This window comes from Canis aureus, chromosome 12, assembly GCF_053574225.1.
Source record: "Canis aureus isolate CA01 chromosome 12, VMU_Caureus_v.1.0, whole genome shotgun sequence".
Classification (NCBI taxonomy): Eukaryota; Metazoa; Chordata; class Mammalia; order Carnivora; family Canidae; genus Canis; species Canis aureus.
In genome coordinates, this window is record NC_135622.1 from 29,897,451 (window position 1) to 30,032,001 (window position 134,551).

At 42.9% G+C, this 134,551-nt stretch overlaps 5 protein-coding genes and 3 long non-coding RNA genes across 27 annotated transcripts; 6 read left to right on the forward strand and 2 right to left on the reverse strand.

Annotated features, from left to right (window-relative positions):
- Positions 1-12,430: 12,430 nt before the first annotated feature.
- MRPS5 (mitochondrial ribosomal protein S5) lies at positions 12,431-38,248 on the reverse strand. 2 transcript variants are annotated; one of them, XM_077843373.1, is made up of 12 exons: positions 38,097-38,248; positions 34,915-34,995; positions 33,024-33,161; positions 29,516-29,641; positions 27,878-28,111; positions 26,179-26,213; positions 23,318-23,408; positions 20,217-20,263; positions 19,482-19,539; positions 19,111-19,173; positions 15,942-16,078; positions 12,431-12,804 (listed from the first exon to the last, which is right to left on the reverse strand). In XM_077843373.1, exons 1-12 carry the CDS (start codon positions 38,152-38,154, stop codon positions 12,580-12,582), a joined length of 1,293 nt encoding a protein of 430 aa, XP_077699499.1. In that variant the 5' UTR covers positions 38,155-38,248; the 3' UTR covers positions 12,431-12,579. The 2 variants fall into 2 exon arrangements, with proteins under 2 accessions (XP_077699499.1, XP_077699500.1); XM_077843374.1 differs by lacking the exon at positions 38,097-38,248 and adding an exon at positions 37,642-37,848.
- LOC144280891 (uncharacterized) lies at positions 16,974-27,804 on the forward strand. Of its 2 annotated transcripts, none has more exons than XR_013349311.1 (3): positions 16,974-17,093; positions 18,063-18,129; positions 27,529-27,804. It is a non-coding gene; the product is annotated as an uncharacterized LOC144280891 (long non-coding RNA). The 2 variants fall into 2 exon arrangements; XR_013349312.1 differs by lacking the exon at positions 16,974-17,093 and adding an exon at positions 17,101-17,204.
- On the forward strand, positions 38,232-39,189 carry LOC144280892 (uncharacterized). The gene is made up of 2 exons (XR_013349313.1): positions 38,232-38,597; positions 38,708-39,189. It is a non-coding gene; the product is annotated as an uncharacterized LOC144280892 (long non-coding RNA).
- Positions 39,190-47,259: 8,070 nt separating this feature from the next.
- Positions 47,260-64,966, reverse strand: ZNF514 (zinc finger protein 514). Of its 6 annotated transcripts, none has more exons than XM_077843357.1 (5): positions 58,664-59,303; positions 57,130-57,185; positions 52,696-52,822; positions 52,273-52,356; positions 47,260-49,928 (listed from the first exon to the last, which is right to left on the reverse strand). In XM_077843357.1, the coding sequence occupies exons 1-5, from the start codon at positions 58,710-58,712 to the stop codon at positions 48,946-48,948; spliced, it is 1,299 nt and encodes a 432-aa protein (XP_077699483.1). In that variant the 5' UTR covers positions 58,713-59,303; the 3' UTR covers positions 47,260-48,945. The 6 variants fall into 6 exon arrangements, with proteins under 6 accessions (XP_077699483.1, XP_077699485.1, XP_077699482.1 ...); XM_077843359.1 differs by having other exon boundaries at positions 57,130-57,204; XM_077843356.1 differs by having other exon boundaries at positions 57,130-57,218; positions 58,664-59,302.
- Positions 59,359-59,718, forward strand: LOC144280890 (uncharacterized). The gene is made up of 2 exons (XR_013349310.1): positions 59,359-59,473; positions 59,571-59,718. It is a non-coding gene; the product is annotated as an uncharacterized LOC144280890 (long non-coding RNA).
- Positions 60,091-80,489, forward strand: LOC144280888 (uncharacterized). Of its 6 annotated transcripts, none has more exons than XM_077843368.1 (6): positions 60,091-60,458; positions 63,572-63,687; positions 74,816-74,887; positions 76,171-76,297; positions 78,204-78,317; positions 78,804-80,489. In XM_077843368.1, the coding sequence occupies exons 3-6, from the start codon at positions 74,855-74,857 to the stop codon at positions 79,859-79,861; spliced, it is 1,332 nt and encodes a 443-aa protein (XP_077699494.1). In that variant the 5' UTR covers positions 60,091-60,458; positions 63,572-63,687; positions 74,816-74,854; the 3' UTR covers positions 79,862-80,489. The 6 variants fall into 6 exon arrangements, with proteins under 6 accessions (XP_077699494.1, XP_077699495.1, XP_077699496.1 ...); XM_077843369.1 differs by having other exon boundaries at positions 63,580-63,687; XM_077843370.1 differs by lacking the exons at positions 60,091-60,458; positions 63,572-63,687 and adding an exon at positions 64,416-65,154.
- Positions 80,490-85,729: 5,240 nt separating this feature from the next.
- On the forward strand, positions 85,730-96,619 carry LOC144280887 (uncharacterized). 4 transcript variants are annotated; one of them, XM_077843363.1, is made up of 6 exons: positions 85,730-85,835; positions 88,329-88,687; positions 90,117-90,201; positions 91,312-91,438; positions 93,292-93,405; positions 94,821-96,619. In XM_077843363.1, the coding sequence occupies exons 3-6, from the start codon at positions 90,169-90,171 to the stop codon at positions 95,876-95,878; spliced, it is 1,332 nt and encodes a 443-aa protein (XP_077699489.1). In that variant the 5' UTR covers positions 85,730-85,835; positions 88,329-88,687; positions 90,117-90,168; the 3' UTR covers positions 95,879-96,619. The 4 variants fall into 4 exon arrangements, with proteins under 4 accessions (XP_077699489.1, XP_077699491.1, XP_077699490.1 ...); XM_077843365.1 differs by having other exon boundaries at positions 85,780-85,933; XM_077843364.1 differs by lacking the exon at positions 85,730-85,835 and adding an exon at positions 85,842-86,868.
- ZNF892 (zinc finger protein 892) lies at positions 95,941-116,996 on the forward strand. Of its 5 annotated transcripts, none has more exons than XM_077843352.1 (6): positions 95,941-96,079; positions 101,843-102,882; positions 103,593-103,764; positions 107,043-107,148; positions 107,642-107,728; positions 110,559-116,996. In XM_077843352.1, exons 3-6 carry the CDS (start codon positions 103,732-103,734, stop codon positions 111,827-111,829), a joined length of 1,497 nt encoding a protein of 498 aa, XP_077699478.1. In that variant the 5' UTR covers positions 95,941-96,079; positions 101,843-102,882; positions 103,593-103,731; the 3' UTR covers positions 111,830-116,996. The 5 variants fall into 5 exon arrangements, with proteins under 5 accessions (XP_077699478.1, XP_077699475.1, XP_077699479.1 ...); XM_077843349.1 differs by having other exon boundaries at positions 103,676-103,764; XM_077843353.1 differs by having other exon boundaries at positions 101,843-101,977; positions 103,676-103,764.
- Positions 116,997-134,551: the final 17,555 nt, after the last annotated feature.

A 134,551-nucleotide genomic window follows, 5' to 3' on the forward strand; every position in this document is an offset into this window, starting at 1 on the left:
ATCATATAGATTTTCTTCATTCTGTTAATATGGTAGATTGCATTACCTGGTTTTCAAATGTTAAATCCATTTTGCATTCCTAAGATGAACTCCACTTGGTTATAATCTATTTTTAATGTTTTTATATAACAATAATATAACAATACATGTTACTGGATTCAACTTTGTAATATTTTACCAAATATTTTTGTGTCTTTGTTCATAAGGCTTATTGGTCTTTAGTTTTCTAGCATTGTAATGTATTTGTCTGATTTTCATATTACGGCAATGCTGACCCATAGAATGAGTTGGGAAGTTGTCCCTCCTTTTCCATTTTCTGAGTTTGCGTAGGATTGTCATTGTTTTATTCTTTAAATATTTGGTTGAATTAATCTGGAGTTTTCTTTGAGATAGCACATATTAAAATGAAATCTAAAAGCTACTTGGGAGTTCTGAGTGCAAAGGTGGGCTTTCCTAGAGTGTTGCTGCAGGGTGATCTGGATGGGCTGTTTAGTAAAGGAATTTCTAATACCACTATCTAATAGTCTTTCCTCTTGCCTAGTCAGATTCCGCCAGAGCAGGCTAGTCCGCTTTCTGGCCCAAAGGGGATAGGCTGGGGGCCTGCCCTGTGGGACCCCAAAGGGGGAACATTCTTATTTTTAGACTCCTTCAGCCCAACCTCTAACAAGAGCTCTATGGCATGAACAGTTCCCAAGCCTGTTAAGGATTCAAAAGATGTTATAGATTGGATTGGTTCTAGGCTTTCCCTACTGCCTCCTCAGGATTCAGGGGTTTTTTTAGTCTGAAAAGCTAGCTACAGTCTATCTGATTTCCAGCTTCTAATTTTTTTTTCTTTCATTAGTCCTGTTGTTGTAGGCTTTGCCTTTCAAAAACCTGTACCATCATTTGAATAGTTTCAAGAAAGCATCAAAGTAGATATATATGTTTCATCTGCCATATTTACCTCCCAAAGAACTTGATTTTCTTTTCTTTATTTTTAAGATTTATTTATTCATTTGAGAGAGTATGTGTGCACGAGGGGGGGGAGGGGCAGAGGGAGAGGTGGAATAGACTCCCCACTTAGTGGGAAGCCCCACACAGGGCTTGATCTCACTATTGTTGATATAACCCTGGAGCCATTGTTCTGGCAGCCTTCTCAACACCTTAACCCCATCGGTGACGATTTCTACTTCTCAGGGGAGTGGACAGAGAGAAAAATCAGACCCCATATTCTCAGGCAACTTTCACCAGTGTCTGTTAGGGCCCTTATAGGAAGAGAGCCTCCAGTAGCAATATCATGTAGTTCTACACACTTTCCTGGTCTGAACAGTCTTTGGAGATTGGGTTTATTGTTTAGTGAAGAGTTGCACACTTGAGGTCCTGAAAGACTATGGAGCCAAGCCAGACTATGATCCAGACTTGTGATTTCTGCTTTAAGGGATATAAACAACCATTTAGAACACCCCCACACCCATCTGCTCATGCCCTCAGTGCCTGGTTATGGATGGCAGCCAAACCCCTCTGTGTCCACCTGTAAAATAAGGGAGCCACCAGCTCCAGAGTCCAAGACATTCAGGCTCAGAAGAAATTGTACCCTTGATAGAAAGATGGTTGGGGTGAGCAACACATTCATTACTCTCCATTTCTTGGTGTCTTGAAAGTTCATCTCTCTGAGATCAAAGGAATCAAAGTAAAGATTCACCCAGAAAGAGGAATAATTGCCAATTTCAGCAGGGCCCAACACAGTAATGGTGTGATGTTCTTTGTACACCATAATTTACTGGGGATTTTGTTTTGGGGATGCATATGTGGGATTTACACAGTTTTCTTTTCATGCACTGCATGGACTAGGGGAGCTTTAAAAAAAATACAGTAAAGGATCCAAGCCCTGGAGTTTCTGACCCAGTTGCCCCAGGATGGAAACAGGGATCTGATTTATTTATTTATTTATTTATTTATTTATTTATTTATTTATGAGAGAGAAAGAGTGAGAGAGAACGGGGGAAGGGGCAGAGGGAGAGGGAAAGGGAGAGAGAATCCCAAGCAGACATCATGCTGAGCATGAAGCCCCACATGTGGCTCGATTTCATAACCACAAGATCATAACCTGAGCCAAAACCGAGTCACACTTAACCAACTGTGCCACCCAGGTGCCCCAGGAATCTGTATTTTTAAGAAGTTGCTTAGAGGATTCTTAAGGATAGCCGGGTTTGGGAACCACCAACCAGGAAAAGACTGGAAGTTCCTGGCCTCAGCCTCATCACCACCAAGACCTAGGGATTCCTGTAGGGTCATGGAGATCACATGGATACCACAGACCTTATAGCCTGATCTATCCAAAGTGAAGCAGGATTGTAAGTGTATATGTGTGTGCACACTGCTGAAGCCAGCTCTCTCTGGGAGAGGGGGGAACTCTGATTTCATAAACCTGTGGTCCCTGCCCAGAAAATCCTGGCAATTGTATCTGAGTGTCCATCTGTAGTGCAAACACTTATATACTCTTTAGTGCTATTTTTCAATATATGTAGATGTGTTTGTGGTACCTTCAATATAACATTATTTAAAAACACTGCTGAAAAAAAAAAAAAAAATAAAAAAAAATAAAAAAATAAAAACACTGCTGAACTCAGAGTCTCCTTTTATAGGTTTCATTTTTCTCTATCAACAGTTACTAGAAGTGTACCTACTATTATATGTGTCTTGGGTAAGAAGCCAATCTGTGGTTTTTATTTTTTGTTTTTAAAATTTTAGTTAGGATCCTTATCCATGGAAAGACTGGGAAGTCCTAGGGAGAGGCCCCCTGGAACCAACAGTGTCCTTTGAGTTAACTGCAGCTGGGATGTTGCTGCCATGTCCACTGGGCAGGCAGTCACCACCCCCCACCCCGCCCACTCGGGTGACCAGCTGGCCCGGGTGCTCTCCCGGCCTTGAGTCATCCCAGTCTGTGACAGCGAGGGCTCCGTTAGAAAGGAGACTCGGGACCCGGGGGTAGAGTAGGTCATCTGACTATAGAATAGTAGTAGGGAGTGAGTGGGGAAGGCACTATGGCTGCCATCCAAGTGGACTTCTTCCCCCTTCCCTCCCCTGTTTCGGGCTGACTCTTAGATCCTAGGGGATTTCTCAGCCCTCCTAACTTTGAGTGCAAGAGTCTATATATTAATGGCCTCGAAAGCTTCTCTAAGGGCTACAGAGTCATCATGTATAAGCTCTCATTACCTAATCAACTTCTTGGCCCTTCCCAAGGTACAAAAAGCTTATAAATTCAGTGACCTGGTAAGTATCTGATTCACCGGCTTAAATCAGATGGTCACTGACACTCCCCCATGGCTCCCTGCCGAGAGGACATCAGACTTTGTTCCCGTGACCTCAAGGGCACAAAAACCCTGACAATGCCACCATCTTGAGAACACACAGGACATCTGAGGGGTGTGTGTGTGGTAAAAGACTGCATTATCCCGAACTATCTTGAAACGCCCTGTCCTCACAACATTTTCCCCAAACTCCATTCGGCCCAGTTGGGAAATTCTATTTAGTCCTGAGTAAATGCAATTTCTGAGAAATAAGCACTCCTACCTTCTCAAGGAAACCTGAGGGGTCCATTTATCTTGCTCTTGCCAACCAAGACAGGTATACCTGCTTTTTGAAAGTTTGCGTTAGACCACATTGCTTTTACGAAAGACCTACATCGGTACCTATTTGAGCCAACTGTGAGAAACCCGAAGATGATTTTCTCTTATAAAAAAAGGCAAAAGGCAAAAATAGCCATTCAATGTTTATTTTTCAGTGAGCCATCACAGAGGTTGCCTGTGCTCTGAGCAGGAGTGGCGCCGCCCAGCTCCTTCTCTGGGAACTACATTCAGCATCTCAGCCTCCAGCTGCTGAGCTTGGAATCTGGGCTTTATCCTGATTTATTTTGTACATACATTAGCAAGTTATGTCCTAAGGTATCAGAAAAGCCTAAGAGAGATTATTTTGGGGGTCTGGGAATGCTCAAAGTTCTTTCCATATAAATTAATGGTAATCACTTCTTCAAATTATGCCATTGTGGCTTACGAATTGTTTCATAGAAATGCTCTATTTTCCAATATCAGAGAAACCTGTCATCTTATTTTGCTAAAACTTTTGTGACAGAATGCTTAGAACTTTGCTCTTGTTCCCATTCTTAGAAGTGTTGCCATTTGTTCTTAGTGCCTCCACACCGCCCCACCCCCACCCCTGTAAAATCCTTTCCTGCTCTAGTGCTTTGAAGTAGTTTCTTTGCAAGCTGTCTTCCAACATAACAAGGAACTCCTCCAGGTTTTATTTCAACAGAGGGAAAGAAGGGACCGAATGGGCCCAGTGGTGGGAATGGTTTCTTGCTGCTGAAGGCTACCAGCTTTGGGGTAAGGGCTGCCAGTCTGAGGGCTTCCAGGATGGCTCTGGGTAGGAGAGAAGCCCTATCCAACCTGGGGAGCAGAGGGCAAGGGCCTCTAGAGGCCTGGTCACAGCCTACAGGCTGGGGGTAAACAGGAATAAAGCCACCAGGGCAGCAGGTAAGGACAGCTGGTGGTTGGAGAGAAAGCCTTGCTCCCCAGGAGAAGGCCAGAACCCAAAAGGGTATTGCCACCACAATCTGTGTGGCCTCTAGAAAGGGCAGGGCAGCATCCAGGCAGGAAGAGACTGCAGGTAGCAGGATTGCTGCTCACCAAGGTGGCATCGGGAAGGGGTACAGCTGTGGGGTCTCCTCTGAAGACTGCTATGATCCCAGCACTAGCAAAGGGCTTAAGTGAGGTCAAACTGCCCTTTTAAAAGATAGAAGCACCTGGGTGGCTCAGTTGATTAAGTGTCCGACTTGATCTTAGCTTGTTGATTTCAGGGTCCTGAGTTCAAGTCCCTCATTTGGCTCCATGCTGGGTGTGGAGCCTATATTATATTTAAAGAAAAGACAGAGGAGGCATCAAGAGGTTTCCTGAGAGCCATAAAGAACATGACTCATGGGCTTGTATTTGCCTTGGAAGAATGCCCTTAAGCCATGCTGATGGCAATCTCCCCTACTCTTGATGTGTCCTCTGGCATCTGCTCCAAGAGATTTCTCCTAGGTCCTGGCCTCAGGAGGCAGAGAAAACATATGCTGGGTCTCTGTCCTGGGCCCCAAGGATGACATTCTCTGAAGAGAGTTTAACATCAGTTTTGGTGAGTTGAATCCCTATGGAATTAGGGTTCACACTTGTGCATTTTTAAGATGAAATCTTATCCTGATTATTTAGTTATATTTGCAATGTCCTTAAAGAATCTTCTGGTCGGGGCAGCCCAGGTGGCTCAGCCGTTTAGCACTGCCTTCAGCCCAGGGCCTGGTCCTGGAGACCTGGGATCGAGTCCCACGTCAGGCTCCCTGCATGGCGCCTGCTTCTCCCTCTGCCTGTGTCTCTGCCTCTGTGTGTGTGTGTGTCTCTCATGAATAAATAAATTAAAAAAAATTTTTTAAAGAATCTTCTGGTTGATGCTTACTAGACATGAATTGAGCTGATCTCCAGGGACATGATGAGACAAAAATAATACAGCCTTGCTGTGTGGGCCCTCTATGGACACTCAGGAAGCAGGGGCAGCTTTCTTCCCAAGGAGTCACCAACTGCCAAGGAGGAACCTTTTAAGCTAAGGGCTTATACCTAGCTAGTTGCTCAGGCAGATGCCATGATTGAGTGTCCTATGGATGTGTCCATCTCCTGTGCCAGGGGACTGTGACGTCACATTGTGCCCCAGTATCAGGGTCTATCTCCAGTGACCTCACTGAGGTCGTAGTTCTCAGCCCCATCTAGTGATTACTTGGTCCATCCCCTGCTTTATAGATGCGGACACTGAGGCCTGAGGAGGCTAGAGCAGCCCCAGGCCATATGGCTGTCTTTTTGTTATTCATTCATTGAACACATGACAGGGGTTGAAGAAGCCAGTTTCCCATGACTTGAACAAGAAAAGACTTTTCTCTTCTGCTCTTTAGTCTGTAGGGTCTCTCTTTGAGACACATCAAAGAAAGACCCTTCTGAAGCTTTCCAATGCCACCCAATCCCTGTGTCCTGCTCTGCCTGAATGTGAAGCTCATGTGTTTTCTTCTGCTGAAGATGGCATAGAGGGGATCCCTGGGTGGTGCAGCGGTTTAGCACCTGCCTTTGGCCCAGGGCGCGATCCTGGAGACCCGGGATCGAATCCCACGTCGGGCTCCGGTGCGTGGAGCCTGCTTCTCCCTCTGCCTATGTCTCTGCCTCTCTCTCTCTCTCTCTCTGTGTGACTCAAATAAATAAATGAATGAATAAATAAATAAATACAAATTGAAGATGGCATAGAACAGCCACAGTCAGCAAGGTTCTGTGCCTCTCACCAACACGCCACCCCCTTGGAAGTCACTGCCTCATGCAGCTCACCCTGGCAGGGATGGGTGCCCCCTACATGTGGGTGCCCCCAGCTTCAATCTTTCTTGAAATCCTGGTATCTAACCCGGTTCAGGCATGGGGGTGGTGTTCCCAAAGGAAACTGCGAGGCTTCCTGCCTCACTCCCCCGTTCAAGGCGTGGTGCGCGGCGGGGGCGTCTAGATGGGCACAGAACAGTCCCTAAACTACCGGCGGGGGGGGGTGGGCACGGGACGGGGGCCTTCCTGGTGAAAAGAACAAAGTCTCCTTCCTGCACGTAGAGTCCAGGGGCCCAGCCCGAGGGGAAGTAGCAGGCCCGCGGCCTGCCTGCCGGAGGGGGTGGGGACACTGCCGAGGCTGGAGCTGGTGCCCGCGGTGACCCAGGGGCGGCGCGCCCCGTCCTGCGCAGCTCCCAGGCCGCGGCCAGGCTGTCCCACGGCCCGGGGAGCCCGGAGCCCACGTCCTGGGGCGCCGCCCGCCCACAGCGGCCCGCCCAGAGCCGGGACCCCCCACCCCACGGGCCACCCAACCCCGCCGGCCCCTACGGCCTCCCGCTGAGGCTTCGCACTAACCCACTCCCGGCCCCCTGCGGGTGCTCACCTGCGGTTCCTCAGTTTGGAGGCCCCCCCCTCCCGACACCGAAATATCTGAAGGTCTGGAAGCACCGATTCATGCTAAGAAAAAGGCAGGGGCGCACCTGGTCATTGCTCCCAAATATGCTCAGAGGGAGGCACTTTCTGCCCAGCGTCCAGCTCTCTCACTTGCCAGCAAGTGTTGCCTTTTTCTGGAAACAGGAGGCCTTAGAAGCAGCAGCGCTGGACTGGAGAGAGGAGCTGGTCTCACCTGGGTACCTTACCTGGGTGAGGTACCAGGAGTGTGCCAAATAGAGGGTTCCCCTCCCAGGGCTGCCACTTGTCTGTTGTAGCCCACAGGCCACCGCTCTCCTCTGTGGACCTGGCTCACCTGTTCCCTTCCCTCTGATACGGGCCCTGGGCTGCACGGGCAGGCTGTGTAGATTTTATAAGCAGCATTCATGTCACTCCTCATTTTTAGAAAGCTGAGACTGGGAGCTGCAGGTACATAAAGTGACTGAGCGACATGACTGATGTCACACAGCAGGTTGGCGGACTGAGCTATAATCCCCAGATCCCACATGCTTCCTGCAGCTGCCCACTCCCCCACCTTGACTTATGCTTTGGGTTTGTGAACCTTAGTTTGAATGCAGTGATCTGCAGCTGAAAGAAATTTGAATATCCTCATGAGAGGAAGAGGGGCAAATATGAGTCCCTCAGGATGGTATTTGTAGTACAAATCTGGAAGTTTAACCTGAATCTTGTTGCTAGTAGGTGTTTATATTCCCGCTCCCCTGGGGATCCCACCTGTATCATTGCAAATTGGAATGATTTATCTACATAGTAAACAAGCATTTCTAACTACAAAATATTTCTTCGAGAGAGCAGAGATGCATTTCTACTAGAATCATCAACTTCTACATTGTAGTAGGTGCTGCCTCACTGGGTAAAGGGAACAGGGACTATTTGGGGGAGTTCTCTCTGCCCCCTGGTGGTTGTCAGTGTAACTCCCACCCTTCCCCACCCTCTCCTATTGTTGGTTTACTTAAAAATAGAAACTACCCAATCTGAACAACAGAGAGTAAACAAACAGACTATAAACAAACAGAGTCTCAGAGACTTGTGGGAATATAACAAAGACCTAACGTTTATGTCATCAATGTCCCAGTAGTATGTGGGTGAAGTTGAAAAAATATCCAAAGAAATAAAATAATAATACAACCCACGGAACAGGAGAAAAATTTTGCAAGTCATATATCTGATAGGAGGCTTGTATCTAGACTCTGTAAAGAACTATTCCACTCAATAAAGACACAAATAACCCAATTATTTTATCTTATTTATTTTTAAACGACTTCATTTATTCATGAGAGACACAGAGAGAGAGAGGCAGAGGGACACAGGCAGAGGGACAAGCCGACTCCATGCAGGGAGCCCGATGCGGGACTCCATCCTGGTACTCCGGGATCACACCCTGAGCCAAAGGCAGACACACTCAACCGCTGAGCCACCCAGGCGTCCCTAACCCAATTTTTTTTTTTTTTAATTTATGATAGTCACAGAGAGAGAGAGAGAGAGAGAGAGGCAGAGACACAGGCAGAGGGAGAAGCAGGCTCCATGCACCGGGAGCCCGATGTGGGATTGATCCCGGGTCTCCAGGATCGCGCCCTGGGCCAAAGGCAGACGCCAAACCGCTGCGCCACCCAGGGATCCCCATAACCCAATTTTTTTAAATGCACAAAGGATCTGAATAGACATTGCTCCAAAGAATATTAACAATGGCCAAAAAGCTCATCAAAAGATGCTCAACATCCTTAACCATTAGGGAAATGCAAATCAAAACCATAATGAGGGGATGCCTGGGTGGCTCAGCAGTCGAGCGCCTGCCTTTGGCCCAGGGTGTGATCCAGAGTCTCAGAATCGAGTCCCACATCGGGCTCCCTGAATAGAGCCTGCTTCTCTCTCTGTCTCTCATGAATAAATAAAATCTTTAAAAAAAAAACCACAATGAGATACCACTTTATATCTACTAGGATAACTATCACCAAAGATAGGATGAATATTGGCAAAGATGTAGAGAAACACTTATACGTCACTGGTGGGAATGTAAAGGGTGAAGCCATAGTGGAAAACAGTTTAGCAGTTCCTCAGAGTTAGGCATAGAATCATGATATGACCAGCAATTCCACTCTTAGGTATATACCCCAAAGAAAACATTGGCCTACACAAAATTCCTCTCCATTGTACAAGAACGTTCATAGCAGGGACACCTGGCTGGCCTCAGTCAGAAAAGCATGCAACTCTTGATCTTGGGGTTGTGGGTTCAAGCCCCATGTTGGGTATAGAGTTTACTTAAAAAGAAAATCTTTTTAAAAATGTTCATAGTAGCATTCATAATAGCTAAAAATTAGAAACAACTCAAATGCCTATCAACTGCTGAATGGATAAATAAAAAAGTGGTATAGCTATACAAGGAAGAATTTTTTGGCGATAAAATGAAATGGGGTACTGGATGCATGTACATGAATGAATCTTGAAAACATTATGCAGTTCAGAAACACCAGTTACGAAAGACCATATTTTGTGTGATTGCACCTAGGTGAAATGTCCAGAATAGGCAAATCCATAGAGTAGATCAGTGGTTGCCCCAGGCTGGAGAGAGGGGGTGTGGGAAGGTGCTGCTAATGGTTATAGAGCATCTTGTGGTGATTAAAAGTTCTTAGATTGTGGCAATGATCGCACAACTGTGTGAATAAACTAGAAATTACTAAACTGTTAAGAGAAAATTTAAAAAGAAGAAATTATAGGAGAAAAATTTCCAAGTTTGGCAAAAGACAGATAAACCTATAGATTCAAGGTGAGCAATCTCCCCCCAAAAAAAATAAACTGAAAGAAATCTATACCAAGACATATCATAATCAGACTGCAGAAAACTAAAGACAAAGAAAAGTTCTTGAAAGCACGGAGAGAAAAACACCTTGTCTGTAAGGGGAAACCATTCAAAGGAAAACAGATTGTCATCAGAAACCAGAGAGGCCAGAAGTGGCACATTAGTCAAGTGCTGAGAGAAAGAACTGTCAGACTGACACTAACACCTGGCCTCAGGACCTACTTTGAAAGCACAAGCAGAACTATAGTTGTTTTAGTTGCGTTATTAACTTAGCTCCACATTATTTTGTTCCCTGCCTAATTAATTCCCTAACCTAATTAATGGTAATGTTGGTCTTGACGTATCTGATCATACCAGGTCCCAAATAGTACCTCATTGTCCAGAATGCTCACTTCCAGATTGTTTCAAACTCCCCAACCCCCACCCCAACTCAAGGTTTCTAGAAACTCCTTACCCTCCTCTCCTGCATGTAAGCTGTCCCTAGGCTCAACAGGGCAAGGTTGCTTTGGGAATGATCCCCTGCCTTTTCATCTGATAATAAAGCTTTCTTTGCTTCAAAACCAGTGTCTCAGACATTGGCTTACTGTGCATTGAGGATACAGACAAGTTTGAGTATGGCAACAAATCTGGCAAAATTATTCTTTAGGAATGAAAAATAAAGACATTCTCATTGAAGGAAAACTAAGAATTTGTTAGCTAAAGGAAATTCTTGAAGCAGGAAGGAAATGTGTGCGATAATAGATTTATTTACTTATTTATTATACAAGACATATATAGAGAGAACAGAAAATGTGTAAAAATAAATAAAATGTGTTCCTGGCACAGAGATCCTAAGACTATTGTAATTTCTGAAGTGATAAGAGCACTGGCAGCATGTTTTATACTAACAGTTGGTCTTTGACTCCAGTTCCTGACAGTTCATTAAATCCCTTGGAATTTCCTAGGTGATAGCAATGTTTTTTGTTCTAATGAGGTGACTCGTTTTTTTGTTTGCTTGTTTTGTTTTTTTAATGAGGTGACTCTTGATGGGCTCCTGGCTAGGGTCTGGTCACCAGAAAGACCAAGTCATGATTAGAAGCTTGGAATTTTCAGCCTCTCCCCTCATTTTCCAGAGAGGGGAGGGGGGCTGGAAATGGACCTAATGATCATGCCTATGTGGTAAAGCCGCCATAAAAATCCCAATAGCACAGGGTTCTAGGAGCTTTCAGGCTGGTGAACACATGGAGGTGCTGAGACTGCGCACCCTTTCCCACATACCTTGCCCTAGGCATCCCTTCCATCTGGATGTTCGTCTGGATCTTTTATCATATCCTTTTATGATAAACTGGTAAATACCAAGTAAACCGTTTTCCTGTGTTATGTGAGCTGCCCTGGCAAATTAATCAACCTGGTGGAGGTGTTGTGGGAACCTCTGATTTATAGCTGATCACTCAGAAGCCCACCTGACAACCCATCTGCAACTGGCATCTAAAGTAGGGCAAGGGCAATCTTGTAAGACTGAGCCCTTGACTGGTAGCACCTGACCCTACCGTCAGGTAAACAATGTCAGAGCTGTGTTATACTGCAGGACACCCAGACTGCCTGTGGGAGGAAAACCCGCAAAGTCTGCGTTCGGAAGCATGGTGAGTATGGCAGTGAAGGGGACAGGCTGGAGAACTAGGTGTTTCCCTACTCCAAATGGTAACAGAAAGACTCCTGGAAGGTCAGGAAAGAAGGAAAAAAAAAACTGAAAGAACAAAAATACGGGTAGGGGTGCCTGGCTGGCTCAGTTGGTGGAGCGTGTGACTCTTGACCTCGGGGTCATGAGTTAGAGCCCTATATTGGGGGTAGAGTTTATTTAAAAAATAAATAGAAGTGCCTGGGCGGCTCAGTCGGTTAAGTGTCTGACTATTAACCTCAGCTCAGGTCTCGATCTGAGGGTCATGAGTTCAGGCCCTGCTTTGGGTTCCACGTTGGGTGTAAAGCCAAGTCAAAAAAAAAAAAGAAGAAGAAGAAGAAAATAATGAAAAATAAATAAAAATTTAAAATATGGATAAACACAACTTTTTTTTTCTTCTTGAGTCTTCCATAACATGTTTGATGGTTGAAGCAAAAAGTGAAATATCTAACATGGTTCTAAATGCAGATAGAGGAAATTCTGAAACAATTACAAAAACTGGGTTTAAAGGGAGGTAAGTTTCTACACTTCAAACAGGTAAAATATCAACACTAGTAGACAAGTGATGAGTGACATACGCATAATGTAATACCTAGACCAACAACTAAAACAGCCACACAAAGAGGTTTAAAAAGAGAATTTCTAGAGTCAAAAACAGGGTTTGCCTGTTTTCCTTTACTTTCTAGCTGTGTGACTGTAGTAAAGTACTTAATTGCTCTGTCAAATGAAGTTAATAACATTCATTTTGGACAAATCAAAGTTAATATTTATTAGTTATAATTATTATAGCAATTATTATTTTGCATATTATTTTTTACTGGGTCAGGCTATAAGCTCTGTCTTCCTAATTCATGGACTTTTGCTAGTTTAAATGAATATTTAAAGTAGTCTTGAAAATATGTATGTACCGTTCCTATCACAGTTCCTGGTATATACCACATGCTCAATAAATTAAAGCTATAGTTATTTATTATTTGTAAATAAAGAAGGTTAGCCTTTCCTTTAGAAAGAGAGTGACATTCCAAAATGTGAGGGGCTGAGTCTCTCCAGGTGCTGGACAGCACCAGCTACTACTGCAGCAGTACAAGGCCAGGGGAAGCTCAGGTGGCAGCTCTCTTCAAATTTGACCACACTGAGCGCTTCATTCCCTGCGCAGCCCTCACGTCTTCCCAGTCAAGTTTGATGTCTGGAACCTCATCCTCTAGCTCTGGGTCCTTTCTCAAGGCTCCCTGGGGGGAGGCAACCACGATGGGCAGAGGGCCACATTCTTCCCGGAATTCTACGACATGTAGACTCTTCTTATCAGCCAGTTGTTGATGGGTTTCCTGGAAAGACCAAATCGGTAATGGCAGGTTAGGTCTATGAGACACAACTGTAAATTAAAGGACAGGCACTTCCATGTACCACTTGGGGGACCTAACATTTCAGTCAATTCTGGGTGATATATTTTGCAGCTAAACCATGGTGACCTCGGGATCCCTGGGTGGCGCAGCGGTTTGGCGCCTGCCTTTGGCCCAGGGCACGATCCTGAAGACCCGGGATCGAATCCCACGTCGGGCTCCCGGTGCATGGAGCCTGCTTCTCCCTCTGCCTGTGTCTCTGCCTCTCTCTCTCTCTCTCTCTATCATAAATAAATAAATTAAAAAAATAAAATAAAATAAAATAAAATATAAACCATGGTGACCTAGGGAGGCTGGTATCAGCTCCCAACTCTCGACTGGAATGGAGGAAGGGCCTTGGGCTCTGGTCTCTTGCTTTCCAAACCCCCCAACTCTGTGCCATGCTGTGCCCAAAACTGAACTTGAATCTCATCAAGCCCCTAGCTCTAGCTACTATTTTACAGTACAGTATAGGGAAAGAAGATGTTAAGGATCCATGGGTATTTAGCAGCAGACTGTGAAGCTACAGGGCAGACACCCAGTTCCTTTAAAAAAAAAAAAAAAGAAGAAGAAGAAAACAGAAAGAGGGAAACCTACAGATTAGAAGTGACCTAAAAGACATGGCTAGAATTTATAATGTATTGACCTTTTCTGCAATCTAACTCAAATGAATTATGTAAAAAAAAAAAAAAAACCTAACGAATGCATTTCTATGAACACTACCTAGGTAACTGGTGATACTGCAGTGTTATTAATTTTTAGGTATAGGGGTACCTGGGTGGCCCAGTGGTTGACCGTCTTGCCTTTGGCTCAGGTCATGATCCCAGGGTTCTGGGATCAAGTCCCACATCAGGCTCCCCAAAGGGAGCCTGCTTCTCCCTCTGCCTATGTCTCTGCTTCTCTCTGTGTATCTCTCATGAATAAATAAAATCTTTAAAAAAAATTTTTTTTAGGTATAATAATACCAGGGGGGTATTTTTTAGTCCTTATCTTTTAGAAATACATACTGAAATATTTATGAGTGATATAAAGTAATGTCTGCGACCTGGTTCAAAATGACTGGACTTCATGGGGAAGGCACTGAGAGACAAAGGCGGGCCACAAGCTCCTAACTGCTGACACTGGGTGAGAGGGCCATGGGGACTGATTACAGACAGTAGCCACAGAATTCTAGAAAAAGGCAAATAAATTTAGTAGATGGTTTATGGTACATTAAAATACTGGGTATGTCCAACCTGTTTCCAGACTTTATGGCCATCTTGTCCTAGTCTAATTCTATATAAGTTTGAAATTAGAAAAGAGATGAGTTATTTAAAAAACAAAATAAGGTAATTTAAATTGGTGAGTCTTACAATCAATAGTTTGTTGCTTAAACTGGTGACATTTCTTTTCGAGTGGCACATGAAATAATGCAACATTTTATTTATCTTATCTCTATGCTCAGTGTGGGCCAATGCAAGGCTCGACCTCATGACCCTGAGATCATGACCTGAGCTGAAACTGAGTCAGTCGCTTAACTGACTGAGCCACCCAGGTACCCCAAATAATGCAACATTTTATAGTTGATGGAAAATTTTAGAAGAGATAAAACATGGTAATCACAGAAAATTCAAAGTACTAACATAAAACAAAAATATTACAGGGGTGCCTGGGTGGCTCAGTCTATTAAGCATCGTCCTTCAGCTTAGGTTATGATCCCGAGGTCCCGGGATCTAGTGCCACACTGGGGTCACTGCTCATCAGAGAGCCTGTATCTTCCTCTGCCCCTCCCACCTGTGTGTGTGCACTTTCTCTCTTAAATAAATAAAATCTTTAAAAAACAAATGAACAAATAAAAAACATTACATAAAAGAACAAGTCTACTTGATTTAGAAGTGTTTTTGAAGCATATTTTAGATAGTACCAACACACATGCGCGTGCACGCACACACACACACACACACATACACACACACACAGTTTTCAAAAAGGATCTTTTAACCAAAGCTTTTCTTCTAAATTAATTTTCCTACTTTACACAGAGACATGTATATTCCACGAACTACTTTATTCAAAACCAGCTTTCTTGGTGACAGGAAGACTATCAAAATGGAGTCTCTTGAACCTGGCTGTCTTTTCTGCTCATCCAGCTAAGGTCTACCCATTCCTTCAAAGAACAGGCCATCCCTCGGAGCAGGTAAGAGGGCAGCCCAGGAGGAGGGGCTTCTTTGCTGTGGAATAGATCAATTGTCCACCTAGCCCAGGCTGAGGGGGGCAGGTTGGGTGACAGCCCAGGGCTCTCATCTCTGCAGAAAAATAACTTGGCATATGAATGTTCATAGTTCCTACTGGCTCAGGTGTCCATCTGAATGACCTATGCAGGTAACGTGAAAACTACCTGTGCTTCTCCCAAAGACAATGCTCTTGAGTAAAGGCTTTACTCTAGTCCCAACTAAAAGGACTAAATTAGGAAACAGCCTTTCTCTTTCTACTTTATATTTCTATACTGTTAGAGTTGTAGAACAAGCATATTAATTCTTTTCATAATAAAACACAGATTATAATTACTGGGTTTTATAAATACTTAATTTCAAAACTTTAAAACACCCATGAAGATTTTCTTAAAAAAAAGATTTTATTTATTTTTTTGAGAGTCACAGAGAGAAAGAAAGAAAGAAAAGAAAAGAAAAGAAAAGAAAAGAAAAGAAAAGAAAAGAAAAGAAAAGAAAAGAAAGAGAGAGAGAGAGAGAGAGAGAAAGAGCACGCAAGCAGGGGGAGGAGCAGAGGGAGGAGCAGAGGGAGAAGCAGACTCCCTGCTGAGTAAGAAGCCCTATAGGGGATCGTGACCTGAGTAGAAGGCAAACGCTTAACTGACTGAGCCACTCAGGTACCCCTCCATGAAGTATCTTTTAAGGGTAATTTTCATGAACTAACTCTCCAGTTGTATTAACTAAACAGATGCAGCCACAGGCAGCAAAGAATGGCCAAGTCCTCAGGCAGCATCAGGACAGCAATTCCAAGAGGCTCCCAGGACATCACAGTCTAAATGCACACAATTGAAACACAAACAAGAACTTCTGTTTCAGAGCCCAGGGAAGGATTACCTGGTGGGAGAGCCCATGGAAGAGGCCCCGTGTGAGGTTGAGCATGTTGACAGACCCAGAAACCTTGGCATACATGTCTTTGATGCCAATGAGCCGGCAGATGGTGATGATGGCCCGATGGCAGCGGAGGCCGTAGCCTAGAAAAGGAAAAACACAGTCCCCCTGCTGTCTTTCATGCAGTTTTGGGCTCTGGGTTTAGGAGGCCTTGGTTCACATTCTGGCTTCATTGCTTCCCTGGACAACTTACTTCCATAATGACACTGATTTAACTGAGAGGTTATAAAGACTGAAGAAATAATACACATAAATTTCTTAAGCATATGGGCAAAAAAAGAGATATTATAAAGATTAAAAGAAATGCTTTATAACATGCCCGAGTTGGCCAAGATTAGAGGCACACACCTGTTTTCACCCTCCTCAATTGCTCAGTTGCACTTAGAAGAGATACCTACTACCTCTTCCTCTCTTGGCTTTGGTAACACACCCTCTCTCCCATTCCCCCGAAACACAGCATCTTAATTTTCAGGAACTTAATGGAATTTGCTTCTCTGATCTTTCCCTTCAGTAGAATGTGGGCTCTGTGAGGGCTATGATATTATTTGTTTCTATTGCATCCCCAGACCCTAGATCAGTCCCAGCAAACGTAGGTAGCAATGAGAGAAAGGCACCCCAAGTTTAGACTCTTATCATTTTGATTAGCCAGACATGGAACTCCGTACACAAGTCCCTGCTTTAAGGCAGAAGAGCTACTCTAGAAATCGAATGTTACTGGCTTTCTGATTTCCAATTCTTAATGACAATTCAATACATATATATATATAAACTATATCTGGATACAAGCACCTCACACAAAACTGTCCCTTCTACTTGAAAGAGCCAATTAAATGTGGACCCCATAGCTATGCCAGATTATGTGAAAGCTAGGGACCACAGAGGATAGCTAAGACAAACAACAACAGGGTGGTTTTTCTGTGTGTGGAGGAGTTATATACACAGAACATGTATCCATGTGTGAACAAACATAGGCATGCATAAATGTGTATATATGCACACACACCTGGAAACTGGTGCCCATGCAAGGAGGTGCAAGGCAGATCCTTGGAAGGTTCTAGAAGACAGACTAACCTGCTACTGCTCAACGGATGATCCTAGGTAAGAGCCTCTCTTCCCCTCCACACCTACTTAGCAGAGCTGATGATGAGCATCCAAGCGAAGGCATACATTCCACACAGCCCCTGGACCATACTCTACACTCCCCAAATGGTATCCAGTTTTGTACGTATACAAATATCCATGTAACAGTGGTCACAGTCCTGTGGTAATTATTTGGATATACTTTGGTCGTGAAGACAACCAGGCAGGCACCATACCCAAGCTCCTTGTTTGATGAAAGCTAAATTTGTGTGTGTGTGTATGCGCGGTGTGATACGGGAAGCGCTTGGCAGTGCTGTGTGAAGCATTAAACACCATGCTGCAGCCAAGGAAGAAGCTTCCCATGGTTAAATAAGTTTGGGAATGCCGCCTTCTCTATCCCCTTTGGGAGATTCAAATTGCACAGTAGCGGATTAAAGACTTTGACAATCATGAAGAGGTATAGCCATCTTTTTTAGTTTCCATAATCGCTTTCCCACATGGTACTCTTTTTTTTGGAGTTCATACCTATTAAGATCTCCTCACAGAAATAGTGATGCACAGAAATGTAGTTTAGGAACTGCCATCTCTAATGTATCATACTGTTTTAGCTTCAAGATCAGAATATTTAACCTCAATGCACAGGGAATGGGTTCAACTATAGAGAAACTTGACAGGGAAGATTTAAAAAAGGCAACTTTGGCAATTAATTAAAATCAAAGCCATGTTTCAAAAATCTTTCAGATTTTTGTGTCTATACCAACACTGTTCAACAGAAATATGACATAAGTTATAAATGTAAGCCATATATGGAATTTTAAACTTTCTCATTGATGTTTTAAAAAAAGAGGCAAAATTAATTTTAGTAAGATCTTTTATTAACCTAATATCCCTAAAATACTATCATTCAACATGTAACAAATTTGAGATATTTTACTTTTTTTTTCATACTGAACCTTTCAAATCTGGTGTGTACTTGACATTTGGCAGATCTCAGCAGCCGCATTTCAAGGGCTCGCAGTTACCATGGGAATAGTGCAAGTCAAAACCTTGATGTGTAAGTGCCCAACTAAATACTTTTTCTAATAATAAAATAAAGGTTTTTATGAGGCATATGATGATTATTACTTTAAAGCAGAAGGCAAGTTTTCTTGGTGCACAATTAGTACTGAATTTGATGTTTTATCTTCCTGATTTATTTCCACAGACTAGAAACTCTGACGTGGAAAATTTAGATGTTTTATCGTTTTCTGATCCAAACTTTTAAAGATATACTTAGAGTATCACTGTTACTATAGAACACAGACTAAACACAAATCAAAGTACTCAAAAATTCTATATCTAGAGTCTCTGGGCATGACTGCCCTAGCTCTGTGACCTTGAACTCTGCCTGCCGGCCTGCTCTTCCACAGGACAGAAAGGTCCACCTCGGCATCCCCATAACTTAGCATAGCACCCAGCTCACAGAAGATGTTCAATTGATACTTGACAATGTAAGTAAATGACTGGAACTGAAGAGACTATAAGAGTCTACCAACTAATAGCATCAATAATTCTCGAGGACAGGCAGCCCGGGTGGCTCAATGGTTTAGCGCCACCTTAGGCCCAGAGTGAGTCTGGAGACCCAGGATCGAGTACCACGTTGGGCTCCCTGCATGGAGCCTGCTTCTTCCTCTGCCTGTGTCTCTGCCTCTCTCTGTGTCTCTCATGAATAAATAAATAAAATCTTTAAAAAAAAAAAATACTCAAGGAGGAACTAATGTTCCCACTCATCCAAACCCAATGACTCACTCAGTTGCTATTTCCTATTCTGAGTGTGCTCTTACCACCTAGAATTCACCCCGGAACATGCCTGTGTTCATGGGAGTAGGTTGACTTTTTCTCTCTCTGAGAGCATCAGCCTTCTTAAATCTAATGTAGGCCTGTCCATTTCAGTGTTTCCAAAATGCGTTCGATACATGTGATCAAAAATAGAAGACAGGATGGGATTGTGAGAATTTCTCTGCTTTAACAAATTATTAGAGTATTTTTTGTTTACCTCTGGGTTGTTTCTTCATCTTGATATGCGTCCTTTTAAATCTTAAAGAAATATCGTGGAATACTGAAGAGTAAAAACATAAACATAAGAAGGAATCAGATGTGTAGCTTTAAATATCCTTGCAAATACCACAATGCAACTAATACTACCCTAAACAGGTAGCACACATTGGCCAAGGATAAGTGACAAAACTCTGATTTCACTCATTACTAACCTTCTCAGAGGAGAAAATCTGTTTCTGTATTTTATATAATTATTTATTCCAGAACATGGTAACCAGCAGAGAAACACAAAAGTAGCCATAGAGCTATACTGCCACATTTCATGTAACAAGTGTAATCCTGCAAATTTTACAAGAGATTAGCACTCACTTGTATGGTCTTCGTATCGTTCTATATAATGCAAATAGTGAACTGCTCTGTTCTTTGCCTGAAACAAAGGAGGAAAATATTTTTCTTAAATCTATTGTTGGAATTTACATTTTCTTGGAGATTTAAAAAAAATACCTTCCATGAAATATTGTATTACCGAAAATTTCACACTTAAACAAAAATTTCATTATCTACTTCTAAAAGCTAAGGATTTGAGCAGCCTGGGTGGCTCAGCAGTTTAGCGCCACCTTCGGCTCAGGGCCTAATCCTGGAGACCTGGGATTGAGTCCCACATCAGGCTCCTGGCATGGAGCCTGCTTCTCCCTCTGCCTGTGTCTCTGCCTCTCTTTCTCTCTGTGTGTCTCATCAATAAATAAATAACATCTTTAAAAAAAATAAATAAATAAAAATAAAAGCTAAGGATTTAATTTTAAAAATTTATAAAAACATCAGTCTCACATGTAAAAAATAATAAAAATAATTCTTTAGTATCTTTGAACATCCTGCCAGGGTGTTCAACCTTTTCAGCTGTCTCATGCTTTTGGTAAACAATCACCAGTCTGCAAAGATGATGCAAAAGAAAACAGGTGCTAAGCCTACTTTTGGGGAGAGCTAAGCAACTTCTGACAGGAACCCTCAGGATAGGATTCTTATTTTTATTATTATTATTTTTTTGTAGTCCTAATGGTGCCTAGCACACTGATCTTTTACTATCAAAAAAAGAAATGTACATACTTTTCTGAAAGCATCCATCCGGTCAGTGGCTTTCCCAACGGCAAAACCTTAAAAAAAAAAAAAAGAGTAAAACTATAAAAAGGGGCATAAATTTGGCACACAATGTCTTTAACCACAATTCAACTGTCAGTTCCTATAATATTTCACAGCATTTCATTTATCTTCTGCTCACAGAAAACCTGTTATCCAAACAAATGATAAAATATGAGGCTACAGAGGGGCACCAGGCTGGCTCAGTTGGAGAAGCATGCAACTCCTAATCTCAGGGTTGTGAGTTCAAGCCCCACACTGGGTTGTAGGGATTTCTTAAATAAATAAAACTTAAAACAAAAACAAAAACATGAGGCTATACAGATTTGCTTATCTGTTTTGGGACATTTTGAAAAGATTACATTTGAAAGTATCTATGAAATCCAAGGTTAGGTTTGTAACACAACCTTTTATAAATCTCTAGATAAAACTAAATATATTCAAACAAAACTAATCATGCTCTAAATTAATAAAATAAACAGTTTTGAACATTTAAAAAATAGATTAAAATAACCAGAAAGGTTGGGAAAAAATATTCATTGCTATAGAGTAAAACCACGACTTCAATGGAACTTCCAAATGCAATTCAGATTTCAATTAACCAGGAAATAAAATCAACAATTCTTTTTTTTTTTTAAGATTTTATTTATTTGTTCATGAGAGACACACACAGAGACAGAGGCAGAGACACAGGCAGAGGGAGAAGCAGGTTCTATGCAGGGAGCCTGATGTGGGACTTGATCCTGGGACTCCAGGATCACGCCCTAGGCCGAAGGCAGGCGCCAAACCGCTGACCCAGGGATCCCCAAAATCAACAATTCTTAAATTTGTGAATGCTTAATCCTATGAAATGAGATTTATCACAATTTAACAGAAATGCTGCCATTATTTGCAATCACATTATTTACTTTGAATAATGCATTTTATTTTTAAGCTATATATAGGAAAGTAATATAAAGCAACACTGCTCCAAGAGATAGATATGCCAGACATCTGACAACCTGGGACAAAAAGGGCTGTGGATTTTAGTTCCTAGTTTAAGATTTTAAAAAATATTCATTTCATTTATTTGACAGAGAGAGTGAGAGCAAGAGCATAAGCAGAGGGAAGGGCAGGCAAAAGGAGAAGCAGGCAGCCTAATGCAGGACTCGATCCCAGGATCCTGGGATCATGACGTGAACCAAAGGCAGACCAGCAGACCCTTAATCCACTGAGCCACTCAGGCACCCCTAATTCCCTGTTTAAGGGAAACAAGTTAAGCCACATATGCCTTAGAGAAAAATACAAGTGGACTTATTTATCATCTTCAAATGAAAGCTTTCTAAATAAGACACAAAACTAGAAGTGATACAAGACTGATAAAGTTGCTACATGTGGACTCCTGGGTGGCTCAGTCAGTTAAGTATCCAACTCTTGATTTCAACTCAGGTCATGATCTCAGGGTAGTAAAATTAAGCCCTGTGTTGGACTTTACACTGGGCATGAAGCCTGCTTAAGATTCTCTCTCTCCCTTTCCCTTTGCCCCTCTCCCTCTTGTTCTCATTCTCTCTTTCTCTCTCTCACACACACACAAACAAGTTGCTATATAAAGGTTTAAAACTTCTGTGGATTTAAAACTTCTGTGTAGAAAAAAATTAAGATCTATGTCAAATATAGGTTAGACAAAGGGCTAATGTCCTTATCTTAGAAAGAGCTTATATACTATTAGTAAAGAAAAGAACTATCGCCTAATAGGAAAATGGGTAAAACATGTAAACTAACAGATCTCAAAAAGGAAATCATAATGGCCAAAAAACATGTAAAATAGTGCCCAAACTCTCATCATTAAAGAAATGCAAATCAAAACTAAGAGATATGCTTGACAATCAGTGTGGTTTGACAATACCCAGGGCTGGCAGGGATGTATTGGTAGGGAAGAACATAAACTGGCACAACCTTTATAGAAGGCAATCTGGAAATACCTAACTTAACTTAAATACATTTAAATTGCATATAACTTCGAGGTAGTAATTTCACTGCAAGAAGCTTCTCCCATTGGTATACTTGGAAAATTACCACAAATTACATACACAAGAAGCTGTTTTTATAAATGGGGAAAAAATGGGAATAACATAAACATTCACCAACAGGGGAAAGATTACAACAATCATGTTTCTCCACATAATCGAACACTGCAGTCAGTACAAAGAATGAGGGGAAATCTGTCTGTGCTACTACAGGAAGATCTCTGGGTATAATACTAAGCCAGGAAAGCCAGGTACAAAATTATGGATACACTCTGCTCCCTTTGTGTAAATATTTTTAAAAGGTAAATGGTGATATATAAATATAGAATTTCTGAAAGATACAAAAGTAACTGTTAAGAGTGGTTTCTTTGGGCAACATCCTGTCATATAGATGACTTGTTCTGAAAGTGTCAGTTTGGATTTAAATAGGCAGTTTTCCAGTTTTCTTTCCCTTACACATCCATGTATATACTTCAAAACCAGACGTTTACTGGGGAAATGTTACAGAAAAATATAAAAAGAAAATTTAAATGACTCAAAACCCTATGGATGAAACATTAATTTTTTCAGTGTATATCCTTCTAGTCTTTTCTTTGCATGGAAAAATACTTAGGTAAAAAAACAAAAATTGGGATTATATTATACAATCTTCTGTGAAGTTTTTTTGGTTATTTTTACTTAGCATTATTCTGTAATTTTCCATTATTCTTTAATGGCCATAGACTATTACAATGTGTGGCTATAACTATGTCCCTATTGTTGAACATCCAGTGGCTTTCCCCCCCTAATTTTGTACTATTATATATAATACAGCAGTGTTTTAAGCCTCTTAAAATATCCATTGTTCTCACAGGAAAAGACAGATAGAGGAAGATCGGTTTCTTTTTTTTTTGTCTAAGGGATTTTATGGATTTATCACAAGATTTGTAGACCCAAACCAACCAAAAGGCTTAATCTGTACAAAGAGTCTGGACAGCAGCAAGAAGCCACGGACTCCAGAGCCGAGCCCAGACCACACCTGCCCCTGCCTCCACCACCAGCACTATGCATATCACACCCACTCACCTGCAGCTCCTCTACCATTCCCCACAGCAACCAGGACACGGACTGATTTCTTTCTTCCCTCTTTTGCTGTCATATTGAATACATTTCTTACCTAAAAGACAAAATGTTTCATATATATTACACGTTAAGAAAATTCCGGGGGCATCTGGCTGGCTCAGTTACTAGAGCATGTGACTCTTGATCTTGGGGTTAAATTCAAGCCCCACTTTGGGTGTGGAGATTACTTTAAAAATTAAAAAAAGAAAAAAAGGAAAAGAAAATTCTGAAGTAAGGAACAGGAGTGATCTATTTTCACACATATACCTCCATGGTGAGTAGCTACATCAACCTCCAAGTTATGAGCACCAAGAACAAACTTTCTCAAGGAAATCTCTCTGAACTATTTCTCCAGTGATAAAATGAAAATAAGACTTTCCCTGCCTATTTTATAAGGTAGTTAGAAGGTTGGACTGAGATAACTTTTGAAGGGATTTGAAACTCAATATATACTATTTTAATGAATTTCACAGAGGAAGAGAGTTGCTGATTAAACTTTGAAATAGGGGGATCCCTGGGTGGCGCAGCGGTTTGGCGCCTGCCTTTGGCCCAGGGCGCGATCCTGGAGACCCGGGATCGAATCCCACATCAGGCTCCCAGTGCATGGAGCCTGCTTCTCCCTCTACCTATGTCTCTGCCTCTCTCTCTCTCTCACTGTGTGCTTATCATAAATAAAATAAAATAAAATAAATTAAAAAAAAAAATCTTAAACTTTGAAATAGGGGCACCTGGGTGGCTCTGGTTAAGTAGCTGTCTTTGGCTCAGATAATGATCTCAGGGTCCTGGGATCCAGCCCCATAGTGGGCACCCTGCTTATTAGCAGGGAGCCTGCATCTCCCTCTCCATAGGTCTGCCACTCCCTCTGTGCTCTCTGTGAAATAAAGAAATAAAATCTTTTAAAAAATAATAAAAATAAAAAAATAAACTTTGAAAGAAGTTAAAACTGTTGATAACATATCCCAATTATCAGAGATGTTAAAATATGAAAAAATGTGGATCTTAGAAATGAATAAAAACGCAGTACATAAAAAGAATTAGGATAGGACTCGATCTCTCTGCCAAGGATTAGGCTCACCTGATAATATAAAATTTGGAAATCCCTGATTATGATCTATAGGAAAATCTGTTTTATCTTGTGTCCTTTTTCTGTTTTTTTTGTTTTTTTGTTTTTTTTTTGGTGTATTTAAAAGGCCAGGAATTATGAAACTGTTACCTTTAACTGCTTACATGGCAAGTCCTTTCCCATAAAGTAAGGTTAAAGGAAAAGGGAGCTCGAGTCCACGCCCATGAATACCCTTACAGGAACTCATCCACGTACACAAGAATTCTTCAAAGGGATTAACTTCCAAAAGGTATAAACTGGGACCCAAAGACATAAAATACTCGTGAACCTTTTTTTTTTTTTTTAAGATTTCATTCATTTATTCATGAGAGATACAGAGAGAGAAGCAGAGATATAGGCAGTGGGAGAAGAAGGCTCCTCGCAGGGAGCTCGATGTGGGACTCAATCCCTGACTGGGATCACACCCTGAGCCAAAGGCAGACACTCAACCGCTGAGCTACCAGCGTCCCTCGCAAACATATTTTAAATTACTGATAATAATGAAACAATATACATACTGGATCACAAAATCAGTAAGTGGTTTTCCACATGGTATTTAACCCTGACCAAGTATGTGGTACTAGCCCAAAGGGAAGCTCTTTTAAGAAGTATCCTGGGAAGAATGATTGAAATTTATCTGATAACAACTTTCAGTTAAAGGACCTACAAACAACCTAGCAGATTATTTCCTCATCAAAAGCTAGGCATTCACAGCACCTCCAAACTTTCTTTCCCTGGCACATGGTTCCTCCCCTTTGCTCCCTGAACCAAGTGCCAGGTATAGCTTGTTTAGAATTCAAGGACAGGGGTGCCTGGGTGGCTTAGAGGTTGAGCATCTGCCTTTGGCTCAGGTCATGATCCCAGGATCCTGGGATCGAGTCCCACATCGATCTCCTCATGGGGAGCCGGCTTCTGCTTCTACCTCTGCCTATGTCTCTGTTCTATCTCTCATGAATAAATAAAATCTTAAAAAAAAAAAAAAAAGAATTCAAGGATAGATTGCTAAATCTACTTTAGCGTTAGAGGGAGGATTTTAACAGTAATCTCCAAATTCTGTTCTTTTTTTTTTTTTAAGATCTTATTTATTTATTTATTCATGAGAGACACAGACAGAGAGAGAGAGAGAGAAAGGCAGAGACACCGGCAGAGGGAGAAGCAGGCTCCATTCAGGGAGCCTGACGTGGGACTTGATCCCGGGGTCTCCATGATCAGGCCCTGGGCTGAAGGCTGCACTAAACCGCTGAGCCACCCAGGCTGTCCCAAACTCTGTTCTTTATACCACTGAGATCGCCTTGTCATGAGACTAACTGGTAGCCCCCCAAAAGGGCAGCAGTCAGGAGAGCCAATATCAAGTAACTGAAATAAAAATTTCATTATTTCCTTATCCAAGTCAGCTCTGTGTCTCAGAAAAAGTCATGCATCAAAGGCTTTTTCTTGGGGGTGCCTGGAGGGCACAGTCAGTGAAGTCAGTTGATTTCAGCTCAAGTCATGATCTCAGGGTTGTGAGATTGAGCCCTGCACTGGGCTTTATGCTGGGTGTGGAGACTGCTTGAGATTCTCTACCTCTCTTTCCCACCCCTGCCCCTGCCTGTACCCATGTACTGTCTCTCTCTCAAAAAAAAAAAAAAAAGACTTTTTCTCATGGTTCCTCTTGTGCTATTCCCACTCTCCCCACCCCAACTTCTCCAAAGGCTCAACTGAGTATTTAATTCAGCATGCCTACCTCAAGTATCCTGGTATCAAAATCATCATATGTTTCTGGAGAGAGAAAAGAAGCAGGCATACAGATAAATGTGTCTACACAGTTAATGCATGAAAGAATTTTTCAACACCAGCACCATCACTGATTTTCAAGAGAGAATCTCAGATCTTTTAGTGCCACTCCCAAGACCACGCCCTGGTCCTCCATCACCACCTGAGACTGCTCCAGCATTAAATTAATAAACTCAGCCACCATCTCGACTGCAACATCCTACCCCTCCAGGTCTCTCACTCAACCATTTGAATAGTGTTGGTTCCTGGAACTCCCCAGCACCTCCAGACTCTTGACCACTATTTTCCCTTCCCTCTAAGCTCCTCTGGTCTTCAAAGCCTCTGCCACTCAGCTAAGACATCACAAGCAATCAATCACTTCCACCTCAACTCCTTACCCTCTTCTCTCTCTACCATACTATCCAGTCCAGAATCAATGCAACTGTCTGGCCACACCTGGCCTGTTAGGAAGTGATGGAGAGAAGTCAAAGCATAGTACACATGTAGACCACTAACTATTCATGGTCTCCAACTCAATCAAGTCCTCCCTGCTGCCCATTGGCCTTTAATGTCCTTTTAGGTCTCTTTCCACTCACCACAGCAGCCATTTCAAACAATCTCTGTGTTCTTTTATTTTTATTAACTTTTTCCTATAGAAAATTTCAATCATAAAAAATGAGAAGAGCAAAATTAAATCTTACATACCCATTAGCCAGCTTCAACAATAATCAACTCATAGCCAATCTTCTTTTCTCTAAACTCTAATTCCTACTCCATTGGATGCTCATCAGTGCCCCATCCTACTTTCAGCAGATGGCCCACCTCTTCCTCATAGACTAACTGAAGCCACCAGACAGATACCACTCACATCACATCCCCAGCACACACAAAACAGCACAGGCTCCCCTGACTCCGTAGTCACAAGTTAATCCATTTATCCAAACTGGATCTGGGCCCTCCTTAGGGATTTAGTTTAGGGATCTTTTTCTCTCCATTTTTTCTCTCCAACCCATACCTTCAACCTCTCAACTGAACCATTTTGCTCCATTCTAAGCACGTTCACCTGAATCTCTCCATCTCAACTTCTCCTCTCCTCTTTAAGCCAAACCTGAGAAAGTAGCCAAACTCTTATTTCTTCATCTCCTACTCATTGACAAGAGTGAATTTTTCAGATTTTACTTCTTTACATATTAGGGGTGGGGCTCAGGTAGAGGACTTTGTTTTCTAATTTGGTCTAATAAGTACTATCAATTTTAATTTCATGTATGCTTTTATAAGGCTGAATGACAACTATCTGGTTTATCTTCTGTTATCAAAACAGCATTTCCAAGCTATGTTGCTCCATAGGTACCCAATGACACTGCGTTTGGGGAACTGCATCCTACAGGTGGCTTGCATAGATCCAAAATGCATACTAGCACATTCAAGAGGAGTAAGGATGCCAAAAACCAGTACTTTGTATCCTGTGTGTGAAATACTTCTTGGTTATGGGCCTCTAATGTTCCATAAAATACAACTGAGTAATAATGTGAAGTTACCTCAATGATGTTCAAATCCTTTTTTGGAAAAAGGCAATCTAAACAGATAAGTAAATAAAATCCTCTTAAGGAATTCTAGAACTACAAGTACTCTCTCTGTCACAAAGGGAAGCCACACCAGGACTCTGCTACCTCCACTGGGACCAGGGTCAGGGGGGCCAAGACTGACGCCTCCCCATGTGTTTCCACTCCATCCTCGCTCCCGTTTAATCTTCATCTTCCTCTTCCGGTCCCACTCTTCCCTCTGCTGGATCATATCAGCCTCCACCTTTTCCTGCTCTTCCTTGCTTCTTTGGGCAATGGTCTGCATAGCTCCCTCTTTCATAAGAGGGACATTCAGACCAGGCCATAGGAAGCCATGACGTCCTAAAGGTTTAAAAACATACATTAATAAGAATTTTTAAAAATCATCCATTTCTTAAATGTTAAAATGGCAGGCAATGGGGTACAGATAATGGCACTACTGGACGGAGCTTAAGCTAACGATCACTTGGCAGGCCAAGTGGCACTGTCTATTAAAATTTTAAGTGTATCTACTCCATAACTAGTAATTCCACTTCATGATGTTACCTAGAGACAAACTTCTATACATGTATGAGGCCTCAGTGTGCTTGGACAAGGAGGTCCACTGAACTGTTATTTGTAAAGGCAAAGAATGGAAACAATCTACATATACAGCAACATTGGACTGGTTAAATGAACTCTGGCATATTCAATCCATGAAATATTCTGCACTAAACTGAAAGAATAAGGTAACTATATAGATTCTGATGCGGAACAATTTCCAACACATTATTTAGTGCAAAAAAGCAAACTATAAAACAGTACATACCATATAATTTAATTTTTTTAAAGAAAACTATATTTAAGGTACTTATGTATATAAAAACATTAAAAAACATCAGCAGAAAACATATCAAAATGAGATCCACGCCTTCCTTGGGGGCAGCTACTAGAATGGGAGGAGATAGAAGGGGTATCAAGGGGACTTTAGATTTCTCTATAATCTTTGAATTTTTTACGAAGAAGGTACATATATATGATTGTTATAACTTTTAAAAATGTTAAAAAATAAAATAAGATACAAGGCAAGTCATTGGAGAAAAACATTTAAATAGACAAGCAAGTGCAGCGAAAGGTGTTTTCTTTATGCCGGGAAGCCTACTACTATCAGGGATAATTTGTGAGCAACCATAGCACAAAATATCAATTCAAGTACATTGCACTATTTTCACTCTTCAAAAAACACAAGTATAAACAATCATGTGTTCCAGGTATTGGCAAATTAAGGCCCAGGGACCAAACCCTGCCCCCTATTTGTTTTGTGAAGTTTTGCTGGAACACAGCTATCCTGGTTTGATCACGTATTATCCAGGACTATTTGTGTGCTCCCACAGCAGAGTTGAATAGTTGGAAGAGTCCATGTGTCTCATAAAAGCTAAAAATATTTACCATCTAACCCTTTACAGAGAAAGCTTGCCAACTCTCTCAATGAATCATAAGCTCCCCAAGGGCTATGAGACAAACACAGAAGATGTAACACGAGGACACTTAAGTCTTGTTGAATGAATAACTAAATGAATTCCTTTCTATGAGATTTCCTTCCTCCAGAATCATGACACATTAAGTGAGCCATTTGGTTGAACTCTAAAACTGCAGACCCTAATGCCCTTCATGAGAAATGTATGAGGTTTCTAGACCATAGAAACCTCTACAAAACTGGGAGGGAAACCTTAAAAAGCATATTAGCTTTTTTATAAATAAGCTTACCTTCACCAATGATCTGACCCCTATTCAAATCCTTTTTTCTCTTTTTCTTAGATCTTTTGCCTCTTCCTTTTCTTGCTCCTGCTCCAGTCTCTGCTAAAGCGCCTTTCCAAAGCTCATCTGCCGTCACTGTAATAAAACAGGTTTTTGGCTTTTTTAATTACCAAGCAATGATCTATGATCCCCTACTGAATAAAAAAGGCCAGAAGAAGCTAGCCTCACTTGTATCACTGTGGTGATGAAGGCAAAACTAAATCACTGTTTGTATATATATCACATGATTACAGGCAGACAGCCCAAGAGAGGATTCTACTATTTTCAAAGCATGTGGGCTCCCTCTACAAAAGACGGCCAATATTTAAATCTAATTTACCAGTAGTCTGTTTCCCAGACATGTTATCAACTATGTTACATGTCTATTCCCTGCTCTCTTGCCACCATTGTAACCACAAGATAATCATCAATACCTATCCTTCTTTAACACAAGTTTATTAGCCCAACCAATCAACATTTCAATCTGAACCCATAAATCTTAATATTTTGGGTTATTTGCTCTATTCTTCTATGAATCTAAATGCCTGTGTATTCTTCAAAATAAGATGCCCAAAGTCATCTTTAACCCTAAAATCTAATCAATAGGTCAGAAAGAATGAGTACGTAGGGGTCTGATAATTAATACTTGCATGGAGTGTATATATTCTTAAATCACCCTTGTCTTTTACTTTATGTATAGACCCTGACACTGCTGATTTATTTCCATTTGTGAATTTCTAGGATCCCTAAATCTTTTTCTACCATACATTTCAATCAGTATTTTCCCCTTTGTTTTTGTGGAATATTCAGATCCTTTACTTTTGACGCTACTGAATTTTACTGATCTAGTTACATCATTTATTAGATTTAGTTCTATCTTCCCAAGGACTTCCAGTCTTTCACAATCAGTCTTTCACCAACTGATTTTACAATCATAGATTCCGTCCCATTACCAACTGTAATGAAGAATGAGAGCCACACAAATGTTATAGTCATCAAAACTCTAAGATACAGTTATCTACATGCCTGAAAAACTAAATATATTCTGGAAGACATATGAGCATCTTCATTCCCTCATGCTTAGAGTTTAAAAGTTCTTGCCACCTAGGTGTCTCAGTTTGCTTTAGATAAAACTGAAATTATACTACACATAAAATTTTGCATCCTTTTGTTTTTAACATATTACACTGTGAGCCTTATCTCATATTCTTACTATTATTCATGAATGTAATTTTTTAAGTTGAATTAAGCTGTTTGACAGAGATTTTACTATTTTAACATCAGAACATACTGGTCTAAGATTCTAATTAACCTGGGATGCCTGGGTGGCTCAGCGGTTGAGCATCTGCCTTTGGCTCAGGGCATGATCCTGGAGTCCTGGGATGGAGTCCCTCCTCAAGTTTCCTGCATGGAACCTGCTTCTCCCTTTGCCTATGTCTCTGCCTCTCTTTATGTCTCTCATGAATAAATAAATAAAATTAAAAAAAAAAAGATTCTAATTAACCTAAAATGTTATTTAGAATAAATTTATTATTTCAATTCCTTCTGTTATTTCTGGAAGAACTTAGGTAGATTAATGCATATACCGGTTAACTAACATAGTTAGGTAAAATAAATTTCATGGTTTTACACACACACACACACACACACACACAAAATCCACCATCACATCCAATTTGATACACGGAACTACTTCTATCTTAATCATGCCTAATAAACTGCTTGCTAAATTGGATCAAAGGGATTTAAATGAGATCCTCCATGGCAGAAGGACAGATTTACAAGTATAATGTTAAATACTCTTAAGAAATCTTAATGAGTTTTGATAAATTATGTTTATTTTTTGGAGGAGATTTACAAAATCAAAAACTTTCCTACTGAAAAAGCATAAACTAGCTCAATGCTAATTTCAATTGAGTTCATTTTCTTAAAGTTAACCTTAGTATGACTTGGGAGCAATAAACTCATAAAGGTTCAGAGTCCTATAACTGGAGAAGAATGTAGGCTAAGAGAGTCACAGGCAGGTGTGAACAACAGTGCAGGGAGAGGGGTTTCAGAGGACAAGGGGCACTTCTATAACAAGAAGAGTTAGAGAAAAGGACTTTTAGGGCAGGGAAAAAACTACAGACAGTCCCTGACTTATGACAGTTTGGCAGGATTTTTTAACTTTACGATGGTGCAAAAGTGATATATATTCAGCAGAAACTATACTTCGAACTTTCATTTTTGATCTGTTCCTCTCTTTTCTTTTTGCACCAAAATCCACAGATACAACGGAGTCTGTGTTACTTGTAATCCCTCTACTTTCTGGTTCTCTTTTCTGCATTGCTACACAAATGATCTAGTTACTATGAGACTTCCAATTTGAAGTGATCTGTACCTACACAATGAAATACACTAGGGCATAATACTGCACTGGAGGCATCTATGTACTGACATGGGAAAATGTATAATGCACTGACAGCTACATGAAAAAAGTAGCCAACTAGTGTTTCAGGGTAGTAGAATTACAGGTGATTTTCTGTATTTATGTAATAATCTAAAGTGAATTGGCTTTGTAATCCTAATTTCTTTCTTTTTTAAAAAACAGAAACTTTTAAGTAATCTCTATACCCAGTGTGGGGCTCAAACTCACAACCCCAAGATCAAAAATTACATGCTCCACGAATGAGCTAACCAGGCACCCTAATTCTAATTTCTTTTAATTTGCTTAATGCTGAGTTGTGAAATCAATCTCCATTTATTACAAGCTTATTTCAGTTGAGACTTGACTATTTCAAGTACAAGTAGTGTTAGCAAAACAATGTCTACATAAAATTAACACTTCCTGATCTGCACTATCTCCTCAACTAAAGTGCACCTGAAAACAGACTTCGAAAATATATACATATATATATTAAAAAATATATAAGATTTATGTATATATAAAATATATACATATATATAAGATTTATGTAAGATACTACACACACACACACACACATATATATTAAGATTTTATTTACTTATTCATGAGAGACACACAGAGAGAGGCAGAGACACAGGCAGAGGGAGAAGCAGGCTCCCTGTAGGGAGCCTGATGTGGAACTCGATCCCAGGACCCTGAGATCATGCCCTGAGTCGAAGGCAGATGTTCAACCGCTGAGCGACCCAGGGATCCCAACTTTGAATATATTCTTGTTGTGAATCTCAATTTGCAGGGATTTGGGCCACAATTCAATTACTCTTTAGGTCTCAGGCGCCCCAAGTAAGGGAATTAAAATAAACCAGTGTTTCCCAAAGTACAGTACAAATATAGCTGGCAGTATATGAGATAATTCTAGGAGGTACACTAGGGTATTTTATTTTACTAGCACATCATAAACTAATTTCTAAAGTGTTAATTCATTAAAGGAAGAAGAAAAAGAAGAAAAATTAAAATAACAAAAGATTATTTTCCTGTTTCATGAAATGGCAAGTTTGTGGCCAGTCTACGTACATTTAGTGAAGAAACTATAGGATCTGTACTGTTGACCCATCAAATTATTGGAAGAAGAAATACAGCATTGTGTCTGTAGTGCACGGGTCAAGCTGATGAAATGATGGTTGTTTCTGGTTCCTGGATATGACAAAGGGCCTGTAGGTAGATGGAATAAAACTCTTTGAGTTAGATGCTCCAAGCCTGTGGAAAAAATATTGCCAGCAGCAAATAATTAACCATTACTGATGCAAATAAGTCACTAAAATCCTGAATTTTTAAAAGTTGTATTTTGAGGATAGTCTTTCTTTAGAAACTAAAGCAAAACTTCAGACTACAGACATAACTGCCTATCCTAGACAGTTCATCCACACAACAGATGTAGCTGTCTAAAGAAAGTAGTCTGTCCTGACATGGATCGCCATGATGCTATGCAGCTATGTTGCCCTTTTGACCCCAGGATCAGCACTGTCTACTCTGGGCAAATGGCGACCTCTGCTGTGTGCAACAGGCAATGTACCTGTGTGGAAAGACCTAAATGGCCTGGTTCGAAGAGCAAGGTGTTGAACAGTAGAGCACCCTACCCTTCATGTTGACAAAAACAAGGAGGGAACATGAATATACTTTATAGACTAATTTCAGAAGCATATTCAAGAAATTGGTCACAGCAGTTGCCTCTGAGGAAGAAAACTGATATATCTGTGGTTTGTAGGAAAGATTTGCTTTTTTGGTTTTTTTAGAATTTTTCTAACCATATGCATGTCAAATGTCACACAAAAAAACGTTTTTAAACAGCCATGTCTTAGAGGCTGCCATTTGACCAATCCCATGGATGGAGGTGTCTTGCAAGGGAGACGGCGGGATGACAGTAATCAGGGACTCCAGGAAATGGGATTATTGATCACAAAAACTGTACATACTCCAGCTTTGTATTTCAATGGAGGATTTAGTCACCATGGAAGTGTGGAGGAGGGTTAAAACAGCTCTCAAGAGAATAAAGTTTATTGAAGGGCCCTGGGCTTGAACAGAGAGCCAAAGTTAAAGCAGCTATTTTCACATCTCTGAGAAGTGAGGCCAGTCTCTGGCCTTCCTCATAGAAGCCTTCTGCAGGCCCTCCATCAGCTCAGATAGGGGACACTACTCACAGTAGAGGGCAGAGTCAGGAGTTTATGAATGAAAGAATGAATGAATCCAACTAGTAAGTGAACAAATAAAGGGAAGAGCTCGGGTCATCCCACTCTTCAGGACCCCCTCAAGCAAGGCATGAAGGCATCTCAACAAGTGGGGTTAACAAGACAAAAAAAGAAAGTTAAAACTAAAAGTAAAGCCTCAGCACACAGAGTTCCAGAAGGTCAAGGACACAATGAGATTTCAATTCTGCCCTAACCATAGGAAAAGGCATTTCACTGACCACAAGCACAACATTGGCTCAGCAAAGGCTGGCTTCCTTCCCTTCTGGAGAGTGACTGAACAGAGGGCCCCGCACTCTGTTGGTGTAGGAACAAAGGCCTCTGCAAAGACACGACATTACCAGAAGGCATCACAGTATCCAGACAGCTCTGGACCCAGCCCTGCCCTTTACTAGCTGTGCAGTCTTGAGGGAGTCACTTAGCCTCTCAGAGACTCACTCCATCATCTGCAAAATGGAAATGAATCTCATAAAAACTGGTGAGAATTAACCAATATAACATGTTACAAGCCTGACACACAGTAATTACTCCAAAAATCATAGTTATTATTTTTTTAAAGCCTTGTACTATAACAACTATAATCATAAATAATTTGAAAGCTATTCTAGACCTTATGCGTTTCCATTATATAGAATGTGCTTTGTACATTTACATTTACACATATATAAAGTACTCTGGCATTGGATCCTGTAAGTAAAGACAGTTGGATAAATGAATCTCACCATTGTTGAGAACAGTCTTCAATGCCAAAACGGAAGCTGTTGGATAGGTGTTTAGGTAAAGCTGCCTGGACCATATGTGACCTGTAAGTTTTAAAAAATTCTTTTAAGATAGATTTCTAAATTAAAAGGAACATTTTTAACACCCAAAGAATATTAATACCTATAGAATAAAAGAACCAAGAGAAGCAAATGAGTAACTTCCAGGTCCTACAACGACTTGTAGTAGTTAACACCACATATTCTCCTTCGTGCTCGTGTTAACATCTAACCAGTTACCAGGTCCTAGAAACTGTCCCCAAAATCTATCAGCTGCACCCTCTCCCAGGGTCTAATTATCCCTTCTTCACTGAGGCACCATCCCTCAGTCACAAGGTAACAATGGGCCCTTAGCAGGTCTTGCTACCCTGCCTCTCATTCCCCACCTGTTGTCACACAGGCCTTCCTAACAAGTCTGGTCACTTCCCAGGCCCATTTTATCATTCTTTGGCTCCCTATTATCTGCAGAACAAAGTCAAAACTCCTTAACATGGCCTACGGGACTGCAATGTGGCCTCCAACCTTCCACATCAGCCTCATCTGTCACCACTGTCCCCTCCACCCTCTCTATACCAGACTTATAGTCATTCTTGAACACTCTCTGCTCTTCAATCCCTTTGTGTCTCTGACATGTTCTCTGGAAACATCACCTCTGGGTGAAGGCTCCCTTTTTCCCACAGTGCCCTCCCACCAAGCACTCTGCTCTCCTCCCTCCGCTGAAACCCCAGCAGCGCCAGGCTGTAACCATACTGGGTGCCACTTCACATGGAACAGTGCTTCCCAACAGGATGACAACATTTACTGGTAACTGATTTTTGAAAAGGATACCAAGACAAATCAGTGAGGAAAGAATAATCTTTTCCAGAAATGGTACTGGGACAACTGAATATCCACATGCAAAAGAATGAAGTTAGAGCCCTACTTCATACCATATATAAAAATCAACTAAAAAAAAAAATCAACTCAAAAATGGATCAAAGACCTAAAGGTAAGAGGAAAAACTATAAAACTCTTAGAAAAGATCCTAAGGGGGGGATCCCTGGGTGGCGCAGCGGTTTGGCGCCTGCCTTTGGCCCAGGGCGCGATCCTGGAGACCCGGGATCGAATCCCACATCGGGCTTCCGGTGCATGGAGCCTGCTTCTCCCTCTGCCTATGTCTCTGCCTCTCTCTCTTTCTCTCTCTGTGACTATCATAAATAAATAAAAATTAAAAAAAAAAAAAAAAAAAAAGAAAAGATCCTAAGGGTAAATCATCATGACCTTGAATTTGGCTATGGTTTCTTAGATATACAAAAGCATAAGAAACAAAAATTAAATAGATAAATCAGACTTCACCAAAATTTAAAACTTCTGTGCCTCAGGGGACACTATATTCAGAGAGTGAAAAGACAACACACAGATTGAAAGAAAATTTTTGCAAATCAAATAGAATGTGATTTGTATCTAGAATATATAAATAACTCTAACAATTCACTAATAAAAAGACAATCCAATGTAGAAACAGGTAAAGATTTGAATAGACATTTCTCCAAGGAGTATTTACAAGTGGACAAACCACCACCAAAAAAGATGTTCATAAGCCATTAGGGAAATGCAAATCAAAACCACCAACTGAAATCACTTCACACCCATTAGGGTGACTATAATTAAAAAGACAGATAATAACAAAGGTTGACAAGAATGTAAATAAGAACCCTCATGCTCTGCTGGTGGGGATGTAAAATGCTGCAGCTACATCAGGAAACAGTCTAGCCATTCCTCAAAAAGTTAAACATGGAACTACCATTTGATCCAGTAATTCCACCCCCAGGTCTACACACAAGGGAAGCAAAAACATTACACACAAATATTTATAGCAACATCAGGCCTAATAGCCAAAAGGCTGTTATAATATGCCTTTGAGGCACATTATAACATGCTCAAAAATATTTGAGCCAAATATTCATCAACTGATAAATGGATAAACATGATGAATACTCATGCAACAGAATGAATGTACATGCAACAGAAATTCAGCCATAAGAAATGAAGTACTGATACATGCTCCAACATGAACGAATCTTGACAACCTTATGCTAAGTGAAAGAAGCCAATCACAAAAGACTACATAGTATATGAATTATACAGAACATGTAAACTATAGAGTTTAGAGGGTGCCCAGAGCTGGAGGCAATGGGGAACAAAGAGCATACTTTTGGGGTGATGAAAATGTCCTAACAATTGATTATATGGCTATGGTTGTATAGCTTTGCGAATATACTAAAAACTATTGAATTGTACACTTTAAAAGGATAACTGTATGGTGTTTAAATTACATCCTAATAAAGTTGCTACCAAAAAAAGTCAGTAATACACCAGAAAATGGGAGAAAAACACGCTCTGGAGCCAGGTGATATGGATACAAAAAACCTGACCCTCTCCAAGTTACAAAAAAAAAAAAAAAAAGAAAAACTTCGGTTTTTAGAGGTTTTGGGGTTTCGGAATTACGAATGCTGAGTTGTGGATTTACAATGAAATAGAGCGAAGAAAAAGGGCGAGTTGCTCATGAAGCACAGGCGGCAGAGCTTCCGCTACAGAATACAGCAGAGTGCATGCCCCTCCGCGGGCTGCAAACCAACAAAGCGGGGAGAGGACAACTGAACAGCAAAAGCACGGCCACTGAAAACATTTCTTTACAATAATGACACTGACCAGCCTGGGATCTAATTTCACTCGACTCCAGCCGGAGGGCTGCCTCCACCTGCCTCGCTTGAACCCCACATCGACATCACCAGATGAACGGCCGTCGCGCCCGCGGGACGGCGATGCTTGCTTCCCGGCTCCCCGCGCCTCTGAGCCGAAGCACGCTCCAGCCGTTTGGTGGACGGGAAAGGAGCCCTGCACGGCGTCCAGTCCACCCTCACTTTACAGACCGGGAACCCCGCGACTCCGAGAAGTCACAGGGGCGCGCAAGGTCGCACAGCGGCTCTGCGACCGACGGGAGCCGCGCCGGATGGGCCCAGGGGCCGCGCGTCCCGGCGCTTCCCTCCGCCGGCGCACCTGCGGCCCGCGGACGATGCCCGGGAACGATGCCCGGGGACGATGCCCGCGCCCGCGCCCGCGCCCGCGCCCGCTCCGAGCCCCTGTCCCGGCACCCCGGCTCTCACCCGCCGGCACGCCGCACAGCGCAGGGAGGCGGCCCGCAGCGCGCACCGCCGCCGCCATGCTGGAGCCCGGAGCTCGCCTCCGGCAGGGCCGCCTTCTCCACCGCCTGCCGCGACTGCAACTCCCGAACGGCTGGCCGCAGCCTGTGGCTGAATTCCCGGAGGGTCGCGCCGCTGCGCAGACTGCGGGGGGGGAGTCTCTCTACCGGCAACGGGATAGAACGAGTCGGGCGCAGCGGCGGACAGCCGCGCTGGGGTCCTTGCGTCAGGACCCGGGGGCGGGGCTGGCGGTTCGCGTCCTCGGCCGGGAGGCGGAGACCGGAAGCAAGAGGCGGCGGACGCGTGCGTGCGGTCGGGTCCCCGGTACCCGCGGGAGCCCGTGCGCCGCAAGCGCGAGGTACAGACCAGCCCGAGAAGGGTCTGCGGGAACCTACAAGGGGTGATGTCTCGAGGAGGTTTGGAGTGGGCAGACGTGGAGTCTAAAGCTGTTCCTACCCAACTCCGGTAAAGCTCTGAAGTCTCTTAGATTTATTAAGGACGGCAGGTACCTGGCATTTCACACGCGCGCTTACGTATTCTTGTGATTCTCACGTTTGGTCACATTCATATCCCAGACCCACGCTGTGGTGTTTGCGCCCGTCCTGCTCCTCGTGGCTTCGTAGCGTCTGCTCTGGGGCTGCCCAGATGACCGGCGTATGTGGACCGAGAAGAGATACCGACTTCGTGTAAGAAGCTGGTCTTCCTGCTCAGCCAGACCTCCGATTTTCAAATTTAGCATAAAAATATTTTAACATGCAGAAAAAAAAAAAAAAGAGTGACACGTTAGATTCCAAAAATTAAGGTTGACACGGTCGCTTCATCTACTCTTTTCTTTTTCTTTGCTGAATTAGACAACCTGTTTCACTCCTGTTTTATAATGCATCCCATTTTTAGTAGACTCTTAACATACCAAGTTGGCTACATTAAGAGAGGTTGTTCACACTCAGCACTGGCAGGTATTTGGGTAAGAGGCGCTTAAACAGTGGATTGAAGAGGGAGAATTACTGCTCATTTAAAAATTTTTAAAAATTAAAATTAAAAAATTTTTAAAAAATCATAGATGACAGGATTCCTGCAAAGATGGTCCCGACAATTCCTTCTCTGCCTCTAACTTACGTGTTATCACTCTCATCAAGAAGTGAAGTTTATGGGGAGCCTGGGTGGCACATTGGGTTAAACATCCAACTCTTTTTTTTTTTTTTTTTTTTTAACATCCAACTCTTGATTTCAGCTCAGGTCGTGGTCTCAGGGTCTTTTTGTTTGTTTGTTTTTAAGATTTTATTTTATTTTTTTTAATTCATGAGAGACACAGAGAGAGAGGCAGAGACACAGGCAGAGGGAGAAGCAGGCTCCCTGTGGCGAGCCTGATGCAGAACTGGATCCCAGGACCCCGGGATCACAACCTGAGCCAAAGGCAAACACTCAACCACTGAGCCACCCAGATGTCCCTGATCTCAGGGTCCTTAGATGGAGCCCTTTGTTGTGCTCTGCACTCAGGACGGAGTCTGCTTAAGGCTCCCTGTCCCTCTGCCCCTCTCTGCCTCTAAACATAAGTAAATTAATCTTCAAGAAAAAAAAAAGTGAAGTTTATTCCCCCTTCCTTGATTGTCCTTATTACTTGCTTTGATCAACAGAAAGTGGTGGAAGGCCTCATCAGACTTGAAGAGGCAGAAGAGAGCATCAGTGAACTAGAAGATAGAGCAATAAAAATTATACAGTCCAAAGAACAGAGAGAGAAAAAATTAGAAAAATGGAGCTTCATGAACATTCCAATACACATCTAATGGGAGTCTGAGAAGGCAGAAAAAAAATATATGAAGACTGCATTGGAAAGTTAGTAGTGTTTCTAGGACTTTCAGCAAGGCCCAAAGAGGACTGGCAGCTTCCACTTTCATCCCCTCTGTATCCAGCTACCATGTAAAGAGATGTAGTTCAGCCTAGCCAAGTTGACTTTTTTTTTTTTTTTAAGATTTTATTTATTTATTCACAAGACAGAGGCAGAGACACAGGCAGAGGGAGAAGCAGGCTCCATGCAGGGAGCCTGATGTGGGACTTGATCCCAGAACTCCAGGATCATGCCCTGGGCCGAAGGCAGACGCTAAACCGCTGAGCCACCCAGGGATCCCCCAAGTTGACGTTTTAAAGCCATCACAGTCCATCCCATGTCAACTTGACACACATTTTACAGGAACTATTATAAAAAAACTCTATATGGCATTATCCCTTACTCAAAAACTATGTTGTCCTTACCATACATAATATTCTGGAAAGGCTGTAAGAACTAATGGCATCTTTAACTTAAAATTAGCAAAACTTGGGGTGCCTGGGTGGCTCAGTCAGTTAAGCACCTGCCTTCAGCTCAAGTCATGATCTTAGGGTCCTGGGGTCAAGTCCCACATTGGGCTCCCTGCTCAGTGTGGAGCCTGCTTCTCGTCTCTCCTTCCCTCTTCCCCTCCTCCCCCACTCATACTCCCTCTCGCTCTCTCTCAAATAAATAAATAAACTCCATAAAATAAATGCCTAAATTAAAAAAATAGCAAAACTTTTAGAAACCCTTTGGCAACCCAGCCAAACGTAGTCCTTATGGCCAGAAACCCTTATTATGTGGATCACTCCCTTGGAGATAGAACAGTTATTCCCCTAAAAACTGATAACTGGAAAGTCCATTTATTTAGAGGTTCCACTTCCAACACTCTAACCCTGCTGCATGCAGACATGGCAAAATATTGCAGGAGAATCATACCCAGTCTTAGCATCAACAGGTTAAGGCCACCTTCTCATAGCATCTTCCTAAATAGCCTCTTTATGATCTTCAGCCATGAGATTTTATCTATAGGAAGAGACATCAGAGAAAACTGCTCTTGAGGGGATCCCTGGGTGGCTCAGCGGTTTAGCGCCTGCCTTTGGCCCAGGGCGCGATCCTGGAATCCTGGGATCGAGTCCACAACAGGTTCCCGGCATTGAGCCTGCATCTCCCTCCTCTTGTGTTTCTGCCTCTCTCTCTCTCTCTCTCTCTCTGTCTCTCTGTCTCTCTGTCTCTCTCTATCATAAATAAGTAAATCTTTTTTAAAAAATGCTCTTGAACCTCATTGTATGGGACTTTATCAGGTACTGTCAACAAAAATACAGCAGTGAAACTTCAGGGAGTTAATTCTTCAGTATATATTTCACAACTACAAAAGGAATTATTCAGAAAGTAGATGTAATACAACTGGAAGCCTACTCCACTAGAGGACTTCAGACAGGATTCTCCAAGACACTCTAGAAGCACCTGATCTTCAGAAGTATATCTCTAACCAAAGACTTCTGGAATAAGTAGGTGACCACAGATAATAAGTAGCTTCTGCCCAAGATGTCAGACCAAGATTTCTGTCAGTCCTTTTTTTTCTGCTTGCTCATATTTTTCTTATTCCTATAGATACGTGGTTTTCTGCTTGCTCATTTTTTTCTCATTCCTACAAATACGTGGTTGTTATCCACCCATAATGGTCCTTTCTTCTGTTTTCTGTCCTCTTTACTATAATTAGTTCAGAACATATTCATTCTGCCATTCTTAAATTATCCTAAATGGTAAGCACTACTCTGTCTTAGCTGCTGAATATGCCATCCATTGCCAGGTCACCAGTGTGTGTGTGTGTGTGTGTGTGTGTGTGTGTGTGTGCGCGCGTATGAAAGCAATTCTGGTCTCATCAAATGAGACTATAGGGAATTATAGTCAATGGTTTTTCCACTTGTACCTACAGGGACAAATGATCTTAAATCAACCTGTGACTACTAGAGTCCCTGTCTCCCATAAAATACTAGTTATTACACTCTAATGATCAGACCACAGGTAACTATAAATTTGAATTTGACAGCCTTTCTGAATATCTTGACCTCAGCCAAAGACTCCTCTTTGAGAATGAATTCAAAACAAGCAGCTTGGGTAGCCGGGGTGGCTCAGCAGTTTGATGCCACCTTCAGCCCAGGGCGTGGTCCTGGGATCGAGTCCTGCGTAGGCTCCCTGCATGGAGCCTGCTTCTCCCTCTGCCTGTGTCTCTCTTCTCTCTGTGTGTCTCTCATGAATAAATGAAGAAAATCTTTAAAAAACAAAACAAGCAGCTGACACCCCCACAGGTGTCTCTGCACTCCTGATGTGCTTTCCCAGACATACCTCGCTCCTTTCATTTAAAGAAGCCCCATTCTTCCAGTTGCTAGGGCCATCTAGATCCACCCTAGACTCCTCTAAAACCCTTCGTGTAAACAACCAAGAAATACTGTCATCTCCCAATTAAAAAAAAAAAAAATTCTAGCATCTGACAGTGTCTTACCACCTGTTTCCACCCTCTGGCCCAAACCACCAGCATCCCTTACTAGACACCACAAATGGCCTCTTAACTGGTCTTCTTGCATTTGCCCTCGTCTTTTTTGTTTGTTTGTTTGTTTGTTTGTTTGTTTGGCTACTCCGCACAGAACCCGATAAATCAGTCCATGCAGCTTTATAGTATAATGGGTCAGTTACTTATCATTTACAGGAATCCAAATAGGTAACAGAGCTAATATAAAGCTTTGGTCCCAATCTCATGTCATGAACAACATGTTTCCCCTTGACTTTTATGTGTCCCTACTAAATTCTACCTCCTTTGCAGCCAGGACAACTGCCTTGTTTTTCTCAGACTAAAACCTAATGCAGTTTAGGAATAGTATCCTGAGATCTGTCTATGTACAGAAATCCCTTGTACGGATTTCCTAACTGTAAGTCACCAATGCTGGAATTTCTAACTCAGGAGCTCCATAATGAGGAGCTTGATTATTCAGGCACTCTGGTGAATTGCTAACTCACTGTTTATGTGAACCATCAGAACAGTATTTCCAATGGAAGGAAATAAAAAAACTTTAAGAGACCTATAACTGATTCTGGCAGATGTTATTAATGTTATTAATAATATCACCTCTTTCCCCCAAAAAATAATATCACCTCTTCACTACGTAGAAGATCTGTTGTCTGCCTTATTTTTACTGGCACAAGTAGTTACAGGCAATTTTACTGCTCTAAACTTTTCATTGATTAATCATGATGGTATCTGTACCATGGCTATAATTTCTTGCTATTCTTAGATGCATGAAACAGGCATGGTAGCACAGTCTGCAGAGTGCCTTAAAACATTACTTGACTCAATGCTTTTGCACAGCTGCTCTCTTATTACATGATTGCTGTGATGATACAACAACAAAAATATCTTAAGATACAGTTTATATGAAGACAACTGAACAATCCCCAAGTTGTGAAGATCTGAATGTCTAGTGTCTCTGAATTGGCTAACCTCTCTCAAGCAAGAGAATGACCAAAGAGGAGGAGCTGAGGGACTAAATATACCAATGGACACACCGGATAAGACAACAGAACTCTGACACATACCTCTGCCAACCAGCCTGAAAGGCAAACCACAACCTCTACAGCAGTCAGCTCAGAACAGCCAGAACTTGGTCAATGACTGCGAGTTCTATTTTGTTTGCCCCCCACTTTCAACTTAGGACCAACCGTAGAAAGCCAAATAAGTTTCCCAAACCAATCACATAAGATGTTCCGCTCCTCGTTAACTGACCTCCAGCTTTCCCATGCCAACAACCTCCAATCAGGGCGTACCTGAAGCTTTCTTCTCATTACAAAGCATTCTTACTTTCTGTATGCCTCTGGATCTCTGCCAAATGCAGGTGATAGTAGCTGATCCTTTGCTATAACAAGCTCTGAATAAATAGCCTTTGTGTTCTCATTTGAGTGGGCTTCACTTATTTTCACAAGTACAGAGCCCTTCATCTTACAGAGAAGGCTGATACCGGAGAGTTATGGATGTGGCCTCACACCCAATTGGCTTTGCAGTATTTGGGTCTCAAGAAACAGATTCCTGGTCATCTGTCAATATACATCATATTCTTTTTCCTTAATAACAGAATCCCCCAAATTTTAACTGGGCTCTTTGCTGCCCAAAGACCAATTTCTGGCCTCCCTTGCCATCAGCTGTGGTCCTAAGTCTAAGTTCTTGCCAGTGGTCGATAAGTAGAGGAATATCTCAAGTGTAGTCTTCATGTTTATGATTTATTTGAATACTAATTGAAGAATTGAGGCTATGGAGAAAAAGGAACCCTCTTGCACTGATGGTGGGAATGCAAACAGGTGCAGCTGATGGGAGAACAATGGGAAAAGAATGTAGATAAAATTAAGTCCCCTTACAACGTACAGCCCATTGACAAATACTTGGATGAAAAGAAAAAAATAATTGAAGAAGCATTTTCACATTGTCTTAAGTGTGTGCTGTGTCATAAAGAACTTGGCTGGTCTTTGTCTTTAGTTCCTGGAGTTAACTAACTCCTAAACCCATGTTATTTCCTCAGTGATAAGAGTATCTTTATTATTCATAGTGGGTCTCTGGGACCACACCTGATAGTTCATGCTAATGAAAACTTTTGGTTGCCCCTAGTTTATGATAATTAGGTGATTGAGGATGGGGGCTGGCCAAGTCAGAACAATCTTGTGATTAGAGGGTTGGGATTTTGAGCCATGTGATATCAGCCTGACCTCCAGGGAGGGAAGAGGCCCTGAAGATTGTGTTCAACTCTGGTCAACCAGCCATGACAACAGAACCCAGTGAAAACTTTGGGCTATGAAGCTCAGGTGAACCTCTCTAGATGTCAATACTCTGCAGTTACATATTGATATGCCAGCAGGTGATGTGTTCCTGAGAAAGATGAAAGCTTCACATTTGAGATGCTCCCAGACCTCAATCTATGTGCCTCTTCCTTAGGTTGATTTTGATTTCTATCTTTTTGCTATAATAAAATTATCATAATAAATATAGCCCTTTCCTGGTTCTGAGATTTGCTCTAGAGAATTATCAAACCTGAAGGGCTGGTGGGAACTCCTAAGTTTGTAGCCAGCTGGTCAGAAGAGTAGCCTAGGGACCCTCAAATTTGTGGTTGGTATCTGAAGTGAGAGCAATCTTGTGGGGTACTGTATCTTTAACCTGTGAAGTTTGGCCTAATTCTGAGTAGTTGATATAAGAAGTCATTCTAGTGCTACAAAATAAAATAGCAACGAGTTTTTATGTATACACATACCAACCCACCCCCAAAAGATGGAACAATGCCAATCTATATTTGAATTTGAAAAATAATTATAAAAAGCAACACTATTTTTGTAAGAAAATATTTAATTGGTAGTTTTCTAGAAGGAAAGTTTTTCATCTAGTACAAAAGTATGAAGTCAGGAGCACCTGGCTGGCTCAGTCAGAAGAGCATGCGACTCTTGATCTTGGAGTCATGAATTCAAGCCCCATGTTGGGTGTAGAGATTACTTAAATAATATTTTTTTAATGTGATATATCTGTACAGTAAAATATTTTGTTTTAAAGTGTGAATTCAGGGTACCCCAGGTGGCTCAGCGGTTTAGCGCTGCCTTCAGCCCAGGGCGTGATCCTGGAGACCTGGGATTGAGTCCCATGTCGGGCTCCCTGCATGGAGCCTGCTTCTCCCTCTGCCTGTGTCTCTGCCTCTCTCTGTGTGTCTCTGGTGAATAAATAAATAAATCTTAAAGTGTGAATTCAGTCAGAAGCAGTGAGTAAATGCAGGCAATACAAATTTTTCAACTTAACACATGGTTAGTAAGCACCTACTGTGTGCTCATTTGAGAGGAAGTATGAGAAATTATCTGAAGCAGCTAATGTTTCAGGAGACAAGAAAGTGGCAAGCTGATAAATGATTCAAATAGATCAAGACAGTAATAAAAACTATCCCAACACATCTTTCATTTTTAAAAACTTTAAGCAAACACAAGTGCTTTTACAATTGCAAGTCAGTAAGATAATGACTTCACAGTAGTGTTCAAGAGAATTCTTCCCTGGGGCATCTGGGTGGTTCAGTCAGTTCAGCGTCTGCCCTCAGCTGATGATCCCAGGGTCGTGGGATCAAGCCCCACATCTGCTTCTGTGCTCAGCACGGAGTCTGGTTGTCCCAAGTCTACTTGTCCCTCTCCCTCAGCCCCTCCCCTGACTCACGTTCTCTCTTAGGTAAAGAAAATCTTTAAAGAACAAAAAAATGAGAATTCTTCCCTGATGAGAGGGTGTTTGAACAGGGTTCTGACTGCCTATTAGGCTTTAGAGAAGTGGAGAGGGCATTCCAGGCTGGTGGAACAGGCAGGGGACTACGAAGGCATGTTTGAGGTATGGCAAGCAAGTTCATCTGTAATAGAGGTTCTTGTCAGGAGCAACAGGAGGTTAAGGCAGAGTGAAGAGGGCATTAAATACCAAAGTGAGGAGTGGGAATTTATCTTGTGGGCAGTACAAAGACTTTCAGATGGAGAAGTCAGTGCACACTGATAAGAATAGTTACCACCGCAAAGATAACAAGAGGGGTGACACCTGGGTGGCTCAGCGGTTGAGTGTCTGCCTTTGGCTCAGGGCGTGATCCCAGAGTCCCGAGATCAAGTCCCGCATCAGGCTTCCTGCATGGAGCCTGCTTCTCCCTCTGCCTGTGTCTCTTATGAATAAATAAAATATAAAAAAAAAATAACAAGAGGGACAGATGTTAAGCAAAGACCAACTACAAAGTTTCAGGTATCCGGGTATATAAAGTGACTTAGGTTGGGATTAGAAAAGGGCACTGGGAGAAAAGGTAAGTCAACTAAGCTATTACTAATGTAATTACATTTGCTATTTCTCTCCTGTACACCTTGGCTTTCTGGGAAGAAATTCCCATGATTTCTAGGTTCCTAGACTGGCATTTTGATTTCAGCTGTCCAGATGCCTCCTGTTTATCCTATCTGCCTGCACCCCTCTGTATTAGCCAACTTGTGGGGCCCCTAGATTCTCCCGGTCTTCATGGACCACTTTGAACCGATTCCCTGAAGTCTAGGCTCAGCTTCCTCATATGGATTTAAAATGCTTGAGGGACTGTCTTTAGTATAAACTAATATTTTTAGTCAAGACTCTTCTGCTCTATGCTAGCTCCTACTCTTGGCCTCTCCTCATAAATTTCAGATGCAACATGATATAAACTTAGTAAGCTTTATAAGTAAGCTCAGTAAGCTTAGGGTTAACTACTACAGAAAATAAAGACACACAGATGGCTTGAAGTAACAGACAAGATAGGAAAAGTAGTTTAGCAATAGTTGGTGTATCTGTGTATTTGATATTTTATGAAAACACTTTTACTGAGGTGTAATTTACATACCATAAATTTTACCCATTTTGTGTGCACAATTCAATGATTTTGTTCAACCATCACCATAAACCAGTTTTAGGACATTTGCATTACCCCAGTAAGATTCTTTGTAACATCTGCATTTACTCCCAGTTGCTTCTCCCAGCACCAGGCAACCACTAATCTATTTTGCCTCTGAGGATTTTGCCATTTCAGGACATTTCCTATAAATGGAACTATGCAATACATGGTGTCTGGTATCTGGCTTTCACTAAGAATAATGTTTTTGAAGTTTTTATTTTTTTACACATATTTTAATGATTTTAACGTTTAAAAAGATTTCATTTTATTTCAAAAATTCCAAATCTCACAGCATAAAGATTTAATAAAAATTGTCTTTTGGTCAAACTTTAAAAATACCACTCCATTGCCTCTTAGAGGTAACATTTAGTGCATGGGGTTTTGTACAGAAGACCTTAAGTCTCTCAATCTCAAAACCACAGCTGTGAACCAGAAGGAAAGAGGCCCAGCCCAGTGCATGGTATTTTCAGATGTTTTCTTAGCCCTAAAATAGGGTGGAGCTACATCACTGGTGGCTCTCCATCTTGTTCAGCCTCCATTCTCTTCACCCACACAATAACACCTCTGCTCCCATCAGTAACAGGATGGGGAGGTGAAGCACAGTGCAGTTATAGAGAGCCTCCACCAGGCAGGAAATCACCAAATCAGTTGATTTCTCAGATTCCTTTCAGCTCTTGTTTTATGAATCTCAAGTCTGAAAGGAACTTCCCCCACATTTGTTAAGTTCCCAGGGTTTCTCTTTGGAGTAAAGTCTTAGTGTATGCTGAAGCCTGAACTATACTAGCGGGTTTTCCCAGTCTCACCAAATTCAGAGTCACTCTAGTGCACATTCTCTGATGTGCAGAGTGAATGGAACATATGCCAATGGCTTTTCCACATGCAATACATTCCCAGGGTTTCTAGCAGGGTGAATTCACTGATATTTATAAAGGAAAGAGATTTGGCTGAAGTCTCTCCCACATTCATCATTTCCATAGTGTTTTTCTCAAGAATAAATTGTCTGATGTTTATTAAGAGATGAGCTCTACTAGAAGGCCTTCCCACACTTATTGCTTTCAAAGGGCTTCTCTTTTGTATGTGTTCTTGGTGCTTAGAGAAGTATCACAGATGGCTTTTATCACACTTGCAGTCTCTCTCCAGTTTGAGTTACATGATATTTATTTATTTATTTATTTATTTATTTATTTATTTACTTACTTACTGAATAAAATGTGACTGAAGGCTGTGTCATACTCATTGCACTGATAAGGTTTCTCTGGCCAGTAGAAACTGTCTGATGTTGAATAATGTGTGTCCCCTGACAAAAGCCTTTCCAAATCAGTCACATCTACTTGACTTCTCACCAATATGGCTTCTCTGAAAGCCCACCTTCTCTCTTGACATCAATAGAGCTTCTCTTTAGCATGTACTGTCTGATGTTGAATAAGACATGTTTTTCTTTTTTTTTAAGACATGTTTTTCAACCAAAAGTCTTCCCACATACATCACACATGCAAGATCTCCCTCCAGTGTGTCATGTGAGTAATGTGTGCACTCCAGCTTCCTACATTCACTGAATTTATATGGCTTTTTTTCCAGCATGACTTTTCTGATGTTTAATAAGAGATGCAGTATGAGCAAAGGCTCTCCCACATTCATTACATTTGTAGGGTTTCTCTCCAGTATGAAATCTATAATGTTGAGTGAGAGAGGAACTCTGGCTGAAGGCTCTCCCACATTTATTACATTGGTAAGGTTTCTCTCCAGTATGAAATCTATAATGTACGATGAGAGATGAGCTCTGGCTGAACGTTCGCCCACATTCCCTGCATTCATAGGGCTTTTCTCCAGTGTGAGTTCTCTGATGTTTAATAAGGGATGAAGTATGACCAAAGGCTCTCCCACACTCATTACATTTGTAAGGTTTCTCTCCAGTATGAAATCTATAATGTAGAACAAGAGATGAACTCTGGCTGAAGGCTCTCCCACATTCACTGCATTCATAGGGCTTTTCTCCAGTATGAGTTCTCTGATGTTTAATAAGGGATGAAATATGACCAAAGGCTCTTCCACATTCACTGCATTCATAGGGCTTTTCTCCAGTGTGACATCTCTGATGGCGCCTAAGTTCTGATTGGAAATGGAAAGACTTCCCACATTCATTACATTTACAAGGTTTCTTCCCTGGATGGGTTCTTGGGGAGTTATTTCTCCCTGAAGTCTGTCTGAATTCTGTATCACTTTTATAGGATCCTTCTCTTATAAGAACACTGTGTTGATTAGCAAAGACTGATCTTAAGCCTAAACTTCTCCCAAGTTCACTCCATTCATGATCTGTCCTTAGGGTAGTAGATTTGTGAGTGATTGATATTTCTTTCAGATGGGTCTCCTGGTCTTTTGGATGTATCTCTAATTGGTCATCATGACCACGGGTTGCTTTCAGTTGGCAGAAGCAGAGTTCATCTCTGATATGTTTTTCCACTGGTGTTGTCTGGAGTAAATCTTCTTTGGAAATTCCCTGATTTAGTACTGATTCTTTGACTTTAGGCTTTTTCTCCCAGTCTGAGGGGGAAAAAAAAACAAAAACAAAAAAACCCCAACATTTTAGCATTACTTATTCCATGTGCCCAGAGGAAGTCCTATAATGGATGTAAGATAATAAAGTTTTAAAATAATATCTGAGACATATACAGTTTCTTTCAAAAATAGTATATGTCCAAAGAAGGTTTTGAAGTTATCAAGAAGTGATAAGCAAGTGAATGGAGATTAGGAAAATCTGAAAAAACAGTGTTTGGATTCCAGTACATAAGGTAAATCCAAAGATCATAAAGATGAGAAGATGGTAGGAAGATGTTCTCCACAAAGTCCCCTCAGCACCTCAGTAATATATTGTATTACTGTATATAATTAAGATAGACAGAATAATTCTCCCCCAAAGACATCCATGCCCTAATCCCAAGAACTTGTAAATATGTTACTTTACATGATAAAAGGGACTTTGCAGATGTGATTAAGGGCCCACACCTTTAGATGGGGAGATTATCCTGGATTATTCAGTGGGCTCAATCTAATTACATAAATCCTTAAAATCAGAGAACATTTCCTGGCTGGGTCAGAGAGATGTGGTGTGAGAAGGATTCAGCCCACCACTTCTGGCTTTGAAGGTGGAGGAAGGGCATCAATGAGCCAAGGAATGTAGCAGTCTCTAGAAGCTGGAAACATTCCTCAGTCTGCAGCCAACAAGAAAACAAGGATCTCAGTTTCACAACTGCAAGAAATTGCTTCTGCCAACAATTCAAATGAGCAGAAAACAGATTCTCCCCTAGCCACTCCAGAAAGGAAAACACCTCTTACTGACATCTTATGTGAGATCCATGTCAGACTTCTGACCTATGAACTGTTAATAAACTTGTATTGTTTAAAGTCATTGTATTAGTCTGTTTCAGCAACAGTAGAAAACTAGTACAATAATAACACTTCTGGGATGCCTGGGTGGCTCAGCAGTTTAGTGCCTGCCTTTGGCCTAGGGCATGATCCTGGAGTCCCAGGATCGAGTCCTGTGTCAGGCTCCCTGCATGGGGCCTGCTTCTCCGTCTGCCTGTGTCTCTGCCTCTCTCTTTCTCTCTCTCATGAATAAATAAATCTTTTTTTAAAAATAACACTTCTGAAGAGGTAAATGACTAGTGATGCCAGATTCTAAGTCAGTAGGTCTTATGTGACCCCTGGAAATCTGGATGTTCAAGAAGCTCCCTGAGAGATTCTGAAACAGCCATGTTTGTAGAGCACTGTCAGCAGACATATTTATCTTAAGACTAGATCAACAGGTCATACCCTTGTTCCCATTCTGGATCAAAAAGATCAAGAAAATATTCATGAGGCAGGGATCAGCAAGTTCCCTCTCTGTCCTCTCTTCTAGGCTCCTTTAATGAGGCCCAGCCTGGGGGCACCTGGGTGGCTCAGATGGTTAAGTGTCTGCCTTGGGCTCAGGTCATGATCTCCAGGTCCAGGAATCAAGCTCCACATCGGGCTCCCAGCTCAATGGGGAGACTCCTCCTCCCCCCACCCTCCCCTCCTTGCCATTCCCCCTGATTGTGGTCTGTTTCTCTCTCTCTCTCTCTCAAATGAATAAATAAAATCTTAAAAAAAAATAAAAATAATTCTTAAAAAATGAGGCCCAGCCTGTGCTCCCAGGATTTGAGCACTGAGATTTACCTCTGATCCAGGGCTATGATTCTATCTCAGAGATAGACATTGGCACAGACTGTCACCTTCCTCCAGTGTGCTTGAACTACACATGGCAGGTGGGTCCAGAATTCTGCTCCAAGAGGTGAGACCTGTCAAGTACTCTCAAGTCACCTAGGAATGCATGGTCTCAAAGAAATGACAACAGACAGCAGGGAGTAATCTTTGTTCCTGGAACCAGCTCTGTTGAAGCTCAGCTTAATCAAACTTGAAGGTCTTCACCTTGATCTTGACATCCACCTGTCTGTCCTTGCCTATAACTCTTTAATATATAGGCCACTCAGCTGCACTGTTTGGTCTTTCACTCTCTTAACCCTGCTGATACAGGATAGCCTGGCCATTTACAACTGTCAGTCCTTAGATTCCATCCAACATTACCCATGTGACATCTAGTGATGCTGAGTGGCTCCAAGAACCCAGAAGGGGTGGGCAGAGATAGGTATCAAAGAAAGCATAAATGCTAGAGAAGAAAATGAACATCTCTTCTTCTGACACCAGATATAATTACAAAAGCCGAAGAGTATTTAAAATACTGCAGTGGAGGGCTCCTGACAAGTGGCCTCACCTCAAAGGAGAGCCCCCTGACCCCCAAGGGCTCAGGAAAACTTCTCGCCCATGGCTGGTTCTTACTATGTGTGATGCTGCTTAGGTCTCACTCACTCACCTGTTGACATTTCTCCCTCTAACACACAGGGCTCTTTCCCTTCCTCCAACTGGGAGATCACATATGGTTTAGACACTGGAAGCCCTGACGGTAGAAAAAGAAAAGGACCATGACTGCATATGTTAGAGGCCAAGGGCTTGGCCCTAGGTCTTTCTGGGGGAGAAATACTGTAGGTGTGGAGAGTCTCCAAAGAATAGGCATTGTAAAACATTAGGAGCAGAATCATGAAACTTATTACAATTTCATATGGAACAGGACCTTTCTTAGGCATGAGGACCCCAAAGACAGTGTAAATGTCTGATTCCATAACCCCAGGGCAAAACTCAGCCAAGAGGCCTAGAAACTCCAAGTTTTTAAACACCAATGAAATAAAGATGGCAGGCCTAATGGGCAGACTTTGGGCTTTGGAGGAGCCGAGCTCACCCAGAGAGGCCAGGTTCTTGAAGTTCTCCAGCATCACTTCACTGTACAGGTCCTTCTGAGCAGGGTTCAGCTGCCCCCATTCCCACTGGGTGAATTCCACAGCTACATCCTCGAATGTCATCAGATCCTGAAACATAGAAAACACCCTTGGACCCTTAGGGAGTGCACTAACAGCCCTGAGGAGAAGAGAGGGTGGTGTCTGAGTAGAACCTTAGGATGTACAAGGGATTCCAAGAGTTCCTAGCTATCCCAATGCCCCGTTTTGGGTTTTGTCATCTCAAAAATATTTTAAGCTGCTCTAGGGATTGTATTGTCCTTACTATTTGGTATTCTATCCAATGCCCACTTTTGTCAATATCATGGTGCTTAGAAATAGAATTAGGACCTCAAGGGAATCTGGCCTGTAGAAACATTCTGCTTAGGTAAGGGAAAAATGCAATCCATTTTCAACAGGTTTTACTCTCAAATTAGCTGCATTTAATTAGAATCAACTAGAAGGAACAGACTAATACGTTTTTCATTCTTTAAAAAAAAAAAATATCTACTTATTTGTGAGAGCATGTGAGTGAGTGTGGGAGGGGCAGAGGGAGAGGGACAGAGAAACTCCAGCAGGCTCCTCACTGAGCTTGGAGCCTGACATGAGGCTCAATCCCAAGACCCTGAGATGATGACCTGAGCCCAAACCAAGAGTTTGATACTTAACCAACTGGGCCACCTAGGGGCCCGTTTTGCATTCTCAAATGCACTAGTATCAGCAGTCTCCTGTTTTTGAAATATGTGACCTATAATTTTAATGACAATTTTACTAAGTCCAAATCAAATAATTTGGGATTTATAATTTATCACCCCCTCCCACTAGTACAGGCACACAGTTCAGCAGAAGTATATCAAGTGGCCTTATAATAAATCAGTTAAGCCTTTTGTGAGTTGGATTACCATGAATCCTCTCCCCCAAAGCCTATTCACTTTTTAATTCCTACTCATTCAGTTCCTGAATGTGCAAAATTGACAGTGAGAGACCCTGGATCCCAGGTCCCCATAAGGTACAACTTTCTGGGGGTCCCAGCCAGAACTATCCTGTCATCGTCTAACAGCAATTAGAACACGTCCCAGTTGACTTACACTGTTTAATAATCCACATATCTGAACTAGAATGCAGATAAATGAAGGCAGTATAAATTTACTTTTTCCAAAATATGTTTAGAAATCAAATCCCATTTAGGCATTGATTCCATTGGATAAGTCAAAGTAAAATTTTACATTAACACGAAAGTCTGTCCAAAATATAAAATATGGAAAACTCACTACTATTTGTTCAAAATAGTCACTGGCTCTCCCTACAGGATTGAGTTCCCAGCCCCACTGACCTAGTGGTATTCAAATAATCTGCTTTCCCAAATGGAATGTAAAACATGTAATGCAGGCAAGATATAAACCTTTGTTGGTATAAGTCTTTGAGGATTTGCTGTTATTACAGCATAACTAGCCTAAAGTGACTCATTAAAAAACTGGTACTCAATATAGGGTTCCACCATAACAAAAACCCTAGAACATGTGACTTTGGCTTCAGGGCCAGGTAGTAAAGAAACTTATTGGTGAGATGGCAGCCCATGTAATTTGGCGGTGGAATGTGTGCTAAAACAGTTGTCTGCAATAACTGGAAAGATGGACAATATAAGCATGAACTTGTGATGTTTAAGAAGAGGCTAGGACATCAGTAGTGTGAGTTGCTTGTTATTGGCAGAATTTGACAAAATACTACAAGAAAAAGAAATGAGCTCAAGAGTTTACCAGTTTGACAAAAATAAAAAAGGAAAGCAAAAGAAAGTGTCCAGAAATTTCAAGACTTGCAGAGTTAGAGATTTAACCAATTATCGTTTCCAATTGGTCAAAGGCAACATAGATAGGGCTTTTGCATGACAAAAGATTATTAAAATTCAACCTAAGGGAAGAACCAAATCATGAGTGTGGTAGTCAAACCTTTTGTTTAAATCTCTGAATAATTTCAGATAGCTCCCAAGAAATCCCTTTCAGGGCAACTAAATTGCTTAGTGACTAAGAATGGTTGTCCCGAGATAACACCCAAGCTCCATAATTAAGCCTAAAGAAAGGAGCATATTAAAAAAAGAACTCTGGGTTAAACTGTTGACATATAGAAATGATAGAAAACAAATAGATTAAAAGCTGATTACAGTTCAAGAGTTACACTGAAAGTCTGTGACTTGAGAAAATTCTTGGGCCATCAACCTCCTCAGGCAGGATGAAAAACCTGCTTAGCCCTCAAGTGACATTATTCTCCAAAATAATTTCATTGTCCAAGGAGGATACTGCAAAAGGAACTTGGGAGCAGAGCCAAGAGCTAAGGGGAACACTGGACTGAGGAGCTCCACCTAGGAAGGAGAACCAGGACTTAACCAAAAGACTTCCCAATCCTGAGATCAGTGGGGCTCACCAAGTCTGCCAAGTGGAATTTCATAGTTGCTATGGACCTGAGACTGCTGGGCTCCCCCCATGCTTCCCCATTCTGAATAGGGATGCTTATTATGATTATCCTATCTCCATTGTTCCACTGTACATTGAGTATATGGATTGAGGCAATTTGTCCTTTAAGCTCATTGTCTCCAGATCCAAAGGAGAAACATCCAGACCTGAAGGTGAGGCCATCACACCATCCATGACTTTGATCTTGATGCTCCTACTAGTTAACTAAATGGAGTTTTGGGTTATCTTGAGGAGAGAATTTGTGTGGAGGAAGGGAAGTGAATATTTGTAAGAAAAGAGACCGTATTAAAAAAAAAAAAAAAAAAAAAAAAGAGACCGTATTAGACTAATTATGTGTTCGAAATATTCACTGCCCCTCCTCTGGCACCCCTCACTATGGGAGGCTTATACCTCCCACTTCAATGATGTTAGTTAGGCTTGTCACATGACTTGCTTCAGCCAAAGGGTTGTGGGCAGAAGCAACACCTGCCCCTTCTGGGCAGAAGCCAGAACCACTTCCTGGTTCTGACATTGCACTTTTCCCTGCTACATAACATATCCCAGCACAGGGTTGATCTTTCAGCCTTAATCCCAGAGCAAAGAGGGTTGGAGCAATCACAGCTCATCCACTACTGATATGTAATATAAAGAAGAAATACACCTTTGTTACTATGAGCCATTGAGGTCTACAGGCCATTGTTATTACCACATAACTAAATTAAGCTGATAAAACTCTGAATCTCTACATTGAGGCCAAAGAGGTTTAAACTCTATTTATTACTCTACTAGTTATTTGTAAGAATTCCCTATTGGTGGGGGTTCCCCTACTGGCTAGAAGATTAAACTCAAGTGTCTATCCTTAAGCTAGAATACATAAACTACCATATTGTGTGCTAGGAAACAACGCAGGCTGGCATCCACAGCCCTCCACTTGGTTCTCCAGCCTACTACAGCCAAATTTGAATCCACTTCGGAATCAGTCACCATTACCTCCTCTACCTCCATCACAGCTGAAGCTGACAAGGACTAAGCAATTACTATTTGCCGGAAGACTCCAGCAAAAATATGAGGTAATTGCATTATTGAGTGGTTAAGATCTTAGAGCCAGACAACCTGGATCTGAAACTAGGATGCCTTTCTTATGAGCTAGATAACCATGAACAAGTTACTTTATCTCTCTGCGCCTTGATTTTCTTGGTTACCTCTCTGTGCCTAAGTTGCCACTCTTCAAAATGAGAATGTTTGAAAGATGAAATGAGGCAGTATAAGTAAGTTGTGTAGAGTAGTTCCTGATACATATTTGGTTTTGAGTACATAATGGCTATTGCTGTTTTTATCACTATCATTAATGTGATTACCATCCTCATTCTACAGTTGGCAAAAACAATGCATGGAGAAGTTAGGTGAGTCTCCCAGCCAGGAAGTAGTAAGTTAAGTCTATTTCCTCACTAATCCAGGAAGATAACATTGGAACAAGGACACAGCCTCCATACCTTCAGACCTCCTTGTCCCCTCTTCTCCATAAGCCTTCCCCCAACCTCTCCAACACAGGGTTATTCTTTCACTAAACCTTGAAGGAAAGGCCTATCTGTGCCACTCCTCTCCGTCATTAACCACAGATATCCTTACTGTGACTGGGGCTGCATCCTGAGCACCAGAGTCCTCCCCTTTCTGTGGTAGTGACACATTTTCAAGGCCAAGGATCTCTCACATTACTTGGTACTCACTGCAGTGCTCATGACAGAAATAAATCACAGGATCTGACTGCATACTGAGCAGAGGGGAAAGGGTTCTGGAAAGGGATGGCGAGGCCAGCATCCACCTTGATGAGCTCAGCCTCCTGCAGAGCAGGAATTGGGGTCAGTCTGGCGAACAAAGAGGCCTCAGAGAAAAGGAGGCAAAGACATCCATAGTTCAGTAATTTGAGGAAAAATGAAGAGAACCCCAACTCACCTGGGGCCTGGCTTTCAGGAATAAACTGGTTGTTCCCTTTTCTCCTGGGTATCTCTCTGGAGGAAGAGCAGGGTCCTGAGAAGGGAGAACTAGGAAGGCGAAAGGAGCATAAGGAAGGCTAACCCTATGGCCTTTGCAGCTCCCAGACTCCCCAGGCTGGAGATCCCTGAAGAGTCAATGTGTCACCTCCATGGTTCTGGGGACAGAGCTGGGTTAAAGGGAACTGAGGGGCAGCCTCTAGCTATCCCACACAAGGGAGAAGTACACAACACTCCACTCCCCTGTCCAAAGGCCACAGCAGGCTGCAAGTAACTGAAGTATCACTATAGTCTGGCCACTCCATTGGATAGTTGTTTACTGGGCATCCAACATATAGGTCCTCTACTAGGCCTTTTTAAAACATAAACATGGAGAAGACTTTCAAGGAACTTTAAATCTAGCCTGCCGTGTAAGACAGGTTAAGAATACAAGACAAGGCCCAAGGCACAGCCAGAGAGGGATATAGACTTTAAGGAAAAGAAGTTACACCTTTCCCCTTATCCTTGGGAGCCCAGGTCAAAGGTCAACTCTTCCTGAGTTCCCAAGCACCAGTAGGTCTCTGTAAGCACATTTTGCAAGTCCTTCTATGATAGAGTTTTGTTTCATACTGTTTTTAAAGCCTGAATACAAACAACTAACACCAGCCATACCAGAGTAGTGATTATAGCTAACAAAAACAGAAGCATGGAAGTGGCAGGCAACATAGTATAATATAGGTCAGCACTTCTCAAACTTTAATGTGTGTACGGATTCCTGAGGATCTCATTAAACAGACTCTCATTCAGTGGATGTGTACGGCCTGAGAGTCTGCATCTTTAAAGAGTTTCGAGATGATTCCTGTGCTGATGGTCTACAGAACACAGAGCATAAAGGAATACATGGGGGGTGGTAGTCTCTAAGATGTGGCCCAGTTCTTTTGGCCAGTCTTGCGAACTTGACACTGTGTGAAGAATGAGAAATCAAATTAAAATGCCCATTTGATGAAGGACAGGAGATTCTAAATTTACAAAGGAATGGCTTAAAACCTCCTGGGTCACCTGGTTTGCCCGGTCCCTAATACTAATGAAAGGGTGTCTAGAGGAGGTACCCCCCATGTACACTGCTAATCTCCTACGCAGCTGAGCTAGCAGAACTAGAGGAATCTCACTACTTATTGAAGCAATAAAGGAAATGATGGCGAGGCTCTAAATGGCCCCGCTGCCATCTGATCTCTGGCCAAGGGCCACTCCCTCACAGCCTCCTCTCCCACCCTCCCTGCTCTCTGGCCTTTGGAAAGTCTTCCGTGGCCATGGAAGACTGGCCTCTACCACAGTGTCTGGACACTGGGACTTCATGCTCCTGGCCCTGAAAAATCAGGAAATACCACAGGGAAGGCGGCTGCAGCCTCTGCCCCATCAGTGGGTTCCCCGGCCTCTCCCTAGGGTCGTCCTGCGCCTCGGCCCGCTACTAACTCCCCAGAAGGGCTTCTGGCCCTCTGCACCCTCGAGAGCCAAACCTGATGCAGTGGAGTCCATAGCTGGGGCTAAGGGGCGACGTCCTTTCATTAGGTCCAAATCTCTGTCCTGTGGCCTCAGCCCTTCGGTTCGGGCAGCAGAGAGCAAGCTGGGTGACACCGGGCATTCCCACTGCGCGCGGAGACGTCCAGCCCACCCGCGGGGACCAGAGCAGGGCAGCGAAAGCCGGACGCCCGGGCGGGGCGGTTCCCCGCTTTCGGGCGCGCGCTCAGACCCTCACGACCCGGGCCCGCTGGCCCCGCTCGGCCGCCCGTCTCCTCGGGACCAGGCTCTGGGACCCCGTTCCCACGCGGACCCACACCCACAGTGACGACCACACCACCAGCGACCTCGGGGCCCAGTGCTCCTCCGCGGCCCTAGGACAACCGGGATTCAGGGGAGAGCCTCCCTGGGCAAGGACCGGCCCTGCAACTCTGTCCCGCAGCTCCAGGCCTCCACAGCCCCTGCAGGCGGGCAGGCGGGCAGGCGGGCAGGCGGAGGGGCTCTCCCAACGCCGTCACGGACTGGGGCGCCGTGCCCAGCACAGGCCTGCCCGCCCCAAGGCGCGGAGCCCACAAAATGTGGAGCCCACCGCGGCCGCGGTACCGACCCAACACCCGTCCCGCGCCTGCGCAGACGCGCCGCCGCGCGGAGGTCAGAGGAGGGAGGGACGGCGGGGCGGGGCGGGGCGGGGCGGGGCGAGCGCGCCTGCGCCCTGGAGCCCGAGCGCCGGGTTTCGGGCGCTGGGTCCCGGCGTCCCTGGGAGCTGCTGTGCTCCCACCCCGCTCTAGGAACTGGGAGCAGCCCCTATGGTAGGCTCCGTAGCGGGGTTTGGGGCTGTCCAGCCAGAAGCCACTGGAAATTTTTAAAAAGAAGCCTGGGCCCTACCTGATTTGTACTGATTTCCAGGAGGTTCCCCGGGCATAATTCTTACCGGCTGCGCAAGAGATACTGACGGCTCATCGCTAGCTACGAAGTGCTGTTATACAGGCTGTCCCGTGCCTCTCCGCCTTTTTCCCACCGCCCCAAGTTCTCGAATAAAGGACCATGGACTCCTTCCTGCTCCAGAAATGAGTATCGTTTAGGACTTGAAAGAAATGTAGAGACGGTCTGAATATTAAAACAACGGCTCCCCGGTGGCAGTCCTCGGCCAGAGAAGGGACCTGTGGGGACTGAGAGTGGTTTATTGTAGACCCTATCTAGGGGTTCAGGGACAACCCATTAAATCAGGGCAAAACCTCCCATCTTCCCATCTTGCTTTCAATCTCTGTGTCACTTTTTGCCGGCACTATAGTGGTACACATGGCCAGGATGGCACAGCAAGTGCCCAACAAGAAAGCCCTCTTCCTCTGGGGTGGGGAGGGAGCTCCTGAACCTGGCGGGGGGCGGGGGGGAGTGGGGGGGGGGGCGTCTGCCAGGAAACCATGGCTGGCCCAGGAATTTCTGTTCTCTTTTGGACTCTGGAATTAAAAAGGTGAAGAGATGGACAAATGAGAGGAAAAAAAATTCATCTCATTGGTAGCTTAGCAGGACTAGATAGAAATAGAACTGCTTCAGATTAACTTGAGGGGTGCCACCTGTCCCTGACAGGCCTTTTGGCATTGGCCTGCTGCAGAATCTGAAATTTTGGTCCTCAAATTTAGGACAGAGCTTGAACCAAGGCCTGTGTCACGATACACATTTGTTACCCAGGGGAGTTAATCAATAGCTTAACAGGGATGTCCCTTCTTCCATAGTGCTCTGGTGTGCCACTTGATGTCAACTACTTTCAGAGTAGCTCTGGTCCCCAGCAACCTGGTAAGTTTGTGCATTACCCCAACATTCCCTTTTGCTGCTCCTTTGCAATCAAACATTCCTCCCATTCCAACCCTTGTGACCACTGCTCTGTTCTGTCCCTAGAGTTTTGCCTTTTCCGGAATGTCATATAAATAGGATTATACAGTATGTAACCTTTTGAGAGTGGCTTTTATACCTCAGTATTAAGACCTTGAGATCTGTGTTTTCATGGGGATCAAGAGTTCATCCCTTTGTACTCGAGTCCAGCTGTCCTGTAAGGAAGGCTGTCCTAAGGAACTATAGAGCACATCTATTTACATGCTATATACCAGAACACTTGCCCACATTTAGCTGCAGAGAAACGTACTTTAAACATGTGCCCAGCTAAAATTCTATTCTATTCTATTATTCTCCATGGAAGATGGAGAGAAAAAATGGGAAACAACAAAGTTTAGGAATAATATTGATAAACTGTAGTTTACCCAGAGGAAGAACAGGTAGCAAGAACATCTCTAAATCAAATTAGCCTGAAGGAGATGGCTTACCCAATTTTAAGAACTAATTATAAAAAACAAAAATGTGAAAGGTCCTTTTGGTTTTTTTTTTTAAGCTTTTTATTTACTCATGGGGGACACACAGAGAGAAGCAGAGACATAGGAAGAGGGAGAACCAGGCTCCTCAAGGGGAGCCTGAGGTGGGGACTTGATCCTAGAACTCCCAGACCACGCCCAGAACCACCCAGGCATCCCTGAAAGGTCCTTTTGTAAGACAAAACTGAAGCACAGATTTTTCTACAGGTCCTCTGTGTGCTCAGACATCCCTCATCACACAACCTCCAACTTTCCTGGGTTGGGAGCCCCATGGTAAAAACAGAAACGTGTTCACAATTAAGCCTCAGGTATATGGAGTCATTGAGGGTGGACTAAAGATGCCCAGTGGTGGCCATTTTGAAAAAAAGTATTACAAAAACAAAAACGTAGACATAGAAAGCCATTCCAATCTGGAATCAGACTTGGGTATGAAAAGAAGCAGTGTTTTTCAGGTATAGTGTGAAATTGTGCCTATTTCTCTCCCACCCTATCACCCAGCTTCTGATGATACACATGCACTCCAGGAAAGAAAGCTAGTAGTAGTAACTAAACAATATTACTACTAAGTAGCCAAACCTCTTTTCTAGAAGAGTAACCATCTCCTCCCCCTTAGAATGAGTGACAAAAATTACCACTAAGGGCCATGCTATTCTTCTAAGGTAGCCCCTCTAAAAAGGCCCCATGACATAAAGGGGTGATGCTTTCTTCTGTGAGAGAGGTAGGTAGGTGGATAGATATTGGAAGGATGTAGATCTGAACAAAGAATACCAGTTAGCAGCAGCTATGAAGAGATGCTTAGAGAAATAAGGCCAAAAGGTGTCCAAGAAGAGTCTTACAACTGCAAGAGGTGGCCTAGGAAGAGCAAAGATTGCTGGTAGAAGCAACTTAGGAAGTAATACAGGCAAGCAGAACTGTGAGGCAGAGGAGTATTGGTTGAAATAGGGACACTGCAAAGCTACTAGCCAGAGTCCCTAATTACAAGCAATCCATCTTTTTTTTTTTTCATTCCACTCCATCCCTACTTCTCATAGAGAAACATCCATAAAAGGGGGAAGGCTGAAATCCTATGTGGCAAGTTTGTTTTAATGGTTACAGATTCTTTGACACACAGTCATGGGTATATGGTGTCTTCCTTTGAATCTGGCCAAGCTTGTAACTGCTTCAACCAATAGTGTACAACCAATAGTGTACAAGTGACACTACTGATTTTCAAGGCTAGGTCCTAAAAGGCCAAGGGGCTTCTATTTTGCTCACTGAGGTACTCTCTTGGAGCACTGAGCAGCCATATACCCTGCCTGATTACCCTGAAACCATCTACTGTGAGGTAGTCCAAGAACAAAGAGAAACTACAAGTAGAAACTCTGGCCCATGGTCCCAACTGAGCCCAGCCACGGCTGCCAATTCAGGTACCAGACACGAATGGAGAAGCCTATTTAAGTCCTCCTAACTGAGGGTCCAGAAATCATAAAATGGTGAAGCAGAAGCAAGCCATTGCTGCTGAGCCCTGTCCAAATTCCTGACCCACAGAATCTATTAGCATGATACACAAGTTTTAAGCTACTAAGTTCGGAGTAGTTTGTTACATAGCAGCAGATAGCCATAACATCCTGAAGTTTGTCAGAGCTCACAGCTGGTGGGCCTAGCAGAAATCTGTTTTACTCTAGACTTGGTGGGTAAATGTTGTTTCTTGGTTAGTTGGTATCCATATATCCTTCCTCTTTTACACCAATCAGTTGAAATTTTTGGAGCATCTTGGTGATTCAGTCAGGGTCCTAGGACAGAGCCCTGTATCAGGCTCCCTGCTCGGTGGAGACCCTGCTTCTCCCTTTCCCTCTGCTGCTCCCCCTGCTTAGGCTCTATCAAATAATTAATTTTAAAAAATAAATTCTCTTAAACTTTCCAGCAACATGACAGATTGGATACCTTGAATAACTCTCCTAATTGAAAACACTAAATATGCTGAAAAGTTCTAGAACACCTTTATAAACACACTGGTGGTCAAGCACAGAAGTGAGGAATTTGCAGATTTAAAAAAAAAAAATTGAGAGCCAGAACTCTGAGAAGTGAGCAGGGAAGCAAATCTTTTACATTGCTAAACCCTGGAGAACTTAAGTTTCCACGCTGACAGCTACTTGGGTGAGCAAAGATAAGAGATAAAGCCTACAGCTTCACCAAGGGTGGGGAATTCTAGAGGGAACTCGTCGAGGACCCCCAAATTTCCATTCGTGGTATCAGGCTAAATAAATTAATAACAACAAAACACCACACAGGAGGAACAGCAGGAAAATATATCAGTCTCAGACATCTTACCTTTAATCAAGTCCTAATTCTGGAAGGTCCAAACCCTTACTACAGTATAAGACTGTCCCTAATCCAGCCCCCAGTTATGGTTGTCAGCCCCTAAATATCCACTGGCAACTCATCTTGCTATTAATTCTCCCCACTTTTATCCTCTAGTCTTTATCTTTGCAGTACTAATCTCTCTGCATTGATTGAACTTCTCTTTCTTCTTCTTCTTTTTAAATTTTGTTTATTTATTTGGAGGGGGACAGAGAGGCAGAGGCACAGAGAATCCCAACTTGGGCCTCCACCTCAGAATCCTGAGATCATGACCGGAACCCAAATCAGGAGTCGGAAGCTTAACCACCTGAGCCACCCAGGTACCCCTTATTTCTTCTTAATAAAGTACATACCCTTTTTTAAGTGCGCCAGTAGCGTCCTATAATTGGTCTTTTTCAAGTGTAGGAGTTATAGGCCTTTTTCAACTTTCTCAGCCATAGTTGATTGCTTCCTGGTTGTTCTTGCATGGTGTCTTAGAGGTGATATATAGAACACACTGCATTGTGTTGTAATACTTTTACATTCTTTTTTTTAAAATTTTTTATTTATTTATGATAGTCACACAGAGAGAGAGAGAGAGAGAGAGAGAGGCAGAGACACAGGTAGAGGGAGAAGCAGGCTCCATGCACCGGGAGCCCTACGTGGGATTCGATCCTGACGTGGGATTGGATCGCGCCCTGGGCCAAAGGCAGGCGCCAAACCGCTGCGCCACCCAGGGATCCCTACTTTTACGTTCTGTTTTTTCCTTTGGACCATGAGTTCATTGGGGGCAGTAACTGTGTCTTACTGGTATTTGTAACAATGCTTTATCTATAGTAGGCATTTTAGTTTGTTTTTTTTCAGTGAAAATGTGGACTTTCACTACTAGATCCGAAGTAGGATTTTATCATATTCGTGTAATCTCCAGTGTTTTCTGAAGCGCTAGCTCAGTGGTTCTTAGCTTTAGCTGCACTTTAGAATCACTTGAAGATCTTTGTAAACTCTCGTTCCTCAGACTGGACTCCAGGTATCAAAATGCCCAAAGCTCTTCGGGTGATTCCGACATGCAGCCAAGGATGAGAATCCCTACGATGTCTCCGACTAGGGCCCTTCCAGCAGTAGCAGGAAGACAGGCTGGAGTGCGCTCACACTGTCCGGAGTCTGTCCAGGTGAACACACGTGTATCCTGGGCGCTCCTCTTCCCGCACAAAAATGTGCGCATACCGTGTCTCAGGCCCAGCCTCGTCCTCAAAACCAAAATCTGTGTGTCTCCAGCCCAAATTTCAGAACCAAGTCCCCGAAAGTGTACAAGCTGAAGCAGAAACAAGCCTCTTTGAAGCGCCAGGGGACTCGTCCTCGGTCTTCCGGGCGGTGAAAACCAAGGCTAGGGACCGGCCCCATAGGTCAGACACATTTCCTTCCGACGGCCCTTCCATCGGAGGCCTGGAGGGGATACGTGTGACATCACACGTAGGCGGTACACCCAGGGTCCCATAAATCTCCCAGGCATCAAACGTTCCCTCGCCCAGCTACAGCAACTGGGACACCACCACCGACCAGGTCTAAAGCGGACTCTTTCCCAGGAGCGTGCGCTTGCGCAGAACTTCTTACGTCATATTGGAGCGCGCCGACCGCTAAGACTTCTGGGGAATGGAGTCCCTGTGAGAAGGCCAAACATTGGGAGCGCGGACGTCAGAGCCTGTGCGCAGGCGCATTGCTTTCCCGACCTGAAGAGGCGCCGTCTTCCTGGGTCCCGAGCACTCTGTGCCGGAGGTGAGGGCTGCTGGCGTTTGTCTTCGAGATGCGGAGTGAGCGCAGCGGCCGAGAGAAGGGGACACTGAGAACTTGGGGGAGGTGCTGTAGAATGGGGGACGCGAGCGGAGGCAGGCTGCAGGAGAGAGAGTGAGAGTGTGTGTGTGTGTGTGTGTGTGTGTGTACACGTCCCAGCTCCGAGAAGTGCAGACAGAAAGTTGCCGCTCGCCCGCTGTGTGTGCGTGTGTTCCGTGGAGTGTGGGCACTGTTACGAGTGGTCTTTCAGTATACACTCACTATATGCTAGATCCCAACTTTCAGATTGGAAGTTTAGATTCCTCCTCCGCTCCTCTCGTCCTCGTCCCCGTAATGGGTGTTTAATAAATATGAGTGGAATTGACACTAAATCTGTGGGGCAGCCCACTGCGTCTCCCTCCCTCTTTCTCAGAAAGCGTCTCAGAGTGTCTCGCTTAGCTCCCTCCCTTGGGCGTCCTTACGAGGCCCTCATTTAAGGGTAGATAACATTTTTTAGACCTCCTCGTTGAACATTTTATTTAATTTTTTTTTTCATTTTATTTAATTTTAACCATGGCAGTTCAACTTTAAAGCTGGTTGGAATCCATTGTTGACACCGAGGGTTGTTACTTAGTTTTAGCTTATTGACAAGCTTAATTCTAGAAGTAACTACGTCTCTAAAGATATCCGTGGTTTAAAATAAAGGGGGGTTGGGGATATTCCTGAATTGAGCCTGAGATGCAGTCCTTTTAAGATCTTGGTTTGACATATTTGGTTATCCATTAAACCAATAATTAAAGCTACCTTAATGCCTAATGTGTCTGTTTCAGCTGTCAACATCATGCACAATCTTTTCTTAGCTCAGAGGAACAAGGGGTAAAACGAATGTTTTAATATCACTCTTTAGTTGCATCCTCTTGATGAGGTTGGGCCTTTCATGTAGGAGGCAGGATTTTTTTAAATTTTTTTTATTTATTTATGATAGTCACACAGAGAGAGAGAGAGAGAGAGAGAGAGAGAGGCAGAGACATAAGCAGAGGGAGAAGCAGGCTCCATGCACCGGGAGCCCGATACGGGATTCGATCCCGGGTCTCCAGGATCGCGCCCTGGGCCAAAGGCAGGCGCCAAACCGCTGCGCCACCCAGGGATCCCCGGAGGCAGGATTTTTTTTAAAAAGATTTTATATAATAAAGATAAGCAGAGGGAGAAGCAGGCTCCCTCTGGGGAGGCTGATGTGGGATTTTCTATCCTAGGACCCTGGGATCACAACCTGAGCCAAAGGCAGATGCTCAACCACTGAGCCACCCAGGTGCCCCGAGGAGGCAGGATTTGAGGAAAACAAAAACAAAACAGGAAATAAGTAGCAAAGCATTAGGCAGATTTGAGAGGGAGCTGATTTTAACTGAAGTGTCAAGAAGTAGTGGGCAACAAGGGTGGAGAAAAGTACACCGGCATGAGGACACAGAGGATCAGGACAAAATACAATAAGCAGCATGGATTGTATAGTTCCAATCTGGAGACTGACAGGAATAAAACTATTTGGGGACAGTAATTCTAGAGGTCACATACAGGACTAGAGAAAAGAAGGGACTAACTCGTGGCAGAGAGCCAGCTAGGAATGTAGTTAGTCCTTCATACCTGAAGTATGGTGTCAGAATACCATACTAGGGTAGGGAAGGATAAAAATGATAATGCAGAGTAAGGTCGGAAGGACCTGGTAACTAACTAGATTTGGAAGGAAAGAGAGTAAGGTAAAAGTTTGAGTTGGGGCATCTGGGAAGATAATAGAACATCTCACAGAAATGTACAACTAGGGAGAGGGGTTAATTGGGGGATTTGCATAGGGGAAGATGTTTTGAGGTGCTAGCAGAATGCCTAAATCAAAATTTGCAGTCACTTGGAAATGCAAGCTGAGTTTGGAACAGGTACTGGGACTAGACTGGGAAGCATTTCTGTAGAGGTAGACAATGGAGCACCAGGTGGATGGACTGTCTGAAGAAAAGCAAGAAGAACATTGTTATAAAGACTGAGCATTGGACAGCATCCGAGTTTCCAGGACAAGACCGGGGAAAAGAGACACAGGGATGTGGTTTTATTGGTAGGAAGAAAGTCAGGCTGGTGCAGTATCATAGCAGCTACAGGAACCACTTAGAGAAGCAGGAACTTGTCAGAACCATCAAAAGCTGCAGAGAAATAAAGAGAAAAGGACTATCGTAATTAGAGATAAAAATGCATTGGTAATTTTTGAGGATGCAGTTTTGGGGTGGCAAAAGCAGAATAATGGAGTCAGAAAGAGGAGGTGGAATTGATAGGTATGTGTTACCAAGAAGTTTGATCATGAAAAGGAGAAGCTAAAATGAAAACCCTTGCTAGAGACAGGCCGTGGGATGCAGTGAAGATAGTTTCAGATAGATGAGGGTCATGTATGTTGGAAGATGTGGGAAAAAAAAGCTACTGGTGAGGTGGAAGATGGTGGAGAAAGAAAGACAGTATTATGCAAGGAGCAGATTCTGAGAGGCTACAGTAGTCGAAAAGGAAGTAGGACACAGAGGACACTCAGGGAAAGACCTGGAGACAGACAGTTCTGTTTCTTTGTGCTCACACTCCATGCTAACCTTGCATATAGCGGGTACTTAGAGATATTTGTTGAATAACACAATGAATGAGTGGATGCATGTGGGTTGGTGTTGGGCAGTAGAAAGGAAAGCAATTTTCATTTATTAAACAGACCATAAGATAAATCCTTTACATTAACTGCCTCATTTACTATTTATAACTACTCTGTGAAGTATGTATTAAACAACTGGAGGTCCACTTTAAGCTTAAGTGATCTGCCCACGCCTTCACAGTTAATAATTAAATGCCTGTGGAATGCTTTTTTTTTTACCACACAGACCTGTCTCCTTTGGAACTCACTCTTGTGAGTGCTCTGCCCAAATTGGAGGGTAGCCATGGAGGTTTGGAACAGCTACAGAACAAGGATGGGAACAGTAAAAGCTTTCTAGGCAAGGACTCATTTGAAGATCTAGAATAAGATTTGAAGACTTTTTTCCTCCAGAAATACTCCTGAGAGCTAGGACTAGGACAAGATAAAACATAAGTGATTCCATTTGAATTTGGTGGATTTGGGGAGCCTTGGGTATCACTCAGAGCCTCCTGAAGTGACTGCCAGGGGAGGGAAGTCAGCCTGGCAGGGAGCCCATGGATAATGAGCACCTTGGGAATATCCACTGGTTACGTAATGGTTGGGGAGCTTTTATGCTCACCACTGTTTGTAATTTGTTCAATGCTCACTTTATGAAGTCATAAACTAATAAAGCTTTGAAAATTGTCTAAGGATTTAAACATTGAGCAGTTTCAACTACAATTTCAGATGTAATTCAACTGATTTGTTTGAAAAGCTCAGATGCTTTAGACAACATATTCAAATACTTTGATTCCAAAGTTATTACTACACTTACACCTACTCTAAAACAGCAACAACACATTGTAATTAATATTTTCATTATTTCTACCTTCCTAAAATTATAACATTATTTTAAGCTAATGCTAACCGGTAGCATATTATTTTATATGCTTTATTTGTCTTCTATTTAAGAATCACAGTAACTGTATGAGATGGGTACTTTCATTATTCTAATTTTACAGATAAACTGAGAAAAGGTGAGAAACTTGCCTAAGATCATGCAGGTAGTAAGAGGCAGAGCTGGAATTCTATTTCAGGCAGTCTGCCAGAGTCTGTATATCTAATGATTATACTCTCCTGTATCTCTAAATTCTAATTTTGACATCTAACTGGGGCCCAAGAGTAATGTTTTAAGGCCCTCCTGGAAATGGAGGAATCTTGACAAGCAAAGGAAAGAATACTGTCTTAACACAGCTTGCATGCTACTGATGATATTTGTTTCTATTTGTGTATATATCACCCTGCCTCTTCCTAAAAGGATTCAAATCTCAATTTCTCCTCAGGTCAAAATTTTTATTTTATAGTTATACTAAGCATGTTTTTTCCAGTACGTTTTTTTTTCAAGGCTTTTACCTTTTGCATAGGTTTTAAACATTTTTGCAACCTGATATTCACCCTCAAGGTAGTATTCTTTTAAAGTTCTGCTTGGCCAGTGTTCAATAACCCATTGTCCCATAAATATGTATTGATCTGGTCTTTTGGTGTTTTTGAAAACTGCACCTTATTAGTATCTTATAACTAATAAGATGAGATAGTGGGCTCCTATCTCCTAAGGGAGGAAGAATTAAGTCTGCATGGTTACTTTGCCTCTTTAGAATCTGAGGTTGATTCAGTATTGGGGCACATGCTCTTTTTTCTTCCTCACCCCAGTACTGATGTGTCTGTTTGGGGTTTGTAGTTCCTGATTCTAGGATTACATGGTTTATCCCCATTCTCTAGGTTTCTTTTTTCATGTTTAGGTGAATTTATACAAGTACATATCCTAAGGATACTTTGTGAATAGTCATACAATTAAGAGGAAAAAAAACAAAGTACTTATTTATATTACTAAAGGCAGTAAACCTTGCTCTCTTTGTACTACCACTTTTAAATATATTAATTTTTCTAGTTTGAGTATGGAACTCATGGTCTTTCAGAATTCAGACTATTTCATTTAGCAGTAATACTTTTTACAACTTGGCCAGTGGAAACCACAGTCATTTGATTTTCTCCTATCCAAAGGTGAGGGAACAGCTCAAATTCTAAATATTCCAAACTGTACTCATTAGCTTTCCTTCCAAACCTTCTTCTTCTCTCTTTCTCATCTCCATGAATGGTACCATTGTGCACACTGTTGTTCAGTTGAGTGACCTGGAAGACTTCCTTGCCTTTCTCATTACCTTCATCCTCCACTTGCAGCCAGTCTGTTGTCTCTTCTTCTGTCCTGACACTAGTTCCCCTTGTGTCCATTTCTGCTGGTACTACTTCTGTTCAGTTTTGCATCATTTTTCTTTTTTTAATTATGAGATTCCTCATTGGTCTGCCCCACTTCCATTCTTGCCCTCCTCTAGTCCCATTCTGCTACAGCTACCCAGAGTGGCATGGCTGCCTGTGTTGGAGGGCCCCAAGATCACCCATGTTAAGGGAAGGACGTGGAGGGATCCCTGGGTGGCGCAGCGGTTTGGCGCCTGCCTTTGGCCCAGGGCGCGATCCTGGAGACCCGGGATCGAATCCCACATCGGGCTCCCGGTGCATGGAGCCTGCTTCTCCCTCTGCCTGTGTCTCTGCCTCTCTCTCTCTCTCTGTGACTATCATAAATAAATAAATAAATAAATAAATAAATAAATAAATAAATAAATAAATAAAAAATTAAAAAAAAAATTTAAAAAAAAAAAAAAAAGGGAAGGACGTGGAGCTCAGCCTATAGTTGCACTCATGGCTGAGATTATGACCAGGATCTTGCAAGGATGCACAGCTAGGTCATAAGGGGAAGAGACAGGTAGAGTCTAGAGGAATCCTTATGGAGGCTTTCTTGTTCTCTCTTCCAGCCATGAGGGGTCATACTGAACCATCTTCTCCAGCAGTGCAACAACATGCATGTGATATTCTAGCTCACAAAAGCTCATTAGAGACTCAGAGACCAATTTTTTTTTTTTTTAATTGAGGGCTGGTCAGGTAGGCAGCCTTTGCATAACATACCAAAATTCCAGATCCTCTAGCAGGAAAGCAAGTGTTCAGCATAAAGCACATTGTTTGCTCAAATAGTTCAGGCATAGTGGACCATCCCTCTCTCTTAGATAACCCTCCCAAAACTGAAGTTCCCAGACCCTAGCCAAGGGTCAGTCTCACAAGTAGATCCTTCTAAGAATACCAGTCTTGGGTCTGCTATAACTTTTCTATATCCCCTTTCCTTCCTATTATTTTTCCTGTAAAGTAAATACATACTTATAGAAACAAAAATCAGGATATAAAGAATTATAAGAAATAAAATAAAACCACTTATAATGCCACCACTCAAATTCCACTTATATTTTAGTATATATTCTTTCAGTCTCTTTTCTATATATATGTGTATACATAAATAAGTGATTTTAAGTGTGCATTCTTCACTTAATATTTGTGAATTTGTTTAGAAAAAAAATTTTTTTAAGATTTTATTTATTTATTCATGAGAGACACAGAGAGAGAGAGGGGCAGAGACACAGGCAGAGGGAGAAACAGGCTCCATGCAGGGAGCCCGACATGGGACTCGATCCTGGGCCTCCAGGATCACACCCTGGGCTGAAGGCAGCGCTAAACCACTGAGCCACCCAGGCTGCCCTAGAAAAAAATTTTTTAACAAACAAAACATCACAGACAAAGTTGAACTCTCCTGGTTATCTGACCCAATCCCATATTGGGATAACTCACAATTTAGTGCTTATTGTCCCATACAGATTTTTGTAGATACTATTTACCTATTTTTAAGGTTTTTTTAAAAAGATTTTATTATTTATTCATAAGAGACAGAGAGAGGGAGAGAGAGAGAGAGAGAGAGAGGCAGAGACATAGAGTGAGAAGCAGGCTCCATGCAGGAAGCCCAATGTGGTGGGACTTGATTCTGGGACTCCCGGATCATGCCCTGAGCTGAAGGCAAACACTCAACTGCTGAGCCACCCAGGCATCCCAGGTTGTTGTTGTTGTTGTGTTTTTTTTTTTTTTTAAATTCAAGATTTATTTATTTGAAAGAGAGAGGGGTGTGAGCTTGGTTGGGAGGGGCAGAGGAAGAGAAAGAATCTCAAGGAGACTCCCCACTGAGCACAGAGCCTGACTTGGGGCTCGATCTCACAACCCTGAGATCATGACCTGAGCTGAAATCAAGAGTCAGGGGCTTAATCAGTTGAACCATACAGGTACCCTGATCTGTTTCTAAGTTTTATATAGATATTACACAGTAATTCTAAAACTTTCTTATTTTTGCTCAGTAATTATATTTTTGTGATTTATTATTAACATAAGGCTCTACTTCACTCATCTTAATGTATAATATTCCAATACACATATTCACACACATGAAATAAAAATGTATCCTTCTGATGAACATTTAAGTCATTTGCAGTTTATCACTAGTGATTGTTTACTCAGTGATTCGTAATGCCAGCTCAGTTGTATATCAGGTTTCCCTACATGCTTGGATATGTTTGGGGATTTTTTTAGTCTAGTCTATTGGTCTGTTATCTGTGTGGCTATTTTCTTATGAAAATAAAAATCACATTATAGCATAGAGGTTAAAAACTGATTGACAGACCTGGGTTCAAATTCTACCTCAACTTCTTAAAAAGCCTTAATTTTCCTAATCTGTAAGATAGTACCTACCTTATTGATTTATGAAGGTGGAATTAAATTATCCTTTAAAAGAGTGCTTAGTTCGTGTGTCTAGGTGGCTTAGTTGATTAAGCATTTCACTCTTGATTTTGGCTCAGGTCATGATCCGAGTCGTGGGATCGAGCCCCAAGTAGGGCTCCCTGCTCAGTGGGGAGTCTGCTTGTCCCTCTTCCTCTGCCCCTCCCCCTGCTTGTGTGCTCTCTCTCTTAAATAATTTTTTTTTTTTAAAGTGCTTAGCGCAGTGCCTGGTAAATAGCAAATGCTCAATAAATGCTAGTTATCATTAACATGATGTTAAATGGTATTACAGTGCATGTATGGGCTAGGCCACAAATTATTTACTTGTATCTCCTGTTCTAGAAACTTAGGATATTTCAAATTCTTCCTGTACTGTAAGGATTAGTAAGATAATAAATGTAAATGTAGCACTCAATAAAGGTTAGTGTTAATGACGACTAAGGATGGATATATATATATCCTCACTTATTTCCTTAGGACAAATTCCTAGTAGAAATTTACTGAGCCAAAGAATATGTGTATTCCAAGCCCCTTTATACAGATTGCAATGATCTTTCTAAAACACAAATCTGATGATAGCACTTCCATATTTAAATCCCTCAGTGATCTCCATGCCTGTGGTCCCTCTTCCATGTATGGGACCATACAAAGCTGTCTTTGATCTAGCTGGTCTCTGTCTACTTCCCCACAGCACTGCTCACAGTCTAGACCTCTGCCATTCTAAACTAGCTAAAGTTGTTAATCTTTTCCATGTAACGACCTGCCTCCTCGTTTTTGAAAAACTTGGTGTATTTTTCCTGCCTAGAATGTTCCACCTCCTCCCCCAAATCAAAACTTACCTTATAGGGACAACTAGGTAGCTCAGCAGTTGAGCATCTGCCTTTGGCTCAGGTCATGACCCCAGGGTCCTGGGATGAGTCCCACTCTGCAGGGAGCCTGCTTCTCCCTCTGCCTATGTCTCTGCCTCTCTCTGTGTATCTCTCATAAATAAATAAATAAAATCTTTAAAAAAATTAAAAACTTACCTTACATCCCACTTCCTCCAAGAAACATACAACCTCCTATCTGGGTGAGCAAGCCTCTGAAGGGCTCTCATAGTCTGTTGCGCGTATCTCTTTATAGTACATATCACGTGACATGTTATTTGGGTTACTTGTTTTTCCTGTGTTCTAAGCTATAAGCTTTTGGAGGGCAAGGACAGTGTCCTATGGTTTTTGTGTTTGTTATAAATCATTGGTGCTAAAAAAGTGTTGGTTGGATAGTTGAATAAATATATCCCCCTTGACTGCAGGAGAGTAATCAGTGAGCCACCTCTTTTCCTTATTTTTCCTGGAATCACATTTCCCTTCCCATTCATGAATCCCAGAAATGCTTGACTTAACTGTGTTTAATTAGACTCTTGACTGTGGGAAACTGAGACCTACTCAGCTAACTCAGTTGAGTAAAGGAGGTTTAATAATAGGATTCACACAAAGCCTAAGAGCGTTAGAGTGTTAATGGAAATCAAAGAATAAATAAGGCTAGTCTAAATGCAGATTGGAGCCCACGGTGGTACTGCATGAATTAAAGGACTCAATGCCACTAAAAACTCTTAGGGCTTTGCTCTAGTGCTTCACTACTAATGTGACCAGGCTCTTCTTCCCCCTGCCTGTGACTAGTCTGTGTCATGCCTCCCACATGTTCATGGGTTTTGTTTCCTTTGGCTCCCCTGATCCTCATAGAGGATCCTCCATCATAATATCTTTTCCACTCATCACCCACCTGTTGTACCGACATTTCTTAGTTCACATTCACCTTCTCAAGCTAGATCACATTTCAGTCTACTGGCCAGCCTGTGCATTGCCTTCCTGTGGCCTAAGTTAGTGTGGCTCCGGGAGGAGACACAGCATCATGTGGAAAAAAACGTAGCTTCTCTGTTAGTACAGGGTTGCAAATGGGGTATTTTTTCTTTAAAGAGGCTATGGGTATTTACTTGACATGTCTTATCCATATAGTCATTTGTAAAATTTCTTAGGTTTTTCATCTGGTAACCATCAGGGCAATATTGAATGTGAGTTCATAAATCAGAATAAGCTTAATATGTTCTTGATTCCCAGGAACAGAACTTTTCCTCTGGGATCATGGTAAAACATGCTATTCAGGACCCTACTGTGTCCTGAATAGCAATATCTGTGGCCTTTCACTCCAGTTGTGGGTTGGGTTGGGGTTACTCTCGCGCTTGCTTTGCTTTGCCTTCCCTTTTTGTAGGGTATTAAGAAAGAATGAGTATATAACTCACATATTTGGAGATTTCTTGTTTTATGGTTCAGAAAACTACAAACCAAGACTGGCCTTTCTCATACCGTCATTCTCATCCCACACCTCTTCCTCATTAGGACTCTGCCCTTTTCTACAAGGAGAGCACGTAGGAGGGAATGGCTGCTGTGTCTCCGACTGCCAGATTCCAGGTGAGGTAGACTTTGTGTTTCTGAAATACTCTGTTAGTCTCCAGAATATAACCACTTTTCTCTCTTTATGCTGGAGTTTCTTCAATCAAACCTAACCAGGTGAATGAAGGACTCCATAGAGAATGTGTCTTTCCCATTTGATTTGTGGAATACTTCAGTGACCTTTTCTTGCCTTGAATGTGTGCCCATCACCTTGTCACCAGGCACACAGCTACTGTGGCCTTTGCTCTGAGAGATTTTGCCTAAAAAATGGTGGTACAGGTAGGCTCGGATGGCTTAGGGAACAGTTCTAGTCCTGACTTCCATTCAGTGCATCCATCTGAGAGCAGACCCCAAGTATTCCAGGAACTGTTGGGTTAGGCTGGAGAATATGACACTTGCTATAGAGCACCTCAGTGAAATAGTAGAGTCCTGAAGAGAAATGAATGTGGGTGGAGACATGTGGCTTGCCTCATTCTTGCCCAGGGACACAGAGTCTTGAATTCTATGCTCTGGCTTAGAACTTCAGCAAGCACACTGGAGATTCATCTGGAGTTTTAGGATTGGGAAAAGATGCAATCTTATACAGTCACAAAGCATTAGCATGAAATGAGGGGATCATAATCTCATCAATACCATCATTTTAAGGATTTGTAAAAAAAAAAAAAAACAAACCCAGATAATTGGTGGAATTTGAATAAGGTTATAGATTACAGTATAATATCAGTACTATTTTCTTGACTTTTATAATTATACTGTGATTATACAAGAGAATATCCTTGTTCAGATAGAAGCAAATGTGGAGGGAACCCTGGGTGGCGCAGCGGTTTAGCGCCTGCCTTTGGCCCAGGACGCGATCCTGGAGACCCGGGATCAAATCCCACATCGGGCTCCCGGTGCATGGAGCCTGCTTCTCCCTCTGCCTATGTCTCTCTGCCTCTCTCTCTCTCTCTGTGTGACTATCATAAATAAATAAAAATTTTTTAAAAAAGAAGCAAATGTGGAAAATGTTAACATTTGGGGAAGCTGAATGAAGGGTACATAGGCATTCTTTGTTCCATTCTTGCAAATTTTCTGTAAGTATGAAAAAGAGCCCCTGAAACTCACAGGCTCAGCTGTGACTAGAAGAGTTAATGCCAAGAACTTCATGCCTCAGAGAATTATGCCACTTTCCCCCAGTACTTCAAAGCTCTATTTCAAAACCCTCTCTCCACAACCTCAGGGCTGTCATCTTTAGAACTGTTTTATCTGGTCCATGTAAAGAGAAGGGCTATGAGTAAGGGGCAATGTGATTGTGTTTCCAGGAATCAGTGACATTCGAGGATGTGGCCGTGATTTTTACAGATGAAGAGTGGAGGCATCTGGTCCCTATTCAGAGGGACCTCTACAAGGAGGTGATGCTGGAAAACTATAAGAGCATTGTCTCATTGGGTAAGGAGAGCTTTCCATAAGAAGTTAGACTCTGTACTGTGTTAAGGGGCGGGGAGGCTGAGGGGCCAATAAAGGATACCTCTTTTCCCACCTGAGTTCTGAAGCACTGGAAGACAAGATAGAAGAGTAGAAGGAGGGATGCCTGGGTGGCTCAGTGATTGAGCATCTGCCTTTGGCTCAGGGCATGATCCCAGGGTCCTGGTCCTACATCAGGACTTGATCCCAGGACCTTGATACACAGGGAACCTGCTTCTCCCTCTGCCTATGTCTCTGACTCTCTCTCTGTGTCTCTCATGAATAAATAATTTTTTTTTTAAAAGGAAGAGTAGAAGGATATGGCTTAGGTGTACAACAACTGTGGGCTTCTCAATCCTGAACCCCAGCATTGGACAGACTTACTTCCTGAGCCATAGGCAGATTGTACAACCGTGGCCTTTCTTGCTCAGCAGCCTGTCCCTACAATACAGTTTGTCCTTCCTCCAGAGTGGGAGGGGGGAGGGCAGACATTAGAAACTGAGTTACATATGCCCAGTTCCTCCCCTAGCTCATCAGTCAGGTAACTTACTCAGCAGCAGCCAGAGGACTAAGGGTACCATCTTGTTAGAGAAAATTTCTCCTCAGAGAAGCAGGGAGGGAGAAATATTTCCCTTTAAAAAGAGGGCTGTATGGGTATAGAAATACAGGGCTATAACTGAGAGTAGGTCATTAGAAATGTGTTTGATTTTGAATATTTGGGAAAGAGAAATATTTTCTAATTGAGCCCAAGGATCACCTGTCTGGTTGTATGCTGATTATCTGCTGACAAATCAGCCACATGCATTGCCTCCCTGTGGCTTCTTGTTTCTGATTCTAGGAATTCTATTTTCCCCAATATTTCATCCCACCAAAGCCTGTGACAAAGGCTCAGCAGTCTCCCTTAATGCTCCCTGAACATTCTATGCTGTTTTTCCAATTTGGCCTATTTAAATTCTTGACCTGCTTGGTATAAAATCTATAGTGTGATTCCTTTGACTGTCACCTGCTGCTTCTTTTACACTACTTCTAGGATGGGTTCTATTTCTTTAAACAATCAAATATGGATAGATTCACTGTAGAAATTTGTCTCAAGGAAATCATAGGATTAGCAGCCCCTGATATACAAAAGCGTTCATCACATGATTGTTTGTTAATAGCAAAAACAAGTAAAAACAGTCTGAATGTCTGTCGGCAGGAGATTAAATTAAGATTATTCCATACAATTAACATCATGTAGCCATTAAAGTGGTGAGGTAGATCTGTACTAATTGAAATAAAAAATATTTTCCGTTTATTATTATGTGAAAAAAATCAAGTTTACAAATCAACATTATTTTATAGCCCAGATTTTAACAGAATGTATGTATAGATATTTTTCAGTTTCAAAATTAATAGAAAAAATGCATACAAAGTACAAAAGGTGATTTTTCTTTTTATTTCTACTTACCTTTAATTTTCCTACAATGAACATGACCTACTTGTTTAAATAAAAGCTTAATATTGAAGGGTAAACCAACAAATAAAATTATACATTTTTACTCAAGATGATCTGTTTTCACTCTTACTTCCCTGAGCCAAGGATTCTTTCCCCCCATTCCACCAGTGCTAAAGCCAGAACATCCCATTCTCTTCAGTGGGGAGGATAAACACATTAATTCATATGATTTTATCAATGTTCTGACCAAGTGCTACTTGTTCCTTTTTAGAGCCTCAGTCTTGATCTCCATTCTGAGCTCCCTGCATTCTTTTGCATTACTTTGTACTCTGCGCTCCTGGTGTGCGCCCTCTGCCTTTCCATTTTCTCTCAGAAAAATGTAGAGGCCGGGTTTAAGCTTTGGGATAGTTGAGTATTTTCATCCCATATCTGGCTTGTTTCTTTCTCCCTGAGCAGGACTTCCAGTTCCTCGTCCTGAAGTCATTTTTCAGTTGAAGAGAGGGGATGAGCCTTGGATAGTTGATCTTCATGGATCCGAGGAGAGAGAATGTCCAGAGAATATCTCTCTAGGTAATTTTGTGTGAACAGGGCAGGGCAGAATTTTGTTTTGTGGTTGTCATTTGGGTGTGTGGGAGGGAGGATTGGGTACCATGTTTTTCTCACACTCACATCTTCTGCTCTAGAGTTTATTCTCTGTCACCCACCAGCTTTCCTTTTTTTTCTCCATACTTGAAAGTGTTACTCATCTTTATCCACCAAATGTTTATTATTCTCTCTGATATGTCATGTTGCAAAAAAAGAAAAAAAAAAGATCTCTCATGTTGCCCATTCACACTTTGATATTCCTCTTCCCCGCTATCACCCCCCAACACTTAGTATATGCTTCTAATTATACTGGCCATACTTTCAATGGAAAGTCTTCTCTCTTCTGAGCTGTCCACTATCAGCTCTATTCTAGACTGTTCCCAGCATGTATAACCACCTGTGGGAGCAAGCGGGGCAGTCACCATGCACTACTTTTCAGATTTATTGTAACATGTCTTCTTTCTGCTGTAGTATTTTCTAGCCCAGGAGAGAAACTACATCTATATTTTCTGTCTGTTCCAGACTGGGAGACTAAGCCTGAGATTCACGGTACTTCAGATAAAGAAAAATCAGAAGGCACAGTGAGGGGGAAGCTTGAAGGAGAAGTTCCTGTGTGCCCTAAATTTGAAGTTCATGCACTAGAGAGTGAGTCGGAAGCAGGGAAGGAGAGCTCTGCAGTGCAGACTTGGAAGAAGTCCCTTTCCCAGAAGGAAAACTTGCAACAAGAGTCCACCCCTCTCAAGAAAAGTCTTACTAAAGGGAGAGACCAGGAATGCAGCAACTGTGGGAAGACCTTTTTTGACCACTCATCCCTTATCCGCCACCAGAGGACTCACACAGGTGAGAAGCCCTATGACTGTCATGAGTGTGGGAAAGCCTTCAGTCACAGGAGCAGTCTCAGTAGACATCTGATGTCACACACTGGGGAGAGCCCCTATGAATGCAACGCATGTGGGAAGGCTTTTTTCGACCGGTCGTCCCTAACTGTCCATCAGCGAATTCATACCGGAGAGAAGCCCTTTAAATGCAGTGAATGTGGAAAAGCCTTCTTTGACCGTTCGTCCCTTACTCGACACCAGAGAATCCACACTGGGGAAAGCCCTTACGAATGTAATCAATGTGGGAAAGCCTTTAGCCAGAAAAGTATTCTTACTCGCCATCAGCTCATCCACACTGGCAGGAAGCCTTATGAATGTAATGAGTGTGGGAAAGCCTTCTATGGTGTCTCATCACTGAATAGGCATCAGAAAGCTCACACTGGAGAGCCTCGCTATCAGTGCAGTGAGTGTGGGAAAGCTTTCTTTGACCGCTCATCCCTTACACAGCATCAGAAGATTCACACTGGAGACAAGCCATATGAGTGCACCGAATGTGGAAAAGCCTTTAGCCAGAGATGCCGGCTTACACGACATCAGAGAGTGCATACGGGAGAGAAACCCTTTGAATGCAGCGTGTGTGGGAAAGTGTTCAGTTCTAAATCGTCCGTTATTCAACATCAACGGCGTTATGCCAAACAAGGAATAGACTGAGTGGGGCGAAACCTTTAGTCAAAGGACCTCCATAGAAACTCAAGATAGGTCTTCCCCATCATAAGCAAATCCATCATGTGAGCATTCTTCCTATTCTGGCTTCTACTCTCCTTTTGCATCTCTGCTACCACAATGTGAATAAACGTTCTCCACCTACCATGTTATAGAACTGATGTGGGATGCCAGAAATTAGGATGTGACTCTGAGGGGTCGACACTTTGCAGAAGTTTGTCAGACAACAAGATAAACAGTAGGAGGTGATCCTCAGACATGCCTCTTGTCTGAGGCCCGAGATACCATTGCACTTTAATAACTGGAGGCTCGAAGAGGAGGGAAGGCAAAATTAGAGCAGCACTATTGTTTCCAGAAAAGTTCTTTTTATAGCTGCATCCCTTTTTCCAGGGGCTTTTTTGGGCACCAACCTTGTTCTTTGTGTCCCACCTTTTAGGTCCCTACTACTACTACTACTACTACTACTACTAGCTAACTAGCACTTATTGAGCGCTTATTATGGGGTAAGCACTCAGCAGAGAGTTTGGCAAAGAATAGATTGTTTGGTTCTCTCACCAACCCTATGAAGTAGAAGTACGTACTGTTACCATCCTTGTTTTACAGACAAGCAAACTGAAGTTTATTTTATTTTTTTTTTTTAATTTTTATTTATTTATGATAGTCACAGAGAGAGAGAATGAGAGACAGAGACACAGGCAGAGGGAGAAGCAGGCTCCATGCACCGGGAGCCTGACGTGGGATTCGATCCCGGGTCTCCAGGATCGCGCCCTGGGCCAAGGGCAGGCGCCAAACCGCTGCACCACCCAGGGATCCCGCAAACTGAAGTTTAGATGTATTAAATAATTTGCCCAAAGTGACACAGCTAGTAAAAGGTGAAGCCAATCCTTGAATACAAGTCTACCTTCAAAGTCTTTTCTCTTAACCTTTATGCTGTATGATTTGTTTAATAATTTATGTACATGTATGATCTCCTCAACTAGATTGTAAGAACTCGGAGGCATGACTTATGTGTCTTTGTAGCTCACACAGTGCCTTGCACATAATAGGTGCTCAATAAATATTTATCTGCATTCATGACTTTTCTACCTAACAAGCTCTCTTTATATAAAACACCTTTTAGATGTATATCCTTTCTCTGAATTTGCAGTCTAGCCTACACCTTTATCCTCTCAGGCTCCCATTACTGTGACAGTCATTTCCTTTTTTTTTTTTTTTTTAAGATTTTATTTATTCATGAGAGACACAGAGAGTCAGAGACACAGGCAGAGGGAGGAGCAGGCTCCATGCAGGGAGCCAGATGTGGGACTCGATCCCAGGTCTCCAGGATCAGGCCCTGGGCTGAAGGCGCTGCTAAACCACTGTGGCACTGGGCTGCCGGTGACAGTTATTTCCTAATTGGAATTCGTCCCTCTTCATTATTGAATAGGGGTATGCTAAGCTACAGTGCCATAATAAGTAACCCCCCAACTGAAGATTCATGTCTCCCATAAAATCTGATGTGAGTCAATCTATCGTACTCCATCCTTATCATTTAGAACATGTTGCCTCTAAGGTTATCATGAAAGAGAAAGCTAGAAGATATTTTAGGATATTTTTAAGGGCCATCATGTCTGTCCACATCTCACAAACCAGAACCCAGCACCAGAGGCTAGGAAAGCAAACAAGCAATATTTGGTTAACATCAACAACTCTGTCACAAATTACATTTTGCACATTACTAACATTTTGCACATTACTGTTAGACCAGTCTTTCTAAATAATCCCTTCCTGCTCATCATTGCCTTACCCAAGACCTAAAATAGCTCCCTATTTAATGAAAGCTTCTCTGAATATTTCAGGTCTGCCTTGATGTGATTCCACCTCATTGAACTTTTAAGTTCTGACCTTCAAACCTCTTCTATACCCTGGGCCCAGCCCTATGTTTTTATTTTATTAAAGGTCAGGCACTAGGCAGCTTTGACTCTAGGCATCTGCATTCCCTACCTAGTTGCTTGAGGTGAAGCCTGGAAGAGGACGATTCTGAAAGGCTGTCTGGAACTTAGCTCACCCTGCATGAATCCCAGTGGACCAAGATGCATTTCTCCTGGGAGTTAAGAGTCAGATTCAAGGAGCTGGATTGCCAAACAGACCTCTCCCCAGCCTACTAACGACTTTTCTTAAAGCAGATGAGTGGCAGGGAAGACTTTTCACATGTGGACTCTTGAAGCAACTTGAGGAAAAACACTTCAGAAAGTGCAGAATCTATCAGAGTGGATAATATCTGGTCTTATTTAATAAGTTAAGTAGGAAATAAAAGGGACTATGACAAACTTTTGACTGGTGATTCTATCTGAGAGTTCTGAATCTTTAATTTATTCCCTTTTTAAAGGTAAATTGAGGATCAAGTATTGCCCTAAGCTATTTTGCCATTGTCAGCACGAGGGGACTAGAACAAATTCAGAATACTGATGGACTTTGGAGCATAGTGATAAATGAAACAGAATGGGGACATAAATTCTATAGTTTCCCTTTGTTCCCTTTTTAAATTTGGTGATCTACAAAGCACTTTTTTAAAATGTGAAGTACTGTTCCACCTCTTACTAAAAATTCTAAGGGAAGGGCCATTTTACATTTTAACTGATATCTTTCAATAGGGCATACAGTACTGAACTTCAATTTTGAGGTTTTAGCTTCATCAAATGATCATTAGTAGTATCAAATCTTGGAATCAGGAATTGGTCAAACTGGAAGTATGCCATATTTTTAAAATTGAAAATGAAACTGGTGGAATTAGTTTTAATAATTCATTCAATAAATATTTGAATTTAATTCAAATATTTAAAATTTTCACTCCATGTTATTTCAACATATAATCAATATTTAAATTATTGAAACATCCTTTTTAATTTTTTTAAATTTTATTTATTCATGAGAAACACACAGGCAGAGACATAGGCAGAGCAAGAAGCAGGCTCCCCGTGGGGAGCCCAATGTGGGACTCAATCCAGGACCCCAGGATCAAGACCAGCCAAAGGCAGATGCTCAACCACTGAGCCATCCAGGCACCCCCCTACATCCTTTTTTAAAAAACGAAATATTCAACCACTTTGTATTTAGAGCACATCTCAAATTCAGACTAGCCACATTTCAAGTGCTCAGTAGCCACCTGTGGCCAGAGGCTACTGTATCAAACACAGATTTGGATAGCCATCAGGAGATTTTAGAGGGAAAAGATAAAGGGGTTATTCTGATCATTGGAGATGTTGGAGGGATGCTTGCTTCTGTCCATGTGGCAAGCACGCTGCACCTGTAGAAGGCAGTCTTCTGCTTTCAGTAGGTCAAGTGGGATCCAAGTCCTGGAAGTCTCTTGTTACCATCCCTCAGACACATTTTTAACAGATCTCAAAACAGCTGCTTTGATCTCTGTGTACCTGACTCCTTTGTTCCGAGTTGGATCTTTTGTTATCTCAATTGGGGAAGAGATTTTACTTAGGAACCTCTAACAACCCAATCTGGATATGGAGGAGGAAATACCTAGGTTTGCCAGTTAGTGAAAAATAAGATACTTTGTGTGATCATTTCACCTTTTTCTCAGCAGGATATGAGAATCCATTATGATCTGGAGGGAGGGGGGTGTTCTATTAGAATGGCAAAGCATGAATGGGTGCTGGCAATAGACGTACCCAGTAGAAATCACTGGAGCTCCCCCACCACTCCAAAATTGTCAATATAAAACAGTGAGGAAAATTATAGCCATGATGATAAAGTTGGAGGACCTGGGAGTGATTCATCCCACCATTTCCTTTCCAGTTCCTTGATTTGCTAGTCAAAAAGCTAGATACTAAAAAAAAAAAAAAAAAAAAAAAAAAAGCTAGATACTAGAAGTTAACTATCTCTGATATTACAGAAAATCTAATGAAGTGAAGTCACTGTGGCTAGTTCTGTGCTTTGCCTTGTTTCTATTTTGGAAGATAGCTATAAAGTGCTCTTTGATATGTAGCCACTGATCTAGTTAACACATTCTTTTCTATACCCATTAAGTTGATCCACCAATAGCAGTGTAAATTTAACGTAACTGAACATACTAGCAATTTACTTTTATTGGTCTGCCACTGAGATATTTATTTTGTTTGCATTATACATAATTTGATAAAGCAAGATTTAAATAATTAAAATACTGAAGTTACTCATTACACTAATGACAGTATCTGTTAAAAAGAGAAGGAGTAAAAGCCAAGAAACAATATGTAATCAAGTTGGTCACTGCCTTGGGCAACTGAGGCTCAATCCCACTGGGACCTGGGGAGTCCTGTTGAATAAGTCTCAGAATTGTCTGCTTTGAAGTGGGGAGCATTTGTCTACTGGCCCCATTGGTTAAGTGTTGCTGCATGAACACCAAGGGTTTCTGTAGTCATTCTCTGTGGCGTAATCAAAAACTAACACTAGGGAGGAAAGTGACAAGTATGGGGTACAACTGAAGCAAGGGCTTATCTGATTACGTTTGTGCAAAAGATGGCTGAGGTAAAGTTTAGGCCAAGAGAATATAAGGTAGTGCACCCAAGGTGTTTGGTATGAGGGTAGAGAGTGAGCTCATTTGAAATTGAGCTTGAAATGCTTGTGAAATATCCAGACGTACATATCTGAAATATCCAGAATGTTCTGTGGGCAGACTGAAGCTGAAGAGTGATCTCAGATATATGGATGGTATCTGAAACCATAGGAGTGGTGGGAAATAGCTTATGAAGGTGTGTGTTGGAAGAGACTAGGATCTAGGATAGGTCCTTGAAGAACACTGAGATTTAACAGGAATGAAGAGAGGAAGAGCCCATAAAAGGAGAATGAATAGAAGACAGGGAGGTAAGAGAAACATTAGGTGAGAACAGGGTCAAAGGAAAGACTTTGAAGAAATAGAATAAAAACCATTCAATGTCGCCAAGTGGTCAAGAGGTCATTCGCCTTTTCACGAAGATTGCATGGAAGGCAAAGGAGGAAAACTTTGCCCTTCTGAAGCAGAAGCCAAAGCAAAGGCTTTGGAGGCTGAGGCCAATAAAGCAGTGCTGAAAGGCGCCCACAGTCACACACACACAAAAAGATGGCATCTACATTCTGATGGCCCAAGACACTGCCTCTCGGAAGGTAGTCCAAATATCCTCCAAAAAAGCTCCCCCAGGAGAAACAGGTTGACCTCTATGCCGTCATCAAATTCCCCGTGACTATGGTGTCAGGCATGAAGAAATATTAACTGATATAATTGCAAAGCCCAAGTGTAGCCCTTGTTTATTGTTATAATTGGAAAGGGCAGTAGAATGGACATTTTTTTTAAAAAGGCAAATTTGTATACTTAATTACGGGCAAATATGGTAAGTGAGGGAGAAGGTGAAGTAGCAGATGCCTGAGGAGCACAGGCTGAACTAGACAGAAAGCTGCCTAAGAAGAGAGGGGCCCGCAGTAGGGAGTCGGCCTAGGGCAGGTGAACAGGCCCAGGAGACAGCTTTGGTTCTTCACTCCTCTGCTTCCCTTCATTTAAAAAAAGAAAAAAAAAAATTAACAGACTTATTCATGAGAGACACAGAGAGAGTAGCAGAGACACAGGCACAGGCAGAGGGAGAAGCAGGCTCCACGCAGGGACCCCGACATGGGACTCGATTCTGGGTCTCCAGGACCACACCCTGGGCCAAAGGCGGCGCTAAACCTCTGGGCCACCCGGGCTGCCCTCCCTTCATTTTTCCTACAAATGTCTCCTAGCCCTTTTGCACTTGATCTTAGCCGAAAGGCCGAGAAGCGATCCCTACCACCTTTTGAATGACGCATTCAAGAACCGGATTGGTACCCCAGGGGGCGGGACCTCCGAGAAGGGGCTGGGCCTCAGGGTTTCCGCTGCGCCCGCGGCCTTCTGGGAGCCGTAGTTTCCGAGGGCACTTCGCGCAGGCGCTCTGTGGTCCTTGCGCCTTGTGGGGCCGCTGCGAGCCGGCTGGCACCCAAGGTGAGGACCACGGGTCGGGCGTGGTGAGAGCGGCGGCCGAGGGAGGGAGGTGTTGAAGGAAGGGCAGACAAGGAAGGAGGGATGCGAGGCGCAGTGAGGTGAGGGTGGAATCGCAATGGGGGTGTTTCGAACTATCCCTGGCTCCGCCCCGAACCATCCTTGACCTTGATCCGACCTCCTGCGGGGCAGGGATGGAGGCGCCCGCTGCATTCCCTGCGGGACTCCGTGGCCGCGAGGTGAAGTGAGATGTCGGTAGCCTGGTCCCGGAGCGTGAAATGACGTGCCCTGGGGTGCGCAGGGCCGCGCTCCGCAGGGCGTGTTCCCCGGCAGAATGGCGCATTTCCTCCCCTCTCCTTCCTTCCGAAGCCGTGCGGTCCTTCCCCTGCTTACCCGGGCTAGGGGTTCAGTACCCCAGGAGTGAACTGACTCCGCTGAAACCTGCTGGTCCGTCTTTCCCGGAAAGCACTCAGCGGCTCATTTCTCTGTTCCCTGGGCCGGGTCCAGGGGTTTCAACGTCTTCCACCAGGCTTGTTGGAGCTGCCCAGCGGCGCTCCCTCTTCTGAGTACTGCTTTCCAACACCAACCAGACTTCGTGCAAAACTTGGTATTTCAATTAATCAGATACTTCTTGAGTACTATATGAGTACTATATGCTTTGAAGAAAGCAAGATTTGATTCCCAAGATTTACCGCCTACTTGGAAGGATAAAGATATAAAGATACTTATATACTGGGTGATTGAATCAGAAATCTGAGAGTTCAAAGAAGATAAAGACCCCGACTCTTTGTTTCATGATGTGGGTCCATTTGGTTGTAGATTGGAAAAGAGTTTCTAGGCTTGGCTGGAAACATCCTTAGCTTATTTTAATGACATTGGTGGGCATCTTAAGGTTAATATCCCCTTTTGGTTCTGAGTCATAGAACCAATGAAGATGGATGAAGACAGGATGCCCTGTCTGCTCTATACTCCCAGGACTCCAAAGAGCACTTAAGAGGTGAGGTCTAGTAGCAGAACATGAACAATGAAACCTCAGGTGAGGAAGATGGAAGCTTGCCTTTGCTACCTGTCTTAGGTCTTCTTGGGTTGCAAATTACCAAAGCCCTGCACAAACTAGTATGAGGGGGATTCATTTTGAGGATACTTGGTTAGGTCACAGAGCCCCAAAGAAAAGACTACAGGTGTGTAAACGAACTGGGGATGGAACAAATTCAAGACTCTCTCTTAATCCCTTGCTTCTGCTTCTGTATGTATTTAAGTTTTATATTTCCCTGTCACTGGTGACTGGCTTTTTCAGCTCTCAGATTGTATGACAAAATGTGACTCTCGAGGTCTCCCAAGTTTTCATGCCCTCAAGTGGAGCCTCATGAGAAGAGATGGACTTCTTTTTCTTGGTTCCACTTCCAAAATTTCATGGGAAGGACTAGTTGGTTCAGATGCCCATCAGTTTAGGCCAGGAAATAGAGTCAGTTACTATTGTATGGATGTGGGTAAAGCAATTTCCTTGAAAAGTGTGAAGTGTTGGCAGAGTTCAAGAGACAGAACAATAGCTGCAGCTTGCTGCCTGTCACTCACCTTGAAATATGACTACATATTCCTTCTCTAAGAACTACTCTCCTTTTGCTCCTTGGAAATGGCTGAGTGGGCAAGAGGTGGAAACATGATCTAAGGTCATTGATCTCTCAATGGCTAGCAACCAATATGTTCTTGAGAATTCTAAGCAGGAGACACAGAAGCATTGGCCAGTTAATTGTGGGTGTGAGATCCATAAGCCCTGGAGGGCTGGGAGTTAAAGACCTCATTGAACCTTCTCTGTACAGAGGAGAATGTTCTGAAAACATTCTCTTGGGGGATGAAGAGATATAAGACCCATCTAGCCCTTGATGGCTTTAGAAAGCACCCTTTGTTCTAGCACCATTCTCCTTTGTGGTCACCTCCTAGCACATGTCCGATGGCCTGCATACATAGAAATTATAAGCATAATCTTGCTCTTGGCCATTCTAAATGTCCACTGTGGCACATCCAGGTTCTCTATGTAGAGATCTTAAGAGCAAGAGAGAAAGATGTACAGGACCATCATTATCCTTCAGTATCCACCAGAGTATACAAGTCTATTAATGAAAATAATAAAATCTAATTGGTAGTGGATCACAACCATAATTAGAATCCAGAAGATGGTGCCAAATGTGACTTATCCTACTGGATTGTGTGGATTGTATTACATAGATCAGCCTCAGACGAGCATTGATAGGTCCCTTTACCCTCTTTCTTTTTCTACTCTTCTGCCCTCCCTAGTGGTACTGACTCCATCTTGCAACAGCCTTTGTAATAAAACCCTGACAGGATGCTGTTCTAGCATTCTCCATTGGCAACCTTGGGGAGACCATTGTTCCTGGCTCCTCTCCTGGAAGGGTTTTTCAGACTTCTCTGAATAAAACTTCTGTTAGATGAAGGAATCTTTCTCATGAGAATATTATTACCTCTTATGTCTTCCAGGTACTGTTATATCACAGACTGTCTCCCTATCAGGCCCAGAGATGAGTACGACTAGAGACTCTTCATCCTATTCCAGATGTATAGTTACTCTGTGGAGTCTGCCTTCACTTTCTGATATTTGAGTGCTGACAGCTTTTTCCACTTGTGTCCCACACCTGGACAATCTGATAAGGAAGCCTGAATGCTCTCTTCCTGGGCATTGGCAAGAGATTCACATCACACAGACCCCTTCCTGTGGGCATGTAGGAATGCTCACCCTGGCCCTAACCACAATAAAAACACAGTCTCCTTTCCTCACTCAAGCCATTTGGGATCTGCTTAAGGGGCTTGCCCTGATCTCTCCAAAAGACCTCAATTATGTAAGTAATAAACCCTTTCATATACTTGGTCTGTGTTTGTGTGTATGGCATCATCATTCTCAGTATTGGAACCAAAATTGGGGTGGGGCCTGTCTGCCTCTGCCGGTGACAATACCCTCTTGGACACCCTAGCTCTCTAGCTAATCCTTTATTTCCCATGGTCTTCTGTGATGCCAGCCAATGCTGTAGGGGCAGTGGTCAATCAGGCCATCCTGGTTGGTCTTGCTGCCCTTCTTCTCTTGCTAGAGAAGCAAATGTATTCAGACATGGACTCACCATTGAATAGCTGGGTGTCATTCTGTGCATAACCTCCTAGTTCTGTAGAAACAAAAAATGACTGACAGGGGTGCTTGGCTCAGTTGGAAGAATGTACAACTCTTGAGTGTAGGGTTGTGAGTTCAGGCCCCATATTGATGTGGAAATAAATAAATAAACTAAACAATGGCTCTAACAACAACAACAACAACAAAATGAACCTAAATAAACTGGCTGGAATTTCTAGCATCTGGTGTCTGACTCTGTTTCTGGGTTGAATGAGATTCAGTCACTTTATTGAACCTGTACTTGGGACCTTTGGCAATCAGGAAGGAGTTAGGACAGGAAGCCAGTGTTCTTTAGATCCTGGTAGGGGCCACAAATGTCATGAGTCCTAGATGCTGTTTAATTATAGTATCCTTATAATGCCCCTTGTACCCTAAAAATAACACCTGAGCTGTCTTGAAAGTATTTCTCATCCTTAGAACTAAATAAAACTTGACTAATACAGTAATACAGTAATTTGCTTTTACTTTTTTTATTCCTGCTCGTAAAGGCTTCATAGTAGCCTTACAAAAAAATGTTCGTATAAACAATCTCCTGGTCATCGTGAATTTGAAAGTCAAATTGAGTTATTTATTAAATGGCTTATTTATGTCAAAATACTACAGAACACAATCCTTATAGACTTATTAAATGGGGTAAAAATCAACTTCATTGTAAACTATTTGATTTTTATTAGGTTTCTGATGTGGGTTCTGTTCCCAGGAAGCTGCTAACTCAGGAACAGAGTTGTGGCAATATCCATAATTTCCATGCCCTGGGAAAGGGTGAATTTACTTCTAGACTTGCTTTGTTCTTTGTAGAGTATTGAGAGTGAGGGCTGTTTCATACCTAATTGATATGTAGAGATTTTTTTTTTAAGATTTTATTTATTTATTCATGAGAGACACAGAGAGAGAGAGAGAGGCAGAGACACAGGCAGAGGGAGAAGCAGGCTCCATGCAGGGAGCCCGATGTGGAACTCGATCCCGGGACTCCAGGATCACGCCCTGGGCCAAAGGCAGGCGCCAAACCGCAGAGCCACCCAGGGATCCCCCAATATGTAGAGATTTTTAGTCTGGGTCAGACAACTACAAAATGGAATTGGCCTCTTTTATGTTTCCTTCTCTAGCTTAGCCAACTCTGGCCTGGGCCTTTTCCAAGAGAACATAGAAGAGGAAAGAATGGCAGCTGTGCCCCTAACAGCCAGATGGCAGGTGAGTTGGCCTTCTCTTCAGTCCAGAGGTTCTTTGCCATCCTTGGAGATTGGTCCTGTTATGGTAGAAGTTGGGCTCTGTAGAGATGACTAGTACTTTTTCTATCTTCAGATTCTCTTCTTTCTCACCATACAACACAATTGTAGGGATCTTCTGAATGGCCCTTCATAAAGCCTTGGTGACCAGCCCCATCATGTGTTTTGTAATGATTGGGGAGTAGAGGATTGGGGCAGCTATGCCCTTAGCAATGAGCTCAGGGAGTGCTTAGAGAACTTTCATGAGAATATAAAAATTCTGAATCATCTAGTCTGGTATATTCTATTCTTTTCAAAGGGATACCATATTTTTTATCTTTTTTTCTCCAGTTTTAGTTCTTAAATGTATCTTCTGCTCCTCATATACTTATCAGAGATCTTCCCTTGACTTAAGGATCAGTTGTTCAGCTGAAATCTCATGGATCCATGAATATTAGAGCAGGAAGGGAATTTAAAGATCATCTAATTCTTTAATTTTGTAATTTAAAAAATTGAGGCTAATAACAGTATCCCTGAAGTTTAGAGGCTCTGCCATGGATACGATGACATGAGGTCATCACCAAGAGTTTCATGCCTCAGGTCACAGACCTATAGTTCTTTTTATTTTTATTTTTTTAAGATTTTGTTTATTTGAGAGAGAGAGGAAAAAAAAATTAATCACAAGCCGTGGGGAGGGCAGAGGGAGAGAAAGAGCCTGACTTGGGCTCCAGTCCCAGGACCCAGAGATCATGACCTGAGCCTAAGGCAGACTCTAACTGAGTGAGCCACCCAGGTACCCCATCTTTTTTTTTTTTTAATTAGTCTCCACACCCAGTGTGCAGCCCAACATGGGGCTTGAACTCATAATCCTGAGATCAAGACCTGAGATGAGATCAAGAGCCAGACACCTAACTCACTGAGCCACTCAAGGTGCCCCTAGGACCTGTACCTCTTATGCAAAATATCCAGTGCCCTTACATCATTAAAACCATTTCTTTCCTATTCTATGTGTCTTCCGGTGCTGTATTCTTTTGTCTTCCTTGGTGAGACGTAAAAGAAGACCTATAGATGAGTAAGAACATGTTTGTCTTTTCAGAAGTCTCTTAAATTTAAGGATGTGGCTGTGAAGTTTTCAAAGGATGAGTGGAAGCAACTGGTCCCTGCTCAGAGGGCCCTTTACAGGGAAGTGATGCTGGAGAACTATCAGGATTTTGTTTCTTTGGGTAAGCGTGACTTTCTGCAGTTACTCAGAATCTGCCATTGTGTGTGTGTGTGTGTGTGTGTGTAAAGAAGATGCCCTTCTTTTCTTACGGGGGCAGACTTGTACACCTTTGGATAGATCCCCAGGAAGGGTATGAATCGTTTGTGAGTTCATTTGCCTTTTATTGTTTGTATTTAACTAATGACTGTCAACACTGTCAGTAAATGGCCATTTTGATCTGGATAGAGTCTGTAGGATAAGTGAAATTTGGTCTGAGACCCTAGCTTTAAGCAAAAATTTTTATTATATAAAATGGAAAATGCCCCTTTCCTGGGAATTGCCATAAGACAAAATTAGATAAATGTTTCTCTGTTTTTATCTAAAATTGTGAAACAATGGAAACAATGCAGGCACTTGGTAATAGGGATCTAGGTAAATGAATCATTATATATCCATAATGGACTACAGTATAGTATGGGCCTTAACCATGAATGATATTTATAGAGTTAGAAAGATACTAATGATATATTATTAAATAATAAAAGCAGGATATGAAATGATTGGAACCTGAGTACAATTTTTTTTTTTTTTTTGAACCTGAGTACATTTACAACGTATATCTGTATGCATAGAAAAAGTCTGGATCCTAGAGACCCGGGATCGAATCCCATGTCGGGCTCCCGGTGCATGGAGCCTGCTTCTCCCTCTACCTATGTCTGCCTCTCTCTCTCTCTCTCTCTCTCTCTCTCTCTGTGTGACTATCATAAATAAATAAAAAATTTAAAAAAAAAGATTAAAAAAAAAAAAGAAAAAGTCTGGAAAACTACAAAGAAGGAGACATTTTTAAAGACACAGTGATGAACACCAAATTTAGTATAATGGTTACCTCATGGGGGGAAAAGGGAGGGCATTGGGGAGGGGCTTCAATTTACTGTTAATGTTTATTTTTTAAGTCAGATGGTGGTTTGTAGATTTGAGTCTTTATGCCTTTTGTATGTCTTAAACATTTAATAATGCATTTAAAAACTAAATATAGAAAATTTATGTATGTTATTATATAAATTTATTTATATATGACATTTATAAATGACACTACTTTAGGGATGCCTGGGTAGCTCAGTGGTTGAGCATCTGCCTTTGGCTCAGGGTGTGAGGCCAGGGTCCTGGGATCAAGTACCACATTGGGCTCCCCCTAAGAAGCCTTCTCCCTCTGCCTATGTCTCCGCCCCTTTCTCTGTGTCTCTCATGAATAAATAAATAAATATTTTTTAAAAATAAAAATAAATATCACTGCTTTAAATCATTAAAAGCCAAAGGTATTATAATTTATCTTTTTAAAGATTTATAAAAAATTATTAGTGTTTTCAGTTTTAAATGTTTAATATTAACTGCATCTAAATTAAATAATATTTCTTAAACTGTTCCAGTTTGATTTATAGTTGCATCAAATTCAGTATAATTGCACAGAAGTATAATTAAGGGATACAAATCTATTATTATTTTTAAAAACCACAAAAGAAAATGGGGTAGCTTCTTCACCTTCGTCCCTTGAGATGCAGAACCTTCTCCATATTTCACTTCTCTAAGCTAAGAATTTTCCTTCAACTCACAAGAATACTAGTTCCATTTGAGTAGGTTCCTAGATCAGAGAAGAATTCATGAACTACTTCAATAGATCTAATTTGGATTTTCTAGAAAGTCAGTATTGACTTCCCTTCAGAGAATGAGAATTAGCATCTTATGTTAGAAATGAGCATATGTTTTTTGGATACTTCCATTTTCCTCCCTAGAGAGAAAGGGGATTTTATTACACCCTAGGAGGGTTGTGAATTTCTATCCCAAACAGCCATTTCTCATTTTGTCCTTTGGGAGCAGGACTTCTAGTTCCTAAACCTGATGTGATTTTCCAGTTGAAGAGAGGTGAAGAGCCATGGAATTTTGATTTTCAGGAAGATGAAGAAAGAGAAGTCCCAGCAAACACTTTTCTAGGTATGTGTGAACTGGGCAGATGGGATTTTGCTGGACAGTTCACTTAGAGACCACACCTTGGGATGGTCATAGGCCTGTGGAGATGGTCACTGCCCTACTGGGCCTTGGTTTGGAGAACTTATGCCCAGATAGCCACGTGGCTTTCTTGTCGCCTTTTTCAGGTTTTTGCTTAAATATGCTGTCTTCTCAGTCAGGCCTGCCCTGACAACCCTGTCTGTAAATTGAACTCTCTCCACCTCTTTCCTCCTCCCCAGCCATGTGCTACCTAGCTCTCTTCTCAGGGCTGTCTTCCTAACATACTATATTTTTACTTCTTTATTTTGTTTAGTGTTTGTCCATACCTACCCTGATTAAAATGTAAACTCCATCAGAGGTTTTATGTTGTTTACTACTGGATCCCCAATGTTTAGAACAGTACCTGGTACATAGCACATCCTCAGGTATTTGTCAGATGAATGAATGTTTAGAACAGTACCTGGTACATAGCACATCCTCAGGTATTTGTCAGATGAATGAACAGGTAGCAAGATCCTACCTGTTGGAGGTTTTCGTTGGGGGAAGTAAGACAGAGGGTTGAGAACAGTACCTGGTACATAGCACATCCTCAGGTATTTGTCAGATGAATGAACAAGTAGCAAGATTCTACCTGTTGGAGGTTTTCGTTTGGGGAAGTAAGACAGAGGGTTGAGAACCTTATTTGTATTTAAGTCTGATAACACTTTTTAATCTTTCCTAGTTACCTTTTACCATATCTCTTTCCTCTTCCTTTAAAAACCATTGTAATTTACAGTTTACTTTCTCAGGTCCTGGCAGGTCTTCCTACTTAAACTCTCTGCTGTTTAAACTCATTGACATGTAATAAACTGCCTAATCATTTCTTTGTGTATCTCCTGTTTTTCTGCATGTCTCCTTCCCTGAAATGCTCTTCTTTTGGCTGTTTGCATGGTTAACATATCTCTCAGAACTCAGCTTAAATGACACTTCTAGATGGCCATTCTTGAATTTTCCCTCTAAAGAAGACCCCACTGCAACTTCCATTCACTGGACTTACCACCATCTATTATATTTTGTTTGTTTACTCTTTGTCTTCTGTCGTGTAGAATATAAGCATCATGGGGGCAGGGACCATGTCTCTCTTGTTCAGTAGAGTCCCAGAGACTTCTACTGTGCCTAGCACTTTGTAGGCACCTAATAAACATCTAATAATGAATAACGAAAACTTGTTTAGTGGCCTAAGTGTGCACCTTCCACTTCTCTTCTCTGTTACTCTGCCATTTTTCTGTGATGTTTTTCTTTCGAGGGGTTACCAATAAACCAGGCAGGATCTTGTATTCATTCTATTCTTAACACAGATAATGTATTCTTTTTTACTCACATTAAGACCCAGTTATATCTGTAATTTCTATTTGTTTTAGACCAGAATGCTAGACTTGAGAGCCAGAACTCAACTCAAAGGCAGGATGTTTCTAAAAAAGCAAAGTCACAAAAGACATTAACGGAAAAACTCAGAAAAGGTGGTCCTCTGGGTCCTGTACTTGGCCCAGAAAACCTCAAGGGCACCAGGAAAGAACATCTTTCAGGGAAGACTTTGAAGAAATCCTCCCCCAAGGAGGAGGACACGCAAAGATCCACTCCTGCCAAGAAAACCAACAAGAAGGGGAAAAACTTTGAATGCACTGTATGTGGTAAGACCTTATATAACCACTTATCCCTCACTCGTCATCAAAGGACACACACTGGCGAGAAGCCCTATAACTGTCAAGAATGTGGGAAAGCCTTCAGCTATAGGAGTAGCCTTAAGAAACACCTGATGTCTCACACTGGGAAGAGTCCCTTTGAGTGCAATGAATGTGAGAAAACTTTCTATGACCGGCTGACCCTTACTGAACACCAGCGAACTCATACCGGAGAGAAGCCCTTTAAATGTCACGAATGTGGCAAGGCTTTCTTTGTCCGCTCATCTTTTACTCGCCATCAGAGAATTCATACTGGAGAAAGTCCTTACAAGTGTACAGAATGTGGGAAATCCTTTACCCAGAAAAGCATCCTCGCTCGTCACAAGCTCACTCACACTGGAGAGCGGCCTTATGAATGCAAGGGGTGTGGCAAAGCCCTGTTTGACCGCTCCTCCCTCATTCGCCACCGGAGAGCCCACACAGGAGAGACTCCTTTTGAATGTAATGAGTGTGGGAAGGTTTTCTTTGATCGCTCATCCCTTAATCAGCATCAGAAAATTCATAATGGAGACAAGCCCTATAAATGCAATGAATGTGGGAAAGCCTTCCTTCAGAAGAGACCACTTACACAGCATCAGAGAGTACACACTGGGGAGAAGCCCTATGAATGCAGTGTGTGTGGGAAGGTGTTCAGTTGCAAGTCCTCTATCATCCAACATCAGCGACGTTATGCCAGGCAGGCTTCAGAGTATCATAGAGGTGCTTCAGGCCAGCAAGGGACTCCCATAGAGACGTAAGATGCTTTTGCTCAAGATAATGAAGATTTTTGTTTGAGTACCTTCTAACTACTGCTTATTCTCATGCCTCCATTTGGTATTAGAGTCTCAATAAATAGTCTCAATGGACCATGCCATAGACTTCCCCTGGGATGCCTCATACTTAATATAATACTCCGAGGATCCCCAGATTGGTCAGAAGCTCTCCAATCAATATGTTTTGTAAGTGTTTGAAGGGGACCCTAAGATAAGCATCATATATTTGTATTTATTTATTTACTTATTTATTTACTTATAATTATTTTTTTATTTCTAGATTGCACAATAAGAACAGGAACTATTTCATATCTATCCACTGTTGTGTCCCCCGTGTGGTGCCTGCCACTTATTACATATTTTCTCAATGAATGAATACCTGTCTAGTCATAAGAACTTGAGTCCCCAATCAAAAGCACTTTCTAGAGCTAGAAACTTGAATAAGAAAATTAACATGAAGCTAATATGTATGTAGGACTCTAAATACCTTCACTATAATTGTGCTATTAGCTCTTAATCCACTCTTGGACGTTTCTAGAGCCCTAGTTTGGGTATGCTCTGTTCTTCACTCAGGATCCTTAGTTTCCCTGAGCTTTGTCTCTTCTGCCCTCTAACCTGAACTTTGACCTCTAGTAGACTAACCTGTTACCCTTGTTTCTAGGTTAGTGGTTGCGTTTTTGTGTTATATTTGTTGAATCTCATTAATAACTAAAATTCCTTATCCTGGCTCTGCCATTCCATCTATACCGTGAGCACAACACGTTCCCTTTCTCATATGTTTTCACATAAAACTGTTGAAGGGAAAAATATTCACAGTGAAAGTTGAAAGTCCAAATGCAAGCCAGCTGTAGCCATGACGGCTGGGTAGGGTTCCAGGCTGAAGAAGTCAGCCACAGTGAACCAGGAGATGGGGCTATATCTATCTCAAAGAATATCTCAAAGCCAAAGTTAATACCATAGCTCATCCAGGGGTAGTCATCCTTCGGTGCAAAAGCAGCAGACATGAGGATGCAAATGAGAGCCAGGCCACCACATCCTATTAGACATGATATCCTCCTTGCCAGAGCATCAGTATCTGTGAAACCAAAATGCATACTGTCCTATCTACAACTACACAGAGGAGATATAGATTGGCTTCCTCACACCTACATCTTGAGAATTCCTTCAGTAATAAAGCAGTAATTCCACAAAGCAGCCTATAGAACATGAGTACCTAGATGAGAAGGAAGAAAGGTTCCTCACTTCTAGGTGTTTTTTTTTTTTTTTAAAGCACAGTTATTTTCATTTCTTGTACCATATTGGTATTACAATGGATGAAGGTAGAGAATTAGCGTGGCATACTCTTCTTTTATCTTGTTAATGGACAGGAATCTGGAACCTTGGGCAGGAAAAATGGAGTTAGAGTACAGACCTGTAGCAGAGACCACAAAAAAAATCAGTCCCTGTGATGATCAAAGATCTGACCCCTTGTATGATGCCCAGCCTATCGAACATGCCATAGGTATCATGTAAAGATGTAGCTTCTTTTCCATCACACATGCGTATAAAACCTGTGCAAAGTCTGCAAAAGAGGCAATTGACTAAATATCCCAGGATCAGTAGTTCAACTTATTAAGCCAATTTAAAGACCCTCATGATTAAGTAACTTGCAAAAGCCAGTGTTGAGACTAAGCATTGACTAATGCTTACTGTGGCAGAAGCTATTAGTTGCCTAACTTGTAGTCATACTTCTTTTCTTTCTTAGTAAGAAATCCAAGTCTCTTCTGAGTAACAGAGTGCTCAACTATATTGCTCAGCCTCTCTTATAGTGAGGTATGGCTAGTCAGGCTAATGAAATACCAATATATCAAATGTCAAGCCAATAGTATGTTGATATATCAAATAGTAGGCAAATGATATGTTGGTACAATTGGAATTTGTTCAATAGGACTTTTGGAAAGTTGCCTTAAAAGGGAGGGCCAGGGCAGACCTGGTGGCTCAGCAGTTTAGCGCCGCCTTCAGTCCAGGGCGTGATCCTGGAGACCCGGGATCAAGTCCCACATCAGGCTTCCTGCATGGAGCCTGCTTCTCCCTCTCTCTGCCTGTGTCTCTGCCTCTTTCACTTTCTCTCTCTCTCTGTGTCTCTCATGAATAAATAAAAAATCTTAAAAAAAGGGGGGGGGGCCAGTTAAGAAACCTCCTTTTGCCTTTGCTCTTCCCTTTTCTACCTGGAATGTGGATTTAGTGGCTGGAATTCCAGCAGCCATTTTGTGACTTTGAGGATTTTTTTTTTTTTTTTGGTGGTGACTTTGAGGATCTAAGCCATGCCTGAAGAATAGGAAAGGAGAAAAATAGAAGATCTCTGATTCCTTGATGATCTTATGGAGATTCCACACCAGCTCTGGACTGCCTATTTCTGATCTTGCATGAGAGAATAAACCCTTATATATTTAATCACTGTATTCACAGCCAAATGAAATTCCTATTAGAGTTGATGGACAAAGAGAAGCAGAAGGAATTTGTCTGATCAAGTTCCTCCTGTTTCCCTCAATTTTTCAGGTTGCTTCATCCAGCCATTTAGGGAGGTCAAATCCCACAGCCCATTGTGTGACACTTCAGCAAGCCTGGAAGTGGTGCAAGGAACCAGAAACTTGAGCTGTGCAGTTGTTTGGCCTGTGGCAAGCAAGGGGGAGAGACTGCCACTCCCAGGCAGTTAACTGCCCAGCTTTGATTGAAGATGGTGCAGTCAAATGTGAATGGGTTCATAGGTTCAGGCAGCTGAGGTGGAACAAAGCACTAAGGGTATGTGCAGAGGCCCAAAGGTAAAACATGACTTGACTAGGCATATACTCATGCCCAATTTATTGCCTTTGCTGTTTATTTCACTCCAAGTTTGATTGCCTGTCTCAAGTATGCCTTCCTTTCTCCCTATTTGAGACCTGTAGCACCTCTCTCTTCTGTTGAATCTCATGTCCTTGAGACCTCCATGTGTTTGCCATCCAAATCCTACCTTCACATTTTCAGTTTTGCTTTCTTCCATGATGACTAACGGATTACTTGTTTATCTCTCCACCTATCAACTTCAACCTCAAAGAAGATGGCCTTTCAAGGCACTGTAGCTTCTTTAGGAATGCAAAGATGCTTTCCTTTTTTTTTTTTTTTTTTTAAGATTTTATTTATTTATTTATTTAAATTTTTATTTATTTATGATAGTCACACACAGAGAGAGAGAGAGAGGCAGAGACACAGGCAGAGGGAGAAGCAGGCTCCATGCACCGGGAGCCTGACATGGGATTCGATCCCGGGTCTCCAGGATCGCGCCCTGGGCCAAAGGCAGGCTCCAAACCACTGCGCCACCCAGGGATCCCGAGATTTTATTTATTTATTCATGAGAGACACACAGAGAGAGGGGCAGAGACACAGGCAGAGGGAGAAGCAGGTTGCATGCAGGGAGCCTGATGCGGGACTTGATCCTGGGACTCCTGGATCACGTCCTGGGCAGAAGGCAGGTGCTATACCGCTGAGCCACCCAGGCGTCCCTAAAGATGCTTTCTTGGTGGGATGTTGTGGCAAACACGAAGACAGACTAGAAGGAAACAGAAACCCTCACTAAATTTAGGAAAACCCTTAATAGACAATGGGGACTCATTGGGGACCAGTGGATTTTTATCTTAAAGGGCTCCAACTCCACTCTACTGTGGAACACCAATTTATGTGCTGGTAGTGTTCAGGGCTACATTATTTCTAAAGTAGAGCCTCTGTAAATAAACGTAGGGTTATGAAGGAAGTCCAGGTTTTCCAAAAGCACACAAATGAAAACCGAGAAAAGCAATTAGAGCAATATTAGTTTTAGGCATTTACATCTTCTCTACAAGTATAGAGAAGAGTATACTCAATTATTGATCATCTAAGTAGCAGTAAATACTCTAGGATACTCCTCCCATAGAGCTTAATCTGTGGTGTACATGTGTTGGAGACACTCAATAAGCAAAATTAATGATATGTTAGAGATAAGTGCTATGGAAAAAAAAATAAGTGGTCAGCAAAGGCTTCACAAAGAAAGGCTTCGAGGAAGTCCAAGAGCAAGCCATGTGGATACCTGGAGGGTATCTACCCAGGATGTCTATCTAGCCAGGGGAACAAGCACAGAGGCTCCATATTGGAAGCATGCTTCTTTCCATTGAAAAATGACAGGCCAGTGTGGCTGCAGTAGAATAAATGAAGGGAAAGTGGTAGAAGATGAGATCAGAGAGTTTGTGTGTGTGTGGATAGTGCGGATAGGATGTAGAGGGCACGAGTAGGAGTGAGACCCATTAGCAGGCATTTGCAGTGATCCGGAAAGAGAGGTTGGGAAAGAGAGGGAGGCAGCAGTAGAGGTGGTGAGACGTGGTCAGATTTTGCATATATTTTGAAAGTACAGCCAGCAGGATTTGTAGAGGAACTAGATGTGAGTTGCAAGATAAAGAGAATGATGACTCCAAGGTGTTTGAGCAACCAGAAGGATGATCTGCCATTTACTGAAGTAGGTAAAACTGCAGGATAAAGAATTATGGCATTGGGGAAGGAAGGGCATCAAAATTTCAGTTTTAAACATCCCATATAGGAGATACTTATTAAACATCCAAGTAAAGAGGCTGAGGAGAGAGCTCAAGTTCAGAGAAGAAGCCCATGTTAGAGATACAAATTGGGAGTTGATCACATTTGGATGCTATTTAGAACATCTAGACTGAACAATATTATTAAGAAGTGTTCACAGAAAAAGAAGAGTGGCCCAAGGATTGAAGCACAGGACATTCCAACATTTAGTTGATTCCCAATTGAGCAGCTTCAGCATCCCTTGGGAACTTGTGAGAGATGGAAATTCTCAGGTCCCACCGCAGAATCCTGAATAAGGGTGGAATTCAATCCTGTGTTTAAGAAGCCTTCCAGGTGATTCTGATCATTGGTAGTTTGAGAATCACTAGGTTAGAAGCTGGGGAGAAGAGAGTAGAGACTGGGAATGAACAGGAGGAAAAACAGTTTTTCCAGGAGGAGGGAGTAGTCAGTTTTATTAACTGCTGGTGATAGGTAAAGTGAGAGCAAGACAGAACTGACCATTGGTTTGATAACAAAAGAAGGAGGATTTCTGTGATGGGGTTGGTTAACAAAAGGAAGGTATTCCCACGTGTTCAGACAAGTCAACTAGTGGTGCCTTTGTTTTAAATTTATTTGAGAGACAGAGCATGAGCAGAGGGAGGAGGCAGACTCCCTTCTGAGTGGGGTGCTTGATGTGGGGCTGGATCCCAGGAACTTGAAATCATGACCCGAGCCAAAGGCAGACTCTTAACCCACTGAGCCACCAGCCACACCTGGTGGTGCCTTTCATATGCAAGTTTTTCAAATAAACTGCCCACTCCGTGGCTCTTGCTAATGGAGGGGAGGAGGTGGGGGGGGGGAGTCTCCTCCCACCTGTCCTTTGAGCTGGTATGGCTGTGTTCTCTATTACATGCCCTCTCTCCTCTCAGCCCTAGCTAATCGGACCAAAAGCAGCCAACCTTATAAACCAGTTAGGAAATAAGTGTAACTATCTGTATAGCAGAAACCCAGTGTAATAGTAGCTTATATAAAATAGAAGTTTACATCTCTCACATTAAAGCTCAAGCTCTGTTCCACCAAATTGTCAGGGGCTCAGTTCCTTCTACGATTTTGGTTTGTCATTCCTTGGTTGTTAACCTTAGCCATGTAGTTCATGAAAAGTTGTGTTCTGGCCAGCATGGAGGAGCCTTCCTTGTCCCTTTTAAGAATCACTTTACTCTCATTTCTCTGGCCAGAAGTAGGGCTCATAAGAAATGTAAGCTTTACTCTAGGAAGGTTTAGGGCTACCTAAAAGTTGAAAATGCTATTAGAGAAAGGACAAATGGACATTGTGGCTTATACCCAAACAGGGGCAGTTAGGCTAATTTGACTTTCTTTCTTGGGAATTTGAACTAGAGACAAAACTGGCTACTTTATTGAGGGAAGATACTTGAGAACGTGCACCATCCTGAAGATACGCCCAATCCCAGCTGGCAGCTCCTCGAACTTCTCTGGAGCCTTGGGAGACTTTCATGTTCCAGTCGCCTTGAGGTCAGCGGTACCAGTTATTAACTAATAACTTCTTGGGGACCTGTGTCTGGGTTGAGGTGATGTCCAGGACTGAGATTGCACTTTTCATTATTCTGAGATGCAGCCTGGAAAGCTACTATAGCCTCTGTCCCCGCCACAATGGAAGGCGCAGAAGGGAAGCGATGGGGGCGGGGTGAGCATCCTTTGGGATGCAGGCGCCTCCCCTCCGAGGGAGCACGGCAGGTAAGGAGGGCATCCTGGGTAGGTGGGGGGTGCCGCCCAGCCCCCGGCCCGTCAGCCTCAGGGCAGTGAATGTCCCAGGCGAGTCGGAGTTTAGCGCGGCCGCGTACATCTTCTGGGCCGGGCCCCGAGTCGGCATCGAGGAAGGGGCGGCCTTTCGAGCAACCAGCAAGGGGTGTTCTGAGGGGCTCAACGCTCTTGAAGACCCAGTAACCGCGCGGCGCCGCGGGATCGTCAGCCCCCAGTGGGGAGGGCCACCTGGCCCGCGTCCCGCGGAGTCCTCTGGGAAGCGGCGTCCGGTGACGTGAGCCGCGCCCCGCGGAGGGTTCTGGGAGCTGTAGTTCAGCCTCGAGTTCGGGCCGGCGCAACTTGGCCCGGCTGACTCCTAGGTACCTTTGTCGCCAGGCCGGCGCTTGCTGCGCGTCGTGCGGGAGGTCGAGCCCGGTGTCGAGGAGGGCCGGGCGCGGGTCCTTCCAAGTCTGAGCGGCCGGAAGAAGGGCGGCGGGAGGACCCCCGGGTGGCGCCAGGCTGCTCTGCGAGGGTCGCGCGCGCGTTCCCGGGCCTCCCGCGTGCAGCCGAGCGGTGGACCCCCGGGGTTCCGCGCGCGTTCGCTGCACCCTTCTCGCGCGGCAGTCGTCACCCGCGCGGGCCGGGGGAGGGAGTCGCCATGGAGCCTGGGGGCAGAGGTGAGAATTTCGGAGGGATGCGGCCGCAGAACCTGCTGGAGAGAAAAAAAGGGAAAGGCTGCCCTCTGGCTGGGGCAGGCTCTGGAAGGAGAAGCATCACGTTTCTGGGAGACGACAGCCCTTTCTAACTGGTTGGTCTCAGGTTGGGATTTTGAGGTACAGCCCTGCTGGTCTTTAGGATGATGTATGCCTCCCTTGCCCCCCAAAATCACCAAATCCAGCAATTAGGCTTTTGATAATGACTTCGTTTTGTCTGCACAGGAACCCCGTCAGGTGGTGGAAGGAGATTGCTATACCCATTTGGTAGGTGGGGAAAGTGAGGATTCCAGAAGTCACAATTTGTTTAGAATTCTGGAGTTTTTTCCCTATAAGACCCATCGCTTTTCTAAGAATGGAGTATTGGATATGAAAAGCCGGTGTTCAAAAAGAATTTAACTAGTCTTCTTTCATCCTGTGAGCGTGGAATAGAACAAGAATGAATCATTACGTGAGGCACAGATGGACACACGGAAAGACTTTGAATATTACTTTGACTCTCACTCAGATGAGAGATAGAAATATGTATTTATGTGCCCAGATTTTCATAGCAGAGTCCTACTAGAGTTTAAGGGCAGAGGAGGATAGGAGGAATGGGAGGCAACGATCATACTTGTCTTGATTCAGGGATGTTGTGGGATTGTCCCCTGATTTCCTGTGTTGACTTTTCTTAGGTGACAAGTAGCTGCGTATGGCAGTTTCTGCAAGTTTACTGCAAGGCAAGAGTAATCATCATGGCTCCTGTCTCCACTTGTAGGGTTACTTTCTGAGGACTCAGACCTTCTCTATGCTGGAAACCCAAAAGAAAATGGCATGACCACTGTGCTGCTGACCCCCACACCCCAGGTAAGTTTAATTTCTTCTTTTTTTCCTTTTTGTTCTCAGAACAGAAATCCGGTTTCTTCCATTGTTATGGAGTTGCTCAGCTCTGATTCCTAGACCACTGATAAAATGATGAGTGATGAACTGACAGTAAATGCTCCTTACAGAAATTTCCCTCCAATATTACTTTGCAATTCACTTAGTGCTCAATTCACTCTTACTAGCTCTTCAGTGCTGTCATTGGTCTCATAGTCAGATGCAACATAATAAAAGCCAGTTTCCCTGCCTCACAGAATTTACTGAAGAAATAAGATAGAGATAAGGAGAATAATTAATCAGCAAGAAGATATATATATATAAAGATGCATAAATAACTGGTGCAGACAAGTCATAAAAGGCTTTGGAGGGCAGCCCCGGTGGCTCAGTGGTTTAGCGCCGCCTTCAGTCCAGGACATAATCCTGGAGACCCGGGATCAAGTCCCACGTCAGGCTCCCTGCATGGAGTCTGCTCCTCCCTCCCTCTGTCTGTGTCTCTAACCACCCCCTTCCCCCGCCGTGTCTCTCATGAATAAATAAATAAAATCTTAAAAGAAAGAAAGAAAAGGCCTTGGAAAAAGGTTTTCTATCCTCTAGAGTATTTGGGGAAAAAAATACTGGGATAAAAGCTGTACTTTGGAAAGTAAGAGAGAGTAGATAATTAGAGAATAGAATACAGGATTGTTCTAAGAGAGAGAAACTTCGTTTTTGGCAAAAAGCAAGTTGGAGGTCTTCCAGGGGTATGTGTGTCACCGTAGGGCGAGCTGGAATGTGGTAAGGGAACCTTAGGTGTGTTGTAGCCAGAGTGCAGAAAAACCTACACAAGGTCGTATTCCAAAGGTAAATAAAGCCCCAGGAAAGTCTGTAGAGGCCCAGCAAGATGAAAAATTCCTCTCTCTGATTGAAGGGAAATTAGTCAAGATGCTTCTTTAGGATCTGTCCTTAGATACTAGGGGAATGGCAGACTCTGTAGTAAAGGCACTGGGACTATTTGACACCTTCAGACCTGCCTCACAGTGCATAGGTCTGAAACGCTGGGGGTTCTGATTGGAAGTTGTAGATCTCTTTCAGAGGAAAGGGGAGAGAAAGTCAGTAGCCTCCACTGGACAGTTTCTGGTTGGTCTTTCTGTGTCTTCCAGGCCTAGCACATGCACACTGAGCAGCAGCTCCATAAACAAGTTTGATTGCTGAGGTTTTCTCAGGGAACTAAAGTCTGAAAGGAACTGCCAGTCTGTTACTAAAAGCATTATTTGTAAAGAGAGGAGACTGTACATACTGCATTGCTGTGTTGATTACTCCTGAGGCATATGGTCTTAAGGGACCATGAACTTAAATAAAAAGGGTAGTGATTTCATACTTCAAGTATTAAAATGAAGTGTTAACGTATGTGGAATTTAAGATACAAAACAGGAGCATAGGGGAAGGGAGGGAAAAATAAAACAAAACAAAATTAGAGAGGGAGACAAACTGTAAGAGACTCTTAATCCTAGGAAACAGACTGAGGGTTGCTGGAGGAGAGGAGGATGGGGTAACGGGGTGATGGACATTAAGGAGGGCATGTGATATAATGAGTACTGGGTATTGTATAAGACTGATGACTCCCTAAACTCTACCTCTGAACTAATAGTATATTATATGTTAACTAATTGAATTTAAATTAATAAAAGATTCAACATAAAAAAATAAAGATTTAATTATTTTGAGCAGGGAATTTTCCAAGTAGGTAGTTCTCTTAACTTTATTTTATTATGTGAATTGTTTTACCATTTGGAGGGCTATATCATAAACACTAGAATGCTGACTACAAATAGAATGACCCAGGATATTCATATGTATGTTCAGGGAGCTATGGCAAAAGTGGAGGCTCAAAGAGAAACTAGACTCTTTATTTGCTAGCATCTTGGGGACTGGTCTGTTTTAATGTATCACAATTAATGTTGTACAAGACTTTTTTTGTATAGAATTAGAAAAATTGTTAGACATCTGTCTTATCAGCAGTAAATAGATTCAGCTACAGATTCAGAGGAGCATTACCCACTCTGCTCCCTTGCCCTGCATTTTAGTAGATAATCTGAACTTTGTACCTGTCACATAGACCCAGGTTAGGCTTGTACCCCTGCAATAACTGATAGCCTTCTCTTCCCTTCCCCACATCTATTCTCCTGCACACTTTTACAGAACACCCTGTTTAAACTTATTCCTACTAATTCTTTTTCTCATGTTCATTCATCTGTTTGAGAAATACTTAACAGTGTTCCTGCTCTGTGCCAGATAACTAGGGTTGCTTCAGTGAGCAGAATTAGACCTAGCCTCTGCTCTCATGATGCTTACCATCTAGTAGGAGAGACAGGCATTAATCACAAAGTCCCTTCAGTGTATGCACAACCCAAGAGAAATGGAACATGGTGCTATAACTCAGAGAGCCAGGAAAGGCTTTCCTGAGGAGGTAACAACACCTGAGCTGAGATCTGAAGTGTGAGTCAGATTAAAATAGCTGAAAGGATGGGGCAAGGGGAGAGCATTCAGGAACAGAAAGCAGCATGTATAAAGGGGTAAAAGGGAATGTGGCACACACTTCAAGCAGCAGAAAGGCAGCCACCCATTGGAGCGCAGGGAATGTGGAAGGAAGAGTGTATGGTATAGGGTAGAGAGGAGAGGGAACAGGGGGTGAAGAGAGGGGTGGGTGTAAGGCTGATCAGGGCCTGACATGAGAAATAGCAAGAACACTCTGGGAACTTTTATAATTTGGGCTTGAGATACTGTTTTATAAATAAATCTACATTTGGTGACATGTACAGCAAACATCTTAATTTTTCATTTATATGGAACTGCTTTTATTCTCAAAGGAATACTAGAGAGAAAAATATTTCCTATTTCTTGAACTCCTTTTATTTTAAAACCATACCACAAAGAAAATAGTTCATAATTATATTTTCTCCCTTCCCCATGTCTAAAAGGTAAGTATTTTTGTAGTTCTATAATTTAATTTACTGATACATAAACTAGTAACTTGGTACCTTCATGTTTTATAGTGGAGGTTCCTTCCTACTTGCAGGTTACATGCAGTTCTCATGCATGGAGGCAAGAAGCGAGTCTGGCTACAGATATGCCAGAGAATCTTACTGTTGGAAGGGGGACGGTAGAGGTCATTTTGTCTAATGTCCTCCTGTCCTTCCTGTCTTCCTTCTCTTATGCTCTCAGTTTGAGTCCTTCTCAGAGGCTCCTGGAAGATCCCTTGGTGAGCACTGGTGTGTTTGGTTTTTCAGGAGTCATTGGTGATCAGGGATATGGCTGAGGCTCTCACCCAGTGGGGGCAGCTGAACCCTCCTCAGGGAGATGTGCCTAAGAAGCATAGGAATCTGGTCTTGCTGGGTAAGGATGGCTTCCTCCCTCCCTTTGAACTTACCCAGTGTAATACTTTTGCTTTCTCAGTTCCTGGGAGCTCTGAGAATCAAAGATTCTTAATCACTTTGTAAGTCCTGAGACAGGCAATGTCTACTTTTGTTTCTGGATAAATACCTAACTCTCCCAGAGTTAGAGACGGACACCTTTTGAGTGTATTTTTCTAGGCAGCAACATCCTTCTTCTCTACTCCCTAAGGATGTTGAGACAAAGTTCTAGTGAAGACACCTCTTGAGAAATGGGTGCTTATTGTTTAAATAGAGAGAGGTAATAAACAAGTGACTTAGTTATTCTGCTCAAATAGACCCCATATCTATCTTCCTACCTGCTTCTGAGCACTTCTGAGGGAGAAATCTAGAATCGACCTCTCTCTTTCTTTCTCTTATACTGTCTTCCCTAATGACCAAGGAAATAACCCTGAATAAGCTCTTTACCAAACTAATTTTTCTTTTCCCATGAACAGGGCTTCCAATTTCCAAGCCTGATGTAATCTCTAAGTTGGAGTGTGGGGAGGAACTACAGAGAGAAGTCTCAAAAGCAACTCATTCAGGTGAGTGATGATGTAAAACCCAGATGGTCAGTGGGCATCAAATGGGTCAAAACATCTTTGAAGTGCTTGTGGAGGAGCCTTTCCAGATTTCACTAGACCTATGGAAAATTTAAAGTGAAGTCCCTTTCTCCCGTGTCACACTCCAGCTCTGTGGATGATTATCTGTTATAAATTCATACTTTAAAAAAAATTTTTTAGAAAGTAAATACTTTCTACCCTTTAAAACCAGTTCTTTTTTCCAAATAAGGTAAAATGAAGTCAACATTTCAGTATTTGTTAATAATATGCTTGGGTGTTAGTCTCTAAAACCAGGCTTTTTCATGTATGTTATTTTATCTCTGTAGGATAATGTGACTTTTTGTCTCAGACCAATGACTAAAAATTGGTCTCTAAGTTTCCCCTGCCTTCCTCTTTATCTTTTTTTTTTTTTTTTTTTTTAATTTTTATTTCTTTATGATAGTCACAGAGAGAGAGAGAGAGGGGCAGAGGGAGAAGCAGGCTCCATGCACTGGGAGCCCGACGTGGGATTCGATCCCGGGTCTCCAGGATCGCGCCCTGGGCCAAAGGCAGGCGCCAAACCGCTGCGCCACTCAGGGATCCCGCCTTCCTCTTTATCTAAGCAGAGGTAGCATAGAATAGTGGTTGAATGCAGACTTTGGAACCAGTCTGTGTTCAAAGCCAATCTCAATTACATCCTAGCTCTGTGAGCTTTAACCAGTGAATGTTCCTCTCTGTGACTTAAATTCCCCAACTGTAAAATGGGGATAATGATAGCACTTAACTCATAGGGTTGCTGTGAAGATCAAATTAAATAATCCAAGAGAAATGCCTAGAATGGTATCTGGCCAAATGCTAAGCAAGTGATAACTATTGATTAGGTCCTGGTAACTTCTTTTGAAAGATATTATAAATTTGACCTGATCATTTCTGTCAAACTGGTTAGACTATCTGCTAATTATACTTTCCTTAGTCTTAACGTTGTCTAACTGAGGCAGCATACCACTGCTAGATTCCCCACTCTGCCAGTCTGTAGTCCTCTACCTGGTTTCAAGGCTTTTGTTACTACCTGCCTAACCACTTCACTTTCTTTATTCTCCAGCTTGAACCCTTAACACCAGATAGGTAGTCTCTTACTTTCCTTCATTAACTGTGTGTTCTCCATGAATTTTGGGGAATTTAATTCCTCCATTCCCCTTAGCTGAAAGTCTTTTGCCTTTAACTTCTTTCTACCCATTTCCCCTTTAAAATCTGAGGCACTGCCCTGATTATGATAGGTAGTTGAGAACGTTATATTGTACTGATTTATTTCATGTAGAGTCATGGTTAGAATGGATTTTTTTATTAAGCTTTTATATATTTGAGAGAGAAAAAGCATGAGTGAGGGTGAAGGGTAGAGGGAGAGGGACAAGCAGACTCCTTGCTAAGCAGGGAACCCAATGTGGGGCTCCATCCCAGGACCCTGGGATCATGACATGAGCTGAAGACAGACACTTAACTGACTGAGCTACCCAGGTGCTCCTGGAATGAGTATTAAAGAATGTTTAAGTTTGGAAATATTTAAACATTTTTTAGCATTTTTAGCTTTCCTCCCAAAATTCTTACTAGGAAACCTAGGATTTAGGACAGCTATCCTGACAGGTTGGGAACCAATCTGAGCATATAGGGACTTGACCTTCTTCTCCCTATATGCTGCTCTTTTGTTTTAAAGCTTCGTTCTGTTTAACTCTTTAAAGTTTGTTAGGTATGGGGGAATCAGAGGTGATCAGTTGCTTCCTTTTTTTATATTTTATTTTTTATCCTTTTTAAAGATTTATTTATTTGAGAGAGAGAGAGAGAGAGAGCGCGCAGAAGTTCAAGGGGCAGAGGAGAGGAAGAGAGAATCCCAAGCAGACTCATGCTCAGACCAATGTACTCAATCAGAGTACAGAGCCTGAGAGCCTGGAGCTCAGTCTCAACAACCCTGAGACCATGACCTGAGCCAAAAGCAAGAGTCAGATGCTTAACTGACTGAGCTACCCAGATTACTCACTCACAAAGCTTCTTAATCACTAAGCTTTATGATGATGTGAATTTTCTGATCTGCTCTACTCAGAATACTAGCTTAGAGAATACGTGTCTCGAGATGCCTGGGTGGCTCAGTGGTTGAGCATCTGCCTTCAGCACAGGTCATGATTCCAGAGTCCTGGATTGAATCTCTCATCAGGCGCCTTGCATGAAGCCTGCTTCTCCTGTCTCTGCCTCTCTCTGTGTTTCTCATGAATAAATTAAAAAAAAAAAAAAAGAATCTGTGTCTCATCTTGAGACAATGGAACCAACAGAGATTTTCATTTAAGAATGATGATTTTGAAGGTGAGTCTGTTAGCAGTGATTGGGAAATCCTGAGATAGGGAAAGACTGATGGCAAGGAGCTCAACTAACAGTGGTCATTCTCAAGACCTGAAGTGCAGAAGCTCCAGTGAGGGGGCAAGAGTGGGCCATCCCTGAAAGACTACCTTTTTCTGTCTCTGCAGGTTTTTAAATCTCATCTGCCATTTTCCCGTATGACCTCTGCTTAGTCTTATTCTCTGTTATTCTTCCTCATCTCCTACCCTCCTGCATAGAAGAGTGAGTGCCTGCTCACTCTTTCCCTTTTGTGCAGTTGCACTTCTTTGCCAACTCATCTTTCTTTTCTCAAGTTCTCTCAAGATTAAAGCTGTTTTTGAGAGCTTTCAAGTTCCTGTGTTCCTTATAAGCATTTTTCATTTGTTTGGTTTTCATTATTTTCTTACCACAGCAATTATTTTTCTTTCCCATGTAGGACATGATACATGTGTACTTTTGTTTCTTTCAGACTGGGAGACAAGACCAGAAAGCCAAGAGCTAACTCCAGAGCAGGATATTTCTGAAGAAGAATCAGCCCCTGCGGTGTTAATAGAAAGATTTCCAAAGGAAAGTTCCAGTGAATGTGAGGATTCTTTAGAGAGTCAGCAGGAAAACCATGAAAAGCATTTAATACAGGAGGTTGTCACTCAGAAGAAATCTTCTAGGGAGAGAAGTTACCAGTGTGATGAATTTGGGAGAAGTTTTAGTCAGAGGTCATTACTTACTCAGCAGCAAGGAGAGAGACTACATAACTGCGATTTGTTTAAAAAGAACTTAAAACAAAATTCAGATCTAATGAAGCACGAGAAAATTTGTGCAGAGAAGAAACCTTGGAAATGTAATGAGTGTGAGAAAGCCTTTAGTTACTACTCTGCTTTTGTCTTGCATCAGAGAATTCACACAGGAGAAAAGCCCTACGAATGTAACGAATGTGGTAAAGCTTTTAGCCAGAGCATACATCTTACTCTACACCAGAGAATTCATACCGGAGAGAAACCCTACGAATGTCATGAATGTGGAAAAGCCTTCAGTCACCGCTCTGCCCTTATTCGGCATCATATCATCCATACTGGAGAGAAGCCCTATGAATGCAATGAATGTGGGAAGGCCTTTAATCAGAGCTCATACCTCACTCAACATCAGCGAATTCATACTGGAGAGAAACCTTATGAGTGTAATGAATGTGGGAAGGCCTTTAGCCAAAGCACATTCCTTACCCAGCATCAGGTCATTCACACTGGAGAGAAACCCTATAAGTGTAATGAATGTGGGAAAGCCTTTAGTGATCGATCAGGCCTTATTCAGCACCAGAGAACTCATACTGGGGAGAGGCCTTATGAGTGTAATGAGTGTGGGAAAGCCTTTGGCTACTGTTCAGCCCTGACTCAACACCAGAGAACTCACACTGGGGAGAAACCCTATAAATGCAATGATTGTGCCAAAGCCTTCAGTGACCGCTCAGCCCTTATTCGTCATCAGAGAACACACACTGGAGAGAAACCATACAAGTGTAAGGACTGTGGAAAAGCTTTCAGTCAGAGCTCATCTCTTACAAAGCATCAGAAAACTCACACTGGAGAAAAGCCCTATAAGTGTAAGGAATGTGGAAAAGCTTTCAGCCAGAGTTCATCCCTTTCTCAACATCAGAAAACTCATGCTGGAGGGAAAACCAAAGAATACGGAAAAGCCTTTAGTGAGCATTCAGCATTTGGCCAGCAAAAGAGAATTCATACTGGATAAAGGCTATGTAAATATGGTACATTCAGAACATATTTATTTAACAATCACTAAGCGTGTGAGGGCTACAAAAGAATTTCAGAATGTGTTACAAAAAAGGATATTAGTTGAGAAGTCATTGCTGATACAGGACATAGCTTACTTAGAATGTGAAGGAGGGGTTTTACATTTTTTCAGTGCAGCAGAGGACTTTGAATTACCCTGGGGAAAGAGGAAGATTATTTCCAGCACCCTAAAGCATATGAAAGCTTCCAAATCCTTGTGAGAGAAATAGGGTGTGTGATGATGGAAAGAAGACATCTTGTCTGGGTTGGGTAGTCTCTTAATGCTAAGGAAATGAAGCTTGAAAGAAATGAGGGGTTCTTGAGGGAAATTGCAGAGGCAGAAATAAAAGATTGAGAATTCATGATGAGTTTGTCCAGGGTTGGGAGTAGAGGTGGAAGGGAAGGTGTCCTTAGTCTTAAGTCCAAGATGCTTAGGAGATAGGTGGAAAGGACCAAGAAAAAGAACTGGGAGAGTGAACTCAAGAGATGTTGATTGAGATAACTGCTCAAATGAGTGCTCCCAACTAGGGAAAATAGTAGACTTTTTAGTTGGTCAGGTACAAAGTCTCCACCCTGAAGCCAAGGAATGTTGACCTGGCAGTCCGCTTCTGCACTTTTTGTCTTGGAGACCTTGCTTACTGATTCCCAGCCTGCTAAGAATCCTGTTTAACTCCAGGGGTCAAGACTGACAGCCTACAAAGAGAACGCATAGAAGAGACCTTTGATGTTCTCAGTCTCATTTTAAGCTAGGTTACCTGAAAATGTGCTTATTTATAAAGATTTTACCTCAATCGTATATAGTTTGTACTTAGATTTATTCATAACCACAGTAAAATTAAGTTGTAGACCTGAGTTGACACCATACATTGGATTGTGAAAGATGTGAAAAGACTTTGAAATACTTACCTTTCACCATCTTTCTCTTGGGTAGAGGCACACGACAGCCTTGTATATATATATTTTTTTTTTCATTGAGACTTTGAAGGTTGTTGCACACATTTTGCGGATCATGTTTTTAGTTTTCACAAGTTTGACGATGTGTCTGGATATGGATTTCTTTGAGTTTATCCTGTTTTCTCAGCTTCTTCAATCTGTAGGTTTATGTGTTTTGCCATATTTGGGCAATTTTTAGTCATTATTTCTTTGAACATATTCTCCAGCCCTCACTCCTTTCCTTCCAGGACTTTGATGACACACATGTTAGATCTTTGAATGTAGTTCCTGAGGCTTGCTGCTTCTATTTTTTTCTAGTATATATTATTTTTTATCTCAATCTGCTCAGGCTATCATAACAAAATAATGTAGAATGGGTGGCTCAAACAAAAAATAATTTCTCCCAATTTTAGGGGCTTGGAAGTTTAAGATCAAGATGTCAGCTTTGGCCTCTGATGAGGGCCCTTCCTGGGTTGCAAAAGGCCACCGTCTTGCTATGTCCTCATGGCCTTTTTTTTTTTTTTTTTTTTTTTTTTTTTGGTGTTTGCATGTGGAAAGAGAGCTCTCTCTTCTCTTTCCTATAAAGCTGCCAGTCCTATCTGGTAGGACCCCACCCTCATGATCTCATTTAACCTTTATTACCTTTGTGAAGCCCTGTGTCCAAATACAATCACATTGAGAGTTAGCACTTCAACATATGGATTTGGGGGGCACACAGTTCAGCCCATAGCGTTCTGCCCCTGACTCTCCCAAATTCATGTTCATGCAAAACCCATTTGGTCCATCCCAACAACCCCTCAAATCTGAACTCATCCCAGCATTGAATCTGAAGTCTTACCTAAATATCACATAAATCACATATGAATGAGGCTTGAGGTAGAATTTATCCTGAGGCAAAATTCTTGTTCAGCTGTGAACCTGTGATAAGTTATATGCTTCCATAATATGACTGTGGGACAGGCATTTGATAGATACTCTCATTCCAAAAGGGAGAAAGAGGAAAGAAGGAGTGAGGGGTCTCAAGCAAGTCCAAAACCCAGCAAGACAAATTCCATTAAATCTTAAGTCTTGAGAATGATTCTGTTTGGCTTGATGCCCCACATTACAGACCCACTGGTACAGCAGTCTCACCACCAAGGCTCTGCTGGGCAGCCCTGCCTCCAGAACTTTGGATGGAGGTCAACCAGCCTATTGACACTGAGGTGATGTCCCCACCTTTTGAAACAGGAGGCAGCCTGATGATCCTGACATTGACATTGACTTTGTTGAAGCATAGAGCACATTTGTATCTGAGTAGCTTTATTGTACAGTCCTGTAGGATATAAGAAGTCTGACAGTCTTCCTCCATTTGTTTAGTTTTTCTGTCCCTTGAGTCCCCACTGGCATGTTTCTGCTGGTGTAATCCCCTTTTTATTCCTGGCTTCTGTGGAGATGGCTGAACTTAATCATACCCATGAGTCACATCCATGATCTCTTTTTCAGGTGGTGGTTAAGCCACACCTTTAGTGTTCTTTATAGAACAAACTTTCTCATACTTTGCAATATAGGTGGACAGAATTTTCCAAATCTCCCAAGTTCTGGGGTATGTTTGTTTGTTTTTCTTAACAATTCCTTCTTCAATTTCTCTGTCACCTCTCTCATTTTGTTATAAGCAGTAAGGAGGGCCCAAGCTGCACCTTCATCACTTTGCTTGGAAATCTCCCATGTTAAATGTCCACAGTTTCTTTGCTCACAAGTTCTACCTTCCACAAAACACTAGAACACCATTCAGCCGAGTTCTTTGCCACTTTACAACAGGGTTGCCTTACTTCCAGTTTCCAAACACGTTCCTCATTTCTGTCTGAGAACTCATCAGAATGGTCTTTGACATCCATATTTATAGCGTGCACCTCAAAAGTCTGCCAGCCTCTACCCAAAAGGTGCTTCCACATTTTTAGGTATTGGTTAGAGCAACGCCCTTCTTCTAGGTACCAAAATCTGTTCATCTGCTTGAAGGCACCATAACAAAATACTATAGACTGGAGGACTGAAACAACAGAAGTTAATTGCTCACCATTCTAGAGGCTGGGAAGGCCAAGATCAAGGTGCCAGCTGTCTTGGTTTCTGGTAAGAGGATTCTCTTCCTGCTTGTAGATGGCCACGTTCTTGCTGTGTCCTCACAATCCGTCCTCAGTGCATGTGTGTGGAGAGAATTCTCTCTTCCTCTTCTTACAAGGCTACCAATCCTATCAGCTTAAGACCCAATACTTATGACCTCATTTAACCTTAATTACCTTCTAAAATCCCTCTCACTAAATACAGTCACAATGGCTAGGGCTTCCTTTTCTTTTTAATATTTTATTTATTTATTCATGAGAGATAGAGAGGCAGAGACACAGGCAGAGGGAGAAGCAGGCTCCATGCAGGGAACCCAACATGGGACTTGATCCCGGGTCTCCAGGATCAGGCCCTAGACTGAAGGTGGCGCTAAACAGCTGAACTACCGGGGCTGCCCCAAGATGGTAAGGGCTTCCAACATGAATTGGCAGTGGTTAGGGGATGGTTGACACACAATTCCATCCATAGTAATTTTCTCTCTGTCACTCAAAGTTGGGTATTTTATATTGTTCTGTCTTCAACTTCACTGACTCTTTCCTTTGCCCCTTCCATTCTGATGTTGACTCCCATCATTGGGTTTTATTTCAGTTATATTTTCAGTTGCATTTGGTTCTCTGTATTCTATATACTGGAACTATTTTTAAAATTTGTGTCAAGCATGTTTGTCATTGCTCATTGAGGCATTTTTATGATGGCTATTTTAAAATCTTTATCAGTTAATTCTAACATCTGTGTCATTTCAGTGTTGACCTCCATAGGTTTTCTCATTCAGGTTGAGATTTTCCTGGTTCGGTGTGTGATGGTGATTTTCAGTTGAAATCTGAGCATTTTGAGTATTAATGTTATGAGATTCTGTGTCCAATTAAAGCTTCTGTGTGGCAGGCCTCCTCTAATACTGTTCTGTGGAGAAGGGATTGAGGGGATACTGCTTATTGCTGTAAGTTGGTGTTGGAAGTGCAAGTTCATCATTGGCCTCAACCAACACCTGGATAAAGGTCCTCACTACTGCCAGGAAGGGGTAGGAGTTACAATTCCTCACCAGGTCTCTACTGACATCACACCATCAAGGAAGGAGAGAGATGTCCCTGGGTAGGATTGGAAGCCTACTCTCCATATGGTCTCCAATGATACTGCCAACGTGGGATGGGGAAAGGGTTGGTTTGGAAAATTCTGTCCCTGACTTGACCCTCTCTGATGCCACTGTGGTGTGGGGGTGGAGCACTGAGGAGCCTCATTATGGACTGGTGAGTGTAGAATGTAGGCTCCCCACTTGGTCTTTGACTGGAGTAGGTTGGGTATTGTCTAAAAATTTTCTGTCTTGCTAGGCCACTTCTTTCCTCATTCTTTGTCCAAAAAGAATAGACTTTCTTGGGCCTTTTTTGTTTTGTTTGGTCTGAGCCCATTGGCATTTCTCAGTTGCTAGCTTCTTCAGAATCCAGTCTGGGATAGATGAGGCAAAAGGAAACACAAGGAGCTCTGTGCTGTGTTGTTCTTCAGGTCCTGAGGTCCCCAGCCAGTCTGTATTCTCTCCACCTTTCAGAATCTTATGTTGTTTTATACAGAATGTCCATGATTTTTAGCTGTACTTTGAGAAATAGGGAAAAGCACTGCTACATATTTCCCATGACATCCTTTCATTTGACACCAAAATAGCAGGTCAAGTTGTCAAAGTTTTGTGGCGTACATAGGTCATTTGCAACCAGTTAGGATTAAGTACCAAGGGTAGCCCTGGTGGCACAGCAGTTTAGCGCCGCCTGCAGCCCAGGGCGTGATCCTGGAGACCCTGGATGGAGTCCCACGTCAGGCTCTCTGCATGGAGCCTGCTTCTCCCTCTGCCTGTGTCTCTGCCTCTCTCTCTCTGTCTCTATGAGTAAATAAATAAAATCTTAAAAAAAAAAAAAAAAAGTACCAAGAGGAATGCTCACATGTTCCTCAAATTTAAGTTGCCAAGTTGGTAGGTAGAAACTACCAGGCTGCAAGGTTCATCTAGCTTTCAAGGAACTATAGTGTTTAAGTTGAGGAAATGCCAGTATTTAATTGCAGATTACAAATTTCAGCAGGAAAGATAGATGTGATTAAGAATATAAACATATAAACTATAGTGTTAATTTTTTTAATTTTTAAATTTAAATTTAAAATTTTAATTTTAATTTTTAAATTTAAATTTTAAATTTACATCTGTCTTTGTTCCAAGAGCATGTGAAAACCACTAGAGAATTGAATTCAGGGTTTTGGTGTGTGCTTTTTTTTCTATTACGTATTATCTATATGTAGATATCTGTTTATTTTAATTTCATGTATGACATAGGATATCATAGAGAACCAATAAAATAAAGAATGAAAATAATTGGGATTTGGGACAAATCACTTCATCCTTTTAAATCCATTTCCTCATTTATATATATATTTTTAAGTGTAATACCTCCTTCAGAGTGGCTAGATTATGTAGATAATGGTTGCAAAGTGGTTTGCAAACTATCAAGTGCTATATAACTATTAAGTATTGTTGATATAGTCCTTTATGAGCTGTTCATCATGTATGCTTTATGATGGTGTAGTCCAATAAAAATGGTGAATATAATGGAATGTGTCTTTTTGTATTTTTTTTAAAATAAGTTTTCTTGGACAGAAGTAAAATCTGTATCTTGAGATGATCTTATGGTTTTGTTTAATCTGTTAATGTGGATTTTCTAATGTCAAAGAACCCTTGCATCCTTCGGATCATCTAATTTAGTGATTTTTCCCACTTCTGAAAGAGTTTATTAGGGTTCTCCAGAAACACACAGAAACACACAACTGATAAGAATATATATATATATATTCTATTGGATAAACAATGATATTTATTATAAGAGATGGACTCATACATTTATGGAGACTAAAGTACCATGACCCTGTTGTCTACAAGCTGGGGACCCAGAAAAGCTGGTAGTGTAATTCCACCCCAGGTCCAAAAGCCTGAGAACCAAGAACACCTAGGGCAGAAGACCAATGTCTGAGCTCAGCGGTCAGGCAGGGAGACCCAATTCAATCCTTTGCCTTTTTGCTCTATTTAAGCCCATAGCATATTGGGTGATGCCCACCCACACTGAGGAGGGCACTCTGATTTTCTCAGTCCCTCAATTCAATCTTTTCTGGAAAACACCTTCACAGACCCAGAAATAATTTTTAACTAGATATTTGGACATTCTTGACCCTGTCAAATTGATGCATAAAATTAACCATCACACTAATACATTTTTACCAGTTAGTCTTCTACTTCTATTTGCCTTTCCCCCTTCTTTCTTGTTTTCTTTCAGATTGATTAATAAGTTTAATTTTTTCCTTTATAGGTTTGAAATGTATATGCTCTTTCTATTTTTTCATGGTTATTGGTAACATTTTAACAAGCTAAATTATATAAAAATATGTTTCACTGAAACTCTAAAATTAATCAATTTCATTATTGTTCCTACAAAGACATTAAAGACTTTAGAATGTTTTAACTGTAATCACTACTGTATCGGCTAGTTATTGCTGCATTGCAAACCAGTCTAAAATTTAGTGGATTTCTTTTTAAGATTTTATTTATTTATTTGAGAGAGACAGAGCACATGAGTAGGGCAGGACTGGGGGGTGGTGCAGAGGGAGAGGGAGAAGCAGATTCCTCCCTGAGTGCAGGTCTCCATGTGAGGCTCAGGACCCCAGGACCTTGAGATCATGACGTGAGTAGAAGACACTTAACAGCCACCCAGGCACCCCTAAAATTTAGTGGTTTAAAACAACAGCTATGAATCTGCAGGTCAGCTAGATGGTGCTACTGATCTGATCTCAGCTGGGATCGGTCATGTGTCTATAGTCAGGAGGTTTGGCTGTGGCTAGCTGGCAGAGGATGGCCTTGAATGGGATGGCTCTGCTCTTCTCTTTGCTCTTCCAGTGCACTAGCTCAGACATGCTCTCCTGGTGGCAGAGGTCCGAGAGAAGAAAGCATGCAAGGCCGTTTGAAGCCTCAGCTCAAAACTAGTGCACCCAGACTTTCATCACATTCCATCAGCTGAAGCACGTCACAAGGCCAGCCTTGATTCAGAAGGTGGGGAAAGAGACTCCACCTCTGCATTAAAGGAGCTGTACAGTCACATCACAGAGGGTGTGGAGACAGGGAGGGGCAAAGAACTGGGTCAGTGTTTGGAATACACACATCACACTCCCTCCCCCTCCCCCACCTTAAGTATTGTAAAACGCTACCATTGTCCTTGTTTAGATTAACCCACATGTTTATCTCTATTCTTGCATTCCAGAAGACCTTCCTTCTGGAGGCACTTCCTTTCTTCCTGAATGACATCTTTTAGAGGTTACTCTGGTGAGGATCTGCTGATTGCAAAATGTCAGTTTTTGTTGACTGGTGTCTTTTATTTTTCCCTAATCCCTGATGTCTATTTTCACCAGGTAAAGAGTTCTAGACTAGCTGTTATTTTTCTCTCAGAACTTTAAAGATACTGTTCTACTTTAATCTGGCTTGGTTTTTCATGGTTTCATAACCATGAGTTATGAGCTTAAATTTTACTGACCTCACTATGTGGGAATATTGAAAAATGTATTGTGGGGTGTTTCTCCAGAAAAGAATTGAGTAACTCTTTTGTCAACAGAGATTTCCTGGACCATGCAGGAAATACTACCTAAAATGCCAAACCCTCCGGGGATAAGTCTGTAATTATGATTTACTGGGGGGAAATTACCCTATCCCCCAACTTCCATCACCAAGTATGAGGAGTGCTCAGATAAGTGTCCCTGTGAACTCCCCTTTTTGGTGGTTAGATTTATTTTCTGCCTCCTTTTCATGAAGGGTCTCAATCATATGTGGTGTCCTGGACTGAACTAACCACCCTGCTCTGGGCCAAGTCCTTGCCTCCTGGCCTCCAGTGGCTCTGGAATCCCAAGTTCCAGGTTGTCAAGATTGGCATGCAAGACAGGAAATTTCTGATTTCTTTTGTCTAGAAATTGAAGTATTTTAAGGGGAAGTGGGTGGCTCAGTCAGTTAAGCATCCAACTCTTGGTTTCAGCTCAGGTCAGGATGTCAGGATTGTGAGCTTGAGCCCTACATTGGGTTCCACACTCAGCAGAGAGTCTGCTTGGGGATTCTCTCCCTGTCCTTTGGCTCTCCCTCCTGCTCACTCACACTCTCTGGCTCTCTCTCAAATAAATAAAATGTGTGTGTGTTTTTTTTTTTTTAAGAAATGGCAGTCTGTGTCTCTGCCTCTCTCTCTCTGTGACTATCATTAATAAATAAAAATTAAAAAAAAAAGAAATGTCAGTATTTTATTAACTTGATTAATTTTACAATGAGACAATTGTTGCCACAATAACTGATACAGCAGGAAGGGAGCTCAGGATCCTGCCTCCCTTCCTTCCTTCTCCTTTTTCTTTTCCTCTAAGGCATTTGCTTTATCTTTGTCTATATACATTTTCCTTTGCTAAACTGTTTGAAACTAAATTGCCCACATTGTGGTGTTTCACCTTGATATCATATGTTTTGTAAGAGTATCTAACAGCTTGTACTTGCTCACCCTGTATGAGCAAGTACATTCTCCAACATAAGCACAATGCCATCATTCAAGGAATATAACATTTATTCAATAATATTCAATAATATCATCTAACATACAGCCAGTTTTAACTTACCCACACTTATGCCAAACTGTCATTTACAGCCCCACTGCCCAGTTTCCAATCAATGTTGGCATGTTGCACATTTGTCCTGCCTCTTTAGTCTTCTTCGGGATGGTCTTTCTACCTCTCTTTCATACCAGTAACATTTTGAGAAGCCCAGGCCAGTTGTTTTTGTCAAATGTCCCACAATCTGTGTTTTTTTTTATTACTTTCTCATGATTAGATTCATATTAAGCATATTTGGCAAGAAATCTACATAGACATTGTGTAATGCTCAAGTCACACCAAGAGACTCAAGATGCCATTTTGTACTGTTATTCCTAATGCTTAATTTGATTACGTTGTTTACATCTGATGCAGTGCAAATTCCTTCATTGTAATTAAATAGTCTCTTCTTTTGGACTTAATAAATTATCTATGAATACTTAGTTTCCCAACAACAACCTTCACCCAGTGTTTTTGGACTTCTTGATGATCCCTGCCTGAGTCAATTATTAGTGCTTACAAAATGGTATTTTTCTAATCCTACCATTCCTTCTACATCAAGTAGCTGGCAAAAAGAAGAGCTTTCCATCACCATCTCCCACTCTGTTTTTGTGGTATCACTATGGGTTCATAGACTTCTTTTTCTAATTTTATTTTAATTGAGGTTAAACATTCCTAAAGTGTATAAATCTTCAATATGCAATCTGATGAATTTTTACATATGCACAGACCCACTAACCACCAACAAGCTTTAGGTCAGGATACAGAACGTTTCCATTATCCCAAAGACTCCTCCTTGTCTCTTTCCAGTCAATCCACCCCAGCCCACCCCACCTTATCTTCCCAGCCTTTCACCTTCCTGCCCCCCAAGGTAAGTACCGTTTTGGTTTCTATTTTCTTTAACTAGTTTTACCCATTCTTGATCATCATTTTAAAAATTCATAGAGTATGTACTTTTTTTGATCTGCCTTCCTCACTCCCCATTTTGTGTAATTCAATCATCTTGTGCGTGTCAGTAATTTGTCTTTTTTCGCTGATGGTATAGTATTCCACTGTATGAATATACGGCAGCTTGTTTATCCATCCTACTGTTGATGGATATTTGAGCTGTTTCCAGTTTGGGGCTGTTATAACTGTTATGCACATTCCTGGTAGGCATATGTTTTTCTCCAGAATATATATCTTCCTGGGTCATGGAACACACATCTGTTTAGGAGATAATGTCAAATGGTTTCCAAGACTTTAGCAATTTACAACACCTCTATCAGCAAAGTATGAGAGTTCCAGTTTTCAATGCCTTGTAACTTTAGTCTTTTAGATTTTAACTGCCTGGTTCGTGTGTAGTAATCTCTCGTGGTGGTTTTAATTTTCATTTTTCTGATAACTAATGATATTGATCACTCTTTGGAATGCTAGGTGATATTTGAATATCCTTTTAAAAAGTGACTAGTTAAGTCTATTATCCATTTAAAAGGATTCTTTTTGATTCATTTGTGGGAGTTCTTGATATGTTCTTGGCACAAGTCCTTTGTTAGATATCTGTATTGAGAATTTGATCTCCCATTATTTTGTGATGATGAAAGGGAGAAAGTGGGGGCCCTTCATGCTGGCCCCTCCATCCTTTCCTTTGAGTATGTCCTTTTTTGATAGAGAAAGAGAGGGAGTGCTTGTATGTGTGCAAAGGGGGGGAGGGGCAGAGGGAGAGGGAGAGAGGGAGAGAATCTTAAGCAGACTCCATGCTTAGCTCAGACGCAGATAATGGGCTCGATCTCACGACCCTGAGATCATGACCTGAGCCAAAATCAAGAGTTGGAAGCTTAACCAACTCAGCCACCCAGGCACCCCTAATATGTGGTGAGTTTTATGGAAACTAATGCTGACATAATAGTTTATATGAAGGTTTATTCTCCTGTTTTGCTGCTCACGTAGAATTAGACTCCTCCGAACTTTAGAAATGAAACACTGCAGGCAGGAAGGGAAAAATTCTACCACCGCATTGCAAAATAATTTGGCAGTTGCTTCTAAATATAAACATACACCTACCCATTGACCCAGAAAGCTGACTCCTGAATATTTGCCCAAGATATGAAAATATTTGTTCACAAAAACACTTACACAGAATTTTCCTAATACATAGTACTATTCTTGTAGCCAACACTGGAAACAGCCCAGATGTCTGTCAGCAGCTTAAGAGAAAGACAAGGTATGGCATAATCACACAATGGCCTACTACTCCACAATAAGCAGAACAAGCTCCTGATGTATGGATGAATTTCCAAAACATCATGTGGAATGAAAGAAGTCAGAACACTACAGTACAGATACATGATTCTGTATACGTGATACTTGGAACTCTAGAAAAGATAAAACCGATCTAAGTGACAAATTAGAAGAGTCACTGCCTCTTAGAGGAGGACTGCCGGGGAAGGGCAGGGAAATTTTCTAGGGTGATGAAGACACTCCTTACCTCAACTGGGGTATGGATTGCACACGTGCGTATCTGTTTATCAAAATGGTACAGCTAGAGGCATTCGGGTGGCTCAGGTGTCTTTGCCTCTCTCTGCCTGTGTCTCTGCCTCTCTCTCTGTGTCTCTCATGAATAAATAAATAAAATCTTTTTAAAAAGGTAGTTAAAGGACACCTGGTTAGCTCAGCGTTTTAGCGCCTGTCTTCTGTCCTGGAGTCCCGGGATCGAGTCCCACATCGGGCTCCTTCCATGGAGGCTGATTCTCCCTCTGCCTGTGTCTCTGCCTCTCTCTCTCTGTGTTTCTCATGAATAAATAAATAAAATCTTATTTTAAAAATGTAGTTAAGATGTATGCATGCAATGGATATAAAATTGTCTAAAGTGTGTGTGTGTGTGTTTGTATCATTCATGTCTCTGGGCTTAAAAAGAAAAAGGAATGGAAGGAAATGCTAATTTCCTGGAAAAGACTTAGAGTTAGCTGAGTAGATTGCATCAATTTAACTTCAGGGGAACACTTGGTGAAAGGGGGGAATAGGGCATCGGTAGTGCTGCCCAGCTTCAGGACACTGCTGTCCAAAGAGCTCTCGCCTCTGCTTGGTGCTTTTTGGGATTCATTGGCCTTCTAAGAACTGCCCTGTAGTTCTCTTTGGCTTCACCAGGTGGCAGTGTTGCACCAGCCAGGCAGGTGCCTAGGAGGGGTCAGATCTTAGTGATACCCAGGCTCTCTGGAACCACTAAAGAGAACTGGTTTCCTTATGTGATCATCATAATCCACTTTTAAACAGATGATACTACTCATCTCGATTTCCTATTTCATTCTCCAGCCTCAGCTGAAAACAGCTTTTATCTTTTTTCCAAAAATCAGTATCTAGGGAGCAGATGTACCACCATGGCAGGTAATCAAGAGAATATACTTAAGGCCCTGTTGAAACCTGGGCTATAGAAGAGCTCCCCAAATACTGCGATGTAATCTCCCGGGTGGCTGACCTGTGGCATAGCCCCCTTGGAGGAGTTAGGAAAGTCTACATGATTTCCCTCCAAAGCTTCCTCCTTCATGGGCCACGCCACCGCCACCGGGATTCTCAATGTGTTAATGAGCCCCAGGCTCCACTGATAATTACTAACATTTGTTGAGCATTTGCCACATAGGCAAGAACTCTTTTAAGTGCTGAATATTCATGATGTCATTTCTGCCTTAGTGAGTAGGGACTATTAACACACCAATTTCCAAGTGAAGAGACAGATGAAAAGATGTTCTGTGATGTCCCAGTCCTAGTAAAAATGGAGCTGGGTGTGACCATGGCAGTGGGTCACCAGGGCTACACTAAGGAAGTGGACCTGGGCTCTCCTGGTCTGGCAGCCGAGTGAAACCATAGGAGACGTGTTTTGGCTGACATTTCCAGGATGGTATTTTGCTTGTCATCTCTTCAAAACTCCAGAGTGACCTCACCAATTCATTGTTTGTGGGTCTTAGTACATCCATGGATTTGCTGACATTTGATCCAGGACTTCCAGCTTGTTTGCTTCAAAAGAGAATAAGATGGCTGGTCTCTTTAGAAGCCTTGTCTGTTGGAAAAACAACGAGAGAAATAATTCTGTTTTCTCATCATTGCTTAGCACATCTTTGTACCCTGGTCCTTTCAATAGCCCCTACTAATTTAGGTTGGCTCCTTTTTTAAGTGAACAGAGTTGGAGAGATAGTACTTCATTCATCCGTGCTTCCAGCATGGTGGTAGATATATAAAGGGGGCTCAGTGAATGTTTGTGGATTGAATGAATGGTCTTTTGAATTCTTGGCAAAATGCACCTGAAATTATTTTTAGCTCTAATTTCAGTTTGCCTCATTATGTGGGATGTTCTATTCTCTATTGGACTAATTGTTTTTGGGAAAATGCACTTTCCTACAGGGAAAAGGAAAATGCACTTTTACAGGAAAATGCACTTTTCCTACAACTTCAAGTCACATTCAGAGCCTCTGGTTTTAATTTTTGGAAGCACTCCTTTCTCCAGGGTTTCTCATAAGGACTCCAATTTATAAAACTTTGTTTCAGCTTTACACATGCACATACACACGGATTTTAAGTATTTCCCTTCCTTTTCAATACACATTTCCTCAGCTCCGGACAGGCTGCTCTAGCCGATACTTGTGGCCACCCTGTGCTCCTGCAGCCTGGACAGGATAGGAAGCCCACAACACTGGCTTGTCATCTAGTCTCCCATTGGGTCAGGCATGGAAAGTTGTTGCCATAGAAATGACCAGAGGCCTCAGGATGGGGGAGCAGATCCTGACTGTGGTGGGGCGATGACTCTGACCCCTGCTTGTCAGTTGGGAAGAAGAAGCACCTTATGGAAGGTGCCCTGGAGAAGGTGTGGAGGGAGTCTTTGGGACCCCCCAAAATAGAGGCTTTGAGTTGAGGTTCCCTCTAGCTGTGCATGGAGGTGATACCTGAGACTGCTTGCCTGAGTGCCTTCTGGGTGGTTTGGTTCCAAGCAAGGCCTTCACACACAAAATCTAGGGAGTGTCCTATTGAGCCTGCCTTGAATTCTTCCAGTGATGTCTCACTTCTCAGAAACTCAGGTCCAGTGAAGTGAAAACAGAAACATAATTATACTACCAGAGGAGAGGTATGGCAGTGGAGACACGCCTTGGACCTACCCCCCACCCAGTATTGAGGTGGCCCCACTGGGTGGCGCAGGTGGAGGCTTAGCCACAGAGAACCACAGGAGGGCACATGAGTCCAGACAGAGCACATTCAATAGCAGAGGGAGAGAAGCATGACAGACTGGCATGTTGGGGTGGAAACAACTTCAAGGTGGCTGTGTCTGGGGATGGAGGGTATGGCAGATGTCACTGGAGAGAACAGTTGGTTGTGGGAGGATTGGCCAGTGAAGACGCTAGAAGGTGCCCGGTCCATATGGTGGCTGTATTTAGTTAGGATATTTAGATAGGATAGGTTACGTTTCAGGGACAGAGTAACTACAGCTCTCAGTGCGTAATCCAACAAGGAGTTATTTTTCACTCTGAGCCATGTGTGGTGCTGGCCAGGGTTCGAGTGTATGTGGGGGTGGGAGGGTGAGGGGTGTTGGGATTGGCAGCTCAGCTAAGGCCCAGGGATCCGGGCTGCGGGCGGCCACCATCCTGCTGCGCAGCTCCAGGGAGCAGAGAGCAGAGAGACCTGGACCTCACACCTGCTCTGCCATGCTTTAGCCAGGGGGTAACTCATTTTCCTTCGCCTTACAGCCCGGTGCCCAGGATTAGCCACATGGCCCCAACCCAACTACGAGGGACGCTGGGAAAGGCAGTCTTCCTCAGCCCGGGGAGAGGAGGCTGAAGCGGGGCGGGGTGAACACAAAACCCGGTCTTTGCCACAGCATTTAGCAATCGTGAGGGACAGGACTTTATTAGGGGGCACGAGAGGCCCTGAGGTATTTTAAGTAGAGGAGTGTGATGATTGGGGGTGTCACCTGTGAGCCTCCACGTTGGCGGCGGTGTTGCCCTGGGACAGGCAGTCCACCGCCCTCGGGGGGCCTGGGGGTGCCGAGGCCGGGGCTGCTCTGTAGCGAGGCAGTGCTGCACAATCTCAAGGATTTTTCTGCCAGAGAGAACCAGAAGAGGGGATTCCAGCTGTGCCCACTCACTGACTAGAAGCAAAATCCAGTTCTCTCTGCAAGTTTCCGGGGTGTTCCGGGCTACCTGAGGTCTACCCAAGAAGAGCTACTTGAGTCTTCTTGTCAGAACTGCAGTTCTGGAAAAAGGTGGAGTCTCGGAGCCTGGAGCCTGGAGCGTCTGCCTCCAGCACACATGCCCGGATCCTGCTGTTTCTGGGGCTTTCCAGAGCTGCCTTCTCCTTCCTGCTGCGTGGCTCTGCCTTCCAGCCCTTGACTGCTGCTGTGGGCTGAGATTTGCATTCACCTGCCTGGGAAGAGGGGGGTATCTGCACTCACCTGGGTCTCACTTGTGACTCTAATTCCTGCTGTGCTCAGCCGCAGCCGCCCCTTACCAAACTTCTGGCCACCCGCTGGTCTGCCAACTCACTGATTCACACTGACTTTGAAGTAAGTCTGCATCTGGGCTCTGTGCTCCCTGCCTGGCCCCTGGCTGGGTCTAGGTCCTTGGTTCCAGCTTCTTCCCTCAGGGCTTCCCCTCCTGGCTCCATCCTGTGGACACTCACAATCCCTATACAGGTTACTTCTGAAGGGACTGACCTGCATTTGGGCCCAGTTCCTTCTTCACCCAGGTGTACCCCTGGCCTGGCCATCGAGGGGAGTCTGCTTCCTCAGATGGCAGTAATTTATCCTATGGGTCACCCCACTGGGCAGTGGCACTCCAGTAGCCCCTCCATCAAAGACATGATGTTCTCGGTCTCCTGAGTTTCATTCTCTGACCGTCTGTTTATATTTTCTTCAGTCCTCTATAATTTGGTCTTAGAATACTTTTATTGCTTTGGGACTAGGAGAATAGAACATACATGTGACATAATGCATTCCCTCGTAGGTTAAAAGTTCTTTCTGAACTGTGGTCTGAGAAAAAAGACACCTGTAGTCACATGCATTTGAGATACCCAGGGTGGCAGTAACAGCTGGATCAACCCAATGTCCTACTTCCCTTCTCCCTAAGCCACAGAACCCTGGCTTCCTTCCAGGAGGCAAATCGCCCGGCCCAAAGAGCATGCTTCCCAGCCTCCCTAGAGCTATGTGTGGCCTTATGATCAAGCCCTGGCCAATGAAATGTACATTGAAGGTCTAGGAGTGACTTCTGGGAAGGCTGCTTCAAAGAAGGTGCCTCAGGCAGAGGAATATCAACCCCTCCTGACCATACCCAGCCTAGAATGTGAATGTGATGGCTGGATCTCCAGCTGGATCTCCAGCCACCATCTGTTCCATGAAACAATCACAAGGTCAGAAAGTACTTTAGGGTAATGCAGTAGACAAAACACAGAAGGAGCCTGTGTTATTATTGCTTCATGGAACTTGCAGGTTAGCCCTGGATGGCCAGCCTCCAATCTCATTTCATGAGAGAATACCCACTGTTATTTTGGATTTTCTGACCTATTCAATTGAATATAGTCTGAACAGATACACCTGACGTAGAAAAAAAATTAATTAGGAAATTCAAGACAGTGGGAAGCTCTACAATAAGGAAACCTATCCTAGACAGCATTCCCAGAGTGACCCTTGAAGGTTCCTGTCTCTTTGTTGTTTAGTCAAATAATATTCTCGATGTTGCTGTGATAGGATTTTGCAGATGTAATTAAGGTTACTAATCAGCTGGCTTTCAGATGGACAGCCTATGCGGGAACATCCAGGTGGGCCCATGTGAGTCCCTGATCCCAGACTAGGAAGCAGAAGAGCCAGGCCAGAGAGTAGAGAGACAGGTGGGAGAGGCCAGAGAAAAGCAACACATAGGGAGTCAGAGGGATTCCAAGTGTGAGAAGGACCGGATGCACCGTTGCTGGCTGAGGCATGGAGGGGTCCCACTGCGGGGAGCTGAAAGCAGCTTCTAGGAGCTGAGGATGGCCCTTGGCTGACAGCCAGCAAGGAAACGTGGCCCCAGTTTGAGGCACTGCTTTGCCATCCTCTCCATTTGGAAGTCCATGTTCCCCTGTCATCTGCACTGAGAAGGCACAGCTTACAATCTTGAAGGCCCTGCTCCATTGTCAACCACCTTAGATATCACTGCTCTGATGTGCTTTGCACCTGGGGGCGGTCTTCCTGTCCCCTCTGCATGTGGAAGGCAGGGAGCCACTCTGGGACACCTCCAGAGGCAGTGCTCCACTACTCATTGTTTGTGTGTCTGTGTGTGTGTTTTTAAAGATTTTATTTTATTTTTCTCAAAGATTTTATTTATTCATGAGAGACAGAGAGAGGGGCAGGGGGCAGAGACACAGGCAGAGGGAGAAGCAGGCTCCATGCCAGGAGCCCGACGTGGGACTCGATCCTGGGTCTCCAGGATCAGGCCCCGGGCCGAAGATGGTGCTAAACCGCTGAGCCAGCCGGGCTGCCCTCTCCACTACTCATTGTATTTGGACATCACTGCGGCTGGCTCGCTCTCCTTGCTTCATTGGACTGCCTTCTCTGCTTGGCAATACATTTCGAAGGCACGGCTACAGGGTCCTGTACATTTGGAGGCGCTGCTCTACTCCCTTTGCATTTCAGTGGCACAGCTCTGCTGTCTACTTCATTTTATTGCTCTGCCTCCTTTGTCATCTTGACTTGGACACCACTGTCCTCTACTTTGGAGCAAGGTGGGAATGTCACTGCTCCAGTCACTGACCCCATCTGTTTTCCTGCCGGCATGTTAGCCCATTCTTCAGAGCTCTCATGTTGCCTCACTGGGGACCCAGGGTACCCCAGAGGCTGCCTACACCCTGTCAGGGAGTTCTCGACACCTTCAAACATCCTGGGGACAGGTGTGAGTCCCCAGATCCCAGCTACTCACAACTCACTAAACGCTTCCCAAAAGGTGTTTCTGGGGTTTTTCTGGCTCCTCCCTGTGACCTGCTTCCTGCCCCCTTATACCTCGAGAACAGCTGAGGGACCCACCCTCTCCCTACACCTCCTCATGCACAGCTCCCCCAGACCTGTATTGATCCAGTCCCCCAAAGCCTGGACAGAGGCCCCTGCCTATGGTGGATGGGAAAGGTGGGGGTGGGGATGGCCACAGGCAGGAATGGAATCCTGACACCCTATTCCATGCCCCTGCAAGAAACTTTGGAGTGTGTGAGGTGGGGGTACCCCTGCCCTTCAGAATAAAGTCTGCTTTCCTGGAGGGGGGCTGGGTCTGCCCGTGGCAATGGCTCTCAGTCCACCTGGCCCATCAGAGCCTGTGGAGACCTCACAAAACCTGCAAATACCAGAAACCTGCCCCTGGAGAGTCATGTTTAGTGGGGTACAACTCAGGCATCTGCAGTTAATTTTGTGGGGAGCTGAATTAAGACTCACCCAACTGCCAGCTGCATGGAAGGCCTTCATCTCTGCCCTTGCCCTGTTCTTCTTACTGGCTGAGCATCAAATCCTGTGCTCAAATGGCAGTTCCCTTACAACCCCCCAAAAACCTGTTCTCCAAGCTGAAGGTTTGGGGACTTGCATCTGAGCAGGAAGAGGTCTCCTGCAGGAGTGAAGAGTTTTGCTATTGTTCCTGTTCCTTGAAAGCTGGCTTTTCTTTGGGCAAGGGTAGGTGATTCAGGAGCCTCTCCCACAGTTTTATGATTCTTCCTTGTGTCTTAAGGACAGAGAACAGAGACTGATGTTTAACTCCCACCCCTAGGGCAGTCACTCCTAGGAGAGTATGTCTACATTTAATGTTCCATGATACCTGTGTTGTTTTGTTTTGCTTTTAAGATTTTATTCATTCATTCATTCATTCATTCATTCATTTATTCATTCATTCATGAGAGACACAGAGAGAGGCAGACACATAGGCTGAGGGAGAAGCAGGTTCCCTCCGGGGAGCCTGATGTGGGGCTCGATCCCAGGACCCTGGGGTCATGACCTGAGCTACCCAGGTGCCCCGATACCTGTGTTTCAATTAGCAATACTTGTACACTGGATAAATGTACTATATGACACTTGTCATGAGATTTGGTCTTCTCTAATGAAATGGGGGTAAGGGTTGCATTCTCTTTGTAGGTCACCCAGAGAGCAGAGATCTTCCCTTTCAAAGAAGCCCAGAAAAGCAACTCTCCAATTCCTTCCTGCATACAACGTTCTCCTCCTGGTGGAATGCCACTGGGGGGATACTACTGAGGGGGCTCCTGTGGGGTGCAGGAGTGCCTGGGACCTGAGTGTCAAGGTGTTCCTATGTCCTCTCCCATGGCCCAGGGGGACCCTAGACACTTCCAGCTCCATCTTCATTCTGAGCGATGCACTAGCTACATGAGAAAGGGAAACAGAGCCCCGAGAAGGCGGGTCTGGGCTCATCTCGTCCTTCAGTGGCTGTGACCTAGAGTTGGTGGCCAGGTCTGTAGAGGCTCAGAGAATACAGGTGGGAAGTGGTGGGAGAAGACAGGCAGGCCAGGTCCGTTGGCTGCTTTTAGTATGAAATACCAGAAGCCAGTGGGGGCTTTTTCCTGCCTGTCCTGTCCCTCCTCCTGACTCTCAGATAGTCCTGTCCTGGACTCAGGTGGCTTCCTATGGCTTGGTACTCTGGCCCTGTCTCATCTGGTCGTGGCTGTCCAGAGAGGGCATTAACGTTCCAGAGCACAGCTCAGCAGCCCAGGACAATGCCACTGGGCCTCTGCAGGGGGACCTTTGACCTCTCGAGCTGTCTAGCATTACAAAGTCGTCTTAGGTATCTGGCCTCATTATTGACTCATGCATGCTAACTTGTGGTCAGCTGATCCATTATGGTCTTTTTGTCTCCACAAACAGTTATGAATCTAGGAATTTGTTTGTGAATTGGTCATAACATTTCTCCTGCTTCCTTTTCATGCTGCAAGCTTGAACCCACCATTCCAGTGGATCAAGATTCTTTTTAATCCTGATTCCATCATCAGGATCCCGTACCTCACCTCTTGGTTTCATGTAGTTTGTGCTGAGCAAGAGGGACAGGTTCTGATCTAGAGCAGCCAACACACCACCTGAAACCTTCATAGACTCTACTTTGTTTATCGACCCTCTGTGACCCCATGTACTTCAGTCTTCTGGTTGTGGCTGGGTGGGCTTGTCTTTCTGGTCTAGCTCCCCTCTTCCAGGCCTGCAATCTTGAGAGTCTCTGCTGCTACATCCTGTGTCCTCCCAGAGCAATCTCAAGGGGACAAAGGGTGGAGCCACTTTTTCCTAGCTGCAATCTAAGCTCTCTCTACTTCAGACTTTTGTCATGGAACTCCTGGGCATCTGGGCAGGACGTGCCCAAGAGGTCAAGACTCGGGTCAGACAGAGCTCCTGAGGGTCTGGCCGGTGAGCACCCAGGAGGAAGAAATGGATACGTGGCACCTCCAAAGAGGGAACATCAATAACCTTTCCTTGCAGTTAATGTGGTGACGGGAAGAGACTGAACTGCAGAAGATGTGACAATAGGATGTACAAGAAGATGTTGCAGCAGCTCACCTCCAACATGTGTCTGTTTGCTTTCTCAGGCAGGCTGTAGAGGGAGCAAAGCCCCTGGATCACATGAGGCTCCAAATTGCCCCAAGGTTCTGCAAACCAGACTCAGTCTTCTCAAAGGGCCATGGCTACAAGTGCCACGGGTTGAGGAGGAAGGAAATGTCAGTGTCAGATGTGGCCTGGGCCCTGACCTTGGAAAGAAGGGGTAGCCCAGGAAACTATAGGTAATGAGGAAGAGGGAGCTGAGTAGCCTTGAGGAGGTATGGCTCAGGCCAGAAGATGCTGTCTCCCTAATTGACACAGAGACCAAGATGAGAGACTTGAGAACAGGATGACCCTCTGGTCTCAAGGAGACTCACCTGGCCATGCAGAGAGTACACAGCCTACTCAGGGGGCCAGGTCTGGAAGGACTGAAGTCTTTAGTTGACCCAGATACTTCCTATGACAAGTCCTTCTGGAAGATCTATGAGTAGTGGGCTGCTTCTTTTAGCATAACAGAGTGCAGCCATCTCCATGTGCCTGGGCCTCTGCCATCCTGACTATGACCACTTCTGACAAGGCTGCCTGTCCTGACATACTTGCTGCCCAGGCAGCCATGTTGAAAGCTGCACCTGGCTTGCAGTGGTTACCACAGGGATACTAGAGCACTTTGCTGAAAACCCCCCATGCTTCCTGTACCCTCTCTTTGGGCTGAGACCCATCCTTCATGCTTAGCGAAACTCATGAAGAAGTTCCCAGGGACATGCCATTCACCAAAGAGTATCCTCCCTTTCCCATCCCACTCCACTCCTTCCTTGTCTGCTTCACTCACCACCACATGCACACAATTTCAGCTTGGGGTCTCTCCCATCTATTCCTTATTTATTTATTTATTTATTTATTTATTTATTTATTTATTTATTTATTTATTTATTTGAATTTTAAGTAGGCTGCATGCCCCACATAGGGCTTGAAGTCATGACCCTGATATCAAGAGTCACATGCTCTACTGACTAAGCCAGCCAGGCGCCACATCTCCCATCTATTCTTGAATCACATTCACTTTCAGACCCTCTGGCTGAGACAGAATATTCTATCTTTAAATTGAAATCTGCTTTCTACCCTAGGGAAACATTTATGGAGAATACTTTGTGTGCCAGGTTCTGTGTTTTGGGCTGGGGGCAGGGAGATGTGAGGATGAATACAATACAACTTCTATGTTGGGAAGATAGAGTCACGACCAGGATGTATGGACCAACCTGAAGGACCCCCCAACTGACCCTGGGGAAGGGACCCAAGAGCCTTCCAGAGAGGATGACCATTGAGCCAAGTCTTGAAGGATGAACAGAAATGAGGTAGGTATAAGCAGAGGATGAGATACAGCAGGGGAGCAGGCCGGCAGGGACAGGACAGGGTGGGTAAAAGATGAGAGCAGAGCACTGTGGGACCGTCAGGGGGTGCTTGGAAGACAAATTAAGGAATTCACCTTCATCCTGAGGCTGGAGAAGGAGCCACTTGAGAATTTGAAGCCAGAGTCACATGGTCTGATCTGCATTTTCAATGGTCCTTTCTGGAGAAAATCTCAGGAGGTGATATTGGAAGGATGCAGTTGAGAGTGGCTGGATGCAAGAATGGGGGACCAAGAGTCAAGGATGGTTTTGTGGCTTGGCATACATGGTAGTAGAAATTCTCCAAAATATTCCCATAAAGTTACACCTTCTTCCATTCTCATGGAATTCTTACCCCAAAGCTTTTCAGAATGATACACATTAGGTGGCATACGTGTTTGGTGGCTTCTTGGAACAAGGTTCTACTCCTGGGACTGTGGCCACCATCTTTTGGATGTTGCCTCCTGTTTAGAGGACTGTCCTTACACACCCATACCCATGGTGCTGGGCTCAGCACTGTCACTGTAGCATGAAGGATTGTCATCGTGGGCTAGACTATGGTGGCCTAGGAGATACTGCCTCACATGTGCGCCATGAGCTTCTCTGTACTAGTTTTCAGAATGTGGCCCGCAGTGCTGTGGGCTCTGGTGACAGTAGATCTGGGGACAACAGGTAGACTCAGATCAGCAGGACAGCCCTCTCTGTCCTGTTGGATGCAGAGAGGTGGTCTGCAGAGGGTCCTGGCTAACACACAGTGGGGAGAGGCCTCAGCCCAGACAGACCATCTGAGACAGAGCGGTAGGTGCTCGATGGGTTTCCTGTTCCAAGTCCTGAGCCCTCCTGAGGCCCAGCTCCACCTCCCAGGCTTGGACTCCTCAATTGCCCTGTTACTCTATAATAAATTCTCACTTTTCAAATCCTTCAGCAGCCTAACTGGGTCTCTGAATCTTGCCATCACAAGAATGTTGACTGAGACAATGTGTTCCAGCCTTGACTGTCTGTCCCCTTGGGTTGGTTTATAACCCATTCCCAGGACACAACATGAACACCTGAGGCCAGAAAGAAGTGGAACCAGCTTGCTCCTTTCCTGTTTCCTTAAGAACTTCGAGGCAATCTCTGCTCTCTATTTCCAGCAGGTGGC

Coding starts and splice junctions, on each gene's coding strand:
- MRPS5 (XM_077843373.1), bottom strand. CDS start 38,154: ATGGCGGCGGCGGTGCGCGCTGCGGGCCGCCTCCCTGCGCTGTGCGGC. Junction 28,112..29,515: donor GGGTCAGATCATTGGTGAAG/GTAAGCTTATTT, acceptor TTAAACCTTTAG/GACGTCATGGCTTCCTATGG. Junction 19,174..19,481: donor ACGATACGAAGACCATACAA/GTGAGTGCTAAT, acceptor TTTACTCTTCAG/TATTCCACGATATTTCTTTA.
- ZNF514 (XM_077843356.1), bottom strand. CDS start 58,712: ATGAAAGGACGTCGCCCCTTAGCCCCAGCTATGGACTCCACTGCATCA. Junction 52,357..52,695: donor CAAGAACCTGGCCTCTCTGG/GTGAGCTCGGCT, acceptor TTCTACCGTCAG/GGCTTCCAGTGTCTAAACCA. Junction 49,929..52,272: donor AGAGGGAGAAATGTCAACAG/GTGAGTGAGTGA, acceptor TTTCCCCCTCAG/ACTGGGAGAAAAAGCCTAAA.
- LOC144280888 (XM_077843368.1), top strand. CDS start 74,855: ATGGCTGCTGTGTCTCCGACTGCCAGATTCCAG. Junction 76,298..78,203: donor TAAGAGCATTGTCTCATTGG/GTAAGGAGAGCT, acceptor CTCCCTGAGCAG/GACTTCCAGTTCCTCGTCCT. Junction 78,318..78,803: donor TCCAGAGAATATCTCTCTAG/GTAATTTTGTGT, acceptor TTTCTGCTGTAG/TATTTTCTAGCCCAGGAGAG.
- LOC144280887 (XM_077843363.1), top strand. CDS start 90,169: ATGGCAGCTGTGCCCCTAACAGCCAGATGGCAG. Junction 91,439..93,291: donor TCAGGATTTTGTTTCTTTGG/GTAAGCGTGACT, acceptor CTTTGGGAGCAG/GACTTCTAGTTCCTAAACCT. Junction 93,406..94,820: donor CCCAGCAAACACTTTTCTAG/GTATGTGTGAAC, acceptor TATTTGTTTTAG/ACCAGAATGCTAGACTTGAG.
- ZNF892 (XM_077843349.1), top strand. Junction 103,765..107,042: donor TGCTGACCCCCACACCCCAG/GTAAGTTTAATT, acceptor TTGGTTTTTCAG/GAGTCATTGGTGATCAGGGA. Junction 107,729..110,558: donor CTCAAAAGCAACTCATTCAG/GTGAGTGATGAT, acceptor TGTTTCTTTCAG/ACTGGGAGACAAGACCAGAA.